The sequence below is a fragment of the Echeneis naucrates genome, chromosome 16, assembly GCF_900963305.1.
Source record: "Echeneis naucrates chromosome 16, fEcheNa1.1, whole genome shotgun sequence".
NCBI lineage: Eukaryota > Metazoa > Chordata > Actinopteri > Carangiformes > Echeneidae > Echeneis > Echeneis naucrates.
The window spans coordinates 13,752,903-13,860,879 of record NC_042526.1 but is presented as its reverse complement, the minus strand read 5'-3'; the positions used below and the strand labels follow the sequence as shown (position 1 = coordinate 13,860,879).

Sequence of the window (107,977 nt, the reverse complement as noted above, 5' to 3'; positions counted from 1 at the left end):
GGACTGCACAAGAACAAAAACTTTATTCACACATTATTTGTACATTTTATGGTCAGAAGCATTCCCCTTTGATAGAATTAGTGAATACCAAGTGAACAGTCAGTCATCACCTTTTCCTGTCGTTTTCAGTGTTGGGCAAGTTCCTTTAAAAAAGTAATTAGTTATAGTTACCAATTACTTCTCCCAAAAAGTAACTAAATTGGTTACTCAGTTAAAAATGATGTGATAAAATGATGCATAATGTGCATTTCACCATTCCATTTGTTCCTTTCATTTCTTGGAGGGAAAAGTAATGGCTATACTTCCATTTAGAGAAGGCTACTTTTGGATTATTTGGGCTCACCATTTCTGTTTCTCGTTGACTGACTCACTTGTGTGTCCGACTCTGCATGCTTGAATGTGAATTTCTGTAAACACCCGCCCACCTCGACCTCTGATTGGCCCACCATGAAATTTGACTCTACCTCAGCCAATCATCATCATTTATGTGATTGTCTCGTGCCCACTAGCCAAAGAACAGTAAAAGCAGTCTTTACCTCTCAGCTCAGATCTGGTTGGTCTGATGTAAAAAACTGCTTCATTTATAGTAACATTTTTTTAAAGATGGCAAGAGCAATCGATTAGATTACTCGTTACTGGAAAAGGCAACGCCGTTATTCCCATCACTGATCGTTTGATAGTGGCCTCACAAGCTGCCACCTTTTCCAAGCAGCTCGTCCTGCTGCTGCTAGTGGACTCTGAAGTTTGAGCAGCTCCCTCTCTCTGTGATCCTCCAGACAGCACACATAAGAAGAAGATTGCAGGAAATTGCATAAATGACACAAATAATTTGGGCAAAGATTGTTTAAATTTAACTTGTGTAGTTTGTGTTTGGTTTGTCTTAACCTCGATCACCTCATTTTGTAGCTGCTGCATTCTGCTTTACTGGTCTCACTGGCCAGCTTGAATTAGAGAGGCTTGAAGAGAAAAGCAGCAAAAATCATACACTGCAACATAAAGCTATTACTGTGCTCCTTTTTGTAGATATAGGAATGTGCCTGTTTCGACTCATGTGCTAATTTGGGAAAGTAAGTTGACAGCTCATGATATCTAAGATGGGATTTGATATGAAAAATAAGAAACTATTTCAAATTTAAAACGATGAAATTGTCAAGTCTGATGCTCGGTCATTTCAACAATAATTATCAAAACAACAATCAATTAGTCCTTTGAAATCAAATCTATCCAGCGTGACTCCAATCTAGCTCCTTTGCTTTCATGTCAGCAGAAAAACCTCAGTGAACATCCTTTTACTGAGGGTCACACACTGTCCTTCAGAAGATGTACTACGCACAGAGCTTATCAGGGTGTGTGGCCTAAATGAGCTGCCTTATCACAAAACAGCACAGTCTGCTTCAGAAGTGACACTCACAAGGATCTGCAAACACAGTGGGCCTTCCCAGCCTTCCACACCACTACATCATCTGCCAATGAAACGCCCTTAAATGCACAGCAACGTGCAGTGAAGGTTCAACAACAGGCGACTGGGTGAAGTCAATGAAGTCAGAATGAAGTCAAACATTTTTCTGTATTCAACGTAAAATCTCAAAGAACTGAAAGAATGCCAGTGGCTGCTTTCAGCTAGTTTTATGACAGGATGCTTACGAATGAGTGGCTGAGTAAATAACCACAGTGTTCTGCTGTGGCTCACCTATATGGTCGGAAATCTCAGCCTTTGTCATGACGTCGATGTCTGTGCCGCTCAGCAGATCTTGGCCAAGGTCCTGCAGCACAGACAGATCACTGTGGAGCTGGCTGTTTTCTCCAGTCACTGTTGCCAATTTTGTTCTCAGGAATATTATGTCTGCTGCCATCTTATTTATGGCTGAACGATAGTTTTCCACTTTCCGATTGAGGAGCGTTGCCTGAGAATCACTCTCTAGAAGCTGGAAGAGTGAATTCAAACCTTTTCTCATCCCTACTTCAGACACCCTTTCAGTGCTCTCCTGTAAAACCGGGTCTGGGTTTGAGTTGCATGGGGAAAGCCAAAAATCAATTTCCCCTGATGGAATATCTCAAGATCATTTGCAATCTAATGATTTTTATTTATTTTTTTTGCCTGAGTAAGTCACCTCCTACATTTGGTCTGCATTGTAGAAATGCCAAGAACAAGATAGGCCACATAGCTGTCAACGGAATCCCCAGTTACCTGGTTGGACGTTTTAATGGGATGTTGTTGTACATGGAAACCACCTCTAGGTGTCTCTTCAACCCAATGTTTCAATAAAGTCATCCAGCATGCAGTCAACAGGACATTTCTGTACACCGACATCCAAGCGACGAATGCAAAGTGCATGTGCAATTTGTCATGGAGCTTAGTTTCTCAAGAAATGATCGATTTATTCTGCTTAGAGACAAGCAAATACAATGACAAGTGACTAATGTGACTCAGCTGAGCCAGAAAGTGTGATGTTCCTGTTACTGGATTGTCTGAGGCTCAGGCAACAGTGTATCCAGCTCAGGTCCAGAGGGACAATAACAGGCTAACCTCTGAAGGCTTTTTGTCATGGAAGCTTTAACTGAGGATTTGGGATAAATCCTTGCAGTGCAGTCACACAGTGTCCTACTGTGAAAGCCCATTTGCTGAACTGTGGAGGTGAAGACTCAAAAGGCAACACAGAATTTTACAAAAAACCCTCAGAACATTTATTTTACTTCCGTTTCACTTTCTCACTGCCCCTTCTTTGAACGGATAGAAAATGAGGACATGTTTCCGCGTAAGGCTGTTGTCTGTCAGTATTGTTCTCTGCTCTGGCACACGCTCCTCCATCACGTTGAATAGATGGAAATGAATAGGGACTGAGAGCAGGGTCCAGATGCATATGTTCGTGGGGTAGTGGTGGTGGGGGCGATTAGAGGATTCCAATCTCCGATGGTTTGGTTGTGACTCCCATGGGGCACGAGGGTGAAATTGAGCATCTAATTGAAAGGACAGGGAAGACGTGGCAATCATGACTATAAATGAGGTGGTGTCTCTGTTGGGGGCCCCACAGGCATGACGGGAATGACGGCTCCCCATGATGAGCCTGGAAAGTCCATTCGTATGTCACAAATAAAGGGGGCCTCTGTTTCTGCCGGTGAACGCAGGAGCTTCCCGCCCCTCACTGTGATTTGAAGACATGAAACGCTCTTGCTGTCATCCATGACAATAATATTCCAAAGAAAGACAGCAGCTGGATTGAAGCATTCATTTGGTCTTCTCCAAGTTGTTATCATGACCACGTGATTTTACTGTATACTAATATTATCACTTTGAAATCATAGAGTGGATATCCAGACGTCAGTATTCATATCACATTAGTCTCATCTACAAGAAACAAGAGAAAATCTGCATGCATCAACATATAATGTCGTGGCCAATCGACAGGGCTGAACAGTAAATGTAATTTTGAGAAAAGATCACAGCAACAGAAGGAAATGTCAGAATACGCATAAATAACCCGCTGCGCCCCCGCCCTCTGGAAAAGTCAAAACCTCATCAGCTCGATCAGGCGTAAGTGCAGTCACTCTCAGAAATGCTAATCCTTTCCACTGGCTGCCACTTTGTCCTGCAGCTGTGAATTTCTGCCTCATCTCAAAGGCGTTCCTATGCTGCTGGTCAGTAACGAAGTGTGACAGAGGAGATTGACTCACTGATTGATCAGAGTTTACAGTATTGATTATGTCCACTCATCTTAGTTTGGAGGCTGGTGATCACTGTCATGTTGGAATCATCCCCGAACTCATGAAGAGGGGGTCTGAAGCATGGACACATTTAATTAAAATGGCTCATTGATGAAATGAATTCAATAAATGATATTATGTGTCACACGCCTGTCTTACCGTTTATGTGGCTGATGAGCTTGATGTGAATAGTTTATGTTGGCCTGTCTAGTTTCTGCCATCTGAGTCCCTCCTGCTCCTGATGGGTTGCATTTTGGAGCTCAGTCTTTGCTCCACGGACAAGGTGCTGGTAATCTCGTAGGACCTGTTCCAGTGCATCATGAGGTAGAGATATTTGACCTTCTGATGCTCTAATGATTTCAATGAAAAAATCTCCACACTGAGATCGAAATCATTTCAGGTTCATAACAATGTGTTTGGGGTCCTACAGGCAAAAAAAAAAATATTGATTTTGGAAATGACACATTTGGCAGGAGGTAAAGCCCAATTCAACAAAACCTAAGTGAAAACAAACACAAAGCCACAAGCAAGCAATTTACTAAAGTGGGAAAAACTCTCATAGCAATGTGGGAGGGCTCCAGAAACGAAAGCTCTTATCCAAAAAACATTGTAGCTATGCCCTCACACTGCTCACTGTGCTCGTATGCATCCTGTTCTACCCCTTCATCTCTTGTTACATCACTACGCATACAGGACCCACTTTAAATCACGAGAGCTACTGGTTAACTGCTCTAAAGTGGGTCAAATATGATATGCCTTGGATATACAGCGTACTCGGTTAATGACTACGGTTGCCAGGTAGCACAGATTCAAAGAAATGACATGAAAAAGTCATTACTGTATCTATTATCTTCCTACAGACAAATACTGTACCTCAAATCAGCCACAGCCTACCTCTATAACTGCAGGGCAACTGAGTGATTTGGTCTTTTTTGAGGTCGTCATTGAGCAGAAATAGTCAGGGCCGCAACATTACAGTAATGAACATGCATCTCATGGTGGATGAGGAAGTTTAAACAATCAGCGTGCAACCACAACACAAGCCTTAGCAACACTTTCAGGCCAACTGGAAAGGTCCTTGTTATGCACAGAACACTGTGGTATCATGTTTCATACACAAGAGCAATAACAAAGCAATTATATCAAATATAGCTGCTACTGGCATTTCAGATTTCATCTCTCTTCTGTGGCAGTACGTCATAACAAAGTGCAAACAAAGTAAAATTTGTACAATACCATGTACAGTAACTTCAGTAAATGTACATGGCATTGTATAATTTTGCCTCCTTTAACTTCTGTTACATTACACCGTTAAGCCTAATAATACATATTATGATAGCATATGAATGTATTATATACAATCTATTATTAATGACCCTAAACCAACCCTTGGCAGCTAAACACAACTGCTTATATAGGCCCCGCTATCAGCGCTGGTCCATCCTGAGGTAGGTGCTGTCTCTTCTGGAAACAGATAAATACCAAAGTTATGTTTTCACTCATTTCCAGAAACACACACACACACACACACACACACATATAACCCAGTGACATCACTAATGATGACACTAAATACAGGAAGTCATCAGCTGCTTCCTCCTTTGGTCCCCGAAACATATGCTGGGTATGGTGAGTAAAAAACTAAAGAGAAAATTACCTTCTAGATAACACAACTAAACAAACAACTTTAAACTTAACGATACTTGTCTGTTTTATTTGAACAAAAATTGTTGTTGTATGTCAGCAGTAACCAATAACAGAAAGTATTCCTTTCTATTATTGTAATATTATAATAGAATGAGCCATTGTTTCAGTCCTTGATGAGTATTTTGATATAATTTGTACACTTGAGTCACAGTACATTTATCTGTCCTCCTTCGCCATGGTATTACTATGTCTAAACCTTACATTTATGCCTGGAAGCAGAATGTAACGATCAATGAGATCGGAGGAATTAATCAGATGGATGGGGAGTGTGTGAGCTGCACTGCACCTGTGGCACCACTGAGTGTTTATTCCCAACTCTGCTCATCTCAATGAAGATCTAATTGCAAATCACTGATGCTGTGTAAAAGAGTTATTTCAGTGTTTTTTTGTTTTTTTTTTTTTTACATTTTCAGGAGACAATAATTGACTTAGATTCCCTTTATTTCTACATTAATGAATCCACTTCAAACTGCACTGGATCACCTGAGACATATAAGATCTGTCATTACTGTGTATTAGCACATATAGTATAGACATATAGACAGTGACTGAAATATCAAATGCTGATATTTAGTCGTAATAAAAGCTTTTTAATTAGCTGAGTAGTTGTATGTAAGCTTTTTGAGCAAATTATGTCTATTAAATATGTGCGTCTATAGTCTGTAGAGTCTAAGGTGGGCACACATACTCACATACATGCAAATGTCGGTGAAACCTTCAATAGCTGTGGATCAATAACTCTTCTGCTATGTCTACTCATTAGCGTTGAAGGCTCAGACAGACAATCATTGATGGCTCAAGATCTAATTGAAACTAAACGATAAAGTGAGTTAATACAATATGCAAAACATTCATTTAGCATAACATACCAGTCCCCATATACACTACTTACTTACTTTTGATGTTATAAAATATCTGTCCTGTTGGATCTTGTTGTTGTAAATGAATTCGTTTGAAGGGTAAACTGCTGACTTGGAAAACGTAGACATTACTGCAGCAAAATGCTGCAGGTTTTGTTTTTTCAGTAGGAACTAAATGAAGACAACACTGACGGTAACGCTGCTCGAATGTGGACAATGTCAGAAGTTCCATATCTGATATGAGATAATCAAATTCAATTTCATACTCATGCATAAAAGATTTTCTGTTCAAGTGTGGATATCACTTCTGCAGCTTATCATAAAAAAAAAAACCTTTTTAGATAAATATTTTCATAACTGACTCCATTAATTCATGATAAATAATTCACCGGGTGCTTGCAGCTATGTGCTCTGCGCGAAGACATAATCTCCTGTAATCCAACAGGGGAAAACCTTTACAACTGAGGACACGTCCCGCTGAGTCTAATATCGCATTATCATGTATGAAATTGGCTGACAAATTTACAGAATCCTCTGAGCAAATTCATTCATATTAACGTGTTGTTCTTTGTGGTCGCTGCTCGTGTTCAGAATGTGTCTGACCCCGTTACATATAATCTGTGAAGGGTTTTTTTTTTTTTTGCGGGGGGGGGGGGGGGGGGGGGGGTGTATACAGGTGTGTATGTGTCTTTGGGAGGGGTCTGTGGCTGATCAGAATTCAGCACACAGCCTGCAAAGTGCAGCAAATGGGCTCTTCATTGGAGTGACAGCTCTGAGTCTGCTGCTACCCAGGGCTTCAATTAGCCTGCCACAGAGAGGTGGCTCCCAGGAGCCTTCTCTCACTCCCTCCCTCCACATACTGTATTCAACCTTTGCTGTCTGCCACATTTTTTTTTTTTTTTTGGTCCCAAATCATCCATGTTTCTCTTGCCCCACATTTGGCCGCCGCGTCCTCCCTGCCCATCCTGCTTCCTTAACCGTCCCATGCCACCGTCCACTCAGCACAAGCTGGGCAGAAATACTTGTCATGTGCTAATGGACACAGAGATTAAAGGGGTGTTGGGAGAGGTGATGACAATTGAAGCAAAAAGAGGAAATAGAAAAAAAAAATAAAAAAGACCCAAAATAAATAAAGGACATAAGCAGATGTAATGGTGACAGACAGTTCCGCAGTCACCACAGGAATTCAGCACTGCAGCGTGAGCTCTGTTTTATCAGTAAAGGTGTAGGTCAAAAAATTATGAGATTAATAGGATAAGAAGCAACAGTGTAATCTTTCTCTTCTTTAATGAACGAGCATTCTCACTCAGATATTTTAATCAATTTCAATCTCTACATGAGAGTGACAGCTACATTTATTTTCATGATAATCAAATCTGCCAACAATAAAAAAAAACCTGCTCCAAATTGTACATCTGAATTACATCTGTGAAAACCCCCATTCGAATTCTAATTCATAATTGATCTGCATGTGGGCTCGACAAACAATTTAATTCAAATACCTCCAACGAAGTTTCAGCTAATTGTTGTTTCAGCACGCTGTGACTAAAATATGTTGTGTCGCGCCAAAAAATGTAATTAAAGGGCCCTCCAGAGAAAATGACATTTTGCTCTGTGTGTAATCACATCTGTGCCCTGTCAGCAAAATAAAATCACATCTGCAGTGAGCTGTTGCAGGACAGCGGCTATAAAGGTTTTTAAAATATAGTAATAGAGAGAGGAGGGAGGGAGGGAGAGGGGTGTCAAGGGCAACATGCAGCTTTGACTCAAGGACACATCAGGCAGAGGGCCAATACTGCTCCCTATGAGGTCCACAGTGAGAGCAGAGCCAAGGATCATCAGTAAATCAACGCCTGTCAATCATTGTTACGGTGCCATCAAACCAGAGCCCTCCATAAACAGACAGGGCACACATGTGAAACCGGGGTCAAGCCTGAGAAAAGAACAGGTGCCAAAGGGTCCAATACATTAATCTGATGAGCTGTGAGAAACTAAAAGAGAGCTCATCAGAGAACTTCCTCAAATCTTTGACAGGGATCTCAATTCAAAACTCAAAATTCATACAAAACTGAGATACAACACACGAGTGCTTTCAAATTTCAGCTTACTGTTCAGTTCAACTTGAGTGATTTCTGGGAATTCAATCAACTTGAATGAGAGTGCGTATGATTGTGTGACTAAGCCTTTAGGGACAACGAAGTCACCTAAACCAGCCTTAGAGCCAACAGGAGTCTAGCAGTCTGGCGTGTGAGCCACAGCACAGCAAGTATCAGTCATTGCTTTTCCCTGCTGGCTCAACATGACCTTTCCAAAATGCGATACAACCGGAGCTTAATGACTAACACACCAGTTGGCATTTACTGAAGCCAGTTTACCATCAAATAGTTCGGGGAAACATCAAAACGTCTCATGTATCCAAATGGGACACCACACCCTCTGCCCCCCCCAAAAAAAGTGAAAGCTAGGGAGATGTGTGTGTATTTTCAGTAGCTGAAATCAACACAGTCATTTAAAAAAAAAAAAAAAAAAAAAAAGGGTTTTGCAGAATTCATCAGTTAACAGTAATTTAAAAATCATACGGGATAGTTATTATAAGGGCACAGAAACAAAACAAATTGATTCAGATGAATTAAGCATCTTTGTTTCTGATGAATATCACATCCTGTCTGAGACTGTGAAAAGGGCATGAAGATTGATGACAGAGTGGTAGGCGTGCTTTTGGTGCAATGCATCATTCCTATTTTGGCATGACTGCCACCGGGATTGAATTTACATCAGAGGGCAGACAAGTGATGCGATGATGTCAACACCCAGCCACACGCCCCTTTCCCAAAAGCTCAGCTGATGTCATTACAGGGCGCAGAGGGGAAAAACCAACTTCCACGCAAGATCCTGTCAGGAGATGGGTATCTGGAGGACATTTTGCGTCGCAAAGCCAGTGACCTGCATCTTGATTATTTCAGTCAGAGAGAAAAAGGTCAGTGAAGTTAGTGCCATAGGAGAAAGGGTCAATGGTTCCGAATGACGACTGTATAAATGACCCCCATTCCAGTGAACATTACTGTGGAGAACATGGCTGTTTAAAGAGATGTTTGGTGTGCACTCATCAGTCATAGGTTCCATATAACCTTGGAAAAGACCATTTATCATGTGAAGAGAGGAACTAATAGCATTAGCCAAGAGTCCATCAGAGGGTTAAAGACTTACATTAGCCTCATATCGACTGAGGGGAGCTAAGGCACAGGGGGCTGATGGGACATTTTGCAGTCGGGGAGCGTCATTTACATTTCTAAAATCAGATAAGAATGGAATAGAGAAGTTAACCCTTCAACCCTGTTTTTGTACAGAGCAATGCGCTGGTGTTTAATGACGGCTGATCTATTCAGGCGGGTCTCCTGATGGACAGCCCAGCGTAGATGGACAGATGATAGGCCATTAACTGGGCCTGACACAAGACATGCTGAGACAATAGCTGACACTGCTGGAATGGCTTCATTGTGAAGCAGAAGGCACATCCGCTTTCAGGGGTGAGTGCGAGGTTACACATTTAGCAGAACAGCTTTAAATCTGTTCTACACGGTCCGCTCCAGCTGCAGAGTGCAGATAGAGTCCTCCACCAGGCACTTCAAACAGAACAGCCCAGCCCAACCTGCACAGGCGTCTGGAGCAGAGGAGCTGCCTCCATCCCCACGCGGCTCTTATCAGAGAACAACAGGAGTACGAGGTAAACAAATCAGCAGTAAATGCGCTTTGTAAGAGCTGTTTAAAAGACTCCTCTGTCTGTTAAATGCAAAATCACGGCGTGCCCAGGAAATGCAGGTGAAGTGAGTCAAATTGAAAGGCATACAATAACAACCAGTTTCTTGTATTTTGTATTGGGAATATAAGAAACACAGATCATTTGTTTTTTTTGTTTTTTGTTTTAATGACAATTGATGATAATAGCAACAGGTTCTTGGTGCTCTTCCATGTAACTGCCATCCGGACCTCGGCTTATGTTGACCGTCTGTGTTCAAGGTCTCCAAAGCGCTCAGCTCTTCCGTCTCAAGTCAGACTGTACCGCCCACATCCACGACTTCCCCTCCCCACACATGCCTGGTTCTTTCTGCTTTTGTCTGTCAAGGCCAAGGCTTGTATCGGCTTTTCAACATTTCATACCTAGACTCATTAATACTCAACTGTGCCGGTTGCCTTTTGCCCTCGTTGACCATGTTATCTACAGTATGTCTTCAATTTCCAGCACAAATGAAATAATAGAGGGGAGAAAAAAAATAAATAAAAAAAATCACTGTCTGGCTTCCAGCACAGCCACAACACAGAGTTAGAAAATCACAACACAAGGGTTAAAAAGGCTTTAAATGCATTAAAATGAGCAAAGACAGGCAGCCAAGTTTGGATTTATAATCATGTAGAATATTTTCAATGCATAAGAAGCTTTGAGTAGTTTAACAGTTCTGTAAAAATTTGTATCCTGACTCTGATGTTTTGATTTTCTCCAAAATTGAAACTTACTGGACAATTTATGTCTCAACTAGATTCCAGTCCACAAGACAAGATCTTCGTGACAGCCACTAGATGTCACTGTGACCCCGTATCATCTGCTGTCCGCTGATCAACGACACAAATGTGTGAGAGACCTCTGAAATGGGACACTCACACTACTGTGTCCAAACGGAACAGCTGCAATATGTGAAAAGCGTCTGTAAAGCTATTACTATTCAGGGCCACTTCCACGCTGTCTGCAATACTTTTAAACCACAACAGCACCCAGCAGAAGGAAGCTCCGAAAATACTGTACGCTTCAGCTCTGCTGCGTCTGAACCTGAGGTCCTGTCTGCAGGGAGGACCACAGCCCTGCCAACAGAAAATACACAAAGGATTTCACAAATGCTGCAATGGTGATGATGGATAGAGAAAAATCTGACCAATAAGATACACGGCGTGTGTGATACAATGCTGACTAATGCGTTGTTTAGGGCAGATTTCACTTAAGCCATTAATTATTAGCAAGAGTGCAAGAATAATCCTTCACGTATTTTCCTTCCCCGCTTTACGTCCATATCTACACCTTTCATTCAAGTGGAAGGATTATTGTGCAGTACATCTACCTGCCTGCTGCTATCAGGTCTCTGTTTGTTCTGACTGATGGAGAGAAAAGTAATCAGATTCTTTTCAGGCTGGCCATTGCACAAAATCAATAGTATATAAGGAGGCTTGATGAATTTGAAATTTGTACTCAGAGTGACTATTGATCAGTCTCAGCCAAAAGACTTTTGAAAAGCCATGTAGATTTACAATCAATAGGCAGCTCAACATACATAACTCCATGCTGATGTAGAGCAAACACCAAGGGGAACGCATGTGCATGAGATTGACAGCAGGCATTTATCTTGAAATTATTTAGCTAGATGGTGGTGTAGTAGGTGCTGCAGATTTCGCTGTAGACAACCGACACAACAGCACTGAGACTCGAGATGGGCGGCTTACAGCTCTGGGCTGGACATGTCGCTCTTGCCTGCGAGAGACAACATGAGCAACAGACTCCAACACCTGATCTTCTTCATGCCGGAGACTTTCATGATACAGTCAGCAGACAGTCTGGATAGCACCTGAATTCTGAATAAAATTCCATCACACCGTCGAAGCATAACCCCAGGGATTATATCAGTATTTTAAACAGCCATATTTCTGAAATACAAATGAATGCATGATTAAGAAAATGAAATTCCATATGAGTCTGGAGTGTTTATGTAATATCAGTAATTTCAAAATGAAAACACAGGATTGGATTGAGTATGGTCTTGAAGACAGAGGCCTAGTCATGTGAGGTTGAGATGATCACAGTTTTCCTCTGCCTCATCCAAATGAGAACTGTGTGCTGGAAGGTATTCTCCAGACTCCAATCTAATATCATTATGAGCGGATACACATCACACAGACTAATCCAGCTGTTCCCCCACAATTACATTTTAGCCTCTTAGACATATCTTGCCCAAGTTCATTGCAACAGTGCTTTCCGGGCAGCGCATAATGATTAAGTTACTGGCTGGAAAGGGAGTCTGGCAAAAATACTTAGGAGTGTTCATAATTCATATTTATACTGTAATTCCTCTGCAGATTGGTCACTGATTAATTAATTTCATATTTTGTCCATGATTTTTTTTTAAATGCCATAAATGTAATAATTTCCCAAAGCTAACAAATCTTCTGCTTTGAAAGGCTTCAACTAATGGCTTGCAACCATTTTGGCCTGTACAAATGGCTAAATGATAAATTGACTATCAAAACAGTGGCTAAATAAATTTCTGCAGGTCAACTAATCAAATAATCATTTAGTCTAGACTTAGATTAAAGCAATGATGAACATTACAAGAACATATATTGAAATAGTTTTGCATCTATAAAATTCAAATCAGAAAACAGTGCTATTGAGTATCGGCCGGTGAATACAGCATCTGAAATATAACCCAAATATGAAACAGCTCTATTTTCCAATTCCAAGCATAGAAACAGTACTTTGAAATGTTACTACTAGATCAAAGTTTAAAAGTTCAACTGGAGGACAGAGACACGCTTATGCAAATAAACATTGTGACATCCATAGAAATCAGATCAATCCACGGGACGAGGCTGCCTTCATCTCATGAGCCAGACTGACTGCTCCCTATCTTGCAATTTGAATCCTGGCTCACCAATGGGTCCTTCATTAACCTGGCATCTGAGGGTCATCTAGTAAGAAGACTTTTCCTTGAAGCATGACTCCAATCTGTCTATCGGAAATGAGGGTGCTGAACTACGAGGGGCACAGGGGATGATGAGAGTGTGTCTAGGCATGCTTGAGGAGAAAGAGAGAGGAAATATAAGGCAGTAAGCTATGCGCAGTCACACTGTCCTGTCTTTGTTTGCATTTCTTCTTGGGCCCTCCTGCCCACTGACACATGAATTATACTGTTGGGAGGTCACTCTGTGTTCTATCTAATGGGGGGTATTGACCCTTTTAGATCCTTTTGGTTGGGCCGACGGCCCACATCTAATGCTAGACTAGTAATTCATGGCATGGTAGATGCTAAAAAAACATCATTGCAGCTTGAGCACAAGAATGCAATGAGAAAAATTGGGAGGATAGGGCTGTGACTGAGTGCTGCAGCGATGACTAATTCTCCATCCAGCAGCAGGAGAGGAGCTGCAGCGAAGCCCCCCGGCGCTGTCCGTGGTTCTGAGGAGAACAAAAGCATCAAAGCCGGAGCTCTCCTCCTCGCTCTGCTCATACAGGGAGGGGCCGAGCTGTGAAGGGGGCGGCACCATGTGTACTTGATTCAATTAGGCAGCCTGTGAGGCCTCCCCTGGGAACAGGTTGCAAAGAAGGGGGCTGCAGGCCTGTCTAACAAAGACGTTCAGCCCACCCCTTTGCCCCGAATGAATCCACCCCATTAGTCAGCCGAGTAAGTGTTGATCATCTCAAACCGTGTCCGCGCTACACAACAGTAAGAGGAGAGCCAAATCCACTTCTGACTCCGTCAGGTTAAACCGACATTTTAAAAAAAAGCAACTTCATCTTATTTGAATCTCTGTTGCATTGCCTATTCTAAATTGAAATTTTCAAGTTAAAATTACATGTAAAAATGATTATGGGTGTCTGAATGTCCGTAAAAAATGGCCCACTGCCACCTTAAACCAGTGATATAGGAATTCAGAGTGAAATAAACCAGTTACAATATCGCTTTCAGTTCAAAATGTGTGACAGCATGACTGGAAAACATTTCTCTGAGCAAACATCTGATGCTTCCACCGTCTGACTCCCACCACTCAAAGTCCTCCACATTTCGCAGTTTACTCTTTAGCATATAATAAGCAGAGCATTTAGATCATTTGAATGCCAGACAGATATATGCAGTCCAGCAACATTAGTATTCATTTTCTGTTTCACTAGTCCCCTGAAACACAGCATATGTCTGTGTTTCAGCTTTTGCACATTGTCAAGAGTGGCTCAGAGGCAAAACGGAGAAAAAAATGGCAACATCTGCCTGAAGTGCTCTGTGTGATAGCATAATCTGTTCACACTGATATCCTTAAAAATAGAAATAAGAGATTTTTGGTTATCCATGGATGCATTAACCAACATGCAACAAACCAAATTTACAGGAAATCCTTTTCATTCTAAAGACCAGTGTGCTACTGTATTGTCGTGGAGTAAAAAAAAATAAAAATAAAAACCAAAAACAGCAAATATCACAACTGCTTATGTGCATATATATCCACCAACAGGCGCACCAACCTGCAGCCTGACAGTCACACCTGCTGTGCTCTGGGACCACTTGGCTGCTTTAGCAATCATTGCCATCATAGGAACCAGAGATAATTACAGAGCTTCCACCCACCAGGCTGGCCCGATTCGCTGAAACCATATTGCTCCTGTGCAGCAATAACACTTGTCTAAATGAATGCAAGGCACTTTACTGCACAACTGACAGCGCCCATTTATTCTGCCGTCCAACTGGAAAGAAAAAACAAATTAATTTGGCACTTAAGGCCCCCACCCCTGTGAATAATGTATCACCTTTCTCCCAAATGCAAACCCCATCCCCCATCCCCAAACCACCATTATTCAGCCCTCTTTATATGATTCAGATTTTTAATACACCTGTTAGGGAGTCTTCCATCAAAGCCCTTTAACATTTGTACAGAGTTAGATCACTGGTGTTTGATCTCAATCTGTTCTCATTATTGTTGTCATTTATCTTGTGCTATCATTATATCTGGCAGAAACTAGCATTTTTTTCACCGTCCCCCCATTTTAACATCCAGAAATCTGCACAAACCAAAATGATCTACATATTTTTGGAAATACAGTTGTGTGTTAAAAGTCACATTTATGTGCTAGCCACTGTCTCTTTGTTCAGTTCACACTGTCTACTTTATGGTCTGGCTGTCGGCTCTCGAACAATTATCACTTGTGCACCCAGATCCTAGTAACACCTCTCCTCCTCCCCTTGGGGAGGACAGACATTGGGCTTTACACTCTCTTGTGCCCCATTATATTTATGCAAATGAGCCTAAAATCAGGGGAAATCAGGGGGCATCTTTTCCTGTTAGTGCTAATTAGTGACGAATGCTATATTGTATACATTATGTATGAGATCCCTCCATGCAACTATACGCTGTGACCTTGAACACATGGCCAAGTTTGGTTGGTAACACCAAGAAGTCTGGATTAATGACAGTCTAACACACACAGAGGAGCTGAGCTGAACATTGGAAAAGAGATCCGCAAAAAAAAAAACAAAAATCCTGAAGTGACAGCCTGAGACATATCTTCTTGAGAATCATTGTCCGGGAACATAATTACAAGCACAACATACAAGAAAGGCACCCCGCCTGCACAAAGATCTATTAATATCATATGGCTGAGGTGTGCCAATGAATCAGGGCTTATAAAGGAGCCGACCAGCAGGAGAGAGGCAGAGCAGCGATAGAGGTGACAAGACACATCACATTCAAGATTGCCATTCTGTTCCCAGGAGCTAGTAAATTGTATTTTCCCAGATCCCATAAAAGAGAATGCATTAAGATAATAATTTTGAGAGGCAATTATTAAAGAGCAATAAAGTATGTTTAGTGCCCTCTCCAGGCAAGTGATGTGTATATTTTTTTAGTAACTGAGGTGAGAATTGAGGCCCCACGGAAGCCTGCGTGGCCCCGACTATAAAAGAAAAAAAAAAACAAAACAAAGAAAAATTGGCTCATGACAAAATAGGCATCAATATTGTGTTTGTTACAGTTGAGTCTTTGAGACTTTATTACATTCCCTGGCTAACATTCTTTTCAACTGAACACAAGGTCAGTGACTACTCTTAAAATGACAGGGGCTGCTGGGATAAAATAAAAATATCCACTGAAAGCAGGGATGAAGTGATCTGCCAAATTGGCCAGCGCAGACTGTAAAAATCAATAGTATCAATGCAGGAAAGCAGCGGCACTTAAACCCAGTGTAGCAGGGAAGCACACCAGAAGAGAAAGCACACGTGATTATATTAACATGAAAAGAGAATCCTAAACAAAGGATGCAAAGTGACTAATGCAGTTAGTCATCCTAAAGTCCTTTAATAACAGTACTATTTTCAACTAAATATTCAAATACTGTTCATGAGGATAAAAAAAAATATCAGTGCTTCTGTGACTGGACATGCAATACAGGGAGGAAGAGCCTGTGGAGAAAATCCACAACCCAGATTTCTACTTCCTGAACTGTCATGTAAATAGTCTGTAAAAAAAAAAAAAAAAAAACAAACAAAAAAAAGTTAAGCATAAGCATTTTAGCTCCTCACTCACCCTTGGGTGGGAGAGTTTTCACTTTCAGCCCCTTCTGTCCTATTTCTTATATCATCTTCCTGTCGGAGGAGCCATGCAAACAGCAAGACACAGGCATGCAGGAAGGCTTCAGGCCATATTCAAAACTGTGTAAACATTTTGGATTTAGCAGCAGCTGAGTCTCACACTTTCTTATGTTACGCACTTGACTTTGTCCTCATGTTACTTATGATTACGGAGCACTTCAGTGTCCGAGCACGAGCTCCGGCAAACATGGCGGCGCAGTCTTATTCTGGAAACTGAAAGCTGTGGTTCCACACAAGCTGTGCCTCAAGGGGAAGCAACCAGGGAAACCTGCAGCAAACACAAGAGAGGAGTGCAGCAAAACACACAACAAAGACTCGGTGTGGCTTCGGGAAATTCTCAGCATTCATCAAAAATTAATACACGAATGAATATATATTCTGAGCGCATCTTTAGTCTACTGTGAATCCATATAAAGCAGAGCTTGTTTCTGGGTTGATGGAGGAGTGTCTGGGCAGGATGATCAACAGTTGGCACAGTGAGGTTGATCCCAGCAGGCAGTGCTGTTGTGGCATAGCTGGGGTGAGAGCGTGCCCAGCACCTGGCTGGCATCATGAGGGGAGCTGGCAGATGGCACTGACGCTGGGGTTTGAAAAGGGGGAGGGCCGCTGCAGGTGAGGAGGAGAGGCAGTGCCAAACAGAGGGGGTCAGGCAGAGGGACTCCGATGGAATAGACTGAAAGACGGTCAGAGTATGCCCCAAGCAGACAGATGTTTCAGCTCAGCAAAGATTACAAACACCGGTCTGCATACTTGACTGACCAAGTAAATTATTTATGTCCACAATGTCTGCGTTTTTCTGTAACCCGTCTCTAACCCTCTCAGACTGTTTTTCTGGCTTGATGTTACTATTTATAGATGCAGCTCGTGCAGAACATATGTAACATACACACACACACTGCAGACTTCTCTAATGCATCTACACATTGTGCCAGAATGAGCAATGTTTAGAAAACACACAGGGATTGCTAATCGTGTCATTTACACACCGCCCGATGAGTGCCTGTCCATGGAGACCTTTGAGCTTCTTCAGTGTCACTGGCTGAGGCTCCTCTGAGCACCCACAAAGGTCACCACTGACACTGGCTGCAGAGCTCCTTATTGATTCCCAATCTACCACCATTATGCCTGGCAATTACAGATGGAACTGAAATCATAATCATGGAAATAAATTCAGTCTGAGGACGAATCTGGAATTGCAATGCAATGCCAACACATGTATAATTCAGTCTAAGGTCAGGGACTCCGCTGAGTGCTGCTAGACACTTTTCCCACATGTGCACTGATTTTATGATTATATGAATACATTTAATGTTAGCACCAAGGCCTGTTATCAAAGAAATCAAAGTTAAAGTCAGATTTTAAAAATAATGGATGGTGATCTATAAGTATTACTACATAATGGCAGATTCGATATGATGATTAACTGTATTTATGACTGCCCTATCACAGTAAAGGCGATAGACATAAACACTCAGCATTTATAAAATAGTTTATATGGTTTTGCTTCTGCACCAACTCAGTGACAAAAGCGCACACCGTAGATCTGACAGAAACCTGAAGGTCAGCACAAGCATAGATGAAATCAGAGAAAAACTGACAGCGCTCATTTTAAAGAATAGTTGCAAACACTCTGATACTGCATTGCGATTCAGTGTAAACTTAAATTCAGCTGCCTACGTCACCACTGCGACTGGCTGTGCTTTTACAGAGTAGGACGTGTGTTATTTAGAACCAAAGGCATTTTCATATTTGAAACAAGCCAAAAGCAAACAAACAAACATGGAGCTCTGAGGCTGTATGAAGTGGCCCTTTGCCTGCCTAAGCACAGATGGTGGCAGAGCAGGATGTACCAACCTGTAATTGTGCCCACATGCACATGCCCATGCACACACAGACACACGAACACATGCATACATTCAGAATAATCATATGCATCGACGCATACAGAATGTAAATCATGATATCATACACACACGCCCACGCACAGGTGGTGATCAGCCAAGAGCTCAATCTAACACAAAGTGCACGAAAGAGCGAACAAAACCTAACATGCACGCGATCAAAACTCTTGTGTTTATCTATTAAACAAAAGGGCTGAAAGAAATAAAATAAAAAAAAACGTGACAGACAGATATGTCGATCAAAGGCTGACTGCTGTTCACATAGAAATCCAAGGCCAAGCAGGATAATTAGTACACTGGAGCAATCAATACAGCTCGTGTGGGGGTTGGATCCAGAGGAAAAAAGCAATCTCAGGAAGAGTTGGATGAGAACTGCACAGGAAAGCAAAAACCAGACCGGCTGCATACATAACAAAGTGAGATATTTACATCAGTGGGAGGGATTCCACTCCCAGTGTGTGATGAGTACATACCAGTGTACAGCATGCCCAGTTTTTTTTTTTGTTTTTTTTTTCCTTTTTTGGATCCAGGTTAAAACTGCAGATATTCATTATTTATATTCTAAGAGAGGTGCAGAGCATATTGATTACTACCAAAAGCTATTGAGATATCCTCAGCAGGCAGACAGAAGAGTACAGTGAAGGCTGGAGACAAATGGGAAGCTGTAAAGACAGGAAGAAGGATAGATAGATGAGTAAAGGGTTCGGTGGATCGATTGGCAGAAGTAGAGCTCCCTCAGGGGGACTGGGGCCTTTTTAGCAATATGTGAGGAGAGGAGGACGACATGTTTCTCCTTTGAGGTGTTGAGTGTGTGAGGGAGGGTTGTGACATGAGGGCCGGGATGGAGAGTGATGCACGGGAGGAGAATGTGTGGCCACGGCGCTCTGCAGCGTGACAGACGGTGATAGCAAGGGACAAACAGAGAGAGAGAGGAAGACATGCCGGTTCACCAGATTCCAGCTCCCCTCCATGACTCTGGGATGTCAGCCATGCCCTGCCCACCCTCTTTTAGATATAGCCATCAAGAGAAACACAGAGCTTTTTGATTTGATTTGGAGGCTTTTTGGATACATCACCCCGCTGTCTTTCTGGAAGTACTTCATGGGGAAACCCAATTAAAAAAGGCCAAAAAGAGCACAACAACAATACCTGAAGTCAGCCCTGTGCAGCGATGTGTGGAGCGTGGAGGCAGAAGGGTGGAAAATATGTTATGGCCACAGCCAGCCCTACCGCTTGTGGGGCGGAGAGCATTATGACATCGTTTAAAACACTTTCCAACATTTCTGCACAATTTCTACACAAAAAAAAAAGTAATACTAAGAATTCAACCGTCACAACTCTGATGACCTAGAACAAAGGCAATGTTTACTTTTCATCCTCTCAAACACCACATTTACATTGAATTGAGTGATGGGAAACATTTCCGTTGTGAACATTCCCCGACTTCCAGAATAATGAGAATCTGTAGAGCCATAAATGAAAACATAAGGGTGTCGACAAACATCCCTGCAACAGATGAAGGTTCTGACACTCATCTGAGAAATCCATTTCAGTGAACAAATAAATAAAACATTGGCTTGCACTATTTGCACCTTAGCAGCGGCTTTTCTATCATTAGCAGAGCAGTGCGAGCAGGACACACAGCGACGGCAACGCTCCAATTGTGTCCAGACAGCCGGAATCAAAGATTATATTTTAGGGGAGACACTCGATCTGCCACACGCATTTGTTAATATTATTATTTCTATCAACATGAGGTGTTGGAAAAGTGAGATCAAATTTGATAACCTTTATTAATTTATTTACTCATAATCATGGAGTTCAGAAATGTGCAACTTTAACCATATATGTTTAAAAAAATATATTTCTTCCTTTTGAGATGAATGAAAGTATCGCCAATAAAGAAACAGTTCAACATTTACTACTGTACACTCATTTGTTTTTCTTGATGTCAATATTCTACTTTTAAGGCCAGGCAGGTTAATTGATAGCGCATTTCAGACACAAAGGCAATTCAATGTGCTTTACATACAGACAGCGAGCATACAGAGAAAAGTAAGAACAATGACATAAAATCTAATTCATAAAAGAATTCAATTTAAATGAAAATACAGCAGCTTGGATAAGTTAAGAGAAGTACAGTGCAGGTTTCATGCATAAGCGCCCGAGAAGATAATTGTTTTGAACCTTAAAAAAGAAGTATCGACATTTGGTGCTGATTCAACCTCCACTGAGCAGTTTGTTCCACTTCTGCTTCTCCATGTTGAGTCAGGACTCTGGTCTGGACTAGCTGACCTGAGTCCATGGATCCAAGAGTTTATATTATCTAAACATATCAAAGATGTATTCTGGTTCCAAACTGTTCTGTGATTTGTCAACAAGTGTATCTATATATTACCCGATGCTGAGGTTTGCTGAATAACATGGCAGAGGTCCGATCTGCAATGATGGTTCCTCTCTTCACACAAATGTCGCCATATTTGTCTCACGCATCAAAGCTTTTAATGATGTTTTTAGGCAGCTACGCATGGACATCTGTCCATTTCTTCCTCTTAGTTGATGTCAAAGCTCTGCGGTGCATTAGTACCGGTGTGCATTTGGCCTCTCCAATGGACAAGACACACAGCCCCGCCCACCAGCTGCACAATACAGGCAGAGCATATTGCTCATACTGCTCATGAAGGCAGAATAAAGGGAGAGGGACTTTTTTTTTTTTTTTTCTGATTGACCTGTCTGAGTGCTAGTTAGGAGCATGATTGGCCACAGTGGGCAGAAGGCCCACTGTCTTCATTTGGCCTTTCCCCTGCCTGCAGGAGAACCTTAAAAGCGAGACTGATTTATTGAACAGAAAAAGAAAGAGAGGGAGGGGTGAGACCTGCCCTGCACAAATCCCTCACCCTGAATAATCCACAAAACGTGGCACATCTCTCTGCCAGTCAGTTATGCAGTATCACATGCAGGCATTTAAAATCATGCTGCCCAATACTACCTGGTGGGCAAAAGATCAATGGAAACATTAGTTTCATATCAAAGTCTCACTTTGCTTGATTAAGTTAACCATCTTTTTCATCAAGCTGGCACTGATTGGGTGTCTTATCACATATTCCAAGATCTAATTAAAGCGAAATGATTTTCAACATCATAATTGCTTGAATCCAAAGCCTGTAAACCCCTTTTCGGATTTGACTGGATATTTATCACCACCGGAAGATTTAAAGCATTTATCAACCAAACAGAGTGAAAGAGGGAGATGTTAATAACGAACACTTGTTATATCGAGAAAAATGTGCAGGTGTCAAGTGAAGATGAGCTGCTGAGGAAGGATGTGAATTTTCCTGAAGGCAGGAGACCTCAGCTGGAATAGAGTGACAAAAGGATGGAAAACAATCACAATTGCACTTGGCCACAACAAAATTACTGCCACAGTGGGGCAGCAGTCCATTTACTGTAGACTGAAATATCCTGTGACAGCAGCATTCACTATATAATTCGTTTGGCAAGAAATAGTGTTGCCGGTTAGTTAAGATAGTATTTGGAGATTAAAAAAAAAAAAAAAAACAGACTTCACATACAGTGATTATTGCTCAGAGCTCTCAAGAGGGTCTTCCATTAACAATGCGGCACAAATCAATGTTTACGACCATAATAAAAAACCCTAAACTAGAAAGCCCCCAAATCCCGATTCATCCATAAAACCTGTTCTTTATACACCATCTTAAACCAGCTTCAAACTGATTTAAACTGAGACCACTTCACTGGTCCATGAACTTCCCGCTTTAACTGACCAAGCAGTTCAGATCCAAAAACAAATGAGGGAGAGAGAAGCACTTACAGCCCACAGACTCTGATTCAGTACGATATAATCAACATCACTGAGCTATTCACAATTACTGCTCCAGGCAGAATATTGAGGAGAAGCAGCCAAACCTGTGGGGAGTCAAGAAGCAAGTGGAGTGGCTACATGATTCTTTCTGCTGCCTTTTCTGTGCTACCCATCTACATAATAATGAAGGACAGTCTGCACTGTCGGTTCGTCAAAAAAAATCTACCTTTTCATTATAGTAGTAAAATGAGTCCGGCCCACACGTGACAGTGAAAGGTCATTAAACCACCATATATATATATAATTATTTCCATTTTGTTGTTCACCTTGACTTACTTTCCTATATAAGGCAAATACATGTGATTGGAGTAAATAAGAAATAAGAATAAGTTCTAACACATCAGTAAAATCTGAGAAACATCTTTGTTTATTTCTGGCATATCATTCTCAATTTATTGTGCACAGTGTATTAATTCCCCTACTTATTTTTATTTACGGATAAGACCAAGACATTTTAAACTTGATATCTAATGAAAAAAGGTTTAATATAAATACAGCGGTTGGATATTTGAAGAAAAGGCAACTGAGAATGTAATGGGATACGCATAGTTACACAGAAAAGGGTAAAGAAAGCATGGATTATTCATGTCTATTCCCACAGTGCAAACAGCTCCTTTTTGATGGATTGTGCCCGGGGCTCTCCTCCCCGCTCAATACCAACAGTCCCAGGCAGCCAAGCCTCATGCTGCTCTGCGTAACCAGGATGATGAGCTCCCCCAGAATCACAGACAGGGCCAGCGGCTCTCATCTCCCCGCTATAGTCTGACATAATGATGGTGTGTGGTCTGAGGTGAAGCTAAATTTAAACTAGAGTATCGGGAGGAAGGTAGCAGAGCAGCGAAGTAGAGGGAGACAAGTGCTGATGGCGCTTGACTGGGTTCTTTTTGTTTAACTGGAAGACAGGTGGTAACATGCAGGAGCATAATGGTCTGTCAGGCCAATTGGCTGACAGGTGGAGGTGCAGGAAGTTTGGGGGGGGGGGGCGGGGGGTGACAGGTGCGCGGAGATATTGTCGCCTTCAGCAGAGTGCAGCAGCACGTCAACAAGTGCGCACTTTGGAGTGTTAGGAGTCTTTGTATGAACACAATCAGTGAACTGACTGGGATCACCTCCCAGATATAGCAGGACGGTTGTGACGAGCTGACTGCGCCAATGTTTTATTTAAGTTCTTTTTTACATATCCTGGATGATTACTTGCACATTTTGTGCCATGTTCTTGTTCTCATATGTTGTAGCAGTTTGTGATTCTTGCTGCCTATGAAGACAGAACACTCAGAGAGATTTAGATTTAAATTCGTTTTTCATAAAAGAGAATAAGGACACAAAAAAACCTAATCTGCAGTTGGGACTTACATTAAATCAGAGATCATACACTAGTCTTCTTATTAACATATAAATAAAAAAATAAAGGGGCAGGGGGAGGAGGGAGAGTATTCCCATTAGTGCACAAAAATATAAAACCTCGGAAGATAGCTGGGCTTAAGGAAAGCTCCTTTGACGCTTGCTTTCAATGGTGTGCTCAGTCTCAACACTGAAATAGCTTTCCCTCTACATGTGCTCTGAACTGAGCATGAACCTGAGCGTTTTTTCCAGCTGCATTTATAAGAGGCCTATCTGTAGACAGCACAAGTCTTTGCCAAATGTCTCTTGGCAGAGGATTTAAAAGACATTCAAATATAAAGAAATCCAAGACGAAGTGGGTCAAATCTCAATAACAAATGTTGCCTGAAGCCATCGCAGCCCCAGACAGCCGGCGATAGCACCTACAGTCTGGACTAAATGATGGGAAACTGAGTAATCCTGAGATTTCACACTTTCAACACATTCCACGCCATCTCCCAGCATTCAGCAAGCGAAGATGGATAGCAAATGAAGCTGTGTAATGGTCAACTAACCATTCAAAATACCTTAGCAACAGTTAGAATCCTTTCTGCTGCAGGTCTGATCGTCAGCCATTGACTTTGCTGTTCTCCAATCAGCTCTTTTTACCGCAAAGGGGAGGAGACAACGATAGGCGAATAAAGCAGGTTGTTGAACAAAGGGAGAAGGCTTCAGAAACATTACATTGCTTCTGCTGGACCATCAGTATTCCCCCCACATCCACAGCTATCACTCCCCGAGAGCTCTAGTTCGGCTTGTGTGTAATTATTCTGTCACTTAACAGGGACAAACTATGCTCCATGAACGTGTGGACACGAGCTCAACAATTATTGTCAATACTGAAGTCCCTCGCTGGCCTGGCGAGCAGAATGAAGCAAAAACAGTTTTGCAGTGATATACATTTTTTACAGAAACGCGTTGCCGTATCATTCAGAGTTTTGGCCCGTTTGGAGAGAAATCTTCTCATCAGCTCCAATTTTTCACTCCCAAAAGAACCCTCAGTGGCAAACGAGCCACAAACTGGTCAGCACATTTGTTTACTCTTGATGTTGGATTTCAGTCCGTAAATGAAAGGTTAGCTGTGTCGGCGAGCATAGTAATTGGAAGTCATGCAGTATCCCAGATTTCCTGGATGTAAATTTGAACCATTAAACCTCAGACGCTACGTCGACACAAAAAAAAAAAAAAAATTCTGTTACAGGCTCTACCTCCCATTTTCCAGTGTTTCTCCTGCTCTGATGTCTCATTTCGACCTACAGCATTGGCAACATGCAGGTACTGTAGCTAACAGCATCGCATGACAGAAACACTGACTGCTCAGCTTACTGTACGCATGAAACAACCTCAGTGTCTTACCCGAGAACACTTCAGGACTTAAACGGGAGATGGTGACTGCACCCTCTGATCAGTGTCGACCACGGGATTAACAGACAAACCTGTTTGTTCTGAATGACATGAAGCAGTGCTGCCTGACTCGACCATTTGCATGTCACATACTAATATTTTAATACTGGCAACCTGTCTAGGGTGTCCCGCCCTCGCCTGGAACGTTAGCTGGGATTGGCATGTCCCCGGACATTGGAAAAGCAGTAGAGGACGGATGGATGGGTGGATTTACTATCGTTCACCAGACTAGTAAAAGTTGACCCACACTAATCACTTTGATTTCTTCCTTACACTGTGCTCTTGGCTCTTTGTACTGTAATGTATGATCTGACGTCCAGCCCACACAACATTACCCAACAGCTCCATCCTGTTTGGTGGTGTTGCACTCTTTGGCTGCTCACCTCCCTGTAGGCCTGCATTTCCTGGAGCTCAGTGAAGAGCTTCTCCTCCCATGAGCGGCCTTGTGTGTGGGCTGGTGGGTGCAGTGGGTCACCTCCTGACTCCTCCGCCCACAGGACTCATCCACTCCTGCCTGCCTGGAGATGCAGAGACCCAATCATACGTGGTCAGCTAGGGAGGAACTGTTTGGCTTTCTGCTTTAACAAAACCAGTGAGGAACACTCTGCTCCAAATGCAAATGAGATTTATTTTGTACAGGTCAGACACTTCATTATAAATATGCAAACACAGAAAGCTTTTAGTTTGGAAGTAACTCTTAATATCCATAGGAGACAGAGAGCCAAGTAGTCTCTGGCATTAAACAGTTGCATTTCACAAGATGTTACGAAACACACTTTTAAAAAAAATCACGACTGCAGCTCAAAATGCCTAAGTAATCACAAGAACACTCCTCAATCCCCTGAAATCTTTCAACAGGGTCAAATACGCTCCCTCTCCCCTCACAGGACTAATCTGTCTTAGTGAGAATGTAAGAAACGTGCCACCAGCTTCCACGCATACAGCTCGGTGCCTGACCGCCTTAATCTCACTAACAAATGCCTACAGCTCCATCTCACCTGATACCACAGCTATGGCTGGACATGCCGGTCAGCCATAACATTATGACCGCCGACGAAGTGAAGTGAATCCCATTGGCTGTGCTGTTCACATGGCACCTGTCAGTGAATGGAATACATTAAACAGTAAGTGAAAACTATTTCCTTGAAGTTGATGTATCAGAAGCAGGAAAAAGGGCAGCGGTTGGTTAAACCCGTGGGGTCCAAGGAAATAAAACTTAAGCGGCAGCTGAGTTATAGGTTGTCGGTGCTCACGGCCTGTACGGGTCGATCCAGACAGACAATGTTCTGTCGGGGAAACTGCCACTCATGTGGATGTTCCTGTGACACGTGGCCATTCCTACACCAGCAACAGTAACTACTGTTACTGTAGTAACAGTAATCCCTGACGGCAGAGGCCTCTTTTAGCAGGCTAATGTTGTACAGGATATTGACTTGGTCTCCAGATTCCCTACGTCAGTCAAATCCAGCACGTGCGGGGAAGTGCTGGACAAACAAGCCCCATCTCGCATGTGTGTCATTTACAAGTTTCTTCACCCCAAATGGAACAGCTCGGCTTCAGAGGTCTGGTGGGGTCCGTGGCTCACTGTGTCAGGGCTGTTTTTAGGCAATATTACAGCTTAACACACTCACTATCATTTCATTTCATTTGCTTAGTGGAATTAGGAGCCAAATTATCTATGCATTCTCTTTTTCCACAAAGACCAAAGATTACAAGTGCGAAAACAAAGAAACGTTCATTAAATATACTGGAATGAGGTCAAACCTTCCTTTACTGTATCAGGAGTCATCTGCTGTGGTTAGCAGTGAAACACAATCTGATTCAATCTGCTTTCATCTCAGAGAAAAGATGTGGGGAAAACGGGCTGCCACAATGTGGGTGAACTTTGAATTACAAGGAGCAAGATAATCCAGATACAGGGACAAACAGGACACGCCGATAAATCTATGATTTATAGATTGTTAACACAAATCCGCTGTAGCATGATACATGAACGAGAACTTGCCGACTGTGTTTAGTTGTGAGGGTATGGAATGTTTGAGGATACATTTTGAAGCATCAAACAACACTGAATGGTATTTGACAGACTGAATTCTCTGCAGCATCTAAAAGCTGCATGCGTAAAAACACTGTTTGTAAAATAATGTATGTATACCAGCGTTGAATCTTGTGTTCAAAAGAGCACAGTGCTGTCATTTCATTCCACAAACTGCCTGCCCAATACGGTCGGGATCAAATCAGGCCAAGTTGGATCCAAGCAGAATGAAAAAGTAGAGCAGTAGTCAGACAGCTTCTGATAGTTGCCTTTAGTTTGCCAACGCAGCAGTGCATTCAGGAAAAGATGGGTTGTTTAAACAAAGATGGAGATGTCAGGCTACATTAGCATCCAGACGAACTCCGCACCCAGAGGATTCAGCAGCGCCGGGAAAAAAAATAAATAAATAAAAAAATCAGCCATTAAATTTGCAGCTGTTCAGCAGAGCTTCTGCTTGCGAGATAAGGGGCAGAATCCTATGGTCAGGAAGTTCATATTCCTGATTCACTTCACAGATAAAGAGACACCTCTTCACATATGACACAGAGGCCAATATCGTTTTGGTTTTGCTCTAAATAGATGTGGATGATATTATTTATTTCTAAACTGTAGAAGAGATAGCTTTCCGTCTTTTCAGAGCCGGGTCTCCAAAGTGCCCATTCAATATTTACGGTTTATAATGTGTCTCAGGCTATAAAAAAAAATGGCCATGCTAAAAATACACATTAGCTTGTAGTGCATTCTTCCTGTTTGGTTTCTTACTGTCAAAAGGTTGTACTCGCCTTATTTTGGGTTTTTTTATAAACTGCTTACATGCACCTTAGACGTAAATGTCAAAATAAAAGCTAGGTTCCACTAGAAGGCTCTCAAAGCTAACTACTACATAAAAGTATGCGTGACAACAATATGTTCCGTAGGATTTTAAAGGATGACCGTAAAACAAATTGCTATTTTTTTATTGTATCAGAATTGTTGTTGTGGCAGCTATTATACTGAGGCATACAGCGTTCACAATTGTTGCTCTGCTATTATCTTTTTGATTGCTGTCGAGATATTTGCTGCTCCCACCGGCCAATTTTCTCAGCTACGGCATGTGAACAGCGACTTTGTTTATTGCACTTTACTTATTTGTTGTAGACAAAAGGATTTTTGTTGTTGCTCATTTCAAGTGCCCTTCCCCCGTCTACCTTTTGTCTCTGAAAGCCCTGGTTTGTTGTTAGAAGCCTTCATTTGGAGCCCGGCTGGCCTGCCCCCCTCTCCTGCCTCAAAGGCAGTAGCAGATGAAAAATTTATGACTGTATGCCTTGAAATCCTCCCCTTTTTTTTTTTTTTTTTGAAGTGCTGCTGCTCCTCTGATGCTGCCCCCACTGACGATGACTGCGTCTGCCGTCTTCATTTGACCAGTGCTTTTCCTCACAGTGGGGCTGCAAATCAAGGAAAGAGGGCGGGACGGCGTGCGTGGCTTCACACCCTTTACTGGTATTCACTAATGAAGGACACATTTCTCTTGGCTGGGAGTAATAAGACATCGATTAGGGGATGGAAAGGTCGCATCCACACAGGCCCCCTTCAGAACAGGGATACATCTGATTCATGTTCAAGCTCTTTGTCTGATTTTTGGTTACTGAAACTGTTATTGGTCCGAAAACACACAAGTGGTTGGACCTTATCCTCTAAGTTGGGAAGATGATTACATACATTTGCAGGGTGCCCTGTCATCACAGTGCATAAATGAAGTGCATTAATTACCAAGGATTACCCCTTGAGTTGTCTTTGAGTTGCCGAGTTAATGGTCAAAATATTCCAACGCGGACTCTTGTATGTATTGACATTTTCTTTGAGCTACATCTCCACAAAATTTCATTACATTATTTCAAAGGCCAATTACTGCAATAATACTTTACCAGGTCACATAAATAATTCTCCCACACAGCCGTGGCAGCCTAATCATTAACAATGGCAGATTTATACTAAAGAGTCAATTTACCCATAACAATTCTCGCTTACATTTTAATAACAGATAAAAAGATGTGTGGATTTCTTTTTTTTAGTCATTTATTTATTTATTTGGGGGAGGTGTGATTATTTGTTTTAATTTTTGTTTTTTCTTTAGATGCTGCAGATATTGTTCATGTTGTTTATGACTAAGCCCTTGTAATCTACAGATGAATCTACCCCAAAGAAACGTGCACTCACACCGGTTTGTATGCCCGTCATCTGTGTTTTTCTTTCACTGGGAAGTCATTTACTTACCAAGCACAGTTACGTAGTCACAATGGCTCCCTCTGAGCGAGGGGATGAACATGTGGGCGTCGGTACCCAACACCTCCACTTAGCTTCGATCCTCAGTAACCTGTGGAAGACATTTTCACACATTTCAATTGTGAAATGTGCAAATAGAGGAAACGATAAAAAAAAACAATATGCCAGGCAGTGATTGTGTAACACCACACAGACACACTATTGACATTATCATTTACGACATTTTTTTGCATGTTCGCAATGAGGCTATTTCAAAATGTGCAAAAGTTTGTAAAAAAATAAAAAAATAAAAAAATAAAAAAGATAAAGAGCTCAGGATGAGAAGAGGGGGAGATTGTCACTTCGTTTTGTCATCATGACCTATTCTATCTAGTATACGCGTTATAAAGAAAACATCATTAGTTAGGATTTGACTTAACAGTACATGTAGAGAAATTCTTGTGTTCAAAGACCTTGGCAAAGGCTGCTCTCATGCATCAAGTCACATTGGTTTCTAAGCAACAGGTAATTTCCCAGCACACACCATTGTATGTGTTGCGGCAGCTTTCATAGCAAGGTTTCAAATTTCAATTTTAAGTCACATCCGATGTCAACCTTGAGTCGCTCAGCACTGTGCAAAGCTCTATTCAAAGGTGGGGGACAGAGTCACACTCGTCACTGGAATAATTGGTGCAGGAAAATGAAGAAGCATTCATCTTTAAGAGCAAGGACGTCTCCAGCTCCACATGAATCAACATTCCCCTGCACGGCCAGGGCAGTTTCCAGGCACAGTCTCAGCTTGCCGAGTTTCAGCGGTCAGGATGAGGCTACCATGGAAATCCCATCAGCTTTTAAATTGATCAAAAAAAAAAAAAAAAAATCCTGCTTGAGCTTTGAAGGATTCAGCTGAATTTTGTGAGACAATATCAGACTGCGAGTGAGGAGAGATTGTTTGATGTAAATAATGTGTGATGTCAAAAAGAGGTGAGGTTGAACAATATAAAAAATGCATGAATTTTTTTGCAACATTCTTTTCCTTGCCTTCATAAAATAAGATAAGCTTTAGGAAGAAAATTGTTGTGTGTTGTTGGGGCAGTTCAGTCTGACCCAGTGTCAAGTATGGATATTGGGCAAATTCTGACTGTGTTATTGGGATTCCCATATGGGATGGTTTTCGTAAACAGATGTGTTGAATTTCCAGTTATATACTGTCACTGATCTACTTGGAAATCTGGCATACACAGATGTGTTGTGTAACCTTATGAGAATTTAGAAATTTCCTGTTTCAACATTTGGCTCACACTTTCGCATGCACACGCTTCACATACGCATGCACACACACATTCAGTCTATAAAATTGAGGGGGATTTTCATGTTTTGGCCTTTTACCATCTGTGTTCTTGTACTGAAGTTAAGAAATGAAAGCCTCGCCAAACACAACGAGGAAAACATCACCCATCTGCAGAGTGTTTATTCTCAACAACACATACAAGGCGAACAGATATTGCGCAGTGTGCACATATTCCATTAAATCCATTAAAGACAAATGCACCAATAAACTAAGCTAAAACATCCATATGCAGCATGTAGTAAAATACAACTATGAAAGTTGAAAACCAAAACTATGGCGATGTCTCCTCCTCAGCAGAGGGACATTATAACCCAGGCTGTTTCCTTGATAGTGTTGCGGATGAGTGGACAAATAATAGTTTGAAACAACTGGTTTTATGCCCGCTGATTAAGAACACATTAAAACTTCACATATTTGAGTGGTGATGTGGTTCTAAAAACTACACTGTCTCATTGTCTCTGTAAAAAAAGAAAAAAGGTGGGAGGGGACAAAAATGTTTGGCAGCTGATTGTCAGAAGAGAGACACATTGTTGGTTGATCTATCACCAACAAATATCACCAGCCCTTATCCCTTTAGTGTTTCCTGTACAAATAAGTACGCGAGGGCCAGATATCACCTGCTGACACTGACACTAAAATATTCAGAATTCTCAGAACCTGCTGATAGTGTTAAAATCTATATCCTGCAAAGGATTGACCTTGACAAAGTGGCAATGTTAACACACAAACAGGACAATCAATACAAGGAGGAAAGGGAAATTAGTCAGCTTTTTCATGGCACGTATTTTGGCAGCACTTATGGCCAAAAACATGATTTGTAAATAATGACATTAATAAAGACTCCACTCTTTATACTGCGTGTGTCACTGTCCATCAGATGCTGCTGCTGTTTTTAGGTACACCTTTGATTTGATGTGCAGGTTTTACTGTTTGAATAAAAAGTGACATTTTAAAGTAAAATTCTACCGCTTTACATTACATTTATGGGGAATATATCTTAAATTATATGCAGTATACTGTATTTGGTGTATTCAGTCATCATTGCTAAAAATGCATTTATTTGTACACTGTTTTGTGCCTATCAGTAGGATGAGGTACGTTGACAATTCCTTTTGACTACGAACATGTGAAATCACATGTTTTTTCATTTTGGTTTTGTGGTTTCAAAAAAAAAGAAAAGAAACAACAACAAAAAGAGCTGCTGCTGCTGCTGGTGATGGACAAGAAGACAACGTGAGCTGAGTCTCATGGGGCTTCACACTAGTCAATAATTCAGAGTTGGCGAGGAATTTTATAAGGAGGCAGCAGAAAGATAGTGGACAGTAAAAAAATAAAAAAAGAAATAAATAAAGGCAGAGAGAAAAAGCAGAATAGATATAGGGGAGTAACTCCTGTTTACCTGCTCCTGACCCAGAGCAATAACATACCAGCAGAGGCTTTCAGGGATTTAGGCTGTCAATCAACAGCATACTCAGTAGAGGGGAATGGTCACTATGGAGTACAGGGAAACAGCCATTTTCCTTCAATTTCTGCAGGCTCCCATTTTATCTGAGAAATGGAGAATGTGAGATAATACGGGAGGGAATGCATGGGCCACACAAGTATATAAAACAGATGCTGGTGTGAGCAGTGGAGCAGAGATGTAAATCGCTGCAGAGATTATTTGCATGAACTGTAGTTAGCAGCTTAATAACAGTATGAGTGATGATGTCAGATATTAAACTGGCCAGCCAGCGGACAAATGATACAAACAATGAACACCCCAAAGTAATTCACCACATGGTAAGGGTTCTTTTTTTGTATATAGCATAGCATAACATAACATGACATGTTTCGTGTATATTTCTTGCAAACAGGAAAAAAAACAAAACAAAAACAAGAAGCCCGGTTAGTAAACAACCTTCCTTTTTCAGTTATGCGTCTTGCTTGTTTCTTTTGGACTTAAAAGCTTATGTCATCACCCTTGGAGGCAGCTTGTGTTCCAGGTACAATGATCTATCTTTGAGTGGAAACACAGATGCACGGTACACATATTACATGACTCACTCCAATTATTCAGAAACTCAAAACCTGTCACCACAGAATAGATGAATCAGTGTAAGAACAAAGTGGAATCTATGGTAGACAAGGTTTTCTTTTACTTTAAAGCAAACAGCCAAAGGCTTATATCGCATAAATGTGGCCGCCGCTCCCCCCCCCCCCCCCGGAGGCAGAAATTCCCAGCAGGTATAAGGATCTTTTTGTCAGGATTAGGGCGCTGCTTTGAAAAATAATGGCGCACTGTGGAGCTACCTTTTGTGTCGTGCACAGCGAGGGTGAGAGTGAAATTCAAAGAGAACCTATTCCTCTGTCCCTAAAGCAAATGCAAACTCATTCTGAAAATCGACAATATGACATAATAAAAACCACATTTATTCCTCTGATTCTAATTTTACTGCATCCACACAACACATAGGAATTATTTTCATTTTAAATAGGCACTCCAAACGTCTCCACAAGCTACAATAACATCGTTTCTGAATTGACTGCACCTTTGGGGTCTGTTAGGCAAACTGGCCCTGAAGTGCCACAATCCTCCCCCCATATGTGCGCCACCTCCAATCTACACACGAGGGCACGCACATGCAAATGACAATCTGTTGCCATACTAATTAAGGTCCGGGTCACATGAAAGAGGGCTGTGCAAAGCGCAAAGAGGCGTTTTCGTGAACCAATCACACAGTGCACAGCCTGCTGATGAAGGCAAAGAGTGTAGTGTTATGAAAATTGTGGCAGAAATCATCTTCTGAAGTAGCATTTCAGAACCTGCTTGAAGAATAGCCCTACTCCGCCCTGCCCATGCAATGCCCAGAGGGGCTTCCTCACCGGCTTATCGTCAAATCTCTCCAGGAAACATGAGTCAGTTTGCCATGGCAGCCTTATGGGGAATCAATACCATGATGTCACCGTGACAGCAGGTGGATATCAAACCCAATGCTGATTATACATCAGGGAAACACAGATATAATATAATCACGAATGCTGTAACATAATACGCAACATACAAGGCAGTTCCAAAAAGTGTGTTAAACCGCTATAGCTAAATGTCTCTAATATGTCTTCCTTATTGTAGAGAATTTCATTGTGCAAATGTGCTGCAGAAGTAAAATCATATTTTGTCAGCAGCAGAAAAATACAAGGCAGGTTTTCATAGAGACGCAGGAAAGCTCCTGGCTCGGACCATCAGCTGTCTTTTATCACCTGATCCCGTCTCTCAAACCATTTGCTTCGGGTTATTTGAAAATTTCATTTTCAAATTTTTCTACTTTCAGCAAAACGCATCACTGTCATGTAAAAAAAAAAAATTGCAGAATACATTTTTCTCATATCAGAACAGGTTCAGGTAAAGACGTATTTGTTTTTCTCCCTTAGAGCTAGAGGACATGTGTGTTTGTGCGGGCAGCGACATGTGGGGAGCAGCTTTTTGCTAATGGAGTCAAGCATGAGTGATCTTCGCAGGGAACGTACACAGCGTGATGGCACTTTGTTCTCTATGGGATTTACTGTCAGCTTCACAGAACACCCAGTTTCCCCGTCATCTGGCCATTTGTGCCGCACTGACTTTTATAAATTATCCTTCTGACCACTTCCCTGTCTTCAAAGCAAACACTGCAATCCATCTACTCTGTCAGGAGTGACCACACTGTTGTTAAAGTCCAAAAGAAGCCTAACCCCTAATCCTAACAGTAAAAAAAAAAAAAAATCAATGTGTAATCTACACTTGTGTAAAACTTGTGTAAGGAGATCATAAACATCATATATATGATAAAGGCATAGAGGACAACATAGTTTATCTCTTTTCTGTCAGAAAACATTCGACTTTTTCAGAACTAACCGACTGCTTATCTCTGTCTTTGGACACCGACTGACAAAAAACCAGGTAGAAAACCACCATCTACACCGATGAGAAGCTATTTTTTTGATGCTGCAGTAACTTCTGTCATAAAAGGGAAAAAAAAGATCTGATTGATTTTGTGCCCCACGGAGGCAATTCAATCCTCTATATTGATCCTCTTCAACTACACTGCTGTATTCGCCAAAATAACAATGAAAGCTCTCTGACTTGTGTTCAAATAAACAAAACATCTGATTTTGAAGGCTGATATAACACAAAGACGATACAAAACACTTCATATTCATTTTTTGACCAAGGAATACTACTGAATTTGTGATATCTATTCTTCCAAAATGTGTGTGATCCATGAATATACATTATGCGGAGGAAAGATAATGAATCAGCACTGTATAATCAGGACTAGTCTAACAATATATATTATATCCTGTATGTAAAGCTAGCAGGCAGCCAAAGTTGCATCTGTGAGGCCAATAATAGGGTGTTCATACCTTCACTATTATTAAAGCCTCTGCGACCTTCGAAATATGCTAACATCACCGTCTGCGGTGGATAGACGGATATTCCCCGCAGCTGTTGATAACTGAAACAAGCTCTTGATTCAGCCTCATTCCAGCAGAGATGTGTGAAAGTCAAGCATCTCTGAACACACAGTGAGACACGTCTGCAGCTCCACACTATGAATACATTATTCATCAGAAAAATCTAGCGCTTTGCACATCAGGAGGCTTCGTCTCTGATGAAAAACTGGCCAAACTCAGGCCCTGTGGCACAAATGATTCTCCGCTCAAAGACATGCTAAATAACCAGACAAACCCTCCACATGAAAGAGTCACTTTAGATTTGATTTCTGCAATGAAAAATACAAAAACCTTCAATAATGCATTGTTGTTTTTCCTACGTTAAAAAAAAAAAGTCCAATGTGTCTAAATTTTACTGCTTTGGCGATCAAACACTGAAATAATGTTCGCGTGGTTTTTCATTTATTCATCCCACATGAAGTCAGACAGACAAAGGATCAATCGGAGTGATGATACTTGAATAAATAAAATAAAAAAACAGCAACACTACCTACACACGCGCAAACATGAAATGCATAATCCTGTGAGCCCAGAGAATCAAAACTAATCATATTTCTCCGCCCTCGATTAGCTCTTTTGAGACATTTTGGCAAATCTCTCATTACGATAGCAATTATGTTTCGCATGCTGTAGTGAATTTTTCATTCCATGATTAAAAACTCTGAGATGTGAGAAATGCAAATCCCTCATCAGGCTGAGGCAGGACATGTTGCATAGACGGGGAAATCCGTCTTCATGAAGCGTTATCTGGGATAAATTCTGTTTGCATCATTGAAGTACATTTCCTTTTCTATCTACTTTATATGACATGTTCTAGTCGTAGTCTTTCCCTGAAGTAAATGTCAGCTTTAAAAGGCGAGTCATCCTTACACCTAATAAAATACTGTTCATAAACAGCAGTACGAAAACACAAAGCAAAACATGCTCCAGAAAAATGGACATGTCAGTGTGATTGAACTTGAGACCCTGCAGTTTTATAGGTTATGAGATAAGACTGCAGCAGCTGAAATTCGTAAACAAACCAATAGTGCACTGCACATGACCCACATTAGCACATCACCAAAGCCTTTATATTCATCCTTACACGGACCACCCAAACACACAAACACACACGCAGGATGACAAAGTAGAGGCCGTGGCAAGGACATCATCTATCACACTGACATGTACAACAGCCCACCTACAGATATCAACACACAAACACCGGCTCAATGAGCAATAAATACAGGATATCAATCAGGGGAGAGACTCCGTGCTATTATTTGCTGAATTTTACCCTTTAATCTCACAACACACTGTACATACAACCTAATCCAGTCTGATACAAAGCTCTGCAATAAAGCTCGTTCCTTCTATTGTTCAATTTTGTTCAGCAAAATGTGCACATGTGAGGGGAACACGAGCTTGTCGCTAATAAACTGGCAAGTCCATTTAAGCGTGCAGCTACTGTGCGATGTCTGTCATGAAAATGATGTGATTTAAGATAAACAGATCGTGCAGATCAAACTGGAGTGTGTGCCAAGGTGTTCTCCAAACAGTTATATAAAGAGGATTATTAAACTGCAGCTCAGGCACGACCCGTCTGCCCCGCCATGAATTCAGGACGCCTGTCAGGCACCCGCAGCAGGAATGTGACAGACTGAGCGCTGCGTCTGCGCCAAAGTGATCACGACCACTTTAATAACTATCAGGAAGATTTGTGGCTGTCAGATATAACATCCCATTCTCAGTGCTCATAAACTGGGACATAAATCTTTCCCTCCTAGCCTACAACAATAACATTTCATTCATTCATCTTCTACCTACATCAGGTTCTCAGACAATACAGTATTAAATATCATTAATTATGTCTCTGATTTAATTTAAGCTGAAATTAAAATTCATTTTTGCTACCCACTGAATACTTTCGCTACTCTGCCAAGACTAATTCTAACTTAAAAGGTAATGTACAAAGTGTTGCGGCTCAGAGGGTTTCGACAGTAAGTCTGTGAGCTGGTTAAAAAGTAGGAAAATAATGCCTTGAACCGATGTTTGTCAGGAATTTGGGCTATGAAATGTTTCAGCCAGAGGCTGAAAAATCGATGTGCTGATGATCTTAGTTGGTCAACTGAAAGCTGCAGTGCTACAAAAAAAGTAGTGAGTGAGTGAAATATTTCAACTACAAAACAATAAAGTCGTGATGGTGAATTTCAGTGTAAACTAATCAACTCTCTGTCATATGTGAAGAGTAAATGTGGACAATGTAACTAAGGTCCACAGCAGAGGATCCGCTTACTGCGCTTACGCAACTCTTTTAATGTCTGTAACACCATGCTGCGTGTCTTTTACTGATCTTTTACCGAAAGTCGTTTAACCTTGCTGGTACAATGGGCAAACAGTGGAGGACAGGAACAGCTTCAATAATATTGGTTAAGTTCGCTCCAAAATTATCGGAGTACAGTGAAGAGACTTGCGGGAAGAATGTGTGGCCCAGAAAGCAGGAGGCATTATCTGCCAACCCAACCATGCCCTGTCCAGCGAATTCATTTTACTGGCTTCAGGCTGACGCTTTAAAGTTCCCCTGACAAAAACAAACCACTACGCCATGTCCTTCACGCCCTCTGCCATTAGGCTGCTAAAGGCCAAGTCTTTGTAACTTAACGTTGGTGGTTCTTTTGTAGGATGTTGTTTTTATTGATGCGGGTTTGGACGGCTATCGGTATCCTTTTCTGATTTATTTCTGTATCCATGTCATTATATTTACCAAGAAAACTTTGCTTCCCCCCCGTCTGCATACAGCCTGTCTGCTCCTGACATGCTGATGTGATGCTAACTGATGGTAGATGTAGGCTGTTTGCGTTGACTGTGAAACTGAATTGCCTTTTTAAGGATAAATAAAATTGTCTGATTCTGATTCTGATTTAAAATAAAGCTGAATGTGGAATAGGAAGGAAGCAATTGTTGCCTATAATGAGTGAAATTTAGAACTGGCCGACCCGATTCTGCTTCATTACAGCTGTCAACAGAGATAAGCAGTTCTTTCATGTCCACTTAAATGTATGTTTTTCCACCTTGAACACACACAAATCCAATTATGTTGTAATTGAGTGTTACAAGGCTCATTGATTATGACAGAGGCAGAGCAGCAGACTGAGCCCGAGAAAAATATCCCCAGTAATTAGCTACCCGCACCCGGGAGGCCTGCAGGAGGCATGACTTAATACGGAGGCTATATTCCTCAATATTGCTCAATTTGAATTGACTTTGCCAAGAATGAAATGTTAATGTCTATGGAAAACTAAATAAAAAAATAATTAAGAATCAATTCCAATGGACTCAACAACAAAAATGGGTTTGTTGTGTTGTTGCGAGGCATTGAAAATGGAAAGTAGTGTTGTTAAAACCGCAAAACTCACTGAAGTCTTTCCATTAGGGTCCAAACAGGGGATGATAAAAGAGCAGCTTTTAGAGCAGATATCTTCTAAGCTTAACGTTTTTCAGTGGAAAAAGTTGTGTCAGCTAGTTAATAATTGTAATAGAAAGCATCTCCTCGTGATTGCTCTCTCAGTTATTAACATTTATTTTGAATCAATGTTCTTTTTTCAAAAACAGGCCGAGGGAGGGGATGAGACAGGGGAACGGCAGTCAGTGGAGCATGTGTTCACTTGCTTTCATGCAAAGGTCATGAGACAGTCATGTCCTGGTACAACAAGTCTGGATTATTTAAGATGCATAAAAAAAAAACTCTCCTGTGTGGCACCAGAAATTTGGTCCTTGAAGTGCTGTTATCTATCCTGTAGTTCACATTAGTGTTGTGAACCTGAACCAGATCTCTAGAAAGGTCAGAATCAAATTTCAATGAGGACAACTCTTCACTTCCTTTTGGAACAACCCTCACTTATGAGTCACTGTGTGGTGCGTGTCAGTGCAGTCTGGTGGCTGAAATGCATTTGAGAAGCTCATCTTAGCTCAATTTGGGCAGTTTGAGTTGAAAAGTTGTGTTTTCCTGCTCCTGAAGCCTTAAAAAAAAAAAAAAAAAAAAAAAAAAAGAGTCTGAAGAGTCTGACCTCCAGCTGTACTCAGTAAGATTATAATAGAGATGTCAATAAAAATCTTCTCCCTCTCCAGCAAAGAGACCTTAACCAGCTTTACTGCCAGCCACTCTGACATTGACACTCATCCCCAAACAAAATAATTCTGCGCAGAATAAAAACAAACATTGTTCTGTGAAAGACTTTACCTGTGCTGCTCTGCTCACTGACATCAGTTCATCCATAATTGCTCTGAATCACTTCTCCACCACCATGCTGCAGTGGATGCGATCCTCTAGTTTCCTTTGTAGTTGGATTTCCTCTTTACTGCTAAGAAAGTTCCTTGATTGTGACAAAACTCCTGTAAAGTCAGAAATACGTGTCAGAATTGACAGCAACTGTGAATTTGATGCAACTATGACGGGAAACAACTCCTCATTGACCTGAAATGTCAACATTACAAAAGGCCCAGCAGGTTGTCACAAAGGTCACAGAATAGACAAAACTTCAAGACAACGCTAATAAAAACACGCTCACACCTATCAGAAATTTAAACTTATGGATGAATGCTCAAAGTTTATTCAGATCCAAAATATAATCCTTCTATGTCTCTATAATTGCAATTATTTTATATACATTGCAGATGGTCAGCGTTCTGCACCCTTGACTTGGACTTGTCCACATTAGTCACATCTATATGTTTCACAACAGCTTTTCCTCAGTTTGCATGCAGCAGCACTTTTATGATATTCACTCCACAGCAAGATAGAGACAGTTCAAAGTCCCATCAACGCTGACATGAGGTGTGGAGGGAAAATTAAAGACAGAGCTGGTCATGAGGTTGGTGCTTTGTTTTGGTTTTTTTTTTTTTTTTTTTGCAACTATTGAACTTGTCATCAGTGGCTGTTCTGTGGACGTGATTTAAACCCTGGTCATCTCAATTCCATCAAACCCCAAAGACACAAGGCAGTGCCAGATAAGCACAAGGTAAGATCCTGCTTTCAATTTCCATTTGAGTAGAATTTGATTTTGTTGGGCACTTAAGGGTAATTAATTAATTAGTACAAGGGAAAGCCAAATCATCTCAAATAAATAAATAAATAAATACTACGAAATACTTTAAAAACAAGAAATGGAGACATTAGCTGCCGCCTGCCTGGCTCTGCTCCAGGAACTGGGTAACCTGCGACATTCAGGTCAGTCAGCGTGGCTAATATTAAACATACTCACGATAAAACAGCCTCCTGCCCAGATGGGTGCCACCACGAGGCGCACAAATTAGCCCAGGATTGTGAACACACCCCAAAGTTACAAGTTACAAGTTACATTGAACGCCTCGTTTGAAAGTCGAAGTCAGTCGGTCTGGGCTACCTGTCGCCCACAATGAAGGTCTCTTTGTTGTCGCAAACTGGAGCTCATCTTCAAAGCCATGAAATGCGTCCAGACTGTCCGATTGAAACCTAATCCGGGGAATCCGGGGGACCAGGAGCGCCCAGAGGAGCCCCAGGTGCCTCAGAGGGCCCTGGCACGCTCAGTAGGACTACACCGATCTGCCTGCTTCACTGCTCCACATTGTTCTATAAAAATTTAAAATGAAGGGTCTTTTGTTCTAATTTCTAATAGAATATGGATATCTGAATCCACTTTAAGGTTACATATGGAAACATCCGTGATTGTAATCAGGATGTGAAGGTAATTTAAGGAAGTGTCTTCCGCTTTTAGCAGCAGTAACAGTCATGGAGCATTCAGCAAATTAAGGATGTTTGTTTTATATTTATATATTATTTCTGAACAGTTCTCTCACTATCTGTTTTAATATTTGCAAACATAGTCTTTTCCATGACGACGATGGCTTCTTTTTTTAAAATGGATAAGTAAAAGTAATTCAGTTATGTTTGTTTTTGTGCTTAATATTTTTCCAAGCAAAGGGCTTTTTGAGCCAAATTCCACAACCTGATACATGTAAGATGTCTGGCTCAATCAGACAGCCTCTCTGTGATGTAATTATAACTGTTCAAAGCATTCTTTGTTCAGTGACCCCCTTATTTTCTGGGCTGCTTTTTCCTCAGGAGCATATTTGATTTGGTGGCTTAATGTGCTTGAGAAAGCGTGTTTTCTCAGGAGTGTTAGGGGGGGAAATTAGTTTCTTTTTAAAGTTGTGTGACTGTAATCCCATCATAATGAGCGTATGCTGACATGGAGGCAATGTTGCAAGACTGACTTAGTCTCAGCTGGCTGCAACTGAATGCAACAATTGATGCAGACATGTTGCACAAGATAGATGCAACCGTAGTGCTAACGTGAATATGTGAGTACATTTGCTGTGATTTTATTCATCTTGTTTAAGGCAGAAAAATAATTGGTGCTAGGTGCTGCTATGACCCTTGACCTCAGTGTGTCTTTGTAGCACTCACATGCTTGTGCTTTTCAAATGCTGAAGTTCCTTTGGGATCATTTTTCTTCCCTATGTACGACTGTTGCTATTTTAGCTGACTTAAATTCCTCAGCTTTTCTGTCTCCTAAGAAACCTATTACGTTACTCTTTGTGGCCACCTCTCTTTATGAGATACATGAAGCAGCAGTGGTATCCTTCATATAATACAAAGAAGAGACAATACTTGTGTGTGAAAAAGAGTCTCAAAATGTGGTGTGACGGCACAACTCCTGCGTGCCGCTATACTTTATATTTCAACATGCTACAGAGATTTGCCTTATCTCAGGAGTTAGGCCACCATTCAGGACAAGACTAAATAAGATATGATGTACCTCAATGGGAAATTCAACATTCAGCATGGTTTGATGAGATAGCGTTTGCCTGGCGCTTGCTTTTTCATTCAGACAGCTGTCTTAGTGTGTTAAGGTGCATTTCTTCTCAGATTTTTTCCTATTAGGACATTTATTTTCCATTGCAAATCCATACAACGGTAAGGCATTAAAAAAATCTGGAAAAGCTTTGTTTAAATGCTTTTATTCAGGGCAGTGCGACGCCACATCTTTTTAAATCCATTTCATTCTTGGTTTAAACTAGATTTTGTAAATTAGATTTTGTATGGTCCTTATCAGTTGTTTGCTGGATAGTATGTTATACTATTGTCTATTAAATAGTATAATACTATCAATCCGTTTCTGTCTCTCATCTCATTTCTGGGAAACTTTGTTTTTCTAAGAATTATTTTTAACAACATAACTCGTTAATATGTGGGAAACTAAATGTACAGGTGCCTGGTTAAAGAGCTACCTCTGAATGAATATGCCCTTTAGCACCTTTATCTTAATTCACTCGCTAAAAACAAAGGACTGGGTTGAATGAACCTGCCCTTGATTCTTATCAAGCTGAGGTGTACCTGTACGTGTAACTGAGATGAGCTGTGGTCTGTGTGTTGTCCTGGTAACATGCGGTTTATTTTGTCCTGTTTTATTTGGTTCCATGTCCACAAATGTAGCTGAACCATGACAGAAGGAAACAACGTGAGAATTTCCCTGTTATCGATGTGGAACTCCGCTCTGATAAGGGAGGCGCATCCCTTCCAGCTACCCACACAGTCCAAGCTGGAGTTTTAAAACCCTGCACACCTGACTCCTTCACTCAGCAGCCACAGGCCTAAAAACACAGCACCAAAAGTAGATGTAATCCCAGTAAACTGCAGGTGGCCTTTTAGATTGGCTGCCCAGATCACCGCATTTTTCCTCTTTTCACACACTGCCCCCCCACCCTCACTCTCTTCACCAGGCTCCCCTTGTGGTGGCAATCAGCTGAAAAAAGGGCCTTTTGCTGGGTGGAGGCTACGCGCTGCAGCCAGGACCTGTCACATTACTCTCAGCTCCACAGTGGGATCAGGGCACCTGAGTACAGCTTGGGTAACAGACTGTTAGTGAGAGTAGACTAAACACAAGGAAACAAGGACGCCTTTGCAGCAAAGTCCATTTTGGGACTTAGGAGACAATTTCACCCTCCTGAGTCAAGGGCATCACAGCTGTGTGTCACTAGAGATTGTGGTTAAAAGTACTTTGGATTTTGGATTTGTTTAAAAAAGAGAAAGCACAATGGATAAGGATGCTCCACTGGACTACGAGTACCCAGACCTGGATCCTCTACCATCCAAAATTGAAGTCGAGTAAGTACATGCTCATGTTTCTAAGAGCCAAACTTTAGTTCTTTTAGATGTTGAACTTAATTTTCATTGTGTTTATTTTTCGTCTGCTTTGAAGACAATTGGATGAATTGGTCTTTGTTTCAATGTGCATTAATCCAAGTTGTTGGACTGAACAGTTTTACAGTGACATACAGCTCTCATTGAGATATCAGGTGACACTTGGCACACTTTACCAGAGCCAGTGTCACTGCGTGATCTTGTTCCTATTCACATTATTTGTAACATTATAACTGAGACTGTATCACTTTCATGTTTTGTAAATGTACGTTGTCACAGAAACTAGTAGGCTTTGCCCACAGAATCTATTAGAAAAAAAATGTAACCAAAACTTTACTTGCAGATTAAGCACGTGAAACTTTGTGACTTTGGATATAAGATCCAAAGGACTTGCTGGCACTCGTTCTTTACTCATCACCAATCCCACTTGGCAACAGGGTGCATAAAATATTTCCAGCAAGTTCTTTTGATCTTATTGATCCATATTTTTTATGTTTTTTTTTTTTTGTTTGTATTTCTTAGTTTTTTGTTTTTTTTTTGTACAGGAAAAAGTCCACCATGTTTTTATTGGCATAAAAAGATGAAAAAAGATAAAACGGAAAACAGGAGGTTAAGTAACGGACCAAGGAGATCATTTTGACAGAACTACAAAGGAACAAGCGTCATTAACCACCACCTCCATCTGGATCTTGTGCAAATGAATGCACTGAATCAATTTCTGACTACTACTGTCATTCACTAAGTTCAGCTAACTTAGATGCAATTTTCTTTGCTTTTATGAATACTGAAATGTCCTGATTGTCTCTAGAAATGTGAATTTCAAGATTACCTTAAATTTATAATAGGTTGGCGGGTTAATTTCCGGAATCTGTGCTCGAAGTGCTAATTACAAATCCACATTGTTTGGACCGGTAAGAGACCGTTGTATAGACTGTCCTCACTTCCACTCTGGATTTTACCGTCTCTCTGCTTGGAGACAATAAATGAGTCACTTTGAGTCTCCCAGCATTTTTCATGGATGAGGACTTTTCTGAATGCCACGTGTTGTTTTTACTAACCCATGACCAGGCATTCCTGCTCCTCTAATGCATACGAACGTGAACATAGGCGTTTGTTGTTTTCTTTTGTCACGCTGCCACCAATCCGTTTAAATGCAAATCTCTCTACAAAGTTTTCAGCGACAAATGTGCTGTGACGTGTGACAGTGACGTGTGAAATGTTTAGTGAAAGGGCAGCTCAATGAGCTGAGAATCGGATTTATTGTTTCACTTTCTCTTCCTTTTTTTTTTTAAAGAATAATCCCTCCGTGTGACCCCACTGCCGATGACAGCCTCTACCATATATGCATCGCTGCGATATCTGTAAGTCCATTTTCCCATTTGATTAATGTGAAACATCATCACACCAGCCCGCACTTATCTGTCATTCAGTCACTGGGACTATGATATCGCATAAAGCATTTGATATGATGTACGACATTGAGATGCCATGTTTTCCTCTGTTTTGTTTCCTGTGTTAACAAGTCAGCTCCATCTAATCATCCTCACCGCAGAAGTTACTGTATGTTTTCAGGTTTTCTGGGTCCATGTGTTGGTTTGATTGTCTGACTGAGACTATTAAAGGTTTTAATGGAATTAGTTGGGTTAAATCCAATGAACAAATGGGTTTTGGACAAATCGATTTTGATGCTGACCCAGATGTAGAGCCATTGGTCGGAAAGCATCATAGGAAGGATTCACATCACAAACTGAAACATTTTTGCTTCACTTGCTTGAATGCACAAATGTCCCATAAAAGCTTTTTTATTGGCACGCCTGATCCTAAAATAATGACTATTATATATATTCTCCAATTCAGTACAGAAGATTTAGCATCTTGGTCTTATGGGCTAAGTCTCATAACTGTTTATAGATTTCCTTCCATGTTTACATAATGTGTTACTTAGTAGACACAGTTACTCTTTCTAATGTTTTTTTTTTTTTTAAAGACAAGAGAAGTTGATCTTCACTGGGCCAATTTAGAGCAGGGCATTCTGGGAAGATTGGCAGGTCACGACAGGTCACAACAGGTCGTTGAATTCTCACTGGTCAGTGATCCTGTGAGTGATCACACTCTACTCAGTTCACGGTTTTAGCCTTTTGTGGTCTCAACCCCCCTCACCATTAGCCAGCAGCGGGGTGATGCTTGAAGCACGGGCAGTCCACATCTGCATACTGCTGTGCAGGTCATGCTAACTGATATATTTCCTCCTCTAGCTCGTTGTCATGTTGATCCTAGCCATCTTAGCCAGAGGCACAAAGACGAAAGGACTCCTAGGTTTACTCAGGTGAGCCTAAGCAATCATTCTCTAAGTGATAAATCATGATCATGATTAAATGTGAAGTGACAAGAAAATGCTGATACCTTTTTTATTAGTGCATTTTCATTTAATAGCAATTTCAAACACTTCCATCCATTTATTTCAGTATCATTTGCAAACATGTCAACACTTAAAGCCTGTCAGTGAACGAATAAGGTGAAATAAGAAAATCGCAGGTGGCATTATGAGTTTAAGCTCGATTGTGAGAGAAGAATGACCGCTGAAGTTTGTCACTTCAAAATAATAATATCAACGTTTGTAAGAGCACTGAAAGACCAATAAAGGGAACCAATCGCAACTAAATGACAATGGCACAAATGCTACATGTCTGGACGATGAGCTTTTGCGATTAACTATGAAACCTGCTCCAATGGAGCCGGCTGTTTTTAACTGTCTGCTTCTGGAGCTGGATTCCTTAGAGCTGCCATCCCCAATGAAAACTGAGATGAATACTGACATGAATGGAAGCCTGGAAGATTGGGAAAAAAAATCACATTGAAAATATTTCATATATACTTAAGGTAGCAGCTAAAAGCCCTTTTGAAGTGTGATCTTTTTTTGGTCTGTTTCATTCAAACATGAGGCTGGTAACATGTGGACTCTAAATACTTGCTCCTTGATTTCACAGTCCAGTCAACTTCCTGGACCATACACAGCACAAGGGCCTGGCAGTGGCTGTGTTTGGAGTACTCTTGTGCAAACTATGGGGCCTGGTCATATCTCCAAACCCCCTCCCCTTCACAAAAGACGCAGAGAACAAACGTGAGGAGGTCATCTTGGGTCTTTCCTAACATCGGTCTATTAGTGTTTTTTTTCATAGATGGGCTGTTTTCTGTAGCTGTCTTTAAATGTCTTTCTTCGGGATAAGTGGACAACAGAGAGGCTCTGGGAGGGGATTGGCAAGTCAAAGTGATAAATGTGTCTCCACAAACAATATTTAGTTCAAAATCTCTTTTATATAATTGGATTATTTTATTTCTGTACGTCTGTCGTTTTTTTTGTCTCGGGAATGAAATGGTAAGCTTCATAATAAGCTTTCTTGTTCTCCTAGATGAAATTACATAAGTGGTGACTGTAAGGGGTCAGTCACCTGCTGCTTTACACAATCCCCAAACAGGGCAAACTTCACTCAAGGAGGAAATATCTTAGCTGTTGAGCACTGCGCACACATTTTTCTCCAAAAGCGATGTAGACGTGATTCACAAATAGTCGTCTTTGTTCTAGTCTCATGTTAAATGTTTCATTAAGACACAAATCAGTTCATTTTCACTTTGCTGCTCACAACCTTCACAGACTTGTTTGTATTTGCAGAGAACTGGGTGATTCTGGGAGTCTTCTACTACCCCGCACTATACTACCCTCTCCTGGCATGTGGCACCTTACATAATAAAGTGGGTTATGTACTTGGTAGCCTTTTATCATGGACACATTTTGGTGTTCTGGTCTGGCAGAAGATTGACTGTCCTAAAACACCTTTGGTAAGCAGACATTAACTTAAGTGCAACTATGAGTTCCAGTTTACCTAGAGCTGATGTATTTGGTGAACAATATGGACAATAGGATCATTGTGATTCCTCTCATTATTCCAGAGACAACGATGAATAGTTTTTGTCTAGAAATTCACTGGTTGCCAAACGAAGCTGGTCCGATGCATGTTTAAGAGATGTGATTGGGGAAGAGGGACACATGGTTGGGGATTTAAACCTTTCTCTGTCCCGTCCCTGTTGTTTGTGCTCTCTTTGAGATGGATGTCTGACAGTCACAACCATTAGTTCCACTGTCTGTTGGTCTTAATCAAGAAGCTCTTTCATGGTTAATCACTTTAGTGTTTCAGTCAAAGAGAGACATCAGGGTATAATGGCACACTGTGATGGCGGTCTTTATTCTGTTTATTCCACTATAAGCTGTCACAGATTAAACACTGCAGGGAGCATTTCATCTTAACTCAAAGATAAAATATATTTCACTTAATATATTCAGAAAAGTTTTTTTTTTATTTTATTTTTTTTTTCTAAACGTGGACAAAAGAAATCCCAAAACAATATATGAAGGCAGTTTTTGTGTCAGGACAACATAGTTTTAGAATGTATTCTGACTGTGTTTATCTAAAACTCTCAAGACGAGTTGGTTTTATTTAAAATCATCTTTCATTCCTTGACAGATACACAAACACTACTTGCTTTTCTCCAGCCTGCCCCAGATAGCGTGCTTGGCATTTCTTAGCTTCCAGTATCCCCTTCTTTTATTCAAGGGCTTAAAGGGCACTGAAAAGAACAACGCTACAGAGGTAAGTTTGCTCCTCAAGCAGTTCTTGAATTATTGTTTTAGGATGGTTGCAAAGGCTTCCAACAGCAATTATTTGGTCTGTGTACATAACAAAATGAGTAAAAAGGTCTCCATTAATTAGAAGTATATATTCATGAAAGCCTGAACTATGGGGAAAAAAACCCCCCAAAAAAAACACATTTCCTCTTAGTGTGTGCACGTGAAGGACCTTTTTACAAGCTTCCTGCTAATCAACAAGCTTAACATGCTCATACAGTCAAGGCTGATGGAAAATGTGAGGTCCAGTGAAGCACGCCAGTGGCCTAATCATTCTAAGTAGATTTGACGTAATTGGTTTATGCTATGTTCTTGATCAGTCAATGAAAAGGTTGCCTTGTATTTTTTTTTTTTTTTTTTTACTGAAGAGACACAATGCTGTGTTTATTTGATGCTAATCTCTGCATGGGTGTGACCAAGCTGGGGTGAAGACATTGCCTGCACCCCTGCTTATAATAAGAAGGCTTAGCATGTGAGCAGTGCCTTTCCACATATTAATAATTACAAGGGAAGGTTTAGATTCTAACAATACCTAATACTCCAAGCACATATACGAGGAGTATATGAATATTTCTTTGAATGACAATAAACACTTTCAATTTCAAGTGTATGGGAGCCTGGCTGAAACATCTCTGACCCCAAAGCCAAATAGTAGTTCGTTCATTTTTGTCGCACTGTCCTAACCTGTTTGGATTGACGTTTGGTCCTCCTTCGGTTGTTTTAATTTAGGATCTAAGCAGCAGCTACTATAAAGACTATGTGAAGAAAATGTTCAGAAAGAAGAAACCCACCAAAATCAGGTGAGAATTGGTAGCCTGGTATGATGTCTTGGTTTGCTGTGCTGTTGCTTTGCTGTGTGTTGGTCATCACATCTCTACAGCTACAATTTACCGCGACTCAGAGTTGGTTATGTTCGTATTCATTAGTTATGGTTGAGAATATATTTCCATAGAAAAACCTTTGGTTAGAAATGCTCAAGCTTACTGATATTTGAGAGTGTTTTGGAGAGATGTGTTAATTTTTCACTCATCGTTGCTCGGGAGAGATTGAAAAGTGAGTGTTAATGTGAGGTGACTTGTCAGCTCTTGGGAAACAGCTGAGATGAGTGTTTTCTGAGGAAAAGAGTTGGTGGGGTCATGTTTGCCATTGTTAAGTTTCTGTATTACTGCCAAAGGCTGTTGGGTTAATAACAGAACACAGTTCATTTCTGTATGAGAATGGGATGTTCCTTGCACATGTGAGTTTATTTATTATTATTACCACTACATCCTCTTCATTTGTGAGTAATGGTGGGAATTTTCCCCTTCCACTCTTGCTTGTAAAGAATCCGCTTGGTGATAAAAAATTTTTATAATAAACATTATAAATAGAGGGGTGATACGCCGACATTTACAGGAAGCGACTGTTTGTGATTTCACATCTGTGACTGTTGTGAAATCCAAAAAAGAAAAGATTACATTATGAAAATGCAGCCCAGACATTTTTGCTAGCAGGCCAGCTTTGACCCATCAGCCCCTAACTGTAGGAGGTTTCCAGCTGGGGATTTATCTGCTAATTAAATGCAGGACTGGCCTGTGGGGCCATAAAAAACATCTACAGTCCTGTATGTCTTTGCTCCATATAACAAGAGGTTTTTCTTTTTCTTATCTATTGCCATGTCCATGTCCGTAACCCTGCTGGGAGGGAAAGGAACTAGAGAAAAAAATGCTGCGTCTTCCTGTTATTTTGTCCAAGACACTAAAATCTGATTAAAGGCGGTCTGCACACTCTGGCAGTTTTTCCCACAATAATCTGCATCTGGAGAATTTTGGCAAAGTAATTGTATCGGCTTACTAGTCAATTGTAAATATTTCCTTGTATATGAGATGCAAATGACTTATGCATCCGGGGGATGGATGTGGTGAATGAGCACAAGGAAATAATGCATTTCCCCTTTCAAAGTGCTTGTTCGACCTACAGAGGAGGCCATTGTCTCTAATTGTCATGTATGCAAATAGGGTGGCAGAAATGCCTCATCATTCATAAATCTTTCTAAATCTCATTGATTCACTGTGTGAATGTGGGTGACGTAAAATTCCTGTCTCTGTAACCTTTTTTTTTTTTTTTTTTTCAGCACATCGAGCACAGAGACACCCAAACTTCCGCAAAGAATAATTGATACTGTGAAGTCATATATTTATACTCCAGAGGAAGGTAAATATGATCTTTGGGCCTTTTATGTCTGACCATGCCTTAATGTCAAACTTTCTTTTTTTCTTTGGTCACTTTTTTTCACCCATCTATTTTTTTTTTTCTTTTAAACAGCTTTCCGTTTTCCACTGAAGTTGGCTATATCTGGTGTGGTGTCCTTCATAACACTGTATCAGGTAGCCATCTTGTCAACTATTGGAATTTAAAATCCATTGATATGATGTTAACTATCAGAAAACTAACATAGGACAGCACTCCACTCATGCATGGCACGGACATATTATGATGATCACAACGTAGTGCATAAGGTCAAAGTGATAATCACATACTGATTTGACCCAATCTGACCCCTGACCTTGACCCACCGACGTCAGTCCACACTCTGAATGTCATCCGATTATAATTCTTAAATATCTTATTCTGTTGTGAAAAATTTCCTTCATTTCTATCATCATATCATCCTATTTTATTTTTTAGGTGGGTCTCTTACTTATCTCAGTGGTGGTGCCGCCTCTCCAGATCGCACGTGCAGGCGTTGATGAAGACATTGCTAATGTCTTGGCTGGCTTCAGGATTATGCTGTCTCCGGACAAACATGAAGTGGTCCGAATCGTTGTTTATTACATGTGGTGTGTAGAAGGTAAGCGGGACCATTTAAACAAAGCCAGTCGGGTGTATGAGAGCCTTTTTTTTTTTTTTCATAAAACAGCAACATTGAGGTGGTCTCATACACCACTTAATTCAAACTTGGTACATGCTACATTTTAGTGAGTATTCTGATATTTCGCAAAAAACAATTAGCACGGCTATGTCGATAATGACATTAGCCTGCAGTAAACAACTTGAAGGTCATGTGCTTTGTTTTTCTTGCAGTGTGCTTTATCTCAGCAATGACTCTGTCTACCTTGGTCAACCTGGCTATGCTCATGCGATCTATGGTTCTGCATCGGTGAGAACAAGAACAAGACAGAACTGTGGCTCACTTCTGTTTTCTATCTTTTTTTTTTTTTTCTCTTCAATTCTCTTCCCAAAGTTACCAAGAATCATGAATGTGCTTTGCATCCCGGTCCCATCATTACAATGTAATTGCTCATGCAGGAGTTATTATAACATAATAGAGTGCTAATCATCCAGACAGGCAGAGCAGCAGTCACTCTGCGCTAACTGCTGCTGGAATTGAAAATAGCTATTAAGATAAGACATGAAATGCTATGCCATTAACATAAATTATGTTGTATTAGAAGAAATGTTTTCTAGGTCGAGTATTGAATTCCTGTTTAGCCGCAACCCCAGCTAAATTACCTCTTTAATTTACTATATAATTTGTAGATTTACCATTAAATCGGTTTATGCATTGCATAGTTCCACACTGCCTTGATTGTGTTTTTCCCTCTGTAGGTCAAACCTGAAGGGGCTGTACAGAGGAGATATCTATAATGTTTACAACTGCCAGAGAAGTATCAGGGCTTCCCGGCCAGCACTGGTCTGCTGGATGGGATACACCAGCTTCACAGCAGCTCACGTCTGCATCGGTACTGATCATTTACTGATTACTGAAGGAAGTCAGCCCAGATTTTGGGAGAAATGCTGCTTAGTGACAGTTTATTTTGCATTATTACGAGGAATTGCATATTTCTAAGTGTGTCAGCTGGGCAGGTCTGCGAGGTTCCCCAGTAAAAAAAAAAAAAAAAAAAAAGAAATGAGGTGAAATGAGAGAGGAACGGGTGCACATTGTTTGTTGGATGCTGAGCAGCTTTTAAACCCCGAAGCTCTGAACCTGTGCTCTGTCCACTGCAGGCATGATCATCCAGACCATGGTGTTCTTCCTCTGCCTTCTGATCACAGTCTTCCTCATCATCATACCTGTCCTGCACAGGCAGAATCTGTTTCTCTTTCAGCTCCTGTGGAGCATGTGGTGAGCACCATCCCGCCTCTCACTCATGATTTTAAGGTTCTGACCATTAAAATGCCTCAAAAGTCTGTTGGTCAAACTGAGATGTATGAATGTCGGTGAGGTTTAGAGGCAAAGCGCTCCATTTATATTTAGATACATGAATTCCTGTCAGTTACGAGATGTTTTTCATGGGCCACCACAAGAGAAGTTTGATGGTTGATTTTTGTCTTTTCAGGCCCTTCTGGCTTATGATTCTTTTAGCTGTGTTGTTGCAACACGTCACTGCCAGGTTCTGCTTCATCAAGAAAACAGCGGGCACTCGGGACTTGGACAACAGGTGATTCACTGCATTTGCTGCTACATATAATCCGTATTGTGTCCACTTTAAGTTTAGAATGACTGATAATTGCTGCAATGCCATCTTGTCTCACAGGGGTAATCTGTTCCTGCTGACATACCTGCTTTTCCCAGTCAATGTTCTGATCGGAGTGCTGCTGGCGCTCTGGCGCATGATCATCACAGCCCTGTTCAACATTGTTCACATGGGACGGATGGATATCAGTCTCCTTAACAGAAATGTGGAGGCGTTTGACCCAGGTCAGAGAAATCTTCTGCACTCTGTGTGGATAATGATCAACTGTCTACACTGACCACGTCAAAGCATCGGGTCAAATTCAGTTATCATCTGCATAAAAATATATCATAGTTATTAAAGTGGAGGTCTCACCTGCAAAAATGCTTCAATGTCGATTATGTACGTTAACATTAAAAAAGTACAGACTATTGCATGCAAATTCAATACATTACATTACACAGTGATATTATAATTAGCGTTTTCCTTTTAGTTTGACACATGATGTTAACATATTCAGTCGTATTAATACTGTGCTTTTACCCTTAAAAATGTTTTCTCTCTCTCTCTCTCTTTCTCTCTTGCTGTGGAGGCATAAAGAGAAGCAATTTTCTCTGAGTAAATGCACTTTTACTGATCCCACTTAGTGGCCAGACATGCGTATCCTCTCCACTTTACCTCACTGCAGCTTGTATGATATCTGTATTCTCTGCAGTGCAAGGGACTCTAATTGCACACCAATTTCTGAACTGGCTGCAGATTTAAGACATCTGTTGTCAGGAAAAGCAGGTGGTTTAAAAAAAAAAAAGAGAAAAAAGAAAAAGAAGTGTGATTGTATAGCCATTATGTGTGATTGCCTCAAAGCCAACATGGGGTGTAGTCCTATGTGTTTATTGCTTTTGCCCAGTCAGAGTGACCCCCCCCCCCCCCCTCTGTGTCTGTCTGCAGCCTACCGCTGCTATGCTCATTATCTGAAGATTGAGGTGAGCCAGTCTCACCCTGTGATGAAGGCCTTCTGTGGGATGTTGCTGCAGTCTGTGGGCCAGGATGGCAGCACTGCACAGAGGTCACGGGATGCAGAAGAGGGTCTGTAACACAAAACCCTGTCCACATTCTGTCATGCATTAATGACATACTATCAGTGCACTTCAGTGCTTTACAGGAAAATTCATTTTAAATTTTATGCTGCACCAAAGCAATAATTAATTTGTCATTATTCTTTATGGCTTCCATTACCTTTCACGGAAGCGGATGCAAATCAGTTGGGAATTGTAGTTTTAGCAAAAATAAGGAGGGCATTTGTTAAGGACTACTCTCAATTATAGATAAATACATGTATTTATTATCACGTAATTTACTGCAAATGGATTCCAGTGACTATGTTTATGGTGGCAAAAAATAATGTTGCCCAGTGAAGGACTGTGGGTCACTGTCTTTTTTTTTTTTTAGTTGTTTTTAACCGATTGCAGAATGAGCTATATCAGGGCAGTGGGATCCATATATGAATGGGTTTAAATCACTATAGGAATACTGCAAATTTAATTCTAAAAAATACATTTATGTCTCGGTTAAAGAAAGCGTGGCATCTTAAATTTCCACAAAGGAGGTTTGAATTCAGCAGCAGATCACTGCAACACATAATCTGATCATAACACTTTCTTCAGCACATAGAAGAAATCAAAGATTGACAGGTCTAATTTAATATATCAAGAGCAAATTGAGTTTTTGTTGGAATTATGTGCAGCCCTGCTGATGGTCTCAATCACATCTGTCATAAATGAATTAGCTGTCCTTATGGTGTGGCAACACTCTCAGCTCTCAGTTGCTGTCACCAAGAGACACTATAGTCCCATGTTTTTTTTTACACTAAACTATAATTTAACCAATATATGTAAAACCAGTGCATCATTTCTATATTGTTATGTACAGCCATTTACTCAAAATGTCAGCGGCAACGTCAAAGCTGCTGACTGATTTGCAGCAATGTTCATTATGTTTGCCTGTGTGGTGACGAGCGAACATGCATCACAGTGAGAAATGCATTGGGCTTCATCTGTTGTTGTAAGACACAGTTCTGTCTCGCTGAGTCCGTTTATAAATGAACAGTGCAGATGTTTCCTGTTTCCATCTAGAGAACGATGCATTATCAGGACTAATCTATTGTATTACAAAGATTAGTTCTAGACCATCTGAATACATACATGAGCTGCACTAATTGCCTGTTTCATATTCATGCAGCCCAGGGGGTTTGAGCTTTCAGCGTGTTAATAGCAAGCCCAATATGCTCGTATCATTCTTAGAGGATTACATTAAGATTGCTTTCTATTATTACTCTTTGTGTCATATGTAGCTGCTCCTAGGCGGCCTTCAACGAGTCTCTCCGCATCCCACTCGAGATAAAAAAAAAAATAAAAATCTTGCATGTTCTTGAGAAGACGTAAACCTTATGTATGTGTGACAAACCTGTGGTGTTGCCATGTCTCAATGTCCTCAGGGATTCAACTAGTCCAGCAGGAGAAGAAACAGCACAAAGTGTCCAGCGCCAAGAGGGCTCGGGGCCACTGGCATCTTCTCTACACCCTGGTCAACAACCCCTCCCTGGTGGGCACCAGGAAGCACTTCCAGCGTCAGACCGCAGAGAGCTTTCTGAACGGAAGTCTCAACCGCAGCACCAAGGAGGGGAGCAAAGAGGAGGTGGCAACCAAGAAGGCAGAAGCTGCTGCCACCAGTTGAACACGAATGTGACCTTAATTCAGGATTTCTTGGTTTTTGGGGCAAATTCTGCAGTCACATAATTTGCCAATCCCTCCTGCTGTACGTGTCTGCATTTGTTGATATAAGTGCACTTATAGCTCAAGGTCCTGTGAAGAGATATTCAAGAAGGCCTTTTCTGTTTGTCTGGAAATTGTGTGTTTACTTTGTGCTCTTAATGTTGGAGAGCCACAGTCTCCAGTTGTTGTGGCATTGCTTTCCAAACTACACACTCACATCAACCTACACACACCATTTTTCAACACATATATGCTATTTGCTTTTTTTGGGAAAGTATTTGTGTGACTTGTTAACCTGGTTAATCACATTTGTTTTCCAACATGTTATCATTTAGTGCAAATAATGCAAAATGGTAGTTGCTGAAACTAAACACATGGATGTGCAGAACACTGAAGCATTATTTTAAAGGGGGTATTTATATGTAGAACTTTTTGCTTTTTATTAATTTTAAGAATTAATTGTTTTCATCATGTGAGTAACACATTTTCTTCTATTTCAACTGTACACATTTTGTGTACACACAGTGACCTGTGGAACAGGAACAACCAGACAGCTGTTTGTATTTCCTGTATTTGTAAACATTTAAGTCCAAAACCACTTGCTGCTACCTGGGTTTGCTTAATTGTGTACAATAGTATCTGTTGTCTCGTATTCACCAACCATTTGCCTCTGCATTGGCATTTAAAAATTATGACGTTTAAGTGAAAATATGAAATAAAATATAACATATTCTTCCTGATTACCGTGAAAAGTAAAACTAACGTTTAATGTTTTTTTTCCATTATACTTTATATTATTAAGAACTGATTCACTCTTAAACTATAATTTATGATGTATAATTTATGGTCGAAATGTAGAATTGAAACTGGAGACAGAGGTTTAGGTTTTTTTTTTTCTGCTTTCCTGTCGAGCAATTGACGTTTTGCATCAAAAACACGCTTAAAATTCAGTCTATCCGGGCCTCTATATTTATTTTTTAAAGGATGACGGAAGAAAAACACATCAAAAGAAAACAATGCATCGGAAATTCAGTCTCTCTGAATCGATTCCAAACGTAAACGTATTAAAATTATCTTTGACATAATTGCATTTCTTTTTTATTCATTTCACAGGACCCCCCCCCCCCCCCCCCCCCATCTCAATCTGCGTCCGCGAGACAAATCCAGAGTGGTCAGCAGAGTTTAATATGTTTTATTAATTCCACTTACATAAAATTATATCAAAAAATCTCAAAAAGTCAACGGAGTTTCTTGTTTTACAACATAGTTCACAAAAACTCACTATGCATCAGATTACAGGACAATTGAGCCGTCAGACGCTCTTTGCCCGAGGCTTCATTTAAAATTCATTTAAAAAAGAATAAATCCAACTCACATGGCTTTACATCACAGGCTGACAGCATAACATCTAAAATCCTCTAGATTACACTAATAAAAACCACACAAGGAAATACGCGTGACATGCCATGGACACGTTCATCGTAAAAAGCGAGTATAATAGCAAGCACCCGTGGATTGAGAGGTTAAAATCGCACATTTTAAAGCCTTATACATTACGTGAAACAACATGTCGTTATTAAATAACCTGGGATATCCTTGTTTAAACACAATACGGCACAGCACGGCAGAAAGTGAAATTCCCCTTTCGGACTCTCGGACAGCGGACACGGACGCGGCTGCGCGCGATAACACCGACAGCGCGTCATTCTCACATTTCCACGAATCTCAACATCCAGATTCAGGTGTGCAGGCGTCGGACTGCCGACCCCTGAGAGGATGGTTGGCCTCTGTGAGATTTTCTTTAGGAGACGGTTTCCTCCTCAGACACTCACAGATGTCAGTTTATTTAAAATGGCTATAAAACGTACAGCTATTTAGTTGTTGCTTGTTCCCTGTTGTGTTCTCCAAACCAGCGAATCAAAATTTCTAGTATTTATACTTTTTTGTGTTTTGTTTTGTTTTGTTTTTTTTTTTTATTGCATGATGCTCGCCCGGGTATGTCCTGCAGGAAGGGAACACTTTTGAGGTCTGTAAACTCGTGTGTGCTTGAATTGTAAACGTATGTTGCTTCTTCTAAGATTACACTCGACGAAAAAATGTCTCATGAATCGAATCGCAATCTCGGTGACCGGCGGAGTAAATTTCTTAGGAAAAAAAAAAAAATATCAAAGCTCTCCTCTTTATTTTTCTTTTTCTTTTATCATGGTCACCGTATTTCACGTGTGGCGATGGAGAGTGAGTTACCTGCTCGGATGTTGGCTACTGTAAAGTGAAATATTTTACACGGTGCACGGCGGACGGCGGCGGCGCTCAGCGGGTCGGCGGCTTGTAGTTGCCGTTGATCTCCTCGGAGATGTTGACCGCCTCGGCCCCCAGCGGTAACCTGTCACTGTACTCCGAGCCCACCTCGAACTCCTCCTGGTTGGTCTTGGAAGAGGATCCCGGGATGGACTCGGTCACCACGCTGCCCTCCGCCTCCCCCTCTGCGTCCCCCTCCTCCCCCTCCCCCTCGCCCAGCTCGCTGGGGTTGAAGGTTTTCTCTGACTCCACAAAGGACGCCCTGCGGTCAAAGTCTCCGGCCATTTGTTTTTCCATCTGGTCGGGATTGTGGGCCTTCATGATCAACTTGTAGGTCTTGCCTTGGTACTTGTATAACAAATGGCAGCAGGTGGCCCCCAGTAAAGGAACGGTGGCCAGAGCCAGGAGGAAGATGCTGACGACGACTATGATCAGCAGGGAGGGGATCTTCTTCCTTGTCGTGAAGACCACTTGCACCTGGCAGTCCTGCCCCTCAGAGCTGACACAAAGTGTGTAATTGGTGCCAGGCTGTAAACCTTGGAAGTGGTAGGTATTGAGCCCTTGCTCAATTTGGGACCATTTAATCATGGAGTATCCGTTTCCTGTATCGACACAGAGGTAGACGTAGTTCTCTCTGGACTGGCTGGATGAGGCCTGGTACAAACTCGCAGGCTCTTTGTTCACTGTCTCCTGGTTTTCAGGTTGACTGAGATGGAGGTTGGTCTTATGGCTGGGGAGCTGCAGTGGATTCAGCTTCACTTTGGCCTTCGTCTCCGACACCTCTAATGAGATAACGCCGAAGTCGAAGGTGTACTGCTTCAGGTTCTCCAGGCTCATGTTGAAGGCGTGGTTGGAGACGTATTTGCTGCTTTCTCTCACACCGCACTTTGTTGCCAATTTGGGTTTCGTTGAAACCCCGCCAATCACCTCTGTGTTGTCAGCTTTGTCTGAAGAAGCGTTGCTGCTCTTTGTCTTTTTTTCAGGCTTGGTCCAGGTGTTCACGCCGTTTTTAGAGGCCTTGGGCTCTGTGGGCTTTTTGGCAGATGGGTGGATTTTGTCCACAGCAGAATCAGGCACCGAATTGATGGCGTGTTTTTGGTCGCCTGACAAAGCCACTCTAACGCTGGCCTCTGCTTTACCCAAATCATTCACCGCAGAGCAGCTGTAATTTCCGTCTTCCTTTTTACTCATACGAGGGATGACCAGAGTGCCGTTTCTAAAGACGAGGAATCGATTATTGGTTGTCTGATCATTGATTGGGGCATCGTTTATATCTGCAGTGGATGGCAGAAGGAACAAATAGTTTTGATTTCCTGCGATCACATCCCAGCTGACTTGCGGTTTGGGGCTTCCTTTTGTCTCACAATTTAAGACGACCAAGAAACCCTCATGGAGCTCTGTGATTTCAGTGTTGGACTGGTGCGTTATGGTTACAGTCGGGGCCCTGCAGTCCAGTTTAGGGATGTTAGTAACCAGCGTACCTTTAAGGTTCTCAGGGGCCTTGCATTCAATTGAATTTTGGTCGGGGACAGAAATCTTGGTTGTAGTTATCCAATCCCTCAGCCACTCCAAGCTGCAGGAGCATGAGAAGGGGTTGTTAAAAATCTGAAGATGGGACATGGAGGACAGAGAGTTGAAAGTGCCCTGCACAATGGTGGTGAACTTGTTGTTGTTAATGCGCAGCGACCTCAGATCTTGGAGTGTGGAGAAGGCGTCCTTCGGGAGGCTCACCATCTCGTTATTGTTCATTTTCAGAAGCTGCAGGGCAGTGAGGTTGTGCAGATCCTCCCATGGAAAGTTCACAATTTTGTTGTAACTGATGTCCAGGTTGCGGAGCTGGATCAGGGGGGCCAGGGTGTCCGTCTCTATGGTAACAATCTCATTGTGGGCGAGCCAGAGAGAGGTGACCTGAGTGATATTGACGAAGTTTTTACTTTTCAGTAATTTGATCTTGTTGGCAGAAAGGCTCACAGTGGTAACATTGGAGGGGAGACCCACAGGTACCACCAGCAGGTCCTTGTAAGCACAGTCCACAAACTGGTGGGCTAATTTATCCTGGCAGCTGCAGACCTCTGGACAGCCCTGCACAATGCCAGCCACAGTAGTCCACAAGGCAAAGAGCTGCAGGAGCCTTCCTTCCATTTTCTGCACCTGCAAGGATCAATTTCCAGACATGAGACAAATAGATTTTTTTATTTATTTATTTTTTCATCAGATGCCTCCATGACATCCATTATGTCCATTACCGCTCAGGATATGTACCATGAAACCTTTTACCTCATATTAATTCAAATTTAAAGACAAATATGTGCTTGCTAAAAACACACAGCAGCACTTTGACGCCTTTAAAAACTCCATTAGAGCGTTAATAAAAGCCAAGCCCACATAATTAACACAACATGCTGCTCCTATGACAAACATTGTGCAGTTACACACAATTTACACTCAATTTCAACATAGCATTTTGCCCACATTGTTTTTTTTTTTTTTCAATAGAATTTTGGACATGCATGTACATGTCCTTCCTGTGTGTCCCCACTTGGCTGTCTCCTGCCCTGCGCGCTTTCACAATGCGCTGCAGACAAACTGGCGCTGTCTGTGGTGGTAGATGTCTTTGGTTTGCGCAGTTAATTGAAGCAGTTTACTTTCAAAAACAGTTATGGCAACATTTCCACTATCAAATTTCATTGCGTTGCACACTACTGCACTTTAGCACAGATGCCCTTGTGAATGATCCGAGTTGCAATTGGCCTGTAGGGTGACTTATAATGTGGACAGTGCTCCTTAGCTTCTACTTATGTTATTATTATTATTATTATTATTATTATTATTATTATTATTATTATTATTATTATTAAAGTGGCCTATTATTTCCTATTAATAACTGCCTCATCAACAACTGAATCGTCTTACCTGCGCAGTGTTAACTTCAATCCCCGTGTCTCGGAAATAACCTCGGAGTTTTACAATCCTCTCAAACTAGTTTAATGATGGAAAAAACTCGAGTCCTCATATGTTGTGGATCCTTTCGTGTGACTTTTGCAGACCTGGACAGCGCTGATGGAGGCGATGGACTGGGGAGGGAACATTTTTCCCGATGAGTCGCTGTTGCACGGCGTCTTTTTTCCTCCCGAGCGATAGTGGGATCCACTGCGCGTCCCCGCCGCCGCGGAGCGAGAAAATGGAATCGTGGACGCGCAGCCTCTCCCATCTCTCTCCTCAGCATTAAAGATACAGAAGCTCCGGGTCCTCCACCCTCAAAGAAAATTCATAATTTAGGATCCCATGTTTAATTTATTAGCCCAACCCAGGCCTAATCTTTGACCTCATTCTGTTTGTCTACTGCCTATTGTCCAAAAAACCAAAAAACCACACACATACTGGCAGATTTCAAATTACGTTCTGCTGCTGCAAACACAGTTTCCTTTTGTGATACTATAACTTATCTTTAACAAACAGCCGAGCAAACAGAAACAGAATGAATTTCAGGGAATTCGTCTACGCATGTGAAAAGTACCAAAATCTTCAGCCAAACCAGATCCTAATCATTTTACGGCCTTATCAGGATAACGACCTTTTATATTTCAATACATTTGTAAGCTTCGATTAATATGTCAATAAGAATTGGCACTGAAATCTAATAGAAATAAAACAAACAAGTTATTCCTGATCATTTGAACCTGAAATGTTGTCAATGGTGCACGTGTATGTTTTTGTTACAAATTTTCTGGTGTGTTTTGAATTTATTAGATCACCTAAAATAAGCTGATCTTTATAGATATACATTAATAATCATACTGTTCTTTAAATGTTTTAAGTCCTCTTCCTGTCAGTGTCTGTCTGTAGTGTGGAGACTGATTTACTGTTACAATACTGCCATCTTCTGGTGCAGTACAGGATGAACTTTCAGTGACATGCAATTCAAGCAAGTCTCTACATGACCAAAACAATAAATGTGTTAAAAACGATTCTGATAGGCATGATTATACGAAACAAAAGAAGCACAGCAATTTAAACAATAAATAATAATTAAAAAAAATCCACTAGGCTTCAAGTTTACGGTGTAAGGGAGACAAAAGACAAAAGAGAGTCTTTAAGTGACTTGATGTAAAGGTCAGGTCTCTGATATGGCTGTCAGCAGGCAGAGATGTACATCTGTTTATATTACTATAGCACTCTCAGATATACAACATTACAGCAACATACAGCATGTTTACTGGGCTGAAATGCAGAAAGAGGTTGAGTGTTCATTGACGTGTAGCCCTGCTTCTTCCAATGTTCTGTGTCCTGCAGGGCCAAAAGCGATGGGACTCAGCAAGAGGAAGCCAGTGTCATGATTGAATTTCCTTTAAGCAGCGTAATATTTCAAGGAGTCAGAATTTTTCCAAGTGTCACTTACGTCAGAAGCATTTTAAAGAAGGATCTTTTGAATGGCCAATTAGAGCAAGCCAAAGTACTTCAGTTTAGCATATTCATATTGAACTGCAACTAGTTGCTGCGGGTTTAATCCTGTAGTTAACATTGAGGCCGTATTTATATCAGTTTTGTAAGAGAACATTGACCTCTGCTGTCAAAGAGCTGCAGTTACAGACACGATCAGTACAATTTGTATCAACCTAACCACAAATCACTCCCTTTGCACTGGGAGTGCTTACAGTACAAATCCGGCTTCAAACTAATAGTTCTTATTGTGTTTACCCTTTAATCAAACTGCACTGGCTCTTAGTATGAAATCTATTCAGGGCTGTACGGTTTCAGGGACCACATATAAACTCATGGTATTTTTAACAAGGAACCAGGATGTGGTTTCAGCCATGAACTTTGTTTCCTTTCTCAGTAAAAAAAAACATTGTTTGTTTGTGTTACATCACTGCACGTTTGACTTCTTTCCAGCTGGCTTCCTTGTCGTGTAACAACAGGAAAACCTTTGAGGTGCTAGCTGTACTCGAAGATCCTTGGCAATTAAGGTCTACGTGCACTCATATCAGAGGCCTGAAGCTGATAGTCACGGTTTAGATTGGAGTCTGGCACCACCCAGACTCAGAACTGCAGACAGTAAACAGACAAAGACCTCCTGGAAGTATCTTAGAATAGGCATTCAGAAAATCCTATTAAGGATCCCTAACTATACAGCATGCTGCTAAAGGGTGCCAGGACACTCTGCGGCGTCAAACGGGTTGAGCCAACAGGGCCAGCATGACTTGTGAGATGACTGATGTAGACACCACAGACAAATTACAACACCTATGGATCATGACAACATGTTTTACATGTCAACATCAGCTGCGAAACACTCTGTTTACCTGACCTGTAGGTAAGGACTTAATCATCCAAGACACTGAGCTGTTTGGCCCGGTGTCGTGTCTAATCCAGCTTGAGCCAGAGACTTTGTGATCTTCCAGCTGTCGAGTCTGCCATGAAACCTAAGACAAAAACAACTGGCAAACATTGGTGGTGCTACATGAAGTCAGAGGGTGGAATTTCATTTACTTGGAATGTAAGGTCACTGCTGCATTAAAAGTCTGGAAGACGCATAGTCCCAAATATGACAGCTAACGCCTAGATGATTGTGCAGCGTTACTCCCTTCTTGAAATGTTCTGCCTTCAGCATCACTGAAATCACAGCAGTTCCTTTCCCCACATGCAATGGCTGATATAGTTTGGTGCCTGATTCAGAAATAAGACTCAGAAGCGCTGTGTAGATGCAAAGTCTAGATGTTTACTCGAAAGACGAGTAAGGCGGGGACGGCATTTGAGGAATTTCACAGAAGTGGTTGAGGCGTGATGGCTGAAGCGATAAGGTGTAATATTTTTTCCTTCTTTCTTTCTGTATTTTTCTTGTGTATACTTACTTGGCTATCCTCAGAGACTTGGTTCCAGGAAGTAGACTTTAGATTAAGCTGAAGATCTTTACACCTGTGTCTGCTCTCTGATCAGACAGGATGCAGTTTACTATGCCTTCTGAGGAAGAATACATTTTATATATAATTATAGATTATATATTTATATATATATAAATACTTTATTAAAATCACATGTTGCATGGATCAATGGCTTTGACTTTTTGTGAATAATGTTACGAATAATTTTATGGATTTTCAGAACCCCCTCTACTTTTCATTATTTCTTTATTTGCATAAATAGGCCAACATTAGAATATCCAAAAAAATAAACAATTTTTGAAAACACAAGGATACATTCATTAGATATATCTAAAATATTATAGAGTTAGCAATAAAGCGACAAAGATTGTACCAAAAAAATTGTGTTTATATAATAAATATATTTAACTTAAAATTAAAGCAGTAACATGATGTTATAAAGTTGAAATTATAAACAACAAAACAGACCACTCTTCACTTCATAATGTACATTATAAAAGTATTTCTCTGTACGTGTTAGATAAGCATTTAAAACTCTTCAATTATATTCTTCAGTATTATATATCAGTATAATACTTCAGTAGTCACGTACACATTGTATCAGTGCAAACAAAACTATTTACTTCAACAAACATCTCAAAACCGTTGTATGCCAATTAAAAGAAATATCTAATTAACATTTGTGGAAACTTTAAAGAGGACCTTCTCTCACATTGCTCTGTGGTAAACAATTTTATTGCTATTCATTGTCACAGTCCCTCCTACTGTTACCACAGCTGGAGGGACTCCGTCTTTCTTAGGTTCAAACCAAAGACCTGTACCCCACTCAGTGAAAAATTACAGTGCTTAAGGAACATTTTCAATTCAAGAGCCAACAACAAACCAACTCTCACTTATGAAGGTACATCCTTCTGCTGACCATTTGTGCTTCTTGCTCCTTGCTCCCTTCTGATCTTCTCCTGATTTAGCTCTTCTTTATAAGTTATTGACCACAGATTGTCCCTGTAGATTTGTAACTTCTCCAAATACATCCACTATGCCATCAGCTGATTTAGTTCTGCCCAGCAGTTAGTTAGCCCAAGCAGAGATAACGGGCCTTCTGAATGTTTACGTTTAACAACTAATTATTGCAACACTGCTACAACAAGTGCAAGTAGGATAGTTAATGTCTGCAACACAGCAGTTGAGGCATCATTTTTGTCTGTTTCCACAGATTTGTTAATTTTCTTTCCTTGATTTCTTGTGATCCTCTCATGGATGAGCTCATATTTTTTCAGCAGTTTTCTATGGCCTCTCTCTGTGGAAACACATTCATAGCTACCATAGTTCTCTTGTGTCATGGCAGGGATCAGGTGCAGACAGTTAGACTGCATTTGCAGACAGGGACTGCTCTGGCCTGTGTGCTCCCATGTGTAGACAGCATGGTAAGAGTCAATTGGGCAGGACAGATAGAAAGGGACACTAAGGGGGACTTTATGAACCGTCCTAATGATCTCTGGTGATGATGAAATTAAATCCCGTTTGGTCCGATAGATGTGTGTTCGTTCTACAAGAACAAAGAAATTGATAAAATGTTAATATCAACATAATTATGCGAGTTTTTAGCCAACGTGCAGTATAGATGATCAATAGTTACCGTCGACTGATGTCAAACATACAGTTGTTTCCCCACTCGTGACGTTCTGAATGCCCCCACTGTGAATAAAAACATTTTCCATCCATTGCCTTCTTTATGATGACATATTTAATACTGAAAAAAGGTTTGGCTTTCATTGTGGATTGGAGGATCTTGGTTTGAAAAGTGTTCACACTTACGGGACAGTGGGAGTGCATCCAGATTTAGTCCAGGCACAATATGGATCCCGAGCCAAAACACAGTCTTCACAGGACTTATTGTACACCTGACACCTCTGAAGATCCATGGTGGAGATTTTCTCTGAAAAACCCACCATTAACTTTTTCTGGAGATAGAAAGACAAACATCATTAATAATTGAAACCACGCTTTTTGTCTGCTTGAGTGCAGTGCAATAAGGCAACCGAAAGAGTAAAGTTGTCAGCAGCCAAATCAAAGCAGTGAGTTACATCTCTGCATCAGTGAATCAGAACGAGCAGGGAAAGCAGAAATATTAAAAATAGACGTCGATGAGAAAAACTCTGAAGTGAAAACAATGACACGCTTTTGAACTAAGACTATTGCTCTCTCCCATAAAAATTGTGCTCTTTATAATAATGCACAATTTCCCGTACTCCTGAGCTGTGATGAGTGTTTAATCACAGCCAAACTCACTTTCTACCATTATTGTTTCTGAGAAAAGAAGGATGGACTCCTGAAGAGGCTGGAGACGTAACATCTGACAAGGCTACTGGTCTTCTTTTTCAGCCCTGGCACCGCTGGTATCAACAGAAAACCCAAGCTGTGTCTGGAGGTGCCGCCTGAGTGTCTCAAGGCCTCTAAGATTTAGCACAGCAGCTGCAGTATCAGATATAGGCCTCACAGTCAGTCACTGACAAGGTGGACAGGAGGAATCTCCCTCACAGTTATGATACTGCATTACAAATGGATATGAAAACTTTACTTGTATGCTGAGCTACAATAGAAACTTAATGTGCGAGTGGGAAGTGAAGTTGATGAGTTCAGCAGAGGGTTAGAAGCATGTACAGCGGATGAACAATGCATATTCAGTACAGGCCAAAAGTGTGGACACACGTTCCTATTCATTTGAATGAGAAGGTGCGTCCACACTTTTGGCCGGTACTGTGTAAGATAGAGCTCCAAAAAATTTTTTCATCAAAGTGCAAAGCCATAAGTGGCAAAGGCGACTCACACAATGTATGACATTTACAATAGCATTTTTTACCTTTTTGGAGTCAAGCTTCATTGACAGTATGGTTGAGCTGTTGGACAGTTGTGTTTCAGAGATGATGAAAGGTTCAGAGCCCGCCTCTAAAACTTTGTGAATCTTCCCAGAATCTGGAACAACGTAAAAGCCACACATTTTAATCGCGTTATTTTGGGAGTCTTACCGCAGACTTTATTTTTAGCTCTTTATTGCCAGACATGATTGTAAAAAAAAAAATAAAAAAGCTCAATGGGCAAACAGTAAGAAATGTTTACCAGTCGCCAGAAGGAGGACGTTATACGTCTGCTGGTCCACTGCTTGAACTTTGTCCACAACTATTTTGGTGTAGTTGTTGCTGCTCACATAAAATGGAGCTTTGTAGTGCATAGAGTAAACCCAGTCAGTAATCTCTGGGTGATCCTTCACCACGCTGATGGTGGCTGGTGGCAGGTTCCTGCTCTGTTTTACACACTGAAAGATAAATGGACACAAAGTTGTTGCTTTTTGTTTTGTTTTATTTGGACAGTACATACTGGACAAAATGGGAACATTTATGAAATGTTTATAATCTGGTGTGAGCAGTTCTAATTTCCCCTGGCATACAAACTACAAGAATGCATCCAATTGTATAAAAACTAATTAAAGACAAATTCCTGCTGCTGTACGACAAGGTTGCTTTTCTTTACAAACCATAGCAACAGGTGTTCGTATGATGACATGGAATAATTTGGTAAGTAAATTGTTCATTGCGCGAAGGAAGTTCCATTTATTTGTTTAACATGCCTGTGGGTTGTTTTTTTTTAATTTATCTATACTGTAGTCCTTAGACACTTGAGACAGAGTGGACTTAGCCTAAATAACTAGGGGTAAAGCCTAAATAGCAGAATTGCTTACAGGAAGCAACCAATAACTGCAAATGAACACTTACCGTTCCTGGCCTTGGTTTGGGAATGTCTTCGTTGTAGCCTTTGAAAGTTGAACTCTCAAATTTTTTTTCAATCTCTCCGACAGAATATATGCAAACTGCTGTAGAATTCCTACAGAGTTTGAAAAAAAAAAAACAAAAACAAAAACAAACAGCTTTGGTTCGCAACACTTAGATTACCTTGGTAGTAATTACCAATGTTTTTTGTGCAAAAGGGAAAAATTGAATAACTCCTGACCAATGGGCTGGATTGGGTGGAGCAGCTAAATCATTCCCAGCCCATCAGTTTGGGAATATGACGGCAATAGTTGGCAAAATCCTCATACATACACTAATACAAAATTCCACCCCAGACAAAAGGGTCCCTGTCAGTTTTCAGCGGCTCGCCCATAGTGATTAAGTGGTTACATGGAAAAACAGTCTCTTTTTGTGTTTGTCATTTATGAGGAAACTTAATCCACAACATATTGTGTGGTTTAACCTTAAACATCAGTTTGTCTACAAAACATTTTAAAATGTGTAGCTATTCTGATTTGCCCATTAAGCATTTCACTTATTGTTCACAAATTTTACATTGAGGCATAGTTAGGAATAATAAAAGGAAGTTAAAGTGTCGAACCAGCTACTTGAGAAGAGGGCATATACTCTTGTGTTCTGCCAGTCCTCAGCGTGAAGAACATAAATATCCTGGAGGTGATTGAAATACAGCGACTCTTCTGGGAATCCACAGACGAGGCGCGCTTTGAGAAAAGATGTCCACGTGTGTTGAAAAAATCTTTTTGATCCGCCTTCATCTACCTGCAAAATAATAAAGAAACGAATATGAAGGACAAATCTGGATTCACAGAGACATCAAACAACAACTGAGGGAAAAAAAAAGGCAGGGGAAGGCTTACTCTTTGGTACACATACTGTACGGGGCATGAGACCACCATTGTAATATGATATTACCCTGATGGAATGGTTTAATTATGTACACTTGTCAAAATGTGGGAGTGTACACACAAAAGCTTTCCCACTACATTTCTTTCACCATCTGTCTTTTTTTTTTTCCACAAGCAAAACATTTATTTCCACCAAGGTTACAAGGTTATCACACATCATACTGATTATCTCAATATGAGCATATCCGTAAGGCATATTATACTGAAAAGAGTCAACAACTCTTGACCTGAACCATTGTTCCTAAATGAAACAAAGTTTGACCTCAATGACAAAGAACCCCGTTCTCAAAGATGGAAGCATTTCTACTCCCTTCTTTAGGAGAGTATCAGTAAAGATTTATGACCTCAATCACTTGAACTAGATGCATGTATTAGGTTGATTACTGAAGCCGAGATAATAAAGGTTTGGAGAGCTTAGGCGTTAACACAAATGACAGCATTACTGATGTAAGCCAAATGCATTCCAGTGTCCAGCCTACCTTACAAACTCTGGCAACCCTTGATATCCAGGGGTCAGCCTCTGGGCTGTGGTCAGAGTTCTTTTCACGGAAAAAGAAGTAAATTTTATCATTGTCAGGGTCTTCCTTTCTCTTCACCCAGGATGCAGAAATGAATGTGGGCTCTGTTGAAGGAGGAGGAGGGTACAGTCATCAAACTCAGCTATTCATAGCACATACAACGATAGAAAAAAACATGAGATTAGCATGCTGCACTGAGGAGTTGGCAGAGCAACATGAGATAAGGGTTTCACAACAACGCCCAGGAATAAGGTGCATCACTTCATGCAAGATCAGAAATATATATTATTTCTTATTCTCCCTGCTAAAGGGAGCTATTTGTTACATTGCCGTACTGCAGTGAATGAATCATCATTAATCAGATATTTCAGTGATTTACTCGCCTGAGACCCAATTGTGATACATCCAGACGTTTGTTCTGCGACCAGCTTTCCTTCTAAATTGTAATGAACTTCTGTCACTGTTCAACGGTGCTGCTGCATATAGGTCGTCCTCTGAGAATCACATAGACATCACAGTGAAATGCAGCAGAAAGGTTGAATAATTGAGTGTATTTCTGTGAAAATGCACTGGCTTCACAACTCTGCTCTTACTCATCACTATTATTACATAAGTATGCAACTCTAAGTCACAATTTTAAGCAGCCTAGAGTTACGCAAGAAGCTGCACTATACTGCAGTGTACATACCTACTAAAAGTGACAGCGCGCTCTGGGTATAAACAAAAGGAGAGATGCCAGTTCCCTCGTAACTCTCCAAAATGTCATTAGACTGATTGTTCACTGATGAAACCTGTGGAAGCACAGACAGTCAACAGTATTTCAGGATGGTTAGTTCACAGAAAACGGTGACAGAACATCACTGAAACACCAGTAACCCAACACCCTACCTGAATTATAAAAGATGGTTGTGAATAATGTTTAATGAGGACTAAACAGATGAGCTGTCTCCTGCTCTTTCCTGTATTAAAACTGCAATGTGGTTGCACAGATGGCATTAAAGGACCAGTGTGTTTTAGGAGGATCTATTGGCAGAGATTGGGTATAATATTCATGATTTGGTTTTCATTTTTAATTCTGAAACAAATATATATAGTGTGTTACTGTAACCTTAGCATGACTCCTTTAACTCCTTAACCCCAGAACAGATTAACAAGCTGACTTTGGCTCTAGAGAGGGCAGTGTGCTGCTTCCGTGGTTAGCACTTCACAGCAAGGACTTTCTGTATCCGATTCCTAACAGTGTTCTCAGCATAGTTTGCATGTTGTGTGTGTGTGTGTTGGGGCGAGGTGGCCATTTCTTCCTGATACTCCAGCTTCCTCTCTCAGACCAAACACAGGCATGGTTAGGTTTTGGTGAAGTTGTCCATGGTGTGCACCATCATGGCCCAGTGTTAGCTGGGATTAGGTATTTTTACATTCCATAAATATACATTTTTCTTACTCAGTATTAGTTAATAAGGCTCATTGGTTCTTTAAGTTTAACACACAGACAAACACTCACAATTTTCCAGCACTGTGGTTTTTGCCCATTTGTTCCACAGACAAACAGGCTGTCCTGAAACTTCTCAATGATAGTGATGACATTTTCACAGGGACCCTACAACACAGAGGCTGTTAATGCCAAGTCAGTACAAAGAGCTGATTCTATAATTTGTGTATTTTAAATACATTATTTTAGCAGAGCAATTTCTAATAAATTACTCCTCTGTAGTTACCAACCTGTTGGCACTGCTGTTGTCCTGTCGTGTTCAGAGTAAATTTCTGCAGGAAAAAAATATGCATGAACCAATATAGATAGATATATGATACAGTCCTCATTAGTTGCTTAATAAGAAAGACTGTTGACATTTTAAGCTGTGCCATAAATGTCATTCTTTTGGTGATCAAGATTGGAAATGGGTTGAGGAAAGTTAAAAAAAAAAAAAAAAAAGAAAGAAAAAAAAAATAATCTGGCACCCGTCAAAGACTTCCCTTCTCAGGTTTACTTTCATACAGGCCAAAAAGCATTTCAGTATAATGTCTTATAGCTTCAGTTGCTCCTGCTTCAAACTAAACATCAGCGGAATTAAAAATATATTTGTCAAAGTGTACCCACCATTTGCTTTAGTTCAATGCACAACAATCAATAGTCCATTGGAAATTCATTCTTGAGTGGATAAATGAAAACTAATTGCTGATGGAGATATCCTAACTTTCCGGTATATCATCTGGCAGCAGGTTCTGCTTATGATGTGTTGTTTACTTGTATTTTTATCAGCAGCCTGAAAACAAACATGGTTTTGAAAGGGAAGACCTATCGGCTGGAACTGACAGACGATGTGAACAATGGGTCTGTGATAGCCATCTGTTACAGTGGAGTCAGATGGCCTACCACATAGAAACCAAGCTGAGAGTACATCAATAAAACATGAACATAAAACAGCACGTTAAAAAGACTATGCGCAAGTGGGTGAACTGCAGGTAATAAAATGAATGAATGAAATAAAAGCAGTAAAGCATTGGCTCACCCACCTCAATGACATGATAGTCACTCGTGTTGAGTTTTATCACAAAATCTGTCCCCCCAATATACATCTCCTCAGAGTCCTCATTATAGAAGAAGATGGTGTGATTCTGATAGACTTGGTATGCAAATCCACCGCTAACTGTATCTGAGGGAGAGACATGAACAGCCACATTGTTCTACTTCAGACTTTGGATGGATGATGCCTTAACAGTGTCAAAGCCAGCGTTGTGCTGGAACATCAAAAAATCTGCTGTCAGCTTCACACCCTTACAAAGTGGGATGACAAAGTAAGAATATGAACACAAAGGTCTCACTGAAAAGATCTGGAAAATAGAAGTTAAAAATTGAAAAATATCCGAGCGCTTAAAAAAGTTGGATCTGGGAACTGTGACAGACAGACAGACAGGAGAGGCAGAGAAGGAGTTTGAGTTTAACACCTCAACAAGTCAAGTACGCGGAAGACAACCATGTTTTTTTTTATGTCTCAGATTATTTATCTGGACTGAGTTTTGTTTTCTCCTCCAGCTCAATGATAAACTCTAACCAGCTGAATAAATTCCTCAGTTTGGGAGGGATCAGCTTAGAGCCTTAAAGCTTTTTTCCCCATAAAGGGAAGAAAATTAAACTATGTTTGATTAAATGTTAGTGATACAATTTTCCTTCACAAATAACAGTAAAATTACAACTGAATTAGTTACAATATAATCTTCGTGTCTGACATGTGCTGTATGTGATGTGTGTGTCTTCAGATTGGCTGTTTTTCCACCACTCCTGCTGTGATCTGCTAATTTATTTCACAGAGTGACGATGATCACCTGTCTCAATGTCACCTATATATATATATATATATATATATATATATATAGGTGACATTGAGGTGAGAGAGAGAGAGAGAGAGAGAGAGAGAAAATGTCCGGACAGTCTGTTTCAAATCATTATTTTTGTGGATAGCTGTATATAAAAAGGGAATTATGTTTTTGGTCGGTCAGTTAGACCGAAATGAGAGATCGACCTTACCTTTTCTGAGCAGTCTCGGTGCATCTTTAGATCCAAGAATCGGCGAGTTGAAACCGACACTGAGGACGAGCTGAAAATCCGCAGTCAGCCAAACGTAGATGATAATAAACCGTTTCATTTTGCGTCCTCTGTGGAGAGCCGCTGCTGTGCGTGTGAACGTTTGGACTGTAGTGACGCGGATTACAGCAGCCCTCGTCCGGACTCCACCTCCACCTCTGTGACGGGTCACAGATTTAAAAAAAGACAAGAGGAAAAGGGAGAAACAGACGCTCAGCCCAGACAAATGAGGTCTGACTGCTGTCTGACTCACAAGCAAAAGATCTGAATTAGATATATGCGTTTACTTGTCCCGTTGTATTAGCACCCATCTTTCCACTTCATTTGGCCAAACAGAAATGAGCATTGTTATTTAAAAGCGGGGGAAAAACTAAATCACCGCTTTGTTACTCCTTTTTTTCCCCAGTGCATTTTGAGATGACTGCAGGTGTGATGTAAATTTGATCAGTCAGCCTGCCCCGCCCGACCACCTGTCCTTTTCCTGCAGACACGCTGCTGCCATCTAACGGAAGGTGTTTCACATCCTAGGATCCTCTGTAGCAGATGGTTTGGCCTCCACAGAGCTCTGGCTCCAATGTCTGAGTGGATGGGACAGTTCAGTTCAGTTGAAATATACAGCCTGACCTCAAGGACTGGTATTGTTTTGGATTTAGCACCCAATGTAATGTTCACACATAGGTGTGTGCAGTGGTCCCATAACACATTCATTTGGATACAGGGGAAGTTTTGTGTGTGTTTCAGTGCACCCTGCATTGGAAGATACACTTCAAACCTTGGCAGCGTTGCATTGTGTTAATGTCTGACTTTTTTTTTTTTAATTAAAACTGAATTGTTAATCTCTCCTGCTGAATCCCCTAAACGTCAATAAATGTAGTTCCGGATCTGAGGCTATATTTCCAAACAAACATTTCCCTTTTCCACTTTATTTAGCCAACCATTTTTTCCCAAAAAGTAAATATAAACGCAAGCACCAGAATGGAAAGACACCAGCTTCCTATTCCTCTGGTTTGTCCTTCAACATTTTTAAACTTCTTTCCCCCAGAGACACATGCAGATGACTGATGCAGGTACAATGAAGCGCAGATCTGTGTTAATGTCTTTTTTCTTGCTAATGCAAAATTGTTCATCTCTTCTGCTCAATGCATTAAGCCTCAATAAAGTCTGCAAACATGTCAAGTGTGAGTGATAATAATTGTTTAGATCCAATCAGATTAATGTAGATCTTGGGAGATGTCAACACCTCTCAGACATAGATTAGATGAAAAGTCTCTGTAGTCAACTCTGCTTTACGGTTTACATATTTGATTCTAAACTATTTGACCTTTCTCTGTAACAGATCATCAGTGATCAGTTAAGTGGGACCAGGCAGGAGAATAAATTTTAAGCCTGTTGAGGATCTTCAGGACCCTCATCTGTTTTCTGAGGCGGAAACAGAGAGCCACGCCTCCGGTCGCAGCATCCACCAATCAGATGAGAGGAAGCGGTGTCGTCTTCCTGTTCAGGTTTTCCTTCACTTGCAGCTAATCAGCTGACCGACAGCAATGGTAAATACATCTAATAATTGTATTATTCAACATTAATCAGCTTACTGAGCAGTCCGTTTATTTAGAGGATGTTTGTAGAGTGCTTTATAAAATGCTTCCGCCATCATTTAGCTCGTTGCTATCAGTATTTAACCTGGTTTTCAGACGCGACTAGCAGGCTAAGCTCGGAGCTTGTACCGATGGATGGCTGCTGTATCATCAATGTTCCTCCGCGCTATTTGTGGGGATGCTGCTCATAAAACGCTGACATGATCCTTTTGTATGTTGTAGAGGTTCCGCTTCTGTGGGGATCTGGATTGCCCAGATTGGGTGCTCGCCGAAATTAGCACATTGGCGAAACTTGTGAGTGGTTGCAGAGGTCCTTAAACCTGGTCAGTCAATAATCGATCACCTCATGGAGTTGTAATTTTCCTGTTAACCTTGTCTGCTGCCTTTGATTTCTGACAGTCAAGTGTCAAGATGAAACTCCTGTGTGCCCAAGTGCTGAAGGATTTGCTTGGAGAAGGGATTGATGTAAGAGTGTGACATGGCACCTTACACTTTAAAAATACACATTTCACCCACACTGAATAAAACCGCTTCTCTCTTCGTGTTTTCAGTATGATAAAGTTGCAAAGCTCACTGCAGATGCAAAGTTTGGTAAGTCTGCCATCTATAGGTGCCATCCATATCTCTTAAATCTTGACTGTATCTGCAAAGGTATTTTAAAATGTTAATGCTTGACATTTGACCCTTTATCCAGCCTTTCCCTTCTTTGTGATTTATTTATTTTTTTTAATTGCAACTTCCTTATGTTATTTTATATTTTTCTTAACCCTCCTCTTACTTTTTGGATGAATTCGGCCCAGTTACATGTTTAATGTCTCCAAATATATGATGGACATTGTTTTATATATATATATATATCATATGTCATATTCATAAAACATACATGTCCTGTACGCATTTTGTATGCATTGATTTTGTACGGGGTCAGTTTGACCCCAGGATATTAGTCAAATTAGGGTCAAAAGCTGTATAAAACATATATTAAATAAAACTTTGAATATTTTTTGTAATCTTATTTTGGATGACATTGAGGCTACTATATGGAATGCTAAAAATAAAAATCCCTCTGTTACAGGGCCAGAACCAGTGACAGGTCACATGACATCTGGGTGGTGTGGGGGGGGGGGGGGGTGTAATTCCCAATGAGAACATTGTGGGGACATTGTTAATTAACACATCGTAGGGGAAGAGCAATCACATGAAAGCTTTGACAGGCCCCTTTTAAACCATTCAGAAACGCCTCAACAAAGAAACTTGGTTAAAAAATGTAAATTATCAGAATATTCTGGAGTATTAAATTGCTGTGGTCAAATTGGCCCCAAGGATAAAAGATGTTCATAAATTTGAAGGTAACAGGAGGGTTATTAGACTAAAGTTACTGTTTTACTTATCCATTGCAGAGATACACAATGTCTGGTTCTCTGCTTGCTGCTTTTTATATACAACATGCATCACTCTATTTTCCAGAGAGCGGTGATGTAAAAGCTAGTGTGGCAGTGCTTGGCTTCATCTTGTCCAGTGCAGCGAAGCATGATGTGGACAGTGAATCTTTGTCCAGTGAGCTGCAGCAGCTTGGTCTGCCAAAAGGTCAGTCTGCTGAGACTCTCTATTTTTGGTATCAAAATGCTAATTCTGTTGCCTGATCTACGGTTACAAATGCAGACTGCTTGCTCTGCTATTTTCTCTTTAAAAAATGTCTGATTTCACAGAGCAAGGATATTATATGACACCATAACAGTGGTGTAAAATAAACATGTGACCAATTTCTTCTTGTTGTAACATCTCACAGCTATGTTTGCATTAAACTATTTAGTTGCTCAGCACTGTCAGACTCCAAGAGATGCTGAATAGATTTTTTTTTGGTCATGATTTGCAACGTTTACTATGAAACTACCCAGAAGTCCAAGCATGTGAAATACAAATTGACGATAGTTGGTAGGTCACAAACAATGGCCCCAATACCAGAAATATTCATATTTCAAAATGTGGCCTTCTGTGTCATTGTTTTAGTGTTCTCTAAAATTGCCTATTGTGTAACCTGGGTGGATGTGAAGCCAGCGCGCGAAGCAAGAACAATGCAGAATTGTGTTGTGGTGCTTTTATATTATCAAACACTTGCTGTTGACTGCTTGAGATTATAATCTTTTTTTTTTTTTAGATACACGTCCATTGTATTTGATGGACATTAATGTTGTTTCATTGAGTCTTAGTGCAGCTGGCATAGCACTTAAATGATTGTGCTTGAAATGGATCTTGACAAGAAATTACTCATACCCTCCTTTTAGAACACACAACAGCACTCTGCAAATCATACGAAGACAAGCACTCCGCACTGCAGGACAAACTCAAGGAGACGAGTCTGAGATGTAAGTATTCTGACTGCCTTGCCTTTTTCAAAGAGGAAGGGAATACTGCTGATGATGGTGAGACTGTTCACTGAAGCAGTCACTTTTTCTGCTCTGTAATGAATTTCAGTAGGACGATTGGAGGCAGTGTCCTGGCGCGTCGATTACACCTTGAGCTCTAGTGAACTGCGAGAGGTGAATGAACCTGTGATTCAGCTTAAACTGCAGGCACAAGGAGCAGAGTCAGGCAGCACAGAGACAACAGTCGTCTCCGTCTCTGCTGATAAGTTCAGAGTCCTGCTTACGGGTCAGTTCTGCATTCTGTCAAATCGCGTTACCTTTTCTTTGAAAATGAATTTTATTCACCTTCGGTATGTTGAGGTAAATAACCCCTTTCCTTGTTTCTGCAGAGCTCAAGCAAGCCCAGGCGATGATGAATGCACTATAATGAAGTCTGATGATGCACTACAATGATGCTGATGAAATGCCAGAAGTGCCATAATTACATCTTGTACAGCTTAATTTCTTTTTATGAATGTAGTAATCTGTAATATTAAGGCTCATACCTTATTTGGATTTACTGATATTGAGTTGTATTTTTCTGCCACAATATTAATAATTCATGGAAACATTACCAGCCTGGATGATTTGTCACTCAAGCAAAAGCACTGAATGCACCATTTTTTGTAAAATATAGGAAATTACTCAACATAATTAGATTTGAATGATGATTTGATTATATATTTTTTTTTTACTTTTCTTATGCCCATACTTATAACGTACAATAATGAAATGTAAAAGTGACCATATTATTTCTGGCTTCCGCGAGGCCTACATTTCCCACGATGCATCGGGCTTTAGAGTATCCTAATTTGACGTCGTGCAGCTGGGAAGAGCACTTAAAAAAAACTTATCAGAAAAGAAAAACATCCACTTCACATCGGAAATAAACGCGGAAGGCTCCATCAGCACATAACGAGCCAACGACGAGCGCGAAGATCTCGCGACATTTTACACCGACTGAACGGTGAGCGTGATGTCACACAAGTTGTTTGGTAACAAGCACGCTGTGAAAGCTGTTCAGCGTGAACAACACAACACAACACAACACAACACTGCTCCGTGTCGGTTAAGCTATTGCACCTTCGCTTTGGTGAATTAGCAAGTTTATCAGCAACGAGGTCTCTTTCCTGGTTTGGGTAAGTTGTTCGATCCCCCAACAGTGAACACACCAGATTTTACCTGAGAGGTGCACAACCGGTTTTTTTTTTTCTCTTTTGCACAAACATGTTTTGGTTAATGCGGTTATCTATCAGCAGTGTTCGTCCCATTTGCACCCCGTGTTCACATGTCATTGTTAAGGTTGTTCCTCAAGTTTCCAGAAGCGTTAATAAGTGGTGCTAAAACTGGGAAAACGGCATTTGAACAGCTTTGTGAACATGCTTGGAATCCAAATGCTGTTCTATGCAAAAAGAGGCCTCTTACAGTGTCAAACCCTGGCCAACAATGGTTTGCAAGGAGGCAGTACAAAGTTTCAGTTGTACCAATAACACAAGACGGCAATCAATGAAATTGCAGCCAGAGGAGTGGACTGTGGACTGCCTTTGGTTTGTCTCAGGGGTAGGATATTCATAATGATCCACTATGTGCTTTGGAGCTCTTAACACAGAACTTATATTGAATGGTGGTTCCAGACTTTTGCAACTTAATGTGTATACTGGCCAACAATAAATGCGGTGACGTTTTTGCTCCTACTTTAATATGTTGGCATTAAAAATAAGAAACTAGTTCTGTTCACACAAGAAGCTTCAAGGGTTTAAAAAGTGAGGCAGCACTCCTTCTAGGCCAAGATCAACTATCCACCGAGATGTGTTGATATATCAAGATACTGATTACACACCGTTATTGTTGCCATGACAAGCTTTGGTCAAGCTCTAAAAAGTTTTATTTGAATAAAGATATCTAACGAGCATTTTGGGGGGCGGGGCAGTCAGTATCAATATGCTGTAAACACTCTTTTCCCATATATAATGTGAAATCTGATGTTCTCAACTTTTCGTTTAATTTTCTGCAGTTGTTGCACAGCTTTTCCCACAAAATGCCTGAGGGACCAGAGCTTCACTTGGCCAGCCTTTATGTTAACAAAATGTGCAAGGGAGTGGTGTTTACCGGACCAGTCAGAAAATCTGAAGTCAGCAAGAACCCCGATGTGCCCTTCACCAGCGAGGCCTATTTCATCACAGCTGTTTCCAGAGGGAAGGAAGTGAAGCTCACACTGACACCCATTAAGACAGATGAACCTAAAGTGAGAGTGAAGGCTGGACAAACAGAGAAGCCTATGGATGTTGTCTTTCGCTTTGGGATGTCTGGCTACTTCCGCTTGACCAAAGAAGATGAACTGCCCAAACACGCTCATTTACGCTTTTACACCAAAGAGACACCCTGCAAAGTGCTCAGCTTTGTGGATGCACGCAGGTTTGGCAGCTGGGAACCAAATGGGACATGGCAGCCTGCCAGAGGACCCTGCATCATGTTTGAGTACAAAAGCTTCAGGTTTGACATGTTAATAATGTCACTAGTGTCCTCTGATCATTGAAAATATCACTGTCACACTGAACAATGAACAATTTTGCAGGGAGAATGTGGTGTCACACCTGTCTGATAGTGCCTTTGATAGGCCCATCTGTGAAGTGCTGCTCAATCAGAAATACTTCAATGGGATCGGGAACTATCTGAGGGCTGAAATTCTTTTCAGGTGATAAACATGAACATCGCCACACCTAAGTAAACGATATGTTATATATTTGTGTTGTAGATACTGACTTTATTAAGTGCACTAGTATCAGATATGAGGATCTATCTAAATGATGGACTATCCAAATGCCAATAGCAGAAGAATTGGTATCAGATCAATACCCAAAATTATGCTTATTTTGAAGGGATAGAAGAATCAATCTGCTGTACTGTATGAGTACTCAACTAGTTTGCAGCTGTATCGACTTGCCCGATGGAACAAGTGGCATGCTCTTGTCCTTCAGATAAGAAATGAATGCTTCCTGTCACTTTCATATCTTCCATTACCTGTGGGAAGCCAGACTGATTCAGACACACAGAGCCTTATTGTTTTACAAAATGAATGGGCCTTTCAGTAAAGTATCTTTCTGTTCAAGGTTAAAGATCCCACCTTTCGTGTCTGCTAGGACTGTACTCAAAGGCCTTGAGTCAGAAGATCCAAGTGAATGTGCCAAGCCTGTGAAAAACGAGATTGCTGACACAAAGGTAAAAAAAAAAAAAACAACCCACAAGACAACCACATTTTTACATTACCAGATGCCTAAACTGCACTCGCTTTGTGTTTTCTAACACTGCCTCTCTGTATTCTTTACTGTAGATGCCAGTCTGCAGTAAAAAGGAAAAGGTGAAAGCCGAGGTGGGTGACTTGCTCAGACTGTGTCATACAGTGCCCCTGGAAGTGGTCAACTTAGGTAAATAAACATGTCGGTCTCATCCAGTCTAACTCTAAAATTCTGTTGCCATTGTTTTAGAATGAAAAGCTTCACTTTCAATGAGAAACAATACCAGTTCATTTTCTGGTTGCTCCTTTTTGTGACGACCTGCAGGTGGAAAGGGTTATGATCCAGAGAAGAGTGACTACTCTGTATTTGAGGCGTGGCTCCAGTGTTATTATGTAGATGGCATGAAATCTATGCGGGACCACAATGGCAGAACAATATGGTTCGAGGTAAGTTAAAGGAAAAACCTGTTATTTGAATCTCTGGCAAAAGGGTTTATATATCAATGATACTAATTTCATTTAATTTCAGGGAGATCCAGGCGCACTGGCACCAAAAAGTATGTAATACTTTAATAAAAAAAAAAAAAAAAGAACATTTCGGCTAAAATGTCTCCAAGAATAGTCTGGACTTCCATCTTCTCTTTTTTTTCCCACTGCAGATTCAAAGTCACCCAAGGCAAAAAAGAGAGCAAAGAAAGAAGATGACCATGATTACACGGAAAAGAAAAAGGTAATAATAAATTAAGTGTTGTTGCTATTATTATTCTCTGCCTGGCATGCAGAGAGGTAGTTTTTAAACAAGTCTGATTTCTTTAGTTGGTCCGAAATGCCTCCAAAGACTCAACAAAGAGAGCAGTCAAACAGGAAGCTTCGGCCAAAACCCGCAAAAAACAAAAGGATGTACATGGGAAGAGAGCCAGATCCAAGAAAAGGCACACTGATAAAAGCCAAGAAGTAAACACACCTTCTCATCTTGAGAAAGGGACAACTGCTCGTAGGAGGCGCAGCAGTGTGGAGCCAGCTGGAGGTGTGCCCTAAATAACCTCATCACAGTAATAACAGGACAGAAGTGTTTTTGGAAACTTTACTCTAATGTATTGTTTCTCATTACAGGATCACAGCGGCGGAGCAGCCGACTCACCAGGCAAAACAACCAATGAAAACAACACAAAACAGTATCACTTTATGGAATGGTTTTAATGATTTTATACTATTATTTCTTAATAATAAAAATAGTTTTACAAAAGAAATGTAAGTCTTTAATTTGAAGCAGAGTCTTCTTTTCTTTTTTTTGGCAACTGTGTGTTCTTCAAAAAGATGTGCTGCATTTAATGTCAACACAACGAGAGTAAACAGATCAGCTCAAGATGATTAAGGTCATAGTTTAACTTGACTTGATCTTCAGGACCAGCATCTATATTGGACAGACTACCCTACTGCCTACATTCTTGATTTGCAGTTCATTTAATTTTCTGTGACTTGGTAATCACATGATTAGAAGAAGTGACACAATTTGAAAGGGACTAAAGCTCAGAGTTATTCCCCCCGATGAGACGGATACTGGCTGGGTGTGGTCCTGTCTCTCCAAGAGGTCACAACTGAAATGAAAGGGGAAATGTTTTTGTTTGTTTTTTTTTAAACACCAAACAATGCAGCATAAAATACAATGCTGCAAGAGTAGCTGTTGAAAACAGAAGTAAAAAATACTCACTGCCAGGCCTCTTTCAGTGGAAGAGTGGTGCTGAGAGTTGCAGTCACGCTGCTCCCATGTGACTCATACAGTCGTACTACAAGTGCACCTGAGTGGTCTTCAGCCTTGTTGTGCATAATGGTGTAATAAGAGAAAACAACATTAAATGGGTTGAGTAAATTACAGTAAGTCAAGCCAGGTCATGATGAGTCTGCACAGGATACCCGCTTAATCGTTTCTAGGATGATGGCCTCAGTGCTGACAGAAAAGGCACTCCAGGTCACAGTGTCAGGTGTGCACTGGATTAACCTCAGCGGGAAATTGAGATTGTACGAATACCGGATTACAGAGGCATCTTGGAAGGATCCTGTAAAACAGTGAAATTTATCACGTCACGTGTGTCACAAAGTCACTATAAATATAGATATGATTGCAAAAATGAAAGGAAGGGCTGTTGATACCTGTGTGTGGCATGACGGCATAAGTAAAATGGTGAGTTCCCATGTCAGCGTTTGCATGGGGAGCCTTAGGAGCTCTCAGCCTGAAACAAACAAACCAACAACTGCTGTTAGGTTCAAGGGTTATTTCAAATTTCTGATATCTAATTGTTCTATTTGTAGCTGTTAAATAACGGGGGAAAACCTCACAAAGACAGCGTCATTGTGTTCTTGTGGACTGAATAGCCATATTTGCAGTCATTCAGCAGCGCGACTCCGAAATTGTGTTCTGACAAGTCGGCCCATTTGTGACCCCAAACCTGAGGCAGACACCATTATGAAACATAACACAGATGACGCAAAGCTCTTCAACAGCATTACCTTTATTCACAGCATCATTACACTATAATTCACACAAGATGCTGCTGTCAAAATCTATATTCAATAAAATTAAACTTTACTTGACCCTACAGTGACATACCTCAAATCTGGCCCAGTCCCAGGACGTGTTCCTGTGCGTGGGTCTCTGTAGATGGCCAAACTGGATCTCATATGTTGCATTGGGGCTGTGCACTCGCACTGGGAATTCCACCTTCAGAAACTTGTGAGACTCTTTCCATTTCACCTAAAAGTGGAGGATGCAAGATTGTTGTGTTTTGTGTCAAGTGAGGAACTCCAGACATCATTAATGTTGTGAATTACCTCTGTCTCGAATTTGATGTAAGGACACATAGCGTCCATGATGATATCCTGTGTGATAACACTTTTATCACTTATCCTGAGTGTGAAGCTGACACTCCCTCGTAGTCCACCTGAAGATACCACATGGACAGGCTGCACCACCTCCAACACCGGCTTCCTATAAGATTCAGTTCTCATATCTAGAATACCTGCACATACTCAGATGTAGTTCAAGGAGACACGAGACAGATGTAAGAATAATGGCTGACACCTTGTTTGAAGATGGTAGTCCATTACATCCCAAGCATCCCAGTACAAAGGGACATCAGTAAACATGACAAACTGGTTCCCGTGGCAGCTGTCAGAGATGGCTTCTCTGAAATTAACACACGAGATAGGTGTTACTCACATTCTAGTAGATAGATATGTTCAAATGTGGCTTTACAGTACCTGTTTGAAGTGATTAAATACAGCGACGCCAAAGTGCCGTCTTTGTTGATGACTGTCTGTAAAATCCCATTCCCCATGAGGACAGAGCCATCAGCCTGTAATGTTGCATAGCACCTCAGTTCATCACATTAAATTACAGCATAGTGTCATTAAATACCCCATACCTTAAATAGTCTGTACCTGAACAGTGACAGACACTGGAGTCATTGGCTCTGTGTCTTTGACCACCGATAAACCAACACTGGGGGCTCTGACCAGAGCTGAAGCAACATAGATCAGACAATATCAGATTCAGAGTTCTATTTTGGGAGGCAACAATGTAATCATTATAATCATACCACATACCAAGATCAGGTTTACCAGCGCCATCTTGAACCTGGATGACTTCATGACGTTCCCATGGCAGGGAGTTGAACACACCGGCACTGGTTCCTTTTGACCCCAAGGCTCCACACGCAACATGTAGAAGTGCAGTACCGTCGCTACGAATATCTAGGGCACATTGTAATGTAGTTTTAATTTAGGAATACCATGAATATATAGATATATATACACATGGCTGTAATTTAAAGGACAGCTGTTGTGATGAAACCTGTACCTTTATAATATCTGAGTGCATCCTTCTCAACCATCTCTATACAGCTGCCGGGAATGACATCATGAAACTGGTTTAGAAGCAGCAGCCTGGAGGAAAAAACAGAAAAACAAAACAAAAAGAAAATCAATTTAACTATTTTAAAACAAGAACAATGGAGCCCCTTATTTATTCAGCTGTGCACATCACATCACTTTAATGGGTGTGTTTGAACCTCCAGAGCTCCTGCAGTTTTTCCACAGGATACTGAAATGTCCTGTCCCGAGACAGGGCCAAGCTGCTGGCTACCTCAACGTCATGAAGGAGGATCTCACACTGTCGATTCCCTTTTTTAATCTGGGAGCATCAAAGTAAAGAAAAAGCACAAACCTTTTCAGTTGTTTCAAAGGTAGCTTTAGTTAGAAACATTTTTACCTTTTCATGGAGCATTACATTTGTTGCCCTCATTTATTCACTTCCTGTACACACTGGCATGGAATATGACCAATTTTTTTACCCCTAATTTCATTTCTATTTTGGGTGTTTCCTTACTGAGCTGTGCCTATGTGAAGTACAGAGCTCCAAATATTATTTCAGAAAATATTTTATTTTTACAGTAGGTCTATTCTACCTGAGCCAGCGTAGTGTAGGTGCCATTGTGCAGCTCCAGAAAGAGCTCTCCGGTCCAGGTGCACAGTAGAGATGAGTCCACCTGAAGCTGCGAGAAGAGCTTGTCTGGACTGGACATCTGGACTCTGGGAGACCCAAGATGGAAGTGAGCAATGACTTCTGGCTACATTTTTATCGTTCATTTGTCATTCATTTCAACTGAAACATTGCAGGATGAATAAGTATTGTAACAACATCACAATGACATCAGTAGACATTTCTCATATCCTTTACTATTCACAGTGTTTGGAGTGGTCTCCTGCCTACGTGTGGCACACCCTTTTACTTCATTCAAATCCCACAGCATAGTAAAATTAAAAATAAAACTACTGACTGATTTCCTTGTTTGGTTACACTTATTCACAATGAGTAGAGCTCAGCTTGGGTTGAGTAACTGTGGCCAACAAGTGACCAGAACATACTTTGGAAGGCCGTCTGTATTAGTAAGCCGGTTTAGCCTGTCTAGCATCAGCTGTGTGGGTCCGCCTCCGCCATCTCCAAACCCAAACAGCAAAGCACTGTGGTTTGCCCTGCCTTTGTCCTTGTTATTCTTCATAGTTCTCAGAAGCTGTGAGCAAGGAAAACCCCAGACGGGTGGAAGCGTGGTGAGGATTTTAAATATTTTCTGCTGGCATATTTTTTCACATAATGCTGTACAAGAAAACAAAACTCACATCTTCAATCTTGCCTTTCATTTCATATGAATTTCCTGGAGGGAAGTGCGTTACAACTTTGGATCCATCCAGACCTTCCCAGAAAAAGGTGTTGTGCTTTGAAAAAGGAATCAAAACTGAAATTTAAAACCCTTTTTGTTTTTAATGCTTGTTTGTGCTAGCTACTTACAGGAAAGGTGTTGACCAGATTCCAGCTGAGCTTCTGTGTCAAAAAGTTCGAAATGCCACAACCCTGCATTATCTGTGGAAGCTGGGCTGAATAGCCGAATGTATCTGGAAGCCAGAACTAGCCAAAATAAAGAAAATATCCTTTTGTTAGGTACTCAATTATTAAAAGCAGCAACAAGAATGGCGATATAGAGGCATTTCATGAACCCCCACCTCTTTGCAATACATCCCGAACTCTTGGTTAAAGAAGCGCTGGCCCTCCAGGAACTGTCTGACCATGGACTCACCTGAGGGCAGATTACCATCCTGACAAGCATAGTGTTATAAAAAGGGCTGAATGACAGCAGGTCACAAACAGAGCTAATTTCATGCTATAAATGTGACATGTGATTTATGCATTTTTGAGATCACTTTTACCATTTCCACCCACGTTCCTCCCACTGGAATGAACTGGCCTTTCTTCACGTAATTCTGAATCTGGGAGAAGAGTCCTGGGTACCAGTTCTTTACCCAGTGGAACTGCTGGGCCTACAGAAGAAGCAAAATGGTCTTAGCTGAAGAGGACGTCTCACATTTGAACATTCTTTATGGCTCCTTTGAAACTTGAATTATGCGGCATTACCTGAGAGCAAGTAAACACAAACTCCGGGTTCTTCTCCATCAAACGGATCACTGTCACCCAGCTCCGACCACATTTGCGAATGGTCTCTTCATAGGGCCACAGCCAGGCTAAGGATAAAGAGTAGCAACATGAACTAAGTAAAAGCATTTCTTTTTTCAAGAAGTCATACATTTTTCACTGCTACAATAAATAGTGTGGGTATAATGTAGAATGTTTGATATTTAAGATACCGATGTGACACTTCTTTAAAAACATGTCTCATTTAACAAAAGATCCTATTGCCGACATCTTAAGTACTTTGTAAAAGCTGATTCTGATTTCAATCATTAAATACAATGTAAACCTGGAGCACTGGATTAGTCAGTACTACAACAGTACGGTGACTGATACCCACTGAGTTCTATGTTATGATAGAAATAGACGTCTAGACCTGAGTCAATGTGACAGTGGCCCATTGCATGGACAGTGTGCTGGCTCTCCCCGTTCCGCTGGCTGAAGAAGTTTTTAGCCAGACTGCGTGTTTTGGAGAAAGTGCTGGGATCGCTGGGGTCACAGAGGTTGACCATCTCATTGACGGTGAAGAGTGCCTGGAAGCCCCGCTGCTCACCTTCTCCTAGTTCCTGTGGAGGGAAAAAAAATATGTTTGCCTTGACTGAACTTCAGCTCACTGAAAATAATACATCATCATGCTTTGTTTGTGGATCAGTACCTTCACAATGTCAATAAGCAACTCAAAATCAGTCAGCAGCTCCCTTACAGCACGGTTAAATACTACCAACTCAGCTCTCTGCAGAGAAAACTTCCTGTTTGGGTCTGGAGGTGCAATCATGGACCCTTGACCTGCTCCAAAAAGTCCATTACAGACCATCTCTATATAAAGGGTGACACTGAAAAAAAAAAGAAAAACTTGGTGAGATGTCTGACCACTGAATAAACCAACACTGGGCTGTTTTGCTTAAGATACCTGTGAGGCTCCTCATCCTTCAGACAGTCAGATAGGATGTAACTTGTCTTTTCACCATCTTTAGTCAGGCCCTGCAGGTCCATGCAGAAAGTCACACACAGCAGTTAAATCTACGCACAGGCTTAGGATAGATATGTGACATTTCAATCTAGTCGGACATAAATTTAGCTGCTGTAATGTTACCTGAACTGGCTGTCCGTCTCTCCATACCATTGACTCCCCATCACTTTCCCACAAAAGATGAACTTCTTTGCCCCGCCAGGACTCTGGGATTTTCAGTGTCACCTTAAACCAGCAGGTCCACCACCTGAAACAAACATCAAACACGGTTCGGGTGCGAAGATTTTAGGCAGCAAAAGATACAACAGTGATAAAATACAACAATATAACTTACGTTGGTCCAAAGGTATCACCAACTTTATGAGGGGCAAAGATCTGCTCGGAAGCTTCAGTGAATGTGATCCGTTTGGGGGACAAGAAGGAGCCCAGTGACTCCAAAGGGAAAGAGTCTCCATAGAGTCTGCAGAGAATAATCAGTGATGATCAATAGTCACACAGCCACAACCCTTTATATCCGAATAACACAATGTCAATTTCCCTAAAACACAACAAAACAAAATTAAAACCTCACTCTACCTCTAATGTTGGGGGGTTAGGGAACCTTTCACTCACACTCACACACACTCACACTCACACACTCACACACTCACACACACACACACACACACACACACACAAACACACAAACACAAACTATGAAGCATGTGAGCAACCGTGAGCAGGAAAGCTGTGAGTGTTGACGACACTGTTTCGCATTTTGCACTGGTTGCTGCAGTTTAATCTTGCATTTCCTCCTATTTTTGTGTCCAGCTGGTGATGCTCTATGAAAACGCAGTGAGCAGCTGAGCTCACAGCCGGAATTTAGGCGAACACACAAGTCTGTGTGGAGGAGACCTTACCGTCCTCTCAGGTTACAGTCAGTGAAGTAAATGTCAGACACAAACTTCTCCGCCCTCTCCAACAGAGTGCGCCTGTTCTTCAGCACAGGCTGGTGAAACATGCCGAAGGCGACACGGATACACCTGAAGGGCTGCAAAACCAGCGAGAGCCCCCGAAGAACAAAGGCCCTAAACGCAACACGTCAGACAAGACCCGGAAGTGAAACACTCTGTTAAAAAAAAAAAAGGCCGCTAGATGGAGCCATCGTGCTGCATGTTCTTTGAAAAACAAACACAACAAAAGAAAGGCACTCATAAATCAGCTTTTCATACAAGGAAAGGTCAAAGAGGTCAGGTGAACAGTGCAAAGCCACTGTTGGCCATAACAGAGAGAACTGTTGAGATCTGCTTAAGCAAGAAACCTTTATTTATTTTGCTGGTGGGAATATTTATTTCAGATCATAAAAGGTCACTGACATCATAACTTACTGCTAAAAACAAACCCACTGCACTTTTCAAGTCATCTAGAGTTAAACAACCCAATGGACAAAATGGAACAGAATGAAATTGTATGTAAAAAAAAAACCCCACACAAACATAAATATTCATTTCATAGACACAGCAGTTAATTAATTATTCACAGTTACACACAAAGTAACAACTGAAAAACAGAATGGCACAAGTAAAATTGACAAAACTGTCAAACAGGCAAAAGGGTTTAGTAGATACCTTTAGTAGCCTAAGATTGATGCAACACCATAGAAGTTTTATTGTCAAGAAACTTTCCCCCTGTCCTTTTATTTACTCTTCTAAAATGTTTGGGGCGATGCAATAAGAATGCAAGTACATTGAACAAGTACTCTGGAGTCAAGATACACGTACAGATAGGATGATGGCATGGCGATCTCTTTGGAATCTTGTGGTTAATTTTACTGGCTATATTCTAACTCAGGAGTGCTCGGAAGCTAGTCTCATGAATGGACCGAGAGACCGAGAGGGGTTAGGGGTCAGCCCACATGCGGTCTGAAAATACAAAAGGCTTTTTTTTCTCTCAGCATTATTCCCAGGGAAAGAGCTATGTGTTTCTGTGTTTGAATGGAGCAGAGTGGCCTTTTATTATAAAATCCATAGAGCAGCTCTAAGTAGAGGTTTGGTAGAAATGTGGTATAGCCCATCCCTCTCAGGCCACCCTACCATCAGGGATGTCGACTTTTATCCCCCTATTGTTTGGACTGTGGTTGGGCTTTCCACCATGCCAGGAGAGCCCAAGCCAAGCCATGATCTGACTTGACCTGAGATTCTCACAAGTTCAGCTCTGGCCTGACTGTGTTTGCCTGGAAGTGTCCTGGAGCTGTTCATAAAAAACTCACCACATCATGTCAGATAAATAAGAGGGGATTAGAGGGGAGAGATGTTCCTCTTGGTCTAAGGAAGTAGTTATACAGCATAAAACAATTTTTCACTGTCCAGCACGAAGGCCGATCATGTTCTTTCTGCCACAACACAGCAAAGGAAGTCCAGACTGTGGCTTGAGAAAAAGGGCTTTCCAAAACCCCAGAGCTGCATGTAAACTCCATCAAGTGAATTATGCAAACCTTGCGTGCCTCCACAAAATGTCCACAATGGCCATGAGACAATTTCACAATAACAAAATGAGCCGTGCAAAAGGACAGACAGTTACTGAGTTCGAGGTTCTGTGGGACGAGCTATACTCTTGAGCTGAAGTTATCTCTCTCTCCAATGTTGTATCCAACACCTTTACCTTTGTCCTGTTTGGCAGCAGATCTACAAAAGAAAAGATTCACAAGATTTATAAAATGAAACGGAATCTTTAAATATCTGCAATTTGCAGTCTTAAAAGAATGTCAGCTGTAAGTTACGTAATGGCCGTTTCCTATCCCTCGCTAAGAATTGTGTCAAACATTTTTTATAATACCAGAGAAGCTGGGCGTCACATTGCTACCAGCTGAGCTGACAGGGCATCACATATTTCCATCAGTCTGGTTTTGGGGCCAGATTTTGGGACTTCCGATAATATTACACAGAAACGCCTATTTTCTGATGACTAATATCAAAGTGTTAAGAATGAAAATATGTTTGTTCACGTATAAGTCATTTGGTCTCATGCATGTTGTACACACTGAAACAAGATTCTGCGTTTGTTGTCATTGTCTTTCTCAACATCACGTAGCGAAGGTCAGAGGAGTTATTGGAAAAGGAGGGACATTGGCTTAATTGTTGTTGTAGAGGGTGGAAAAAAGGAAGAAATGCTGACACAAGAGTCTTTCTATGCTGCCGTTGTCCCGGGGGAACACATTCTGCAGATGTTCCTCATGCTTTGTCAACACAGCCGGATCTACTTTATTACCAGGCTACAGTATTATAAAAACCCAAAGTATATGTTTGAGCTAATACAAAAATTTTTATGGGCATTAAAAGTGGCAATTATCAAGAGAAGGTTCATTGAATCAAAATGTAATATAATATGCAAAGTGAATCCATTTTTGAAAGAGGAGGTATTTTATTAACAGACATCTGATTGATCCCAATTATTATCATAACACAGATCTGTATTAATGGCGGGAACGTTGACTTTGAATTTGTTTTCTTCTCTTTCTCTTTTTTGTTTCATCTCAGAAGTTAACCAGCCATGAAATGGACATAGCACATTTTCTAATTCTCTTCTCTTTACAAGTGTTTCCTCCTGACACAGCACTATCATTAAATGTTCCCTTACGGATTAAGTTCCTCCCCTATATATCCTGAAAAAATGTGCATGTCTCATCTTGTTTGCTTGGCTTTTAAAAAGTTCTGAAAGAACCATTTCCAATTATTTGTTTGCTGCTACACTTTTAATAAAAGAAAAACTTCCTAAAAGCCTATTGAGAAATACAAGCTGCACAAGTGTTAATATGAGTCACTTTAACTGTTACACTTTCTTCAAAAGCTTTCTCCAGTTAATTCCCAAATGTTTTCTTAACTATGTACCATAAAAATCTCTAATTACACAGCAACACAAACAGAAGAAAATATTCTCCAGGGTACCACTTAGTTTTACAGAGAACCACAATTATAGAAAATGGGCACATTTGAGTCTGCATTCTTAAAAATCTCAACTAATGAGGACACAGACCTTATAAACTCCATCACCCCCTTTATAAATGAATGGGTCCATTAAGGCGGCACTTTCTTGTTAAATATCTTCTTCAATCGTCAAAATTATATATTTGGATAGTACACTCTAAATTCAGTCAACTAAAAACAAATTTATTCACTAAAATAGTTCAGCTCTTTCAACTTCAATTTTTGGATATTTAGACAAATTGTACAGTATATCAGGCATGAGCCATTTAAAAAAACTTCAATAAGCTTTTATGTCAAGTCTTAATGATGGAAATCAAGTTGGCCTGTTGAGACTGGCTGAACTGGAGAAAAAGCTGTATTAAAAGGCTTTTCGAACATGATTTTAAAATGACAAAATTTGGTTGTGTTGCTGAAATTTTCATTCACTCACCTTTCTTCCGTTTTTTCCCTTAACAGATAGCAAATCAAACAGACAATGAGAATAAGTCCCACTGCAGAGCCCACCAGAATGGTAACCAGTAGACCTGCGGAGCATGAAGGCAACAGAAGAAGAAGAGATTATGACTGGATGACTGGACTGTGTTCGTTTGGCACGTGGATTTGTCTTCATACAGCCATTTAAAAAAAAAACAACAACAACAACAATAGAAACAATAATTGTTAATGTACAGCTTAAAGGGAAAAAATTATATTTGTTATAAAATATCACTGGATCATTAGCTAAACTATTTTAGTGTGGTAGTTCGGTTTTAAATTTAAGGTCATGATTTTGCCATTAATTAAATAACTGAATCAAAATCAGACAGAGAAAATGTAGCTTTAAGCAAGACAGTGCTTTTTTATCAAAACCCCATTCCTTAAGAAGGCATAATTTACATGCAGGGAGGATACCCAAATACCTAAGTGTGCGATAAGATGAAGAAGAAATATGATAAAAAGTGTAAATATAATAATTATCCACAGTAAAGTGACATACCAATGTTCATCCAAGATGGATCGGCTAAGTAGCAAAGAAAAACAGAGAAAAGATGGTGAAAATGAAGGCCATCCTAAATATGGCATGATCTGAGGAAAGAAATAACATTTGAGGGCTTTCATGAGGGTTACAGAAAACAAGTATATCAGTTACATCAACTTTTCATGGCTGGAGCTCACAATTTAGACTCACCCATGTTCATGCAATGATTTAGTTGCTGCAGAAAGGTTTTACCGGAATGTAATCTTGTTATTGTGCTGTTTGATGTTCACCTTACCATTTAACGTATCAGTAAAAATGTGTGTCAAGTCATGTTTTCGATCGCACACGAACAAATACAACACACAAAGCTGGTGAAAATGCTACACACACACACACAATGGATTCATTAAATAAATTAAATTAATGTGTGTCCAGCTGACCATTTTACCTCAGTAGGTAAGTCTCTGTCCATACTGATACGGTAGACTGATAGACCATTCACATGCTATTATAAGCAGGAGGCAGCTCATAACTTACAGCAAAGAGGGAGAACAAAGGAAAGAAGGAGCACAAAAAGGTAATTCTGGCATTAAAAGAGAGAACTTATGTGTACAACATTCTGTCTGTCCAGACTAGAACACAACACCAGGGTTTATTCATTCATTCATTCCTCTTCTACCACTTATCCAATTCGTGGGGGATGCTGGAGCCAGTCCCAGCTCACATTGGGCGAGAGCGGGGTCACCGCGGACCGGTCAGCAGTCCATCACAGAGCCAATGTACAGAGACAGAAAGAGACCAACAACCGCTCACACACAGACCTACGGACAGTTTAGAGTCACCAGCTAACCAAAACATGATGGCTTTGGACGGTGGGAGGAAACCCACGGAAGCACAGGGAGAACATGCAAACTCTGCACAGAAATGCCTCAGGCCGGGAACGGAATGGCGGCGTTCTTTTTTGGGGGGCAACGGCATTAACCACTATGCTGCCGTGCTGCCCACAACCCGAGTTCCCAAACTAAAATGGAGCCATCAGTATTACATCTCAATTTGTGTACGTACATGACAGTGATGTGTCTGTGCATTTAGCAGCACAGGGCGTAGTAGTTCTTGTATTGTAGAGATCACACACTTGTACAAGGATAAAGGAAGGTTTTGCTAACAGGGGTCATGTAACAAAAATGCAAAATATAGAAATAGCTCCTTTAATTCTTTATGAAAAAAAAAAAAAAAATCTGAATCCACGTCATCATGCAATACTTATGAGATAAAATATTGTATTTGAAAATGGGCCCCTTGCATGAAGATTTTCATTACCAAATGCCATTACTCAAATGCTAAATAATTTCAGCTTTTTCTCAAAACTCATACATGTTGCCAGGATCCTGGAATGGATGGCGTTTATGAGAGTCACAGCACACCCCTGGTACATGGATGTACACAGGTAGTTTAAACGCTGCTCGGTTTTTTCAACATTGAAATACTGAGTTCTGCTATTGTTCAAAAATGCCAAGCTAGGAATGTTACAATCGTTGTATACTGGATTATATATAGAGAATATAGCTCTACAGGAGTAAAATATCACAGTGAGTCTTCATGAATATGCCTCGGTGTGTTTATGTGGGGGAAATCTGCAGCGCTCTGTGACGCTAAAGAGGACATTTCTTTAAATACAAAGGGTGAAAATGCAGTAGGAAAGAAATCTACCATACATGCTTTAGGTAAAATGCTTTTATTGAAAATAGTTTGCTGTTTAAGGTACAAGGTAGCTGTTTCCTTACTTATTGTAAATGGTAATTTGAACAAATGTATAAACTGTCAAAGATCGGGATATTACATAAAGCGCTTAAGCCCTTGCGGATTCTTTTGGTTTAGCTGCATCTCTATATTGTGCAAGGGAAAAATTACAAGTTATCCTTCAACAAAGCTGAACTTGGCATACAGTATAACATTTTACATGTTCCTTGCCAGGCACTTAGTGTCCTACATGTAGCTTGATGCATACAGCACAGAGTGAGTGCCTCAGTAAAGTTTAAGTTTAAGCATTGTATGACATAGAAAGGTTTTGGCAACACACCTACAAGCCATTATGAAAAAGAAACCATTGTTAATATTTGCCAATTTCCTCGACAAAAATATACATATTCAGTTTGGCTTTATGTTTTGGAATCTCCTTACAGTACTGAGCACAGATTTACTTTCATAAACGTTTACTCATTCAGCTTTATCCAAAGCAACTTATGCTGCATATTTAGCATAGTTTGCAAAAATAAGAACTAAAGTAAATAAATTCATACTAGAGTCTTTTTCTGATCGACCTTAGTATTATGTGCACAAATTGGAAAGAATAATTTAAATATTAAATACCTCTGCAAGAAACATAGGTCAAAGTAATCAAGGGCATGGCTTGAAAACAAGTCTTTCATTGTAAGACACACAACTGATGTCTGCAACAGAAAGTGACATAATGCCTGTCTCAACAATGTCAGGAATTTCTCTAATCTTCCCACTCCATTGGCAGAAGCCAAGGATGTGGATAACCCTGGTTGTGTGGTTTTCTGGGAAGAGTAGCAGGGGAGAAGCCACCAGAGTTTGTCATTGGCACACTTTGCTTGATTGTTTTCTTTTGGTTCATCAAGGCTTTTGTGAGCAAGCGATCCAACTCGAGCACCTCGTCTGTTGGCCGTCCACTGAGAATGTGTCTGATTGTGGGCAGGGCCAAATCTGATTTACAATCCAGGTAGCTCTTGAGGTTGAGCTTGGGGAAAACTACATTTCTGAGAGCTTGACCCAGCTGGTTCTCAGCATGTGGCTGTTTGAGCTGATTGGAAACCCTTTGCTCCAGAGAGACATAGGAGAGCGTGTCTTCAGCCAACCCTAACTTTCCCACTGACTGAGTGCTTTGGCCCTTCTTCCATGAGGGTGGTTTCAGTGTTTTTTGTTTCCACTTGGACAGAGTCTCACTCTCTTGGTCCTTGAAGTCTTTCTTCTTTCCAGCATGGAGTTTCTCTGACCCACTTGGAAGAAGCTGATAGAGCCCTTCATCAGCCAGGTCTGCTAGGTCGCCAACAAGCAGCTGCTGAATGACTCGCTTCCTTGAGAGCGGAGATGTGAGTGACAGAGTACCTTGCAGTCCTCTGCCTGCACCAGACACAGAGCCCATCACAAGTTGTTAAACATCCAAGCTTGTGGAATATTCGAATGGCGTTGGGCCTTAACATCCAGCATGCCATAAACCAAAAGCGCAAGCCATCGCCTGCAAGATGCTGCTCCAGAAAGATAACAGAGGATTTCACTCTGCCATGTGCAAACGAATGTGCCATTACAAAAGTAAAGCTCTGAGAGGGAAGCTTGGAATGAAGGCAGCATGCACATTAGTACTGCACAAAATGAATCTAAACACCACACAGCGTGTTTAACCAGGCAACCACATGAGAGTAAGCCTTCAAAGACAAATTTAAGGGCTGCAGCCATTCTCAGTTTGTCAGAGGGACATTTAATTTATTGCATTTTAAATGATGGCCTAGTTTCTAACAAGGTCATCAAAGTCATTCAATGCTGAGGATGCATGACAATGCCATCAACATTCAAGTTAAAACCAAAGCACGTAACACCAAACAAGCCAAAGCCCAGAAGACAGCCCTGTTTCCGCACATCATCCACATCTGCCTTTTAAGCCATTTTAAAGCGGTGCAGTTGCTAAGCCATTTATGCAACCTTTGCATTCATGCTCCAACAATAAAGCAATCCCATTTCGAAGGCAATACTTACCCTCTTTAAATGATACCAGGACAACCCGGCTGTCAGTGGGCTGAGGTTTCCTGAAGTTGCTATTCAGTGGCACAGGGGTTGACTCCTGGGCATGGGAGGAGTAGAGCGATGTTGCCAGGGCCAGAAACTGTGTGGACAAAACAAAACAAAAACACAGAGATTTTTCCACATCAGTGAAGTTTACATGTGAGGGAATGCCTATGTATATATAAACTGTCTGAATAATCTATTTAGCAGTACATCCTCGTGGCCGCTATTCTAATATCTAATCTGCATAGAGAAACACTCTAATTGATGAAGTACCTGTTTCCGAGATATTGTCACAGGGTTCCTGAACAGTGTCCACAGTACACTTGGATAACACGGAGGAGTTGTCAGTGATCCATCATAGCGAAAATACTCATCCAAACGTGCAGGCATCAGTGCTCTGATGTTGAAAGCGGGCACCTGCACTTTTTGATCTACATGATAAATAAATAGCAGAAGTATTTTGTGACTTTTCAACAGCAATTTACGTCAGAATAAAATCCAATAATAGCATCATGAATGAAGAGAGTGTATTAAGAGTATAAGAGGTATATAAAGATTTTGACGCTAGAGAGAGAGAGAGGAATGGAAGCTCTTTGTGTTTGTGTTGAGAACCTACATTAGCCCTTCTTATAAGCTTTCTACAATTTTACATAATTAAGGCTGAATACTGGTGATAAAAGCCTCTATTGTGAAAAACTGATGCTCATGACTGATGGTGCCTCGTAGTTATTCGGGCTTTCACCTCTGTATTTGACCCCATTGATGAATCTTAGAAACTGGTCAAACGCTGGGTTAAACTCTCCAATCTGGACAGAAAACATAGTTAGATGGTTCTGCCCCACAAATACTCATAGGTCACTGCAACAGAATCTGCAACATCTCACATCAATCAGGACACCAAGCACCGCTAGGCCATCAGATTTGTCTACAGCCGAGGCTATATTGGGGTATCTGTCAGAATTGAAGTGTACAATATGCATCTGTGAAGAAAAACAGAAGTAAGTCAAAACCCTGTGGAACAAAAAAAAGTATCACAGAATTAATTAAAACATTCTTCTTTTTGTATGTAATTTGCATCTTTATTATTAGTAGGACGGTTATATGGATGTCAGGGTGCATCTTATTTAATAATGCCCATATAGTATGAGCCGTATGATACTGTATCACTCATTTCTCTGTAGAAGGTATAGTGTGACGCAACCAATATGTAGTTAAATACTAACAATAGAAAGTGAAAACCACTGGTTATTCATGTTGAGATGTGCAACTAAAGAAACACAGATATAAAGATATAAAGATACAGATATAAATTAATCTATGAACAGGTAAGCATGGATTCTTCCGTGTTTTATCTGTAGGACTTTTCTTTATTCGAACCTCATGCTGTGAAGATTTAGGGATGGGGGGCGGGTACGTGGATATATTTATATACACTAAGTATTGTCACAAATTCCTATTTCTTTTCATTGCACCTTCAGTGTTCATTTGATTGGAAATAGCCTGCAGCATTCAGTTTATGGCAAAAACAAACAAGATTTCAATGGGTGGTGCAGTACATGACATACATAAATACCTGACTGTCTGCTGTTTTGGTGACAGTATTGTGTATTCTTTGCCACACAGAGGGATGTTGATCATTCCAGTCCAATACACCAAAATAGTATTTACAGTCTTTATTGTGTCTTGGGGATAAAGGCAGACATTTGCACTATTTTTGGGAACAGTTCAATTTCCCATCATTCCATCCCTCAATCACAACATATCATCAAGTAGCTGTGGTTATGTAGTCTGGAAAGACTTGAAAAGATGCATTTCTCTCGACATGTCTACTCTGAAGCTCAGGTCAGACTGCAGCACCTTACATTTGGCTCAGCTGAGCTGGACGGCCTTATGAAAGTACACAAGCCGTAATGATTACTGTCTCTATGCACTGTAATTCAGATGATACCAAATTATATAAAAAGACATTACAAAAGAGGTTGTGAATGTTGTTTGGATGTCTCAGTCCAATCATCTGATTTGCTTACAACACCAGAGAGAAAACAGACGGCAAGCTGGTGTGTGAAAACTGTTTATAGGACTCAAAACATTAAACAGCACAGACAACCACTCCCTTCCAGAGGTAGCTGAAAACCAAAGCATATAATAGTCTGGAACTCTAATCCCTTTAAACCCTTCAAAAATAAGACACACTAGTAAACTATACATGCTGAGGTTAACTGAACTTTCTTGATGTCTTTTTAATATGTGCAACTCAGTGACATGAAATTTTTTTTAGAAAATAATGTGTAAAAAAAAAAAAAAAAAAAAAACAATGTTGAGATTAACACTTCAGATTCTCAGTGGGCAAAATTTTAATTGCTTAAAACATCAAATTCTATTTAATTAAAGTGATCTTCTATATTTGCATTTTCTGTACAATAAGCATTCTCTGACATAGCCTAAGAGGTAGATATGAAACTGGAACAACAACATGCAGACGTAGAGTTTTTAAGAGTTCCTTAAGCTTAGGCAGCGTCTGCATGTCTTGAGGTGCGTCACTGGCTCTGATTTCTCCGCCAGTCAAATGTCACACGTTGAAGTCATGAAGTATTCAATCATTTGTCAAAAGTCAGAGTTGTTGTTGTCTGACACAGCAAATGAGTGAGAGACCTACTTAAATGAACGGACTGAGCTATGTTATTATCAAAAAAGGTGCTTGGACAAAATGTGTTATAAACATTATAGATTAGTGAAACAATGCACCACGTTGTGAGATCAAGCATCATTTTAATGTTGTGAAGGCGTTTTAATTGCTCCAAGTTTTGTTGAGTAGTGTGTTCATTGACAATGCATGTCATTAAATAAATAGTTTTACACGGAAAATATTTACAGGCCAAATACAGGTGTGCAAATTTTGTCTCTGAGGTTAAGCCGTGTAGATTTATAAAGAAGAGAAACCAAGGAGAGAAGGGCTGCATGCTTTGTTTACCTCTGCTGCAGACTGCTTGCTGTTCACCAAGTGCTCAGAGCCAGCAGGTCTGCTGGCGGAGCCCCAGTGGAAATGAAGCTGAGCTGCAGTGTAACGATTAGGCAGACTGGAAATGTACATCGTTGAGGGCAGGGAGATTTGCACTGTGGATCATAAGTGAAAACCAAGCGCAATTTTAGTTGTCATGAGGGGATCAAGAAAACGTATCTTTTCCTTCATTCAAGGATGGAAACCAATATAGTGCGCTGTGTCGATGGAGCCCTGCTTTCGTTACAGCATGGTGGAGTGACGCAGGCTGCCGCACACGTTTGTCAGTGCATTGCAAATGTTTCCAAGGGTAAACCTTTGTCAGCTTATTTCTTACATACGTCACATTGATGATGTCACTCGGTTTGTCGCCTTGGGCCCCATCTGGCTTGCAAACGTAAGCAGTTTGCCTACATAGATATTATAGCAATTGTATTTCTCAGTGAAACAAGGCAGACGTTATGTCCACGTTTAGTTGTACTGCGGCAGACACTGAACTCACCTGCTTAATATATGACCATGAATAATGTGTTTTTTATATGCAGGGTCATGTTATCCAAGTTAATTGCTGTATTTAGCAATTTAATATACAGCCATGAAGCATCACAGTGAAGCTTTTTTTGTTCTTTTGTTGGGATATATCAGACCCTGTAGTTGCTGTGCAGATGACTAATCCCTGCTCATACTTTCCCAGACTAAACATGGTGCTCTTTCTTTGGGTAAAAGGACAGTTAAGATAATAAGAGAGTGATTATATAAAATTGCTGTGGCAGATGTAGAAAGAAGATCCTCCTATCATTTTCTTCAGTTTGACCCAGAAATTAGTTTTCTACGGCAAGAACAGACTCCTCCACGTTTATGTGGGGCCATCCCTAATGAATACATTGACTAGTTCATCATTTTTATTCAAAGAAATTGGTCGGATTCTAGGCCAGACAAAACTTTGGGCTGGTAAAAATTATGATTTAGTATGATTTACAGTTTTGTTACCTAAGATGAAAAGAGATCAAGGTCATCAATATAGTTCAAGCATAACATCTTTTGTCAATAACACTGATGATAAACACTCACCAGAATGTCCATTATTTCCAAGAGTGAGCTGTTCATTGGGCGACAGGTTGTAGTTCTGAACTTCAATAGGACGCAAACTTGGGTCAAACCGCAGCAGCTCTGGCTTGATGTCTATTGGTGACTGGAAAATTCCACCACAATATGGATAACTCTTGGACCAGTGTTGCTCTCCATCTGGCCCTACAACAGTATTGATGTAAATCATCAACCAGTGAAACACTTTAAGACATGACTGCTACTGTACTGTAGCCCAAAGGTAATTTGGTAATTTTAGGTCATTTTTACAAATTTAGTAAACCATGGAACTTTAGAATCACATGTGGTATAAGTCATCCAAGGAAGTATGTTTCACATCCCACAGCTCTAGGACCCACTGCATGTTCTCTCAAAGGTTCAAATATTCTGTTCTAAACAGCAAATGAACAAATGCACAAGCCTCAAAACGAGGCGAATAGGTGAAGTATTATTATCTGTGTAGCAGGCAGCATGCGAGAGCCCCATGGCTCTGCTCTTGGCCCTTTGTAAAGCAATGAGTGAGAACCATGCAGTTGTTTGCAGCGAGAGCCAGAGACAAAACTGCCTCACTCCAAATGAGAGGCTTCTATAAGGCACAGGACAGTGAAAATGACCACATTTGCAAATCAAGTCATGCAGTTTACACAGTGACTACAGCGGAATGAGGGTGTTTCTCAGTGAAAAGGCGATGAGGCTCAAGAGCTCTGAAATGACTGAATAGAGAAGAAAAGTGGTGAGGCTAAACTGAGTGGCAGGGAAATGAAGAAGCCCTTCATTTCTGATGGTTATCTTCAATGTGTTGACTGATATGCAGCCATTTTCCATGCTGGGCTTTTCAAATAGGGTAATCAATATAAAATGAGGGAAATAGCGCGCAATGAATGGACCCCACAAAGCTGAAATTGTAGAATAGTTGAATATGGTGGAGTATAAAACACCATGGAAGGCCTTGAATATACTATTGATCTCATCCATTCAGCATATTTACAACAAATTCATTATCCGTCCAGAATTTGTCCTAAAACCCAGCATTCACCGTTTGCCAGCTAAAACTGTGGTAAAATATGAATGACGTAGCATGAAGTCTGCCCCAACTTGACTGCCAATTCCCAGAGGCTTGAGTGTACAAGACAAGTGAAGCTGTGAAATCGCTGAATATTGTCTGAAGCAAAAGTCATAGTTCAATCGAGGCAAACACTCCCTATAATAAGAAAGAAGGTTTTAATTAGACCCAGCCTTCCCTTTAATAATGGCCTTCAGAGGCCTTTGGTGGACCCTTGGCAGTCCTCACTAAAACATACATGACTGGGTAATTTCTTAAATGTGGGGCCTTTTTTATGCAAAGGGAATGTTAAATAAGAATTTTTATGCAAGGGTTTCTGTAAAATAAAGCACTGACGATAACATCAGTGGAGCAGCAGGTTAGCAGAACAACAGTCGTCAGCATCATTTTTTCTGTACTCCCACATTAAGGCTCACTGTTTGTCCTTTGCCAGAGGGTGAAGTGTTGAGGTGGAGATGTTATCACATGACTCAGCTGGTGCCATGTCAACAGAAAGTGCAGCAAGCCCCCCAGACCACTCACTGCGAATCACGTTTTATTCACATTCACATCAAAGTGACTCTCATTACACCTAAGATTTCTAAGATTTCTGTGTGATCATTCATTCATTCACTTGTGGGTGCACTTGAGGTGCTGGAGCCAATCCCAGCTCATAAAGGGTGAGGGTGGGTGTACACAGTGGACAGGTGCCAGTCCATCAGAGTCACACAGAGTCAGATCGAGACCAACAACCATTCACACTCACACTCAGTCCTACGGACAATTTAGAGCCACCAGTTAACTTAAACAGCATGTCTTTGGACGGTGGGAGGAAACCCATGCAGGCACTGAGAGAGCATGCAAACTCCACATGCTCCTGCAAACAAACCTTCTACTGTACCTTGTTGTTGTGGGGCAACACCACTAACCACCATGCCGCCGTGCTGCCCTAAATACAGTACATATATAGAAAATGATTTGGGTGAAATCGAGAATTTTTTCATTCACATGTTTATGGCTTTATAGAGTAATCTTTAATAAAATATCTCATGGACTGACACAGATAAAATGGGCTTTCACATAAATTTGCGTTCAACTTTCCAAGGCAGGACATAAAGTAACTGTGTGTCTTCAAAGAGCTGTTTGCTCTCATTAATGCCAGATCACTGCTACAATAAAACCTTAGCGGATCAGCTTTACTCAGATGACTGAATTAAGCAAGTATAGTCTCTTCTAACTATAATTATTTCACCACAAATTACTGTGCAGAGAAAATAACACTTTCTTTTTATAATCCACAAAGAAAAGTCTTTGTTTTGTCCTGAGAAAAAGTATTATTTTTATGTGCTGCACCTGCCTACTTCTTTGGTTTTAATCTTCAGTCCCTGAAAGTAACAAACACTTAAGTCGCAATAATACGGTGCTCTAAGCACAGTTCATGTAAGAGAGAGTCCTTAAGGCGTGAGGAAAGAGCTATGAAATGTTGTGACTGCAGAGTCTATAATTACTTTATTATTAGTGACAGGTGGGGGTCGGGGGCCAGCACACAGAGGCCACAGAAGTTTCTTTCCCTCTTGATCAGAAAGCGCTGCATTTGATTGTGTTGTTATGTTTGTTTGACTAGTTACTATTGTTAGCCCAAAGGATCCCTGCGGGAGCTCAACATCATCCTCTCTGACTCAGTTATTGCCTCGCAGAGAGTTGAATTAAGTTGAATTTGAACACTTAATTAGTATCTGTTGGTTTAAGGATGGATTGCCACTGCACCAATGCAATCCAAGTCTGCTCGGTGGAAACTGGGTGGAGATATATTACTATTAGCTACAAAATTTCTATTTCTAATTTCTGAGAGTAAAAAAGGTCTAACTTACCCGTGTATGTCCAATTGGCAGCTGAAACAGAACAAAAAAAGAGCCAATGACTATGATTGAATAAAATCTACTATAATGATTAGACATGCAAGTAAGCAGATGCAGCAGGATGCAATGGAATTATTCGACCTTTCTATACATGAACTAATATTAATGAATTGGAAACAATATATCTGGAGCAGACATTCAAAGGACCTGTCAAATTTGCCTTTGCTCAGAGCATGAGCAGGTGGATGGAGACACCTGCCGTGAGTTCCAAACAGCTCTGGAATGCATCGACCAAGAGCTCCGCTTCTTCTGTCTGATCAACACAAACGTAAACATGCATGGGAAGTTTTCACCAGGAGACTCCATGCGTCCCTGAAAGATCTTACCAGAGCAGAAAGCCAGCTGCAGGAAAACGATGGATGTGAAGCTGGGGAGGAGCATCTTGGTGCCCTCAGTCCACTTTGGAGCGGCAGCCTGTTTGGGGACCCGGGGCAGGAGCAGGAGCAGGAGCAGGAGCGCCGGAGCGCTGGAGCCTTCAAACCGGCTTTTATACGCATGTCGTCAGCTTCATTGTAGCTGGCGCTGACGTCAGAGCAACATCAAAACCAGCCTCCGGAGTCAGCTGGCCACCGGAGAGTGACAGCTCAACGGAGGCGACCGCAGCCGAGCGGAGTCGCTCATTTGGTGGTTCGGCCTTGAACCCAGATGAAGGAGGAGGAGGGGGGCGTCACGCCTTCCAGCCGTGTGACGTCAGGAGACGGACAGGTCGCCCGGATAGTCGCAAGGTGTGCTCCACGACCACCTGTCCGACATACTTTTTCTTTAAGCTTTTTTCTTTAAGAAATTGGTGCGCACTTTGCAAAAATATACATGATACTAAATGTTGTCCTTTCCTTCCTGTTTGTGTTCGCTACTGATGCATTGAAGTCGCTGGGGATTGTTTTTTTAATGAGCTGTCTCTGCCATGGAGCACTGCTATAAATCTGCATCTGGATATCAAAACTGCCACAGCTGTGGATACAGAATAAGCTCTGAATTGTGGCCATGGCTTCAAAGTACTTTTCAAAGTCACTTTGAAAAACTTGTGTCATTGTCTCTTATCCTCTTTAGTCACTTGTGCAAGGCACTAAATGTTACCTTTCAGAAGAGACCAGTGCTACGCCTGTAATCAAAAGGGTTGGGGAACAACTTTTGTTTTTGACTTATGCATGAAAATGGTGGTCTTTGGTATGTTTTAACAAACAAACAAAAACAAAAACATGAATGGAAAATAATGTTTTAAAAAATACATGCAATACCCTGTTATATGCACACACAATTTTCAGTTTGACAAAGAGCAACTCCCTGAGGAGGCTCAGATGGGACTGAACTCGCTAAACGCACAAAAACTGTACAAGCTCAAAAAAATAAATAAATAAATAAATAACAAAAATAAGGATTGCCACGGAGCCCACTCACCCCTCCCTTCCGACGTTCAGCCTCCTGCCAGCCTGGGAAACAGCTTCATCAATCAGGCTGTTAGGATGCTGAACTCCTTACCGGAAGTCCCCCACTGAAGAAGGAGTCAACCCCCCACCTCGTACCACACACACCAAAAACTCTGCCCACCACGCTGGCACCAGCCACTTTATAAGAACTGCTGCTGTTGCAGTGGACACAGCTGTTTCTGAAACAGTGCCACTGCTCATCTGACCTCAATGAGGTTGTTATGTACAATAATATTACACATATAATATGCACAAATTGCACATTCCCTTTTCACTCCCTGCATAGCATTTTTTATATCCCAAATTACAATATTTCTGGCTGCTTGGGCATGCTATTTATATGTTACTGTACAGTTATTGCGCAGTCTAGTCATTGTACAGCCTTTTCTCTGCTCTTCCATATTCTCCACTTATTTTCTTTGGTTCTATGTTACACTGTAGAGGACAAAAGAGCAAGCGATTTGATTCCTCTGTGTATCTTGTATGTTTAGAAGAAATGACAATAAAGTTGACTTGCACTTTGCAATGGCTCTTCTGTGCTCTGCCCTATCCCCCGCTCTGCCCAGCAAATACACAAATATGGTGACATTTTCTAAAAGTCAGCAATCAACAATTGTAATGTTATGATATAGTATTTCACATTACAGTAGGTGCTGCATTTGGAGCTTTTTATATGTGACTACAGTCTAATATAAGAATTGCTTATATTAATAGTAATAAAAGAGGAAGATACTGTTAAAGTTTCTTTCAAATGACCATCCAAAGGTCAGTAATGGGAATCCACTCCCACTGTAGTTTACGACTGTCACTCATTTCAGGAGGGACCGAACAAAGACAAGCAGCAAGATGAAGCTCTTGTTGTTTTGGGGAACAGTTTTTGCTGCAATCCACATCAGCCATTCAACTCCAGGTATATCAAACTACTTTCTCATTAAAATAGTTTTGTAAAGTGACTAAATATCTGTTTGTAGGTTAAAGGTGTACTCTTCAGAATGGCCAGACCATGGACACATGACATCAGCACTCAGATCTGTCAGTTTTCCTGTGTAGTAGAGGCCTATAAGTGACCTTAATTATGCCAGTATGAGTGATGGCTGCATACTTAGGTTTGATAAAAAAAATGTTTTGGCTTCTTTAATGAACTTAGATTGAATCTTTCAGCTTAATATAGTATTTTATTTACATTTTAAATGACTGTACATTCATGTTATAACTTTATAACATGATTGTTGGCTGCAACTGCAGCCAACGATGTTTGTCTTTATCTGCAACTGAAAATAGAAAAGCTCCATTTATTCTCCTGGAAATGTTATTTACACGTTGAATGATTGCACTAAGCTGACTGGACAATTCCTTCCTCTATAATTTCAAACTGTTGAACACTGCGATTATTTCTGTCTGAGCCACTTGTTATGCGAATGATGAGCATGATGGGCTACGTCAACCTACAATATCTTCTTTCCTTAGATTTGTGTAAAGTATTGAGCATCCAGGCCAGAGTCCATTTGTTAGGTTCCCTCCAAAATGTAGTTTATTTGAAGTAAAAGAAGTGATTGAAACCACTTCCCTTCAGTGATATGTATGAAGGGTGGAGGGCATCTCACCTAAATCAAGTATGTGTTTTTTAAAGCCAAAATAATCACCATTTTCTTTCTGTATATAAAATGTCTCTCAACAGCTTTCTGCCAGCTGCCCCGTGATGAGGGTGACGGGTCAAGCTTCCATTCTGCTGTGTATTACGATCCTGCCAAAGATGAGTGCCATCCTTTCATATACAAAGGGGAAGGAGGAAATGCCAATCGTTTTGAAAATGAAAGGCAGTGCATAAGAAACTGTTCCGCCAATGCTGAAAATATCTACCCCATGGATGGTAAGATGATTTTTAAACTTACTGAAGTATAATGTATTGTGTGATTATGTTTGACCACTTGAGGTTTTTGATCAGAAAACGGAACAACACATCATCAACAAACATTAATCCACTGAAAGGGAAATAGAATGGGCTCAAGCCGTCTACCTCAACCAGTTTCAGACAGCGATCCCCTAAGTTTGAAGAAGAGGAATATGTAGCTTACGACCACAAAGCCAACATTTATCCGTGCCAATGCTGTTCTGTGTCAAACTGTCCGACCCAAATAATGACGAGCTTTACTGTTTCATATTTTCTCCCCACATGAAATAATTATATGTCTTCAGAAACTGCAAGACAGACACGTGTCAAACTGATTGTAAGCAATATGCCCCCAAGTGGTGAAAGCGCGGGGCTATTTTTGACAGGCTTGAGCGTGAACCTATCCAAGCCTTTTGCAACCTCCTTAATAACAATTCAGTCCTCTGATGCTCTGTATCTGTTTTGATAATTTAAAAGTTTAGACATAATCAAAATCATATGTAAAATAAAAAATAGCAGCCACTGCCGCAACAAAATCTAATGAAGAAATTTCCTGAACACAGAATCTAAAGCTTGCCTCTTCAAAAAGGCTGAAGGTGGATGCAGTGCGTTGTATCTGAGGTACTACTACAATTCTGTTTATGACAAATGCAAAAGGTTCCTGTGGACTGGCTGCATTGGAAATGGAAACAGATTCTTTGACTATAACAGCTGCAATGCCGCATGTGCCGGCATCCATGGTAAGCACAACACAGAATGTATCAATTTATCATAAAGTCCATACATATTTTAAAACGAATAAATCATGATGATACTACCAGAAATGTGGAACATTTTGTTGTGTTTTTTGAAGATGTGAATGTAACATTGAACAATGATGGTGATTAAATGGAGGAGAATGAGCCAGACACCTCTCTTGGTGAGTAAATTTATTACAAAAAGAACGATGACAGAGTATAATTGGAAAGCACTAACTTTGTTCACATTTGTTTATTATGAGAAATGATCGCAACTGATAACTGCCTATCAATTTTGTGAGTTTAATTATCTTCATTTTATTTCTTTAGGAAAAAGGGCTCCAAGAAGGCACCAAACTCATGAAACTCATGAGTTCATGAGGTTTTTATCAGTTTGATTTTACATTACGACTCTACCAGTGTTGATGCCAGCAGATTAACTGATTATTACAAAAGTCAATTTTAATTATCTTTTTTTTTTTTTTTTTTTTTTTACTGGCATGGGTATTACAGATAACAGGTTTGTTCAGTTTTGTATTTTGTTTTACCTCAGTGACATTTGCAAAGTTGAGTTTATTAAGTTTTTTTGTTTGTTTGTCTTTGCTGGGAACTTCATGTCTTGCTTTTATTCAGTAATCCTAAATAAATCTGTTGTCAAAGTGCAATCAAAAAGAAACTACCGTAGTTTGTCCATTCATCCACTGAATTAAATAATTTTTTTAAAAAGTGGCAACAATTCAATTTCTTCAGCTTTTCTAGTTAGGATTAAATATTTGTCTTTTGTGATAAGAAACTGAACATATATGCTTTTGCACTGTTGGTTGAACAAAATTGGCAAAAATTGTGAGTCCATATGAATTTCTGTGCAGTTAGATGAAATGATTACAGCAGAAACAGTTGGTAAACTAATGCAAAAAAAAAAAAAAAACAAACAAACTTTGAATTGTAACCCTCACCCAAAATGAAACACCATCCAACAATGAGAGTGCAATGGAAAATGTCCAGTAGATGTGTTTTTGAGTTCCTGAGCAGAACATAATATCAAGTTCAGAAACATCATTTTCTGCACTGTTACCTAAAATGTTTTTAACGGTGTGATCTCCTAAGAATTTAAATGACTCCAAAGTATAATTGAGTCATCACCCAACTCAACCATTTAATTAAAAAACTTCTACTTCTTGAGTCTTATGAATGCATTTGCCAATTCAAAACAAAAAACATCTTTGGAGCTTTTATTGTATTTCCTATTAGCCATAGCACAATCCTGCAGACAGATAGCACAGAAAGAGCGCACTGTAAATGAACATTTAATAACATTTTACAACCAAAATGTGTTAATGTTTGTGAGTACAAGTGTGTATAATATGAAATACACCACATACATGAGAAATTTGTAAAAGATAGGCTTAAAAAAAGGTGCTGAAAATATGAGGGCCTCGCATGTCGTCATCTCATGCCCAGTTTTAAGTGAATGAGAGCTGTTGACTAAATTTTGTAAATGTGTTGGTATCACCTGTTAATTTCACACCAGTCACTTATTGTTATAATAACTGACATTTGGGT

The 107,977-nt window shown here is 40.7% G+C and overlaps 7 protein-coding genes across 9 annotated transcripts; 3 read left to right on the top strand and 4 right to left on the bottom strand.

Moving 5' to 3' along the window:
• Positions 1 to 43,385: 43,385 nt before the first annotated feature.
• On the top strand, positions 43,386 to 55,342 carry stra6 (signaling receptor and transporter of retinol STRA6). Its single transcript, XM_029523465.1, has 17 exons — positions 43,386 to 43,456; positions 44,787 to 44,853; positions 45,748 to 45,818; positions 46,480 to 46,613; positions 47,163 to 47,329; positions 48,013 to 48,138; positions 48,903 to 48,973; positions 50,287 to 50,366; positions 50,478 to 50,539; positions 50,841 to 51,003; positions 51,237 to 51,312; positions 51,762 to 51,895; positions 52,161 to 52,278; positions 52,493 to 52,594; positions 52,691 to 52,854; positions 53,558 to 53,695; positions 55,104 to 55,342. Exons 1-17 carry the CDS (start codon positions 43,386 to 43,388, stop codon positions 55,340 to 55,342), a joined length of 1,983 nt encoding a protein of 660 aa, XP_029379325.1.
• Positions 55,343 to 57,294: 1,952 nt separating this feature from the next.
• Positions 57,295 to 60,835, bottom strand: islr2 (immunoglobulin superfamily containing leucine-rich repeat 2). The gene is made up of 2 exons (XM_029523179.1): positions 60,592 to 60,835; positions 57,295 to 59,829 (listed from the first exon to the last, which is right to left on the bottom strand). The coding sequence occupies exon 2, from the start codon at positions 59,818 to 59,820 to the stop codon at positions 57,691 to 57,693; it is 2,130 nt and encodes a 709-aa protein (XP_029379039.1). The 5' UTR covers positions 59,821 to 59,829; positions 60,592 to 60,835; the 3' UTR covers positions 57,295 to 57,690.
• A 2,954-nt stretch (positions 60,836 to 63,789) lies between these two features.
• Positions 63,790 to 72,678, bottom strand: sema7a (semaphorin 7A (JohnMiltonHagen blood group)). Its single transcript, XM_029523852.1, has 14 exons — positions 72,313 to 72,678; positions 71,301 to 71,440; positions 70,509 to 70,550; positions 70,291 to 70,386; positions 69,478 to 69,580; positions 69,173 to 69,283; positions 68,751 to 68,893; positions 67,947 to 68,125; positions 67,331 to 67,439; positions 66,678 to 66,873; positions 66,421 to 66,533; positions 65,376 to 65,521; positions 65,197 to 65,255; positions 63,790 to 65,106 (listed from the first exon to the last, which is right to left on the bottom strand). The coding sequence occupies exons 1-14, from the start codon at positions 72,428 to 72,430 to the stop codon at positions 64,685 to 64,687; spliced, it is 1,977 nt and encodes a 658-aa protein (XP_029379712.1). The 5' UTR covers positions 72,431 to 72,678; the 3' UTR covers positions 63,790 to 64,684.
• Positions 72,679 to 73,866: 1,188 nt separating this feature from the next.
• On the top strand, positions 73,867 to 76,940 carry commd4 (COMM domain containing 4). The gene is made up of 8 exons (XM_029523386.1): positions 73,867 to 73,913; positions 74,184 to 74,255; positions 74,361 to 74,426; positions 74,513 to 74,552; positions 75,429 to 75,548; positions 76,247 to 76,327; positions 76,437 to 76,613; positions 76,717 to 76,940. Exons 1-8 carry the CDS (start codon positions 73,911 to 73,913, stop codon positions 76,752 to 76,754), a joined length of 597 nt encoding a protein of 198 aa, XP_029379246.1. The 5' UTR covers positions 73,867 to 73,910; the 3' UTR covers positions 76,755 to 76,940.
• Positions 76,941 to 77,367: 427 nt separating this feature from the next.
• On the top strand, positions 77,368 to 80,851 carry neil1 (nei-like DNA glycosylase 1). Of its 2 annotated transcripts, none has more exons than XM_029522241.1 (10): positions 77,368 to 77,505; positions 78,381 to 78,859; positions 78,942 to 79,061; positions 79,507 to 79,585; positions 79,698 to 79,791; positions 79,927 to 80,048; positions 80,131 to 80,158; positions 80,261 to 80,331; positions 80,418 to 80,628; positions 80,715 to 80,851. In XM_029522241.1, exons 2-10 carry the CDS (start codon positions 78,405 to 78,407, stop codon positions 80,759 to 80,761), a joined length of 1,227 nt encoding a protein of 408 aa, XP_029378101.1. In that variant the 5' UTR covers positions 77,368 to 77,505; positions 78,381 to 78,404; the 3' UTR covers positions 80,762 to 80,851. The 2 variants fall into 2 exon arrangements, with proteins under 2 accessions (XP_029378101.1, XP_029378100.1); XM_029522240.1 differs by having other exon boundaries at positions 79,477 to 79,585.
• On the bottom strand, positions 80,685 to 87,671 carry man2c1 (mannosidase, alpha, class 2C, member 1). Its single transcript, XM_029522236.1, has 26 exons — positions 87,490 to 87,671; positions 86,925 to 87,050; positions 86,714 to 86,837; positions 86,531 to 86,601; positions 86,276 to 86,453; positions 85,997 to 86,186; positions 85,567 to 85,673; positions 85,362 to 85,472; positions 85,158 to 85,250; positions 84,946 to 85,062; positions 84,777 to 84,872; positions 84,525 to 84,670; positions 84,065 to 84,188; positions 83,669 to 83,790; positions 83,458 to 83,543; positions 83,205 to 83,351; positions 83,040 to 83,119; positions 82,860 to 82,954; positions 82,681 to 82,785; positions 82,431 to 82,587; positions 82,210 to 82,353; positions 81,939 to 82,048; positions 81,753 to 81,832; positions 81,516 to 81,658; positions 81,313 to 81,416; positions 80,685 to 81,199 (listed from the first exon to the last, which is right to left on the bottom strand). Exons 1-26 carry the CDS (start codon positions 87,588 to 87,590, stop codon positions 81,088 to 81,090), a joined length of 3,069 nt encoding a protein of 1,022 aa, XP_029378096.1. The 5' UTR covers positions 87,591 to 87,671; the 3' UTR covers positions 80,685 to 81,087.
• Positions 87,672 to 93,236: 5,565 nt separating this feature from the next.
• Positions 93,237 to 102,924, bottom strand: ca12 (carbonic anhydrase XII). Of its 2 annotated transcripts, none has more exons than XM_029522239.1 (9): positions 102,686 to 102,924; positions 102,312 to 102,332; positions 99,384 to 99,563; positions 98,286 to 98,428; positions 96,199 to 96,294; positions 96,057 to 96,120; positions 95,588 to 95,745; positions 95,281 to 95,411; positions 93,237 to 94,650 (listed from the first exon to the last, which is right to left on the bottom strand). In XM_029522239.1, the coding sequence occupies exons 1-9, from the start codon at positions 102,738 to 102,740 to the stop codon at positions 94,011 to 94,013; spliced, it is 1,488 nt and encodes a 495-aa protein (XP_029378099.1). In that variant the 5' UTR covers positions 102,741 to 102,924; the 3' UTR covers positions 93,237 to 94,010. The 2 variants fall into 2 exon arrangements, with proteins under 2 accessions (XP_029378099.1, XP_029378097.1); XM_029522237.1 differs by having other exon boundaries at positions 93,237 to 94,654; positions 95,285 to 95,411; positions 102,686 to 102,921.
• Between the last annotated feature and the right edge of the window lie 5,053 nt (positions 102,925 to 107,977).

Excerpts from the sequence above, each read along its gene's own strand:
- stra6 (XM_029523465.1), top strand. The coding sequence starts at position 43,386 with ATGGATAAGGATGCTCCACTGGACTACGAGTACCCAGACCTGGATCCT. Across the intron at positions 51,896-52,160 it reads AGCAGCTCACGTCTGCATCG|GCATGATCATCCAGACCATG; the intron begins GTACTGATCATT and ends TGTCCACTGCAG. Across the intron at positions 52,855-53,557 it reads TGTGGAGGCGTTTGACCCAG|CCTACCGCTGCTATGCTCAT; the intron begins GTCAGAGAAATC and ends GTCTGTCTGCAG.
- islr2 (XM_029523179.1), bottom strand. The coding sequence starts at position 59,820 with ATGGAAGGAAGGCTCCTGCAGCTCTTTGCCTTGTGGACTACTGTGGCT.
- sema7a (XM_029523852.1), bottom strand. The coding sequence starts at position 72,430 with ATGAAACGGTTTATTATCATCTACGTTTGGCTGACTGCGGATTTTCAG. Across the intron at positions 69,284-69,477 it reads CGCGCTGTCACTTTTAGTAG|AGGACGACCTATATGCAGCA; the intron begins GTATGTACACTG and ends TGTGATTCTCAG. Across the intron at positions 65,256-65,375 it reads GGATGCACTCCCACTGTCCC|TGGGGGCATTCAGAACGTCA; the intron begins GTAAGTGTGAAC and ends TTTTATTCACAG.
- commd4 (XM_029523386.1), top strand. Across the intron at positions 74,256-74,360 it reads TTAGCACATTGGCGAAACTT|TCAAGTGTCAAGATGAAACT; the intron begins GTGAGTGGTTGC and ends GATTTCTGACAG. Across the intron at positions 76,614-76,716 it reads GTTCAGAGTCCTGCTTACGG|AGCTCAAGCAAGCCCAGGCG; the intron begins GTCAGTTCTGCA and ends TTGTTTCTGCAG.
- neil1 (XM_029522240.1), top strand. The coding sequence starts at position 78,405 with ATGCCTGAGGGACCAGAGCTTCACTTGGCCAGCCTTTATGTTAACAAA. Across the intron at positions 79,792-79,926 it reads CCTGGAAGTGGTCAACTTAG|GTGGAAAGGGTTATGATCCA; the intron begins GTAAATAAACAT and ends GACGACCTGCAG. Across the intron at positions 80,159-80,260 it reads AGGCGCACTGGCACCAAAAA|ATTCAAAGTCACCCAAGGCA; the intron begins GTATGTAATACT and ends TTCCCACTGCAG.
- man2c1 (XM_029522236.1), bottom strand. The coding sequence starts at position 87,590 with ATGTTTCACCAGCCTGTGCTGAAGAACAGGCGCACTCTGTTGGAGAGG. Across the intron at positions 83,352-83,457 it reads TGCACTCAGATATTATAAAG|ATATTCGTAGCGACGGTACT; the intron begins GTACAGGTTTCA and ends AATGTGCCCTAG. Across the intron at positions 81,200-81,312 it reads CCACTGAAAGAGGCCTGGCA|TTGTGACCTCTTGGAGAGAC; the intron begins GTGAGTATTTTT and ends CTTTCATTTCAG.
- ca12 (XM_029522239.1), bottom strand. The coding sequence starts at position 102,740 with ATGCTCCTCCCCAGCTTCACATCCATCGTTTTCCTGCAGCTGGCTTTC. Across the intron at positions 102,333-102,685 it reads GCAGCTGGCTTTCTGCTCTG|CTGCCAATTGGACATACACG; the intron begins GTAAGATCTTTC and ends GTTCTGTTTCAG. Across the intron at positions 96,295-98,285 it reads GCAAGCAGTCTGCAGCAGAG|ATGCATATTGTACACTTCAA; the intron begins GTAAACAAAGCA and ends TTTTCTTCACAG.